Source organism: Mustelus asterias, unplaced genomic scaffold, assembly GCF_964213995.1.
Source record: "Mustelus asterias unplaced genomic scaffold, sMusAst1.hap1.1 HAP1_SCAFFOLD_753, whole genome shotgun sequence".
Classification (NCBI taxonomy): domain Eukaryota; kingdom Metazoa; phylum Chordata; class Chondrichthyes; order Carcharhiniformes; family Triakidae; genus Mustelus; species Mustelus asterias.
In genome coordinates this window covers 28,771-154,800 of record NW_027590701.1, presented here as the reverse complement: position 1 = coordinate 154,800, position 126,030 = coordinate 28,771, and the positions used below count along the sequence as shown (strand labels likewise).

At 45.9% G+C, this 126,030-nt stretch overlaps 6 protein-coding genes across 6 annotated transcripts; 2 read left to right on the top strand and 4 right to left on the bottom strand.

The window, feature by feature from the left end:
* Window positions 1–5,194: 5,194 nt before the first annotated feature.
* Window positions 5,195–84,028, bottom strand: LOC144487357 (uncharacterized). Its single transcript, XM_078205442.1, has 5 exons — window positions 83,954–84,028; window positions 59,129–59,316; window positions 55,065–55,200; window positions 44,336–44,895; window positions 5,195–5,849 (listed from the first exon to the last, which is right to left on the bottom strand). Exons 1-5 carry the CDS (start codon window positions 84,026–84,028, stop codon window positions 5,195–5,197), a joined length of 1,614 nt encoding a protein of 537 aa, XP_078061568.1.
* Window positions 10,601–40,492, top strand: LOC144487361 (uncharacterized). The gene is made up of 11 exons (XM_078205446.1): window positions 10,601–10,611; window positions 10,882–11,115; window positions 11,233–11,518; window positions 15,712–15,790; window positions 22,794–23,285; window positions 24,513–24,532; window positions 25,338–26,083; window positions 27,447–27,620; window positions 32,737–32,932; window positions 35,826–35,961; window positions 40,488–40,492. The coding sequence occupies exons 1-11, from the start codon at window positions 10,601–10,603 to the stop codon at window positions 40,490–40,492; spliced, it is 2,379 nt and encodes a 792-aa protein (XP_078061572.1).
* On the top strand, window positions 49,533–121,734 carry LOC144487356 (uncharacterized). Its single transcript, XM_078205441.1, has 6 exons — window positions 49,533–50,045; window positions 62,641–63,018; window positions 75,682–76,324; window positions 104,289–104,317; window positions 115,253–116,412; window positions 120,908–121,734. The coding sequence occupies exons 1-6, from the start codon at window positions 49,665–49,667 to the stop codon at window positions 121,620–121,622; spliced, it is 3,306 nt and encodes a 1,101-aa protein (XP_078061567.1). The 5' UTR covers window positions 49,533–49,664; the 3' UTR covers window positions 121,623–121,734.
* On the bottom strand, window positions 83,186–83,911 carry LOC144487360 (uncharacterized). Its single transcript, XM_078205445.1, has 2 exons — window positions 83,430–83,911; window positions 83,186–83,339 (listed from the first exon to the last, which is right to left on the bottom strand). Exons 1-2 carry the CDS (start codon window positions 83,909–83,911, stop codon window positions 83,186–83,188), a joined length of 636 nt encoding a protein of 211 aa, XP_078061571.1.
* LOC144487358 (uncharacterized) lies at window positions 88,005–89,237 on the bottom strand. The gene has a single exon (XM_078205443.1). It carries the CDS (start codon window positions 89,192–89,194, stop codon window positions 88,574–88,576), a length of 621 nt encoding a protein of 206 aa, XP_078061569.1. The 5' UTR covers window positions 89,195–89,237; the 3' UTR covers window positions 88,005–88,573.
* LOC144487359 (uncharacterized) lies at window positions 103,064–104,158 on the bottom strand. Its single transcript, XM_078205444.1, has one exon. The coding sequence runs from the start codon at window positions 104,156–104,158 to the stop codon at window positions 103,064–103,066; it is 1,095 nt and encodes a 364-aa protein (XP_078061570.1).
* Window positions 121,735–126,030: the final 4,296 nt, after the last annotated feature.

Genomic DNA, 126,030 nt, shown 5'->3' with positions numbered 1-126,030 from the left:
CGTGTTTGATGAATTTGCTGGATCTTTATGAAGATGTGACTAGTGCGGTTGACAGAGGGGAACCGGTGGATGTGGTGTTTTTAGATTTCCAGAAGGCATTCGATAAGGTGCCTAACAAAAGGTTGCTGCAGAAGATTGGGGTACATGGAGTTGGGTGTAAGGTGTTGGCGTGGATTGGGGATTGGCTATCTAACAGGAAGCAGAGAGTTGGAATAAATGGGTGCTTTTCTGGTTGGCAGTTGGTGACCAGTGGCGTGCCGCAGGTATCGGTGCTGGGGCCTCAACTGTTTATCATTTACATAGATGATCTGGAGGAGGGGACTGAGTGTAGGGTATCAAAGTTTGCTGATGACACAAAGATGAGTGGGAAAGCGAATTGCGTGGAGGACGCGGAAAGTCTGCAGAGAGATTTGGATAGGCTGAGCGAGTGGGCGAGGATCTGGCAGATGGAATATAACGTTGGCAAATGTGAGGTTATCCACTTTGGAAGAAATAATAGTAAATTGGAATATTATTTAAATGGAGAAAAATTACATCATGCTACTGTGCAGAGGGACCTGGGGGTCCTTGTGCACGAATCGCAAAAACTCAGTCTGCAGGTGCAGCAGGTGATCAAGAAGGCGAATGAAATGTTGGCCTTTATCGCGAGGGGGATAGAATATAAAAGCAGGGAGGTCTTGCTGCAACTGTACAAGGCACTGGTGAGGCCGCAACTGGAGTACTGTGTGCAATTTTGGTCCCCTTATTTGCGAAAGGATATATTGGCCTTGGAGGGAGTGCAGACAAGGTTCACCAAGTTGATACCGGTAATGAGGGGTGTAACTTATGAGGAGAGATTGAACAGATTGGGTTTGTACTCGTTGGAGTTTCGAAGGCTGAGGGGTGATCTTATAGAGACATATAAGATAATGAAGGGACTGGATAGGGTAGAGGTAGAGAGGTTCTTTCCACTCAGAAGGGAAACCAGAACTAGAGGGCACAGCCTCAAAATAAGTGGGGGCCGGTTCAGAACAGAGTTGAGGGGGAACTTCCTCTCTCAGAGGGTAGTGAATCTCTGGAATTCTCTGCCCATTGAAGTGGTGGAGGCTACCTCGTTAAATATGTTTAAATCATGGGTAGATAGATTTCTGATCAATAAGGGAATTAAGGGATATGGGGAGCAGGCGGGTAAGTGGAACTGATTCGCTTCAGATCAGCCATGATCTTGATGAATGGCGGGGCAGGCTCGAGGGGTTAGATGGCCTACTCCTGCTCCTATTTCTTATGTTCTTATGTTCTTTTTCTCTCCACATCCACCCTGTCAAGACCCTCAGGTTTTGATCAAATCACCTCATACTCTACTAAACTCCAGTGGATACAAGCTGACCCTGTCCAACCTTTCCTCATGTGGAGATGCCGGCGTTGGACTGGGGTAAGCACAGTAAGAAGTCTCACAACACCAGGTTGGACTTTAACCTGGTGTTGTGAGACTTCTTACGAACCTTTCCTCATCAGACAACCCGTCTATTCCTGGTATTAGTCTAGAAAACCTTCTCAAAACTGCTTCTAATAAATTTACATCTTTCCTTAAGTAGGGAGACCAATACTGTACACAACATTCCAGATGTGGCCTCACCAATTGCCTGTACAACTGGAGCATAACCTTTTGTAATCATTTCCCCTCACAATGAACAATAACATTCTATTAGCTTTCCCAATTACTTGCTGTTCCTGTACACTGGCCATTTGGGATCCGAGGTGATCAAAAGGTTGCTGACACCTTCATCCAAGTAAAGCAAGTGTATTCTGTTAGCGTGGCTGCATACCTGAGAGATTGTTTGGAACCTTGAATGCACATGGAGATCTGGGCCAAATGAATACAGACACTGTGGAGTGGCATGGTGGCACAGTGGTTAGCATCACAGCACCAGGGAACCGGGTTCGATTCCGGCCTCGGGTCACTGTCTGTGTGGAGTTTGCACATTCTCCCCGTGTCTGTGTGTGTTTCCTCCGGGTGCTCTGGTTTCCTCCCACAGTCCAAAGATGAGCGGGTTACGTTGATTGGCTGTGCTAAAATTAACCCAAGTGTCAGGCGGGTTAGCAGGGCAAATGTGTGGGGTTACGGGAGTAAGGCCTGGGTGGGATTGTGGTCGGTACAGATTCTATGGGCCGAATGGTCTCCTTCTGTACTGTAGGGATTCTATGATTCATTAAGAAAGAAGTTGAAATCCTGGTGGTGAATCCTTGGTGAAGGCATCCAAGAGAATGAATTGTTTGGGAGAAGGTTCCAAAGTGTGATCTTCGAGAGTGTGAGATTGGAAATGCTCATGTGGAAGACAGAATTTCAGTGAGATCAGTTGGCTCACAGTTTGACAACCATCTGGGGAAATGATGAGAAATCCGGAGAAGTTGTATTCGGTGACATCTGTCACTTAGTTTCAGAGTGTGGGGTGTCTGACCACATTTCACCTATTGGTTTGCATGGACTGTGAACTTACTGAGAATATTTGAGTGTAAGATAAAGTTTGTAACTTGTGTAATGGTAGAAATCTGTTTGTATGTTTGTACGTTCTCTTCGTGTCTGCGTGGGTTTCCTCCGGGTGCTCCGGTTTCCTCCCACAGTCCAAAGATGTGCGGGTTAGGTTGATTGGCCATGATAAAAAAATTGCCTTTAGTGTCCTGGGATGCGTAGGTTAGAGGGATTAGCGGGTAAATATGTAGGGATATGGGGGTAGGAGTTGGGTGGTATTGTGGTTGGTGCAGACTCGATGGGCCAAATGGCCTCTTTCTGCACTGCAGGGTTTCTATGAATTCTGCCATTTCTACTGGTTCCGTACACCGAGCTGTGTGTGTTTGGTGCCTCAAAAAAATACAATCTCATCTCCCTCCTCGCCCTCTTTACCAATTACCTTCGAAGGTGAGAATGAGCTTGCCAACCTCTCTCACCCACTTTCTCTAAAATACATAAACTTAGTCATGAAAAGCCCAGCTAAATAAAATGTTATTCCTGAGAGTTTATTCATGAAGCAGAACATGGTTAAAAACACAAAATTATTTCAGATCAAAGCCAAGGGTAAAAAGGTGTGAACAATGTTTCTCTTCAGCTCCTCTGTAATCTGTTCCCATGGTCCCTTGCTTTGGACACAGGGACACTGAACCCTGGGGGTCATATCACCATGTCCCAGTCACCCCTCCCATGCCCCAATTAGTTAAAGGCCTTTTCCAGTCAGTTCCCCAGCACCTTTTGCCTCACTCTTAGTGTGACACCCAGGTTCCCAACTGGGACTCAGGCCCTGTTATTCTCAGCTAAATTCAGCCCTCAGCTCTGTCGCCCGGCTGTCATTGACACAAGAAGCAAGACGGGCAGAAAGGTTCCCGAAGCTCAAATGGAAACTTGAAACTTGTGGCTCCAAACAAACACTTCAACATTTGTCAGTCAGATACATGTTATTTAGACTGGGGTTTTATTATTAAACTTTGTCACTGCAGATAAAGGGAGGGGGCTTTAAATGGGTAAACGCTGAGAAAATTGCAGAGCTATGGGATTAATCGGATAGCTGGCATAAGCACAATGGATCAAATGACCTCCTGCTTTTGGCACAGTGGTTAGCACTGCTGCCTCACACTGCCAGTTCAATTCTGGCCTTCGGTGACTGTGTGGAGTTTGTATGTTATGCTCCTGTCTGCATTGGTTTCCTCTGGGACCAGTTAGACCCCAACTCGTGAGTCCATTTCTGATCACCACACTTTAGGAAGTGAGGGCCCTTGAGAAGGTGCAGAGGAGATTTACCAGAATAATACCAGGGATGAGGGGTTTTAACAACAATGTTAGGCTGGAGAAACTGGGATTGTTCTCCTTGGAACAAAGTAGATTGAGGGGAGATTTGATGAAGGTGTACACATTTATAACAGATTTTAGAAGATAGATAAAGAAAAGCTGTTCTCATCAGCTTCGGACACAGTTTTAAGATTTTGAGCAAGATCTACAGAGGAGGTTGGAGGAAAAAACATTTACACAGTGAGTGGTAATGACCTGGAACTCAATATCCAGGTCCTGTTGAACAGTGACTCAGTCAGATTTTGATGTGAGATCTAGTTTGAGTTACTGCCTGCAACTTCTTTTCCAATACACGACAAAATAAATTTACAAAATCCATCACAGTCATGTCCAGGTGTGAAATTTGGAAGAGACAAACATTTCTCTTGGTTTGATAGATTCGATAGAGGTGTAGAAATTTATGACAGGTTTAGATCAGACAGAGAAAGAAAAGCTGTTGCCATTGGCTGGTTGTTCAAGGATGAGGTGGCACAGATTTAAGGTTTGGCGAAGAGATGCAGAGGGGATGTAAGGAAGAACATTTTATCACAGACCCTGATAATGAACTGAAACTCGCTGAATATGAGGGGGTGGAAGCAGAGACTGAACGATACCAAAAGGAAATTGGATGGACGCTTGAGGGGAATAAATCTGCAGATTATTGCACTAGAACGGGGCAATGGGACAGAATGTTTTTTCTACAGAGTTGGCCTGGACTCAATAGGCCAAATGGCCTGTCCCAATTACTGTGTGATCTAAAGAGAATAATTTCAGCTACTCCAGCCTCTCCAACTAACTGAAGTCCCTCATTCCTGGTTTCCTTCCCGTAAATCCCCTCTGCACCCTGAGAACTTCACATCTTTCCTAAAGTGTGGGGCCCATACATAGGATTCCATTCCAGAGGGATAGAATTTAAAAGCGGGAAGATTATGTTCAACTTGTTTAAAACCAGGGTTACACAACACTGGGAACTCTGCCAAATTAGTGATCTCCATTTAGGACATGGAGGCACTGGAGAGACACTCAATGGAACTGAGACAAAAGTATTATTTTGGATCGAGCTGTAGTGGTAGGAAAAACACTATTTACTATCCAGGATTAAATGAATTTGTCAGCTTTTGTGAATCATTTCAGTGGAAATGTGCTCTCCCAGGCTCAAAGAGCATCAGCCCATTGGAAGCAAAGTCGTGCGACCGGCCAGTCCAGCAGAAAGAAACCCTCCGACCCTCCCACTTCACCCACTGTCAGAATGAACATGGTTCAGTCCTGGATGTGATTAACAGCAGCAATAACAGCAGAATCCAACTTATGAACTCGCTGGTGCGTTAGCAGGGTGGATGACTGTGTGAATCGCTTCCCACACACAGAGCAGGTGAATGGTCTCTCCCCAGTGTGAACTCACTGGTGTGTCGTTAGATGGGATAACTGAATGAATCCCTTCCCACACTTAGTGCATGTGAACGGTCTCTCTCCAGAGTGAACTCGTTGGTGTGTCAGCAAGTTGGATGACTGAGTGAATCCCTTCCCACACACAGAGCAGGGGAATGGCCTCTCTCCAGTGTGAACTCGCTGGTGTATCAGCAAGTTGTAGGAATTAATGAATCCCTTCCCACAAGCAGGGCAGGTTAATGGCCTCTCGCCAGTATGAATCCGCTGGTGTCTCAGCAGGTTATAGGAATTAGTGAATCCTTTCCCACAGTCAGAACAGGTGAACGGCCTCTCCCCCGTGTGAATTCGCTGGTGCGTAAGCAGGTTGGATGAATCACTGAATCCTTTCCCACAGTCAGAGCAGGTGAACGGTCTCTCCCCAGAGTGAATTCGCTGGTGTGTTTGCAGGTTGGACAACCGAGTGAATCCCTTCCCACACTGAGAGCAGGTGAATGGCCTCTCCCCAGTGTGAACTCGCTGGTGTGCCTGAAGGTTGGCTGATTGACTGAATCCCTTCCCACACTGAGAGCAGGTGAATGGCTTCTCCCCAGTGTGAACATGCTGGTGTGTCTGCAGGTTGGCTGATTGACTGAATCCCTTCCCACACTCAGAGCAGGTGAATGGCCTCTCCCCAGTGTGAACATGCTGGTGTGCCAATAAGGCCGATGAATCACAAAATCGCTTTCCACACACAAAGCAGATGAACGGCCTTTCCCCAGTGTGAACTCGCTGATGTGTCAGGAGGGCCGATGAGTGAGTGAATCCCTTCCCACATTTGGAGCAGGTGAATGGGCGCTCCCCAGTGTGGCTGCGTCAATGTTTCTCGAGTGCAGACGGGGATTGGAATCTCTTCCCACAGTCCCCACATTTCCATGGTTTTTCCATGGCGCTGGTGTCCTTGTGTCTCTCCAGGTTGGATGGTCAGTTGAAGCCTCGTCCACACAGAACACCTGTACAGTCTCTGCACGCTGTGAATGGTCTAATGTGCTTGTGGAGCTGTATCGCTAATTAAAGCTTTCTCCAGTCAGTGCACTGGAACACTCTCACTTGGGTGTGTGTACATCTCGGTGCTTTTCCAATCACACTGAAATTTGAGGCAGACAGAACAGACCAATATTTCTGCTTTTAGATTCAATGTCCGATGATATTCAGGTCAAGTGAATTGCAGATTCTGTCAGATCTTGAGTTGAGGCAAATCCTCGCCTTCTAATATTCTGGAGAAGGAGTTTACAAAGATCATTAGTATCAGTAAAGGATAGACATTCAGAACAGACAATTCGAGTTTCCATGGAACATTCTTTCCTCTCTCATTCCCCAAAATCTGTAAATCTCCATTCCACACACACTCCCTCCATTCTCACTTTGCTCTACCTAATATACACGCTCCGAGATTCATGCTCATTGTTTGCTGTCCTGGAGTCAGAGATCATAAGAAATGGGAGTAAAAAGGAGGCCATTTACCCCATCAAGCTTGCTCTGCAATTCAGTGAGACCATGGTTGACCTGATCTGGCTTTAACTGCACTTTCCTGCCAGTTACCCATTCCTCTTGACTCTCCTGTTGGTCAAAAATCTGTCCAACTCAGCCTTGAATACATTCAATGACCCAGCCTTCGCTGCTCTCTGTGGAACAGAATTCCAAAGACTAACAACCCTCTGAGAGAAGAAACTCCTCCTCATCTCCATCTATTTAAACTGTTGTAGATTTCCTCATGAGAGAAAACATCCACCTCGCAGCTCCTACCAAACCCCCTCAAAATCCTATTTGTTTCAATAATGTCGCTACTTTTTCTTTTAAACTCCACTGAGTTAAGGTTCAACATGCTCTGCATTTCCTCATAAGACAACCCTTCATCCCAGGAATCAGCCTCGTGAACTTTCTATGAACTGCTTCCAATGCTTGTATATCATTCTGAAGGAAGAAGCCCAAAACTGTACAGAATACTCCAGGTGTGGTCTTAACAATCCCTTGTACAGCTGTAGCAAGACTTCCTGGAAAGTTGCTTTTGCCTGGAGTGAACCAGACCCCGAGTCGGGATATATGGATCTTCTAGTCAGCATAAGTGAGCCACATTGTGAGTCTAATTAATAATCTTAAATTGGGCCTGGTCCACAACACCTCTTGACTGATCAGTGATGACACTGTTTGATCTCATTCAATAAGATCATGGCTGATCTAATATAATCCCCAACTCCACTTTTCCACATTGCCCCATTAACCTTGATTCCCTCACTGAGAAACAATACACAAGCTCTTTGTGTCGACAAGGCTTGAACAGATTGTTTAACCGAGAGAGACACAAGGACACCAGCACCATGGAAAAGACTCATTTATGTCAGCTCTTGTTTCCTATCTGCTCACCAGCTTTCTATCCATCTCAAGACATTATCAGCAATCCCATGTGCTTTAACTTTACAAAATAGTCTGTTATGTGAGACCTTGTCGAAAGCCTTCTGAAAGTCTAAATAAACCACATCCACTGGTTCTCCTCAGTCAACTCTACTACTTACATCCTTACAAAATTCCAATAGATTCGTCAAACATGATTTCCCTTTTGTAAATCCATGCTGTCTTTATCTGATTATACCACTGCCTTCCAAATGCCGAGTTGTGAAATCCTTGATAATAGACACCTGCAACTTCCCCAGTACCGATGTTAAGCTCACTGGTCTATAGTTCCCTGTTTTCTCTCTCCCTCCCTTTTTGAATAGTGGGCTTACATTAGCTACCCTCCAATCTGCAGGAACTATTCCAGTGTCCAAAGAATTTTGGAAAATAACCACCAATGGATTTACTATTTCCAGGGTCACTTCCTTAAGTACTCTGGGATGAAGGTTATCTGGACCTGGAGATTTATCCACCTTCAATCCCATCAATTTCCCCAAAACCATTTCTCGACTGATGCTGATTTCCTTCAGCCCCTGACTAAAACATGTTTCTTTCAGCAATCTGGTATATTATTCAGGTCTTCCTTTGTGAAGACTGAAGCAAAGTACAAATTTAATTCGTCGGCCATTTCTTTATTCCCCGTTATGAATTCTCCCATTTCTAACATTCGTTTTTGTCAATCTTTTTCTCTTTATCGACAGAAACTTTTACAGTCAGTTTTTATGTTCCTTGCTAGCTTACTTCATACTCCATTTTTCCCTTTTTAATCAATCCCTTGGTCCTCCTTTGCTGAATTTTAAACTGCTCCCAATCCTCGGGCCTATTGCTTTTTCTTGCCGATTTGAATGCTTCTTCCTTGAATCTGATACTATCTCTAATTTCCCTTGTAAGCCATGGTTGGCCACAATTACCTTACCACTCTTGCGCCAAACAGGAATAAACAATTTCTGGAGTATGTACATGGCCCATGGACTCCTCTCGGCTGCAAACATTGGCTGCAGCCTGGGAGTGGGTGAAGCTGTTTAAAACCTGTTGCTCAGTTTGCTGTTAAATCCGGTCACGAGGACCCAGTCGGGAGCAGAAAACGCTGAAGCCCCACCCACTCACTGTTGCGTCACCAAGACACCGACGCATGCGCTCCGCTCCCTGCTGAATCAAGATGGCGGCTGTTAACCTGAGCCTCGTCCCGGGAAAAAGACCTGAAGCTGCAAACACGGGACCTGCGGATTACTATTAGAGGTTTGAGACCTTCAGCAGATATTTAGAAACCCTCTCCGTCCATCTGCCGGTTCCAATCCTTCCTCCATGTATCCGCATCCTTACCGGTTGCTGATGAGACAGAGGAATGTCGCTCCCCATTGCCGTCATCCACGCTACGCATGCGCCACACACTGCCTGACTGCGCATACACAACGCTCCCGTGCTGTGGATAGGGGACATTCTCCACCGCGAGGAATGGTGGGTAAAGCGCACGCCATCGAAACTCCTCATTTGTGAACAGTGAGCTTTTTTTGCTGCGATGTGAAAATTAGGGATAGAGGTGCAGTCAATAAAATTAGGAATCAAATTATACTGTAATCTAAGTACTCAAGGCATTCATTATCCACCAGAAAGTAGGGGAATGGAAATTCTCAACCGAAGTATCTGAAATTGATACATAATGAGGGGGAAATCGATCCTTATCTTTAATGAACATCAACACACAAAAATGGAACTTAATGACTTTTAAACAGCTCGCCCTCTTGACATAGAAGTGTCATAATGGGAAATGTGTGTGATGGATAGAGCTGTTTCTGGGGCACAGGGGATTGTGGGATCCACGGCCCCATTAAACAGCAGCTATTGGTATGTGTTTTATTAGAGAAGCGTCGGTGACTGCAAACATTAACTCTGTTTCTGTCTCCATAGATGCTGTCTAACCTGATGAGTATTTCCAACATTTTCTCTTTTCATTTCAGATTTCCAGCAGCTGCAGAGTTTGGTTTTGTTTATTTGAAGGCATTGCTCATGGAACTGAATCTAGAACCAAATGGACCATTTAAAGCTGTGTTTCAAGTAAGGAAAAAGTAGTTCTGTTGGGGATTTTCATTAAATTTACATTTAGAAAATTTTCAAATTAATAATTGGAACATGGACATTACTAGAATTACCAGCAATTGGCTAAACCTCCTTTGACAGCAGCTTCCAAAACTACAAACCTCTTCTCCAACATGGATAAGGGCATTTTGTCCGTGGAAACCCCACTACCTGCATTTACTCTTCAAAATCACACACTATTCTGACTTGGTAGTATACTGCTTTCACAATCACTCGGCCAAAATCCTAAAACTTATTTCTGAGCAACAATAGTACAGTGGCACAGGGTGGCACAGTGGTCAACACTGCTGTTTCACAGCACCAGGGACCCGGGTTCAATTCCAGCTTTGGGTGACTGTGTGGAGTTTGCAAGTTCTCCTTGTGACTGCATGAGTTTCCTTGAGGTGCTCCGGTTTCCTCCCACACCCCAAAGGTGTGCAGGTTAGGCGGATTGGCCAGGCTAAATTGCCCCTTAAATGCAGGAGGTTACAGGTTACCTCAGGATTACAAGTTGTTTTGAGATTGAAAGCGACATTTGGAGGTGATAGTTTTCCTGCATCCTTTGAGTTGGTGAAGGTTGTGGTTTGGCAGGTTCTGTCAAAGTTCTTGTCCAGTTGTAGATGTATAAAGTCCTTACCGTTCATTCCCTCCCTGTTTCATCTCTAACTTTCTCCTCCCATTAAGGTTGAATTCTTGTGTAGATCTGGACTGGGTGGCAGGTTTCCTGAATTGAAGGACATTTGCAAACCATTTGAGTTTTTAATCACAATCCAGCAGCTTTCGTGGTCACTTTTTCCTTGTGCCGGCTCCACAAATTACCGGATTCATTCAGCTCAATTTCACAACCTACCTTTGTGTTTATCACTGTTTTTTTCTCCTTTTTGAATTAATTTTACAGCATATTAGAAGAGGATGATTTGTAGGTGGGAAACACAGATCAAACATCACATCAGGATCTGACAGACACCCAATTCATCAGGGCCTGAACATCATCGGCTTCTGAACATGGAATCAAAAAGCACCATTCACAATGGGGAGAAGGTGTTTACATGTTCTGTGTGTGGACGAGGTTTCAGTCGCTCATCAAACCTGTCAAAACACAAGTGCTGTCCCACTGGGGAGAAACCGTGGAAATGTGGAGACTGTGGGAAGGGATTTGATTACCCATCTGAGTTACATATTCATCACCGCAGTCACACTGGGGAGAGGCCATTCACTTGCTCTGTGTGTCAGAAAGGATTCACTAAATCATCCCACCTTCTAAGACACCGGCGTGTTCACACTGGGGAGAGACCATTCACCTGCTCCGTCTGTGGGAAAGACTTCACAAACCCATCCCACCTCCTGTCACACCATCGAATCCACAGTGAGGAGAGACCTTTCCAATGCTCTGACTGTGAGAAAAACTATAAAAGGAAAAATGATCTGTTGAACCATAAACGCACTCACACTGGGGAGAGACTGTTCCCCTGCTCCGTGTGTGGGAAGGGATTTACCCGTTCATTTGACCTACTGACACACCAACTTGTTCATACTGATAAGAGACTGTTTAAATGTCCTGACTGTGAGAAGTACTTTAAAAGCCAGACGGATCTGCTGGTGCACCAAGTCACTCACACCAGGGAGAGGCCCTTCACCTGCTTTTTCTGTGGGAAAGGCTTCACTTGGATGTCCAACCTACTTAATCACCAGCGGAGTCACACTGGGGAGAGGCCGTTCATCTGCTCAGTGTGTGGGAAGGGATTCACTCAGTCATCCACCCTGCTGACACACCAGCGAGTTCACACCGGGGAGAGGCCATTTCCTTGCTCAGTGTGTGGAAAGAGATTCAGTCGTTCATCCACACTGCTGAGGCACCAGCGAGTTCACAAGTAACTGAAGGGATTGGATTTAGAATCTGCTGTTATTGCTGCTGTTAATCACATCCAGGACTGATCCATGTTCATTCTCACAGTTGGAGTTTGTTGCTGCTGATATTAATAAGCATGAAAGCTGGGGTATGCAGTGGTGTTCTGTATAAATCCTGACTAAATCAGCTTTGATTCAGACACAGTGTTTTGAATGTTTGATTTCTTCAATAAGAGGAGAATGATTGATCTCCTGTTACTGACTGGAACATTATTTGGGCCTTTTCGTACTCAAGATTATTTATGTTCTTGTCTGGTTCACCTCCCAGATTAAACTCTGATCTTTCATCAATCCTATAAATCTATTGAAGACATTGGGTGCTTGGTGAAATGCTCCTGATGTTGGTGTCAGTTGTTTTTTGGAAGATTTCCCAGTGCTCTGAAATACCATTGTTGATCAGCCATGATCAAAATGAATGATGGAGCAGGCTCGAAGGGCTGAATGGCCTACTCCTGCTTCTAGTTTCTACCCAGTCCCACTTCCCTGCCTTATCCCCCTAACATTGCACGTCCTTTCTTTTCGGATAGCAATCTAATTTTCTTTTAAATACCTCGATCGAGCCTGTCTCCACCACCACCTCAGTGAGTTTGTTCCAGATTCCAACCACCCTCTGAGTGAAACATTTTTATTCACATCACTCTTACTCCTTTGCTAAATACTTTGAATCTGTGCCCTAGTTCTTGGTGCTCTCTTGAGTGGGAACAGTTTCTGACTATTTACTCTGTCCATACTCATTGCTCAATCCTAATTGCCCTTGAAATGAATGGCTTGCTGGACCATTTAAAGACCCACATCGCTGTGGATCTGGAGTCACATGTGGAATATACCGGGTAAGGGTGGCAGATTTCCTTCCCTAAAGGACATGAGTTTTTTATAACAATCGGCAATGGTTTCATTAAAAGTTCATTTCCAGATTTTTTTGTTATTGAATTCAAATTCCACCAGCTGCCTTGGTGGGATTTGAACCCAGGTCCCCAGAACATGACTTTGGGTTTCTGGATTACTTGTTCAATGACAATACCATTTCACCATCGGCTGCCCCGAGCTCGTAAGAAATCTTACACCAGAAGCTTTGACCTGGATATCTAACTCAAAGATTAATATTTAACACGGTTTTTGCTTCTACTCTCAGATAGCTGAAGAAAAGAAACCACAAGCTTCTTCTGTTTGAGTGTTCTACGTGTGGGTGTGACAAATTGAACTGTAATGTTTCACTTTACACACATCTGCAGTTCTTGTGAACCACCCATTGTAGAACAATATTGCAGAAGAAATCTGTTATTTTCTGGATCAATTAACTCTCTTGGAATCTTGTTTATTAAAACTCCACCACACGTACTGCATGTGAGAGCCTTTGAAATGTTCTGATCATCGTTGATTTTGATGGCTTCCCTGGCATGCAAAAGCTCCACACCCCTCCCCCACCGACACAAATCTCCCAATTGCTAAAGAAATTGAGTTTGGGAAGATTGCAGTCAAACTCATCAGACTCTTTTGACAAATATAATTTTTGTTGGCGAAGATTGCACCCTTTATGTTTTCAAGAAAGTGACGCCAGTGTGCCTTTAAGAAATGTATTTTTTAAAAACATGTTCTCCGCAGTTTGAAAGCAGCTTTATTTTATTGTGGCATTGGCTGCTTGCTTAGATGTCTTTTTATTATTACTTAAATTTGGTGTCTCAGTGTAAATGATCCTGTGGATTTGGTATCTCGGTGTAAGTGGTCCCTGGGTTTGGTGTCACAATGTAAGTGGTCCCTGGATTTGATGTCTCAGTGTAAATGGTCCCTGGGTTTGGTGTTACGATATAGGTGGTCCCTGGATTTGGTGTCTGGGTGTAAGTGGTCCCTGGATTTGGTGTCTGGGTTTAAGTGGTTGAATTTACTACTATTTACTGTGTATTCATGTCTCAGTGGAAACATTCTGTCCATATCTACCTGTCCATCCCATTTGAAGACCTGTATCCGAACAATCATAGAATCCCCTACAGTGTAGAAGGAGGCCATTCAGCCCATCGAGTCTGCACTGACTCTGCAAAAGGGCATCTTACCCAGGCCCACCGCCAGCAACTGCACATGTTTACCCCACTAATCCTCTAACCTGCACATCTTTGACTGGGAGGGAAGCAGAGCACCTGGAGAAAACCCCTAAAGTCACAGGTGGAATGTGCAAACTCCACACAGACAGTGAGGCAGCAGTGCTAACCACTCTGCCACCCTGTAGAGATGAACCTTTATTTTGAGATTGCTGTGTGTAAATCCTCCTCTTCTAACCCCCTGTAAAAGGAGTTTCCGAAATCCATCCAGGATAGAAATTCACAACATTCTCTCCTCCTGCTCCAGCTTTGTCACCAGGATAATTCCGCTCGTGTCCACTCAGTAGCTTCTCATTTGGGATTTGCAGTTTACACAACATGTTTCCGGAGAATCTCGTCCACCCACAGATCCATTGCTCCCGCCATCCCCCCTTTACCCATCGTGGATCCGAGAGAAAACTGTCTGTTCATATCATGGCTGACACTGCGGGTGTTCCAAACACAGGGCAGAACCAGGCCTGCCCACTGCTCTCCTGTGCTGTGGATAGGGGTATCAACCAGGGGAATGATGGGTAAAAACACCTCCATTGTCGGTCCCAATTAAATGGTGAGAAAACCCAGAGAAAGATGCAGGTTCAGGGCTCAGTCAATGAGGAACTTTAGAGGCAGGTTTTTTTCTGGTGGGCTGTTGGAAATAGTGGAGGTAGTTCATTGCGAGTTCACAATCTTGAAGTTATATGAGCTGCTTACACTTGTTATTGGGTGTGAGGATGCAGGAAAGAGGGAATGGGCAGAGCACCTCAAAGCCTCCTAACATGTTGTAGATATCAAAAAGATTGACACTCAGCTTAACATAAAGCTGATTTATTTAACTTTTAACCAGAAGATTAAAAACATAACTGGCCTGGAGTTTATCATCAGTAGTAGAAACAGACCCCAAAGAATATGGTTCAGTAGTGGCTGTGATTAAAAGTAAAATACAATGTGTATTTCTGATTTATTTCTGAAATCACTGGGTCTCAGTGGATGAGACGAATGAGTGACTCCTTTCCCACATTCAGAGGAAGTGAACATTCTCTCCTCAGTGTCAATCCACTGGTGTACAGTGAGATGAGATTACCTGAACTCAGACCAAAATGACAACACTTGAATAGTCTCTAGTCAGTGTGGATTTGTTGATGGGACAGCAGTTCCCCAGAACTTTTGTTGCACTTCCCGCAGTTCAGTCTCGTCAGTGTGAACTTGCTGGTGCGTCAGCAGGTGGGATGAATTAGTGAATCCCTTCCCACACTCAGTGCAAGTGAACGGCCTCTCCCCAGTGTGAACGTGTTGGTGCCTCAGCAGGTTGGATCAATTAATGAATCCCTTCCCACACACAGGGCAGGTGAATGGTCTCTTCCCAGTGTGAATCCACTGGTGTGTCAGCAGAGAGGACAACTGAGCAAATCCCTTCCCACACTCTTTGCAGGTGAGTGGCCTCTCCCCAGTGTGAATCCACTGGTGTACAGTGAGGTCGGATGATTGTGTGAACCTAGTCCCACAGTGAGAGCACCTGAACGGTCTCATGTCAGTGTGAAACATGTTGATGGTGCTTCAGTTCCCCAGAACTTTTGTAGCCTTTCCCACAGTCTGTGTATTTGAAAGGTCTCTCCGCAGTGTGAACTGGTTGGTGTCTCAACAGATACAATGAATGAGTGAATCCCTTCCCACATTCAGTGCAGGTGAACGGTCTCTCCCCAGTGTGAACTGGTTGGTGTCTCAACAGATATGATGAATGAGTGAATCCCTTCCCACACTCGGTGCAGGTAAATGGCCTCTCCCCAGTGTGAACGAGCTGATGAGTTTCCAGTATAACTGAGGAACTGAATCCCTTCCCACAGTCCTCACATTTCCACAGTTTCTCCATGCTGTGGGTGTCCTGTGTCTCTCCAGGTTCCACAGTCAGATGAAGCCTCATCCACACACACAACACACGGACGGTTTCTCCCCACAGTGAATGGTACTTTCTCCTTCCATGTTTACAACACAGTGATTTCAGGTTTGGATAAATTGGGTGACTCTATTAGATTCTGATGTGATTAGTTTGAGTTTTCAAAAGAGAGAAAAAGGAATGAGAAAGAAGCCACAAAAGCAGGCTGTGAAATTGAACTGAACAAATTTGGTAATTTGTGGGGCAGGCGCTAGGGAAATGTGACCATGAAAACTGACATTGTTGTGAAAAACTCAACTGGTTCACTGATAATGGGAACCTACCACCTTGTCTGGACTTACACCAGGCTCTTCTCTATGGGAGGGGAGGGAGAGGGTGAGAAGTGGAGCGACATGGGGTGATGGGAGGGAATTTTATTTCCTTACAAATCAATCAACCACCAACCTCCACCACCGAGGAGGACCAGGGTAATAGGTGTATGTGAACATCATCCCTCCAAAATTCCCTTCAAGTCACACATCATCCTGACTTATCTGGCATCTTGTATTGGATGCACAGAAATTCCCTCCATTTAGTCATAGAGTTCTACAGTGCAGAAAGAGGCCCTTTGGCCCATCATGTCTGTGCCGGCCAGCAAGCACCTATCTATCCTAATCCCATTTCCAGTCGTTGGTTCATAACCTTGAATGCTATGGTGTTTCACCTGCTCATCTAAATGCTTCTTATATAATGTGAGGATTTTTGCCTCTACCACCCTTTCAGGCAGTGAGTTCCAGATTCCCACCACCCTTTGAGTGAAAGGTTTTTCCTCCACTCCACTCTAAACCTCCTGCCCCTTAACTTAAATCTATCTCCCTGGTTATTGACCCTTCTACGAAGGGGAAAAGTTCCTTCCAATTTACCTGATCTATGTTCCTCATAATCTTTGTTCGACTGGAGCAGGACTGAGGGAGAGATTCTTAGCAGGAGTGCTGAGGGTAAGCAAAGTACTGATTTATTTATTTATTTAATTGTATTCCTTGTTTGTTTCGCGGGCTTTTTCAAGGTTTTAAATTAAAGGAAGTGAGGTCAGCTGAAGGGGATTCTGGTAGGTTGAGTTCTTAGTATAAAAGTCAGTTACCTGGTGGCTTCGACCTCTTTGTTCGACTGGAGCATAAAAAGCCGGCCGCACTATACAGCGGGCAGCGTCGGGAGTGGGCAGCAGAGTGTGAGCTTTAAGGGCTTTGGCTCACAGGGCTTAGGCTGAAAGGGCGAGGCAAGGTAAGTTATTTTTATCCAAACCTGTATCGGATAAGGGTAACTATGAGTGATAGGCCAGTTCGGTGCTTCCAGTGTGGGATGTGGGAGTTCCTGGAAACACCTAGCCTCCCAGAGGTTCACATTTGTGCCAGGTGCGTGGAACTGCAGCTCCTGAGGGACCGTGTCATGGAACTGGAGCTGCAGATTGCTGACCTTGGTCTAGTCAGGGAGAATGAGAGAATAATTGACATGAGTTATAGGCAACTAGATACACCGGGGCATCGGGAGGAAGACACGTGGGTCACAGTTAGGAGGAGTAAAGGTCAGAAGGGTAACGTACCAGAGAGTATTCCAGTGGCTGTCTCTCATAATAGGAAGGGCTCGGCGACAGGTGTGAGAGGGGAGGGGAGTGAGCAATTAGAGGAGGGGTCACCTGTGGTTGTCCCACTCCAAAACAAGTATATTGTTTTGGATAGTGTGGAGGAGGATGACTCTCCAGGGGTAAGCCACAGTGACCAGGTCACTGGCACAGAGTCAGGCTCTGTGGCCCGGAAAGGAAAGAGAGGGGTTAGGAGAGCAATAGTGGTGGGGGATGCGTCGGTTAGAGGCACGGACAGGCGATTCTGTGGGTGCGAACGGGACTCCAGGATGGTAGTCTGCCTACCTGGTGCTGGGGTCATGGATGTCTCCGAGCGGATAGGAGGCATATTAAAAGGGGAAGATAAAGAAATGGATGTCATTGTACACATTGGTGCAAATGACGTAGATAGGAAGAGCAGGGAGATCCTACGAGAGCAATTCAGGGAGTTGGGAAATAGGCTAAAAAGTAGGGCCTCCAGGGTGGCCATCTCTGGGCTGCTCCCAATGCCTCGTGCCAGTGAGGCTGAGAATAAGGAGTTAGTAAAATTGAATGCTTGGCTAAAGGACTGGTCCAGGAGGGAGGGCTTCATTTTCCTAGATCAATGGGAAGTTTTCAGGAGAGGATGGCACCTGTACAAGAAGGACGGGTCACAACTAAGTTGGAAGGGCACGAATATCCTGGCTGGGAGTTTTGCTAGTGCAGTTCGGGGGGGTTTAAACTAGTATGGCAGGGGGGAGGGGATCAAAATATTAGGTCTACAAGTGTAGAGGCTGGGGATGAGCTTGGGACTGGGACAAGGCTGGCAAAGAAGAAGAGCACTCTGGGGGAGGATGACCTCACTGGGCCTGGAGGTCTGGAGTGCTTATACTTCAATGCAAGGAGCGTAGCAGGTAAGACAGATGAACTTAGGGCCTTAATGCTCACGAGGAATTTGGATGTGGTTGCGGTGATAGAGACTTGGTTGAAAGAGGGACAGGACTGGCAGCTGAATATTCCGGGGTACAAGTGTTTTAGGCGAGACAGAGGAGGGGCCAAAAGAGGTGGGGGAGTAGCAGTATTAGTTGGAGAGCATATTACAGCGGTGCAGAGGGAGGACAATTCAGAGGGGTCGTGTAACGAGTCACTCTGGGTGGAGCTTAGAAACAGGAAGGGCGCAGTCACTATGTTGGGGGTGTACTACAGGCCCCCCAACAGCCCAAGGGAAGTGGAAGAACGGATATGTCAGGAGATACTGGATAGGTGCAGGAAAAATAGGGTTGTTGTAGTGGGAGACTTCAATTTCCCTGGTATAGACTGGAAATCGCTGAGAGCAGGGACTCTGAATGGGGAGGAATTTGTAAAATGCGTACAGGAGGGTTCTTTGGAACAATATGTAGATAGCCCAACTAGAGAGGGTGCTATACTGGACCTGGTACTGGGGAATGAGCCCGGTCAGGTCTTCAAAGTTTCGGTAGGGGAACATGTGGCAAATAGTGACCACAATTCTGTTAGCTTTAGGATAGTGATGGAAAAGGATGAGTGGTGTCCCAAGGGTAAGGTGTTGGATTGGGGGCAGGCTAACTTTAGTGGGATTAGGCAGAAATTGGCAGCTCTTGATTGGGAGAGGCTGTTTGAGGGTAAATCCACATCTGGCATGTGGGAGTCTTTTAAGGAACAGTTGTTAGGGCTACAGGACAGGCATGTGCCTGTTAAAAAGAAGGATAGGAAGGGTAGGATTCGAGAATTGTGGATAACCAGGGAAATTGAGGGACTGGGCAAAAAGAAAAGAGAGGCGTATGGTAGGTCCAGGCAGCTAAAAACGGAGGGAGCTCTGGAGGAGTACAAAGAAAGTAGGAAAGAACTCAAACGGGGAATTAGAAGAGCAAAAAGGGGTCACGAAATGTTCTTGGCAGACAGGATTAAGGAGAATCCCAAGGCATTTTATTCATACGTTAGGAACAAAAGGGTTGTCAGGGAAAAAATCGGACCTCTCAGGGACAAAAGTGGGGAATTATGCTTGGAGCCCAAAGAAGTAGGGGAGATCCTAAATGAATACTTTGCGTCGGTATTCACAAAGGAGAGGGATGTGTTGACTGGGAGTGTCTCGGAGGGGAGTGTTGAACCGATGGAGAAAATCTCCATTGCAAAGGAGGAAGTGTTAGGTATGTTAGAGAATTTAAAGACTGACAAATCCCCAGGGCCTGATGGAATCTATCCGAGGCTGCTGAGGGAGACGAGAGATGAAATCGCTGGGCCTCTGACGCAAATCTTTGTCTCGTCACTGGACGCAGGTGAGGTCCCAGAGGATTGGAGGATAGCTAATGTGGTCCCGTTATTTAAGAACGGTAGGAAGGATAACCCGGGTAATTATAGGCCGGTGAGCTTGACGTCTGTGGTGGGGAAGTTGTTGGAGAAGATTCTTAGAGATAGGATGTATGCGCATTTAGAAAGGAATAAACTCATTAATGATAGTCAGCATGGTTTTGTGAGAGGGAGGTCATGCCTCACTAACCTGGTGGAGTTTTTTGAAGAAGTGACCAAAATGGTTGACGAGGGAAGGGCCGTGGATGTCGTCTATATGGACTTTAGTAAAGCGTTTGACAAAGTCCCCCATGGTAGGCTGGTGAAAAAGGTTGGATCTCATGGGATAAAGAGGGAGGTGGCTAGATGGGTGGAGAACTGGCTTGGTCACAGAAGACAGAGAGTGGTAGTGGAAGGGTCTTTTTCCGGCTGGAGGCCTGTGACTAGTGGTGTTCCGCAGGGCTCTGTATTGGGACCTCTGCTGTTTGTGATTTATATAAACGATCTGGAAGAAGGTGTAACTGGGGTGATCAGTAAGTTTGCGGACGACACAAAATTGGCAGGACTTGCAGATAGTGAGGAGCATTGTCAGAAGCTACAGAAGGATATAGATAGGCTGGAAATTTGGGCAAAGAAATGGCAGATGGAGTTCAATCCTGATAAATGCGAAGTGATGCATTTTGGTAGAAATAATGTAGGGAGGAGCTATATGATAAATGGCAGAACCATAAAGGGTGTAGATACGCAGAGGGACCTGGGTGTGCAAGTCCACAGATCCTTGAACGTGACGTCACAGGTGGAGAAGGTGGTGAAGAAGGCATATGGCATGCTTGCCTTTATAGGACGGGGCATAGAGTATAAAGGTTGGGGTCTGATGTTGCAGATGTATAGAACGTTGGTTCGGCCGCATCTGGAATACTGCATCCAGTTCTGGTCGCCACACTACCAGAAGGACGTGGAGGCTTTGGAGAGAGTACAGAGGAGGTTTACCAGGATGTTACCTGGTATGGAGGGGCTTAGTTATGAGGAGAGATTGGGTAAACTGGGGTTGTTCTCCCTGGAAAGACGGAGGATGAGGGGAGACTTAATAGAGGTGTATAAAATTATGAAAGGCATAGATAGGGTGAACGGTGGGAAGCTTTTCCCCAGGTCGGTGGTGACGTTCGCGAGGGGTCATAGGTTCAAGGTGAAGGGGGGGAGGTTTAACACAGATATCAGACGGACATATTTTACACAGAGGGTGGTGGGGGCCTGGAATGCGCTGCCAGGCAAGGTGGTGGAGGCGGACACACTGGGAACGTTTAAGACTTATCTGGACAGCCATATGAACGGAGTGGGAATGGAGGGATACAAAAGAATGGTCTAGTTTGGACCAGGGAGCGGCGCGGGCTTGGAGGGCCGAAGGGCCTGTTCCTGTGCTGTATTGTTCTTTGTTCTTTGTCTTTGTTCTTGTACACCGCAGTTAGGTCACCCCTCAGCCTTCTCTGCTCTAAGGAAAACAACCTCAGCCTAACCAGTCTCTCTTCATAGTTGAAATGTTCCAGCCCAGGCAACATCCTGGTGAATCTCCACTGCAGCCTCTCTGGTGCAATCACATCCTTCCTAGAGTGTTCCAAACAGAACTGCACCCAGTACCTGCATTGTCCTTCCACACAGTGAACAGAGATGCAAAAAACTCATTTGATACCTCACATACATCTTCTGGCTCCACACCCAGGTTGCCCAATTGGCAATTGATTCCTAACTTACCAACCTACTTGCTCTTTCCCCGATTACCCTCTTGCCCTTAAAATATTTATAAAGCATTTTGTGATTTCTTTCCTTCTCTGCCACCGCTCTGCCTCATCAATAAGACATTGGGACTCAGAGGGTTGATGCAGTTTGATGGACAAGTTGTCTCCATTCTGAACAATGGGGAACAAGCTCCTCCCACTCATTGACAATATTGCCCCCTACAAAGATGGCGATCACCCATGCGCACTGCCGCATATTGCCCCCAATAAAGATGGAGGCCGTTTATGCGTGGGCCGATCACAGGGATCTTTGACCCGCTCGAAGCAAATAGGGTAATTGGAGAATTTTGGGGGGAGTTTACGTATCCGCACAACCTGTTTATGAAGCCTTCCCGTCCACTTGCCGGTTCCATCGTACCCACCGGTCGGCGATTTTCCGCTGACAAATTACGGATCCGAGGTAATAAGTATTCGCCGTCGCCATTACCCGTAATGCGCATGCTTCAGTCGGAGCCCCTCTTTCACCCTGATTGGTTGGCGGACCTGCCCCCCCTCGGTCCTCTAGGCCCGCCCCCCTCCTCCTATTGGTCCGGAGCTGCTGTCAATCACCCTGCCCCGGGACATTGCGATCTGGCACATGCGCAGTCCGGTCCGGCTGGTGAGGCCGGACACTCGGTCCGAATGTGGAGCATGCGCAATTCCTTTGTTCGCCTCGGGAGCGAGAGTCCTTTGTCCCGGAGAAGCGGAGTCAGCGTTAGGCGGTGGCTGGGAGGATTTGGAAACACTTTGTGGATCCGCAAACCCTTCAGAATCATTGTCAGCTCCCTGGTTTGCAGCTGCGGGGCTTCTCCCTCCCTCCCTCCCGGGAACAGGCCCAGGTTAACGGCCCCATCCTGGCTCAGCCACTGGAGGATGGTTCACATCAGAGGATGGGGGAGGGGGACAATAAATAAGAGGTTACACTTTGGCCTCAAATCAATGAGGACTCTGATCTCTGGGAAGGAAGGAAGGAAACCCTGGGAGGTGGGCGGGGAGGATTCACAAACACCCGCTGGAGGCCCCAACACCCCCAGTAAAAAGCTGCAGCTCCCTGCAGTGACCAGGAGAGAAAATAATTGATTGGTTTTATTTTCACTCTGTACAAAAGAACTGAACCCAACCAGAATAGAGGGTGGGAGAAAAGATTTGTGAAGATATTTCACACTGGGTTTGCCAGGCTGACCAACTCTCAGAGAAAATGAAAGGACATCCTTCATGAGTCTGTCGGAGCAGGTGAGCAGTATTGTGTGCGGTGCTGCTGGAACTGTGTGGGTGGACAGGGGCTGGTTGGCAGCCAGAACAGTTGGAAGAGGGTGCTGCACACATCCATCTTGTGGGTGAAACAGCGCCCATACGCCATGCAGCCTGGCACAGTGGACTCAAATACAGGACAATCAGATAAAATATGAGTTGCTTGGTCTCCCTAGAGTTTGGATTCCAGCACAAGGCCGAGGGTGTGGGATGAGAATTTATTGCTTCATAAGAACAAGTGAGGAAAACATGTTCCGTAGCAACTAGAAATGTCTGTTCTGAATTTCTATCCTGTATTGACAGTGATGATGTTTGTAAACTCCTTTTACAGGATATTTGAAATATACAGACATTAAATCATCCAACCTGGAGAGACACGAGGACATCTACACCATAGAGAACCCATGGGAATGTGGGGACTGTGGGAAGGAATTCAGTTCTCCATCCCAGCTGGAAGCACATCAGCGCAGCCACACTGGGAAGAGTCTGTTCATCTGCACCATGTGTGGGAAGAGTTTTAGTCGAATGTTCAACCTTCGCACTCATCAGCGACTTCACACTGGGGAGCGGCCATTCACCTGCTCTGTGTGTATGAAGGGATTCAGCAGTTCATCTCACCTGCTGAAACACAAGCGTGCTCACACTGGGGAAAGGCCTTTCACCTGCTCCGTGTGTGGGAAGGGATTCACTAACTCATCTGATCTCCTGATACACCAGCGAGTTCACACCGGGGAGAGGCCGTTCACCTGCTCCATATGTGGGAACAGATTCACTCAGTCACAAAACCTAATGAGACACCAGCGAGTTCACAAGTCTTCTGGAGGTAGATTCCCCAGTTACTGAACAGTTAATCACATCCAAGACTGACCTCTGATCGTTCTGATAGCTGTGGTGTGTTTTTGCTGCTGTTAGTAGCCCTATAACCAGCTGGAGTTAATTATTCAGGTATTTGTTCTTCAAGTTCGGAGAGATTAGAAAAATAGAAACTAGAAGCAGAAGTAGGCTATTCAGCCCTTCAAGCCTGCTTCATCATTCATTTCGATCATGGGTGATCAAATTCAATATCTTGATCCACCTTTGCCTCCATATTCCTTTATTCCTTTAGCCCCAAGAACTATATCTAATTTCTTCTTGAAATCACACAACTTTTTGGTCTTAACTACTTTCTGTGATAGTGAATTCCACACATTCACCACCCTCTGGGTGAAGAAATTTCCACTCACCTCAGTTCTAAAAGGTTACCACTTATCCTCAAACAATGACTCTTAGTTGTGGACTTCCCCACCATTGGGAACATTCTTTCTGAATCTACCCTGTCTAACCCTGTTTAAAATTTTATAAATTTCTGAGGTCCCCTCTCACTCTTCTAAACTCCAGTGAATATAATCCTAACCAACTTGTTCGACCTGCCATCCCAGGAATTAGCCTGGTAAACCTTCGCTGTACTCCCTCTATAGCAAGGACATCCTTCCCCAGATAAGGATACCAAAACTGCACACAATATTCCAGTTGTGGCCTCACCAATGCCCTATACAATTGCAGCAAAACATTCCTATCCCTATACTCAAATCCTCTCGCTATAAAGACCAACATACCATTTGCCTCTTCACTGCCTGCTGTACCTGCGCACTTACTTTCAGTGACTGATGGACAAGGACATCAAGGTCTCGCTCAGTATCCACCCCTCTCAATTTACACCCATTCAATAATAATGTCTTCCTATTATTGCTACCAAAGTGGATAACCTCACAATTATCCACATTATACTGCATCTGCCATGCATATGCCCACACACTCAGACTGTCCAAATCACACTGAAGCATCTCTGCATCCTCCTCACAGCTCACCCTCCCACCCAACATTGTATCATCTGCAAATTTGGAGATAATTCAGTTCCCTTGTCCAAGTCATTAATATATAATGTGAGCAGTGGGGTCTTAGCACTGATCCCTGTGGAACCCCATTAGTCACTGGCTGCCAATCAGAAAATAACGCATTTGTGCCAGCTCTTTGCTTCCCATATGCTAACCAGCTTTCTATCCATCTCAAGACATTACCTGCACTGGGGAGGTAATGGCCAAGTGGCATTATGCTAGACTATCAATACATAAACTCAGCTAATGTTGTGGGGATGCAGGTTCGAATCTCGCCACGGCAGTTGGTGGAATTTGAATTCAATAAAAAATATCGGGAATTAAGAACCTGATGATGACCATGAAACCACTGTTGATTGCTGGGAAAACCCATCTGGTTCACTAATGTCCTTTAAGGAAGGAAATCTGCTGTCCTTATCTGGTCTGGCCTACATGTGACTCCAGAGCCAAAGCAATGTGGCTGACTCTCAACTGCCCTCCAAGGGCAACTAGGGATGGGCAATAAATGCTGGCCCGGCCAGCAATGCCCATGTGCTGCAAATGAATTTTTAAAAATCCCATGTGACCAATTGATGTCATGGCTGATCTGAAATCTGGTTCCTTCACCTCCTGCGTGTCCACCGTTATGTCTCTCCTGCTCCCACAGTGCCCAGAGTCTTGAGAGACCCAGACTGGGTGACAGGTTCCCTTCCCTGAAGGACATTAGTAAATCAATTGTTTTTTTGACAATCCAGCGATTTTTATGGTCACTTTTTCCGAGCGCCTGCCCCACAAATTACCAGATTCATTCAGCTCAATTTCACAACGTGTTTTTGTGGGTTCGAGCTCACTCCCTTTTTTCTGTTTTAAATTAATTTCACAGGGTTTTAGAAGAGGAGGATATGCAGTCAGGAAACTTGTACCAAACATCACATCAGGATCTGATGGAGTCACCCAATTTATCAGAACTGGAAAATATTTTGAACATGGAAGGAAAAAGCACCGTTCACAGTGAGGAGAAACCATACATGTGTTGTGTGTGTGGACAAGATTTCAGACGATTAGCTGTCCTGTCCAGACACAAGCGCAGTCACACTGGAGAAAAACCATGGAAATGTGGGGAGTGTGGGAAAGGATTCAATTATCCATATGAGCTGGAAATTCACCAACGCAGTCACACTGGGCAGAGGCCGTTTACCTGCTCTGTGTGTGGGAAGGGATTCACTCAGTCATACACCCTACTGATACACCAGCGACTTCACACTGAGAAAAAGCTGTTCACCTGTTCCCAGTGTGGGAAGGGATTCATTCAATCATCCCATCTCATGACACATCAGCGAGTTCACACTGGGGAGAGACCCTTTAAATGCCCAGACTGTGGGAAAAGCTATAAATGTTCTGGTGAGCTGATGCTCCATCAACGTGTTCACACTGACGAGAGACCATTCAAATGCCCTCAGTGTGGAGCAGGGTTCAGGCGATCATCTCAACTCATTTCACACCGGCAAGTTCACATGGAGGAGAGACCTTTCAAATGTTCAGACTGCGGGAACTGCTATAAACGTCCCAGGGACCTGATGCTTCATCAACGTATTCACACTGATGAGAGACCATTCCGGTGCTCTAACTGTGGGACTGGATTCAGGCGATCATCTCATCTCACTGTCCACCAGCGAATTCACACTGGGGAGAGACCGTTCACCTGCTCCGTGTGTGGGAAGAGCTTCACTCAGAAATCCAACCTGCTGACACATCGACGGATTCACAAGTGAATTGAATTTGGCTGTTAGTCACACCCAGAATGTAAACATGTTCATTGCGGTCTTTTCTATTGTTGTTGATAATAAATTCCATCGCAGTTACAGGTGCTGGTTAGTATTCTGGGTAAAACTCAGATAAACTTAAGCACACACTGGCAAATCTTTTAATATCTCAAACGCAAGTTAGTTCCTTTTGAAGGTCTCTCTCTCTCTTCCCTGTCTCCTCCATCCTCACCTCATAACAACAAGTGTGAGGAGCTTCTTTGTCACTAAGATTGAGATAAATGTCCCAGACAAATGTGAGGTAATGCATTTTGGAAGGTCTAATACAGATGGGAAATATACAGTAAATGGCAGAACCCTTAAGAGTATTGATAGGCCTGTACCTGTGACCTGTGTACAGGTACACAGGTCACTGAAAGTGGCAATGCAGGTGGAGAAGTTAGGCAAGAAGGCATACAGCATGCTTGCCTTCATCGGCTGGGGCATTGAGTTTAAAAATTGGCAAGTCATGTTGCAGCTTTATAGAACGTTAGTTAGGCCGCACTTGGAATTCTGGTGTTCAATTCTGGTCACCACACTACCAGAAGGATGTGGAGGCTTTGGAGAGGGTACAGAAAAGATTTACCATGATGTTGCCTGGTATGGAGGGCATTAGCTATGAGGAGAGGTTGGAGAAACTTGGTTTGTTCTCACTTGAGCGATGGAGGTTGAGGGGAGACCTGATAGAAGTCTACAAGATTATGAGAGGCATGGACAGAGTGGATAGTCAGAAGCTTTTTCTCAGGGTGGAAAAGTCAATTACTTGGGGGTATAGGTTTAAGGTGCGAGGTGGAAGGTTTAAAGGAGATGTACGAGGCAGATTTTTTACACAGAGAATAGTGGGTGCCTGGAACTCGCTGCCGGGGGAGGTCGTGGAAGCGGATACGGTAGCGACTTTTAAGGGGCGTCTTGACAAGTGCATGAATAGGATGGGAATAGAGGGATATGGTTCCCGGAAGGGTAGGGGGTTTTAGTTAAGTTGGGCAGCATGGTCGGTGCAGGCTTGGGGGGCCGAAGGGCCTGTTCCTGTGCTGTAATTTTCTTTCTTTCTTTGTTCGTTGTTCTTATAACCTGAACAGCTGTTTCTCCTGCTTTCCTCCCTGCTGCTGGACCATTGGACCAGACTATCTCTCACATTCCCTCTTGTCTGAGCCCTGAACTCATATCTTTCTCCAGTTTCTGTCCCATCTTCAACCTCCTCAGAGCACATCTTCTTCATGAGACCCACCTTCTGCTCCCTTGATCCTCTTCTCGCCAAATTGCTGATCGTCCAATTTCTCCACCTTAGCTGAGATTTTTGAGTTTTCTCTCTTGCTTGGTTCTATTCAGCTCATCATTAAATCCACTGACATCAACCATCCTAAAAATAACCTTTGACCCCAAAGTGATTGCAAACCACTTCCCCATCTCCAACCTCCCTTTTCCTCTCCAAGTCCTTGAACTGGGTGTGCCCCAAGAATCTGTCCTTGGCCCCTCCTATTTCCCGTCTCCAAGCTGCCACTGGTAACATCATCCAAAAGCACCGTGTTAGTTTTCACATGTACACTGACAACACCCAGCTCGACCTCAGCCCCATCCCTCTCCATTCCTCCACTTTTACTAAATCATCAAACTGCTTATCCCACATCCAGTACTGGATGAGCAGAAATTCCCTCCAGTTAAAAATTCAGAAGACCAAAACCATTGTCTTCAGTCACCATGACAAATTCTATTCAGAAACTACTGAGTCCACCCCTCTCCCTGGGAACTGCCTGAAGCTGAGCCACACTCTTCACAATCTCCGTGTCAGATTTGATCCCAAGATGAGTTTCTGACCACATATCCACACCATCACTAATACCAGATATTTCAATCTCCATAATGTCACCTATCCCCACTTCACCCCTCATCCCTGCCTGTGACACTTTAAACTGGATGATTCCAAACCATTCCTGACCAACCTCTCACATTCACCCCACCCCAACAGTCACATGTAATTATTCAAAACTCCACTGCCTGTCTGCTATTCGCCCACCACATCCTGTGCTCACTGAACTACATTGGGTCCAGGTCAGGTAATGCATTGATTTTAACATTCGCATCCTTGTTTTCAAATCCCTCCATGGCCTTGTCTCTCCCAATCTCTAATCTCCAATAACACAACCTCTGAGATATCATTCTGGCCTCTTGATTTTAATTACTCCATCAGTAATGGCTGTGTCTTGGTGTGAAGTTCTTAAATTCCCTCCCGAAACCTCTCCAGCCTCTCCCTCCTGATTAAAGATTCTCGTTAAAATCTTCCATTCCTATCAAGCTTTTGACCATCTGTTCACATATCATTTAAAGTGTCATCATTCATTGTGCATTAGACCACATCTATAAACCTCTTTCTCACACTTCCAATGAAGAGGAACAAATGTGGATGGATGGATCACTTTGAGAAGCCTGATGTGATTTACCCTCTCAAATGCCTATTTATAAACCAAATTTCTGTGGGTTTTTTGTCACTCATTCAATTGTCCATTATTCAGGGACAGATAATCAAGATAATCCCTCCTATTCTGATCGGATGGCACGGTAGCACAGTGCCGCCCTATTCCGATCGATAGGGCGGCACATTAGCACAGTCGTTAGCACTGCTGCTTCACAGCTCCAGGGACCTGGGTTCGATTCCCGGCTTGGGTCACTGTCTGTGTGGAGTTTGCGCATTCTCCTCGTGTCTGCGTGGGTTTCCTCTGAGTGCTCCGGTTTCCTCCCACAGTCCAAAGATGTGCGGGTTAGTTTGATTGGCAATGCTAAAAAAAAAATTGCCCCTTAGTGTCCTGAGATGTGTAGGTTGGAGGGATTAGTGGGTAAATATGTAGGGATATGGGGGTAGGGCCTGGGTGGGATTGTGGTCGGTGCAGACTCAATGGGCCAAATGGCCTCTTTCTGTACTGTAGGATTTCTATGATTTTTATGTCCTTGAAGTCATTTTGTGGCTCATCACTTGCTCGGACACCCTGTTTAATCTTTACTCAGACAATTGGTTTACATGTGGGTTTTGAGAATCACCCCCCACCCTATCAACTTTGTCTTGTTTCAGGTTCTGTGCTAGAGATGTGTCCTTGGCAGAGACAACAGGTCCACACTGTCCTGTGTTTATCAACCCAGGAAGCTTACCCAATAAGAAAATGAGAAAGAGAAATTTCTATAAGAGTCAATACATTTTTCAAGATTTATATAAGATTATTAAAAGATGATTTCTTACAGATCTTTCCACCCAGAGAGGGAATATCTTTATTGGCTTCTCAACTGATTTCGGACGAACTTCACAAAACGTTTTCTAAACTTGTTTTCCTCATTTCTTCATGACGATTCTAGATAACATATTAAAGATACTCAGATAATCAGAATCAGCAACACAAATGTTTCCACTTGTTGGTGTTTCCAATACTGGGAACCATGAACAGACAACAGAGACAAATAAATCAACAGGAGGAGATATTTATTTCTTCAGACAGTTGTTAGAATATGGAACTCACTGCGACTGGAAGTGGTTGAGACAAATACTTTAGATGCTTTAAAAAGGAAACCAGACGAGAACATGAGAGAAAAAGGATTAAAAAGCTGAGCTGAAAAGCTGAGTTGAGGTGAGCAGAATGAGAGGAGATTTGTGTGGATTAGAAATTCCAGTACAGATCAGGGCAGGGGTGGGGAGGTGGTGGCGGAGGCAGTGGCACAGTGCAACTATCAGTGGACTAGCAACCCAGAGACCGAGGATAATGTTCCGGGGACCTAGGTTCGAATCCCTCCACAGCAGATGGTGAAATTTAAGTTCAATTAAAAGTCTGATGATGACCATGAAACCATTGTTGATTGTTGTAAAAACCCATCTGGTTCACTGATGTCCTTTAAGGATGGAAATCTGCCGTCCTTAACTGGTCTGGCCTACATGTGACCACAGTAAGAAGTTTGACAACACCAGGTTAAAGTCCATCTGGTTTATTTGGTAGCAAAAGCCACAAGCTTTTGGGGCCTTAAGCCCCTTCTTCAGGTGAGTGGGAATTCTGTTCACAAACAGGGCATAGAAAGACACAGACTCAATTTACAGAATAATGGTTGGAATGGGTCTTCTGTGTTTTTTCCCCTGTTTCTAAATTAGAACATAGAACAGTACAGCACAGAACAGGCCCTTCGGCCCACGATGTTGTGCTGAGCTTTATCTGAAATCAAGATCAAGCTATCCCACTCCCTATCATCCTGGTGTGCCCCATGTGCCTATCCAATGACCGCTTAAATGTTCCTAAAGTGTCTGACTCCACTATCACTGCAGGCAGTCCATTCCACACCCCAACCACTCTCTGCGTAAAGAACCTACCTCTGATATCCTTCCTATATCTCCCACCACGAACCCTATAGTTATGCCCCCTTGTAATAGCTCCATCCACCCGAGGAAATAGTCTTTGAACGTTCACTCTATCTATCCCCTTCATCATTTTATAAACCTCTATTAAGTCTCCCCTCAGCCTCCTCTGCTCCAGAGAGAACAGCCCTAGCTCCCTCAACGTTTCCTCATAAGACCTACCCTCCAAACCAGGCAGCATCCTGGTAAATCTCCTCTGCACTCTTTCCAGCGCTTCCACATCCTTCTTATAGTGAGGTGACCAGAACTGCACACAATATTCCAAATGTGGTCTCACCAAGGTCCTGTACAGTTGCAGCATAACCCCACGGCTCTTAAACTCCAACCCCCTGTTAATAAAAGCTAACACAATATAGGCCTTCTTCACAGCTCTATCCACTTGAGTGGCAACCTTTAGAGATCTGTGGATATGAACCCCAAGATCTCTCTGTTCCTCCACAGTCTTCAGAACCCTACCTTTGACCCTGTAATCCACATTTAAATTAGTCCTACCAAAATGAATCACCTCACATTTATCAGGGTTAAACTCCATTTGCCATTTTTTCAGCCCAGCTTTGCATCCTATCTATGTCTCTTTGCAGCCTACAACAGCCCTCCACCTCATCCACTACTCCACCAATCTTGGTGTCATCAGCAAATTTACTGATCCACCCTTCAGCCCCCTCCTCTAAGTCATAAATAAAAATCACAAAGAGGAGAGGACCAAGCACTGATCCCTGCGGCACTCCGCTAGCAACCTGCCTCCAAACCTGAAAATTTTCCATCGACCACCACCCTCTGTCTTCGATCAGACAGCCAGTTACCTATCCAATCGGCCAACTTTCCCTCTATCCCACACCTCCTCACTTTCATCATAAGCAGACCATGGGGGACCTTATCAAAATCCTTACTAAAATCCATGTATATGACATCAACTGCCCTACCTTCATCAACACACTTAGTTACCTCCTCAAAAAATTCTATCAAATTTGTGAGGCACGACTTTCCCTTCACGAATCCGTGCTGACTATCCCGGATTAATCCGCATCTTTCTAAATGGTCGTAAATCCCATCCCTAAGGACCTGTTCCATCAATTTACCAACCACCAAAGTAAGACTAACCGGTTTATAATTACCAGGGTAATTTCTATTCCCTTTCTTAAACAGAGGAACAACATTCGCCATTCTCCAGTCTTCTGGCACCATCCCCGTGGACAGTGAGGACCCAAAGATCAAAGCCAAAGGCTCTGCAATCTCATCCCTTGCCTCCCAAAGAATCCTAGGATACATTTCATCAGGCCCAGGAGACTTATCGACCTTCAGTTTATTCAAAACTGCCAGGACATCCTCCCTCCGAACATCTATTTCCTCCAGCCTATTAGCCTGTAACACCTTCTCTTCCTCAAAAACATGGCCCCTCTCCTTGGTGAACACTGAAGAAAAGTATTCATTCATCACCTCGCCTATCTCTACTGACTCCATACACAAGTTCCCACTACTGTCTTTGACCGGCCCTAACCTCACCCTGGTCATTCTTTTATTCCTCACATAAGAGTAAAAAGCCTTGGGGTTTTCCTTGATCCGACCCGCCAAGGACTTCTCGTGTCCCCTCCTCGCTCTCCTAAGCCCCTTTTTCAGCTCATTCCTTGCTAACTTGTAACCCTCAATCGAGCCATCTGAACCTTGTTTCCTCATCCCTACATAAGCTTCCCTCTTCCTTTTCACAAGACATTCCACCTCTTTCGTGAACCATGGTTCCCTCACTCGGCCATTTCCTCCCTGCCTGACAGGGACATACCTATCAAGGACATCCAGTATTTGTTCCTTGAAAAAGTTCCACTTTTCATTAGTTCCTTTCTCTGACAGTTTCTGTTCCCAACTTATGCCTCCTAATTCTTGCCTAATCGCATCATAATTACCTCTCCCCCAATTGTAAACCTTGCCCTGCCGTACGCTTCTTAATATTCTAATTTAAAACCATGGATAAGCTCAAACCACTTTTGGATAACCTGTGACTCCCTGATCAAGAATCTTACCGACCACTGCATGCCATTCTGTTCAACGTATTATAAAAAAGATATCTCGGCACTGGAGAAAGGTACAGAGATGCTTTTTAATGATGATACCAGAAATGTAGAAAGCAGCTCACCATCACCTTCTCAAGGTCAATCAGGGGTTAGCAATAAATGCTGGCCAAGCTCGCGATGTCTACATCCCATAAATGATTTTTAAACTGTGTGTTTGGTTATCTATCAGGAAAGGATTGACACGCTCACGCTTTCTTGAAAAATTAAGGCTGAGGGGGAACCTAGTAGAGGGCTTCAAAATTATGAAAGATTTTGAAATAATGTCTCCTCTTTTGGAGAAAGGCAAAACTGGAGACCATCAATACAAGACAGTCGCCAAGAAACCCAATAGGAAATCCAAGATAAATTTCTCCACCCAAAGAGTGGTGAGAATATGGAAATCATGACCACAGGGAGTGAAATGAACAGTATAGATGTCTTTCAGGGGAAGATCAACAAGTATTTGTGTGTGATTTTATAACTCATTCAGGATTTATTTCCAAAATCTAAGAACAATAAAGTAACAGGAGATATTTTGAGGCATCTGAGAGTCTCTCTGTGTGTGAGGGTGTCTGTGAGTGTGTGTGTGAGGGTGTCTGTGAGTGTGTGTGTAAGGGTGTCTGTGAGTGTGTGTGTTACTTCTCATTGGTTTCACATCAACCTTCCTCTTTCTGAGCAGACATTCTGGCCCCTGATAAACCCATTGAGTGATTGAATGGTACAATTCAGAGATTCTTCATCCAGGGTGAAACCACAGGCTGACTGTGTGCTGTGTAAAACCTGACATCTACACAACCTAATCCCACTTCTCCTGGAACAACGTGAAGTGACTACAATTTTCCAGGTTGATTTCTTTGCTCTCAATATTATTTCAGATAGTTCATAAGTTTCATGATTTTGTTTTCCTTTAACACACCTATGGCGTCCAGTTTAAATACTTCCCTCAGTCTGACCAACATATAGCAATGGGATTGCTGCTATTACAGGAATCCATTCTGTAAATCTGATTCCTGGCTCTCTGGAGTAATGCATTGATCCAGACCTTCCCACTTAACACCAATCCATATCCCCATCTGAGTTCCAGATTTTAATATGATTTCTTAAAACACAGGTAGCACAGTGGCACAGTGATCAGCAGCGCCAGGGACCTGAGTTCAATTCTGGCCTTAGGTGTTACACGTAAGCTTACATTAACACTGCAATGAAGTTACTGTGAAAATCCCCTAGTCGTCACGCTTGGCACCTGTTTAGGTGCGCTGAAAGAGAATTTAGCATGGCCAATGCACCGAACCAGCATGTCTTTCGGACTGTGGGAGGAAACCTGAGCACCCGGAGGAAACCCATGCAGGTACGGAGAGAACAAGCAAACTCCACACAGTCACCCAAGACTGGAATTGAACCGGATCCCTGGCACTCTGAGGTAGCAGTGCTAACCACTGTGCCACAGCTCTCTGTGTGGAGTTTGCATGTTCTCCCTGTGTCTGCATGGGTTTGCTCAGAGTGCTCCAATTTCATCCCGCATTCCAAAGATGTGCAGGTTAGGTGGATTGGCCATGGCAAATTGCCTCTTAGTGTATGGGTTGGGGGAATTAATGAGGTAAATACATGTCACAGAAAATCCTTCTTCATCTCAAACTATAAATCTCTGTCCCCACAGACTCCCTCCTTCCTAAAGTAAAGTTTATTTATTAGTCACAAGTAAGGCTTACATTAACACTGCAATGAAGTTCCTGTGAAATTCCCCTAATCGCCACATTCCGGCGCCTGTTCGGGTCAATGCACCTAATCAGCATGTCTTTCAGACTGTGGGAGGAAACTGGAGCACGTGGAGGAAACTCATGCAGGCCTATTGATATGATTGATTGTAACACTAATTTATCCTACTATCCTCCTCCTTCTTTTTCCCCAGTTCTCCTCCCCTGAAGGTGCTGACTCTTGGGATCAATTTCACACTCACCTGCTGCCTTCCCCAATATCACCCAGATGTCTAAATCTTTCCACCTGAAGTTAACAAACTGTTTTGTAAAGGGGACATCCCAATCATATCCAGTGACTCCCCACATGTAGTTTGTGTCAGGGTGGGGTCACTGCGCCCCCCACTCCCATTTTCCATCACAGTCCCGGGAGTTTAGCGACTGGGATCCGGATGAGTAATGGCGGCCGCAGCTCCCACAATCGCCCACGATGGAGAAACCGCTCTATCCACCACGCGGGCGGGCCACATTGGACTGCGCATGTCCAGAGGAGAGGGGAAGCTGCGCATGTGCAATGAGAGCTCACCCCGCCCCCTAACCTTCATGCTGAAGCGTTGACCAATGGAAAGAGTTGGAGGACCGGAAGGACTCTGGTCCTCCAGTCAATCAGAGCGCGGGCGTTTTGTGAATGAACATGGAGATGCAGTCAGACAAAATTTTCCTGCTCTCTCTAATATCTGTGAGTAAAACACTTTTTTTTCTCCCCCTTTCCATTTATTTTCTCATTCTGGGGAAAATTGGGGACTTGCAGCAACTGAAGGGAAAGGAAGTGAATCCAGTCTGTATATTCCACACATTTTTACTCCAGTAATGTAGACATTTATCTATCTGGCCGCCTGCATGGAGATTTTCAGCTCTCTGTGTCCAAGACAGGAAGCAGTGAGCATGGATCTATCAATCAGCCTCAATCAGCACCTTCAGGAGAATTGGGAGGGTGAATATTAGGTACAGCAGAGTGAGAATGGAGGGAGAGTGTGTGGGACGGAGATTTACAGCTTTTGGAGAATGAGAGAGGAAAGAATGTTCCATAGAAACTAGAATTGTCTGTTCTGAATTTCTAACCTGTACTGACAGTGATGACTTTAATAAATTCCTTTTACAGAATATCAGAAGGTGAGGATTTACAGACAGAAATCTCAAAGCAAATGTCACATCAATATCTGACAGATTTATTCAATTCATCATGTCCTGAACATCATCAGCCTTTGTACCTAGAAGGAGAAATATTTCTCTGTTCTTTTTGCTTCTGGAGACTTTAAACATCAGCGTGACTGAGAATTTACCAAGTCTCACGCACACACCCGAGTGAGAGTGTTCCAGTGCACTGACTGTGGAAAGAGCTTTACCCAGTGACACAGTCTGAAAATACATCGCAGCATTCACAGCGGGAGAGACTGTACCCGTGTTCTGTGTGAGATTTGACTGATTGTTTAACCTGGAGCGTCACAAGGACACCCGAACCATAGAGAAACCGTGGAAATGTGGGGACTGTGGGAAGGGATTCAGGTTCCCATCTGAGCTGGAAATTCATCGACGCAGTCACACTGGGGAGAGACCATTCACCTGCTCTGTGTGTGGGAAGGGATTCTATGATTCATCCAACCTGCAAACACACCAACGAATTCACACGGGGAAGAGACCATTCACCTGTTCTGATTGTGGTACTGGATTTACTCAGTTATGTCATCTGCAGACACACCAGCAAATTCACACTGCGGAGAGACCATTTACCTGTCCTGTGTGTGGGAAGGGATTCACTGACTTATCCAGCCTGCGGATACACCAGCGAGTACATTCCGGGGAGAGGCCGTTCAACTGTCCTGTGTGTGGGGAAGGATTCACTTGGTTATCCAGCATGCGCAGACACAGAGTCACTCACAGCAATGAGAGACCCTATAAATGCTCTGAATGTGGGAGCGACTTCAAAAGCTCTCAGGTTCTGATGTCCCACCAGCGCATTCACACTGAGGAGAGACCGTTCAGTTGCTCTCACTGCTCAAAGAGATTTAGAATGTCATCCTATCTGCGGGTACACCAGCGAGTTCACACTGGGGAGAAACAATTCACTTGCTCTGCCTGTGGAAAGGGATTCACTCAGTTAACCAATCTGCAGAGACACCAGCGAGTTCATACTGGGGAGAGGCCATTCACCTGCACCGTGTGTGGGAACGGGTTCACTCAGTCATCCCACCTGCAGACACACCAACGAGTTCACAAGTGATCACAGGGGTTGAATTCTGCTGTTATTGCTGCTGTTAATCACATCCGGGACTGTGCTCATTGGCAGGCTCTTTAACAGAAAGTGAGTCCCTCTAAGGTAATTGGCAAAAAAGCCAGAGGGGGAGATGAGATTTTATTTTTGACACAGCGATGTTAGAAAATGGGGTTCAGGGAGTCAATTAACCCTTTCTCCCCTTTTCCCAAACTCTGAAATGATTGCCAGTGATAACCCTTATTGGTGACAGTGGTTAGATTTTATTCAGTATCAATAAGAGCTGACACAGGCTAATGTCTGAGCAGTCGTATCAAAGTGCAGCAGCATTACCATTACACTCTGGGTAGAAGCAGCATCTCCACGGAAATGCTCCCTGCTCTGCCCCAGATGCCATGGCACCAGTCAATGCAATATGTAAAACCTCGACTAATCTCTGTGCTCGGGGAATCCCTTCTTATACTTTTTTACATCACAAAGTCTATGGAGACTGATTTAACCCAATCATTGCCGAGCCAACATTTGAACGGACCAATTACAAAACCAAATGGGGCAAAGGGACAAGAGGGACATGAGTCCCTGGAAGGTGTTGAAGATAATTTTCTGCAGCAGTGTGTTTCTGCTCCAATGAGAGGGCAGGCACTGCTGGACCTGGTTCTGGGGAATGAGTTGGCCCAAGTGGATCAAATATCAGTGGGAGAGCATTGAGGGGAGAGTGACCATTGTATTATAAGGTTCAGGTTGGCCATGGAAAAGGACAAGGAACGATCCAGAACGGGGATCATTAATGGAGGGAAAGCCTCAACTTCGATAGGATGAGAATGGATCTGAGTCGAGTGAGTTGGAATCAAATGTTGGCAGAAAAGCCGCTGGCTGAACAATGGGCCACCTTTAAGGAAAATCTATTGCGGGCAATGTCAGGGTTTATTCCCTTAAAGGGGAAGGTTGGAGAACTAAATCCAGGGAACCAAATCGTCAAACCTGGAGAGTTACAAGGCCGTCCATACCTTGAAGATATGGTGGAAATGTGGGGATTGTAGGAAAGGATTCCATGCCCCCTGTGAACTGGAAACCCATCGACCCAGGCACAGGAGAAAGAAGCTGTTCATCTGCTCTGTGTGTGGGAAGGGATTCATTGATTCATCCACCCTGCAGCAACACCAGCGAGTTCACACTGGGGAGAGGCCATTCACCTGCTCTGTGTGGGGGAAGAGATTCAGTAATGCCTCCATTCTGCTGATGTACCAGCAAGTTCACACTGGGGAGAGGCCGTTCACTTGTTCTGAGTGTGGGAAGGGACACAATGACTCATCAACCCTGCTGATACACCAGCGCATTCACACGGGAGAGAGGCCATTCCCCTACTCTGAGTGTAGGAAGGGATTCACTCAGTTATCCAATCTGCTGAGACACCAGCGCACTCCCACCAATGGGAAAACCTTTAAATGCTCTGATTGTGGGAGTTGGTTCAGAAACTCTGCCGACCTGAAGATCCACCAGTGCATTCACACTGGGGAGAGACCGTTCTGCTGCTCTCACTGCGCAAGGAGGTTTCGAACATCATCCAAGCAACTGAGCCATTGGCGAGTTCACACTGGGGAGAGGCCTTTCACCCACCCTGTGTGTGGGAAGGGATTCACTTGGTCATCGGAGCTGCTGGGACACCAGAGCAGTCACACTGATTGGAGCCTTTCTTGATGCTCTGACTGTGGGTGTTAATTGTATCGATTAAGGTGAACTACATGTGGAGGTTATTGATTGGATCTATAAAGGGACAGTTAGTGACGGTGCCTGGAGTTAGGAGGTATACACCTGTAATGTTTCACTCCGTGAATAAATCTGCACCAAATAAAGATTGACTCCACCCTAAGGCTGTCAGGATTATCACATTCATTGCAGCGCAGGTTTCTTTCCTCAACTCCAGTCGATGTTCCAACAGTTTCAGGATCCACTTCTTGTTGGGAAGCAGCACCTCAGTAAGTTTCCCTTTGGATCATCGGTTATCCTCACCCGCTCTGTCGCGGGGTAATTTGAGATGGCCAATTATGTTTTAACTTAACAATGTAAAACTCACAAGGCAGGTATCTCTGTATAAAGATGTAACATTTATTTTAAAAAGACAAACAAACAAACAAGCAGCTGCCCGGAGACCATCAAAGGGTTAAGTAGCTCCAGAGCGGCAAAAACCACTCCGATGGTTCTGACGTACAATCAAAAACAGATCAATTATAGATTTTCTTATCAATAATTCCTGCCTTATATTAGCTTAAAATCAATTACATTTAGTATACACACATCAATATAAATCTCTATCAAGTACCCCAGCCAACCACATTCTGCCAGTCAGCATAATGATATCTCATTTATCCATTCAATGCCAGGTCCTAACCCCCATCTTGGCTGAACCCATCCCTATTGCTAAGTAACTATAACCGCTCATCATAGAGGTCAAAGTGAATGTGCCCACCGGCTCATTGCCAAACTGAATAGACACGTGTTCCTGCGTCCAGGTACATATCTATTCTATGTCCAGACAATGAATATCTCTTTCATAAAGTTTCAATGTGTGTTCCCTCATAAGAAACTTTCTGATATAAATTCTGCGAACTAAAGGGATCCCAGGCCTTTGGCTCTGAACTTTTAGCTGATACCATCATACTTTGCAGCATCTTTGCTTTTGGGTGATGTGAGCAATACTTAGAACATTTTCAAAATACATTTAAAAATATCAGCATATGTTTTCAAATTGTAATTGTTTAATCTTCTTACTGCATACACGTAGGTGTAGTCTATTCCCCTGTTAGCTATCAACTAGTTTCAAGAATCATTCTGAGGGGCTTGGATAGAGTGGACGTGGAGAGGATGTTTCCAAGAGTGGGAGAGACTAGAACTCGAGGGCACAATCTCAGAGTGAAGGGACACTCCTTTCAAACTAAGATGAGAAGGAATTTCTTCAGTCAGAGAGTGGTGAATCTGTGGAATTCATTGCCACATAGGGCTGTGGAGGCCGGGTCATTGAGTGTCTTTAAGACAGAGATAGATAGGTTCTTGATCAATAAGGGGATCAAGGGTTACAGGGAGAAGGTAGGAGAATGGGGATGAGAATCATATCAGCCATGATTGAATGGTGGAGCAGACTCGATGGGGCAAACGGCCTATTTCTGCTCCTATATCTTATGGTCTTATTTAACTCTTTATTACTATTCTGTCTGAAAATCTTATTAGCTGGTTAGGAATCCCCCTCTACCCGCTCCCTGTGAGGAGGCCGGATGTGGATTATTACCAAAAGTCTGATTGTCGGTGGGGGGTCTGGTGGGTGGAAGCAGAACCTGGAGTTGGGCAGTGGGTGTTACCGTACTGGTATTGAGGCTCCTGGGTGGTCACACTGTGTTCCCCTTCTCCATGGGATGCCACCTGTGTGGGTTCATGGGGGCACTGGAAATTTCCAGCGTACAGTTTAGTGTGGTGTTACATCCCCCTCCCTACAGGGTGTGGGCGGACAACATTCCTCCCTTTCTCCCTACACCCCACAAACAAGATTCCCGGAGAGAGGGATCCACTCTGAGTTATAGTCAGTACATTTAATCAATGCAGTAGATTGTGTGGACATAAAAGATTCTCCAGCTCTCCATTCATCTGGATCCACCTTGTGGATAAATGTTATGAAGTATTATTTCTCCCGAGCCTTCAATTGTCCCAGTCCAAAATTCCTTTAAGCTTCAGTCCATCTTCATTGTCTTAAAGTCCATTTGTCTATGGAGTTTGTGTCAGTGCCTTGATCATTTCAAAATGTTTTCTTACTCTTCAGGCCATGTTAACCATTGCACGCCGTGTATTCTGAGGGAGTCTGCATCAGTGTCCTGTACACCCTGTCTGACTGGTAACTACTGTGAGGAGGCTGAGGGACCACTCCCACCTCTTTCCTGTGCTATTTCTCATCTCAACCCAGTCTGATTCTTTGTGTTGCTCTTTCAGGCTAAGGACATCTCTCACTACTGTACTAATGTCATCCTTCATTAACAGAGCTACCCCACCTCCTTTTCCAAGCTTCCTATCTTTTCAAAGTGTCAAATATTCTGCAATATTTAGTTCCCAGCCTTGGTCACTCTGTAACCATTGTTCGGATACCAGGCCGGAACTCCAAGTTATATTAGGAAGCCAGACGAGACCCCAACATTTTTTCTTTTTGAGAAAAATGTGAGGAGAGGAGACTTTGCTCCAGGAGTGATGAGAAAATAGGGATTTTTTAATATCAAAATAAACTTTATTCACAACTGTTTAAATACAACACTAACAACGTAAACAATTAACAGCTGAAGAATACTTAAAATGAAAGGAAACAATTTAATTTCTAACTTAGCAACATCCGTTCAGAGGTTCAAATCCCACTTTAAATACAGTTAACAAGCACAGATCAGAGAGTCATCGAGGTTTACAGCATGGAAACAGTGTCTTCGGCTCAACCTGTCCATGGCGCCCTTATTTTTTTAACCACTAAGCTAGTCCTAATTGCCCATGTTTGGCCCATATCCCTCTATACCCACCTTACACATGTAACTGTCTAAAGGTTTTGTAAAAGACAAAATTATGCCTGCCTCCACTACTACCTCTGGCAGCTTGTTCCAGACACTCATCACCTTATTCAGGTGCTCTGTAACAGAATATGTTTAAATCACGGGTAGATAGTTTTCTGATCGATAAGGGAATTAGGGGATATGGGGAGCAGGCGGGTAAGTGGAACTGATTCGCTTCAGATCAGCCATGATCTTGTTGAATGGCGGGGCAGGCTCGAAGGGCCAGATGGCTTACTCCTGCTCCTATTTCTTATGTTCTTATGTTCTGTGTGAAAAAATTGCCTCTCTGGACCCTTTTGTATCTCTTCCCTCCCACCTTAAACCTATGCCCTCTAGATTTAGACTCCCTTACCTTTGGAAAAAGATATCGATTATCTAGCTGATCTATGCCCCTCATTATTTTATAGACTTCTATAAGTTCACCCCTAAGCCTCCTACGTTCCAGAGAAAAAAGACCCAGTCTATCCAACCTCTCCTTATAACTCAAATCATCAAGTCCCGGTAGCATCCTAGTAAATCTTTTCTGCATTCTTTCTAGTTTAATAATATCCTTTCTATAATAGGGTGACCAGAACTGTACACAGTATTCAAAGTGTGACCTTACCAATGTCTTGTACAACTTCAACAAGACGTCCCAGCTCCTGTATTCAATGTTCTGACCAATGAAACCAAGCATGCCAAATACCTTCTTCACCACCCTGTCCACCTGTGACTCCACTTTCAAGGAGCTATGAACCTGTACTTCTAGATCTCTTTGTTCTATAACTCTCCTCATTGCCCTACCGTTAACTGAGTAAACCCTGCCCTGGTTTGATCACCTCACATTTATCTAAATTAAACTCCATCTGCCATTCATCAGCCCACTGGCCCATTTGATCAAGATCCCATTGCAATCCTAGATAACCTTCTTCACTATCCACTCTGCTACCAATATACTGGCTATAATACATGCCGAAAATCTAGGAGCTTTCAGAGAGAAAGGGAGTTTCAGAACAGCTTCCAGAAGCTCGGGTCTTCAACCAGAACTCCAGCTAAACTCCAAACCTCGCCTCACTCCTCCCATTAACCCCATCATCACAAGACCCAGCATTCCTAAACCCACATTCCAATCCTTTTAGCAAAACCCCAGGGCACCTCCTTTCAACAGACAAACGTCCATTTAGATGAACAACTGCATGGCTGAAATGGGTAATTATCCTGCTGGTGGTCCCCTGAGAAGCATTCTTCCGCGAAATAGCACTGCTTGTAGAATAAACCAGAAGTTTTTAAACATTCTCCCAGAATAGATTAAAAGAAAATATATGTCAGTATATATTGAACACATTCATTACCCGCCCCTGAAAAACAATGAACCAACAATATGGATACTCACAGAATACTGCAAGACCTGGACAGAGCGGACATGGGGAAGATGTTTCCATTAGTAAGAAAGACTGGGATCTGAGGGCACAGCCTCAGAATAAAGAGACAACCCTTTAGGACCAAAATGAGGAGGAATTTCTTCAGCCAGAGGGTGGTGAATCGATGGAATTCATTGCCATTGATGGCTGTGGAGGCCAGGTCATCGAGTGGATTTAAGACAGAGATAGATAGGTTCTTGATTGGTAAGGGGATCAAAGGTTACAGGGAAAAGATGGGAGAATGGGGTTCAGATACTTATCAGCCATGATTGAATGGTGGAGCAGACCTGATGGGCCAAATGGCCTAATTCTGCTCATATATCTTATGGTATAAAACTTGGCCGCGTTAGTGAAGAATGATTGAAGACAAATTGCTCGACACCCAGGTCTGTTCCAATCATCAAATGGTCTTTATTTTACAGCGGCGGGGAGGAAGTCGCTGATCTCACCTTGCAACCTCTACCCTGAACATAGAAAATCACACATTCTTATCCATTTACTGCAGCCCATTCCGGCTGGTTCCAAACTAATCACAATATGAATCGATTCCAGACATATCCAATCAAGCTAACAATTAGGCATCATGTGGCTGTGTGATCAGCTCATGGACAGCTCTGAACCGTCTCATCATGTGGACCAGACACCTTATAACAACTGACCTTGTGACATCACAATGACTCACTATACTCAGGACTTTCTGATCTCCACCACATCCCAGCCTATTCCGTTAGCAGTCGGTTACTCAGTGCAGCTGCCTGTGTGCTGATAAGAGGGGCCCTGCTGAGCAGCTTTAATGGTCCGTGATTGCAGAAACTGAGCAGTCACAGGAATGTGGTCAAGATAGTCCAGTCCCATAATGCTTCACATTCAATCTGCAGTCCTTCAATTATAACAGAATATGTGGCTGTATGTAGCTGCCTCGTCCATGGTCAACCCCAACACTGCCTTCCTGAACTGCTGCAATGCCTGAGGTGTAAGTACACCCACAGTGCTGTTAGGGAGGGATTTCCAGCTACACATTCCAGACTTTCACTCAACTGGAGGTGGATACCAGATTGATATATTCCATTCAACCACACCCAAGGTGAGTTATTCCAATTCCTTTATTGTCCAGGACAATATATTCACAATATCTTTAAAACAGAAATTAAACATTCCCATTTGATTTCAGGCAGTAACATATTCTGTTAGTTTGTTCTTTATTGTCAATGTCAGACTGGGGTTGTTCCCCTTGGAGCAAAGGAGGTTGAGGGGAGATTTTGATAGAGGTGGACAAGATTCTGACAGGTTTAGATAAGGTGGACAAAGAAAAGCTGTTCCTATTAGCTGACGGGACAAGGACGAGGGAGACACAGATTTAAGGTTTTGGGTCAGAGATGCAGGAGGAGATGTGAGGAAGAATATTTTGATGCAGCGAATGGTAATGACCTGGAACTCGCTGCCTACGAGGATGGAGGAAGTGGAGACAATAAACAATTACAAAGGAAATTGGATGGGTATTTGGGGGGGTTTCAAACAGAAATGCTGACTAAATATCTCTGAACTTCCTCACACCCTGTCACTCTGTGATCCTTGTGAAAGTTGAAACCAGCTATTCGCAACAAGACTCAAAGAGCATCAGCCCACTGGAGGCAAAGTCATGAGACCGGCCAGTCCAGCAGAAAGAAACCCTCCGACCCTCCCCATTGACTAACTGTGAGAATGAACAAAATGCTGTCCTGGATGTAATTGAGAGCAGAAACAATAACAGCAGAATCTAATCCCCTGGAATCACTCGTGAACTTGCTGGTGTCTCAGCAGCAAGAATGAAACTCTGAATCCCTTCCCACACTGAGAGCAGGTAAACGGCCTCTCCCCAGTGTGAACTCGCTGGTGTCTCCACCAGCTGGATGACCGAGCAAATCTCTTCCCACACTGAGAGCAGGTGAACGGCCTCTCCCCAGTGTGAATTCGCTGATGTGTCAGCAGATCGGATAACTGAGTGAATCCCTTCCCACACACAGAGCAGGTGAATGGCCTCTCCCCAGTGTGAACTCGCTGGTGCCTCTGCAAGTTGGAAGACTCAGTAAATCCCTCCCCACACACAGAGCAGATGAATGGCTTCTCCCCAGTGTGACCTCGTTGGTGTCTCTGCAGGTTGGATGACTGAGTGAATCCCTCCCCACACTGAGAGCAGATGAATGGCCTCTCCCCAGTATGAATGCGCTGGTGTGTCTGCAGAGTAGATAACCGAGTGAATCCCTTCCCACACTGAGAGCAGGTGAACGGCCTCTCCCCAGTGTGAACTCGCCGGTGTCTCTGCAGGCTGGATGACAGAGTGAATCCCTTCCCACACTGAGAGCAGATGAATGGCCTCTCCCCAGTGTGGCTGCGCCGATGAGCATCCAGCAGAGATGGGGATCTGTAACTCTTCCCACAGTCCACACATTTCCATGGTTTCTCCATGGTGCAGGTGTCCTTGCCTCTGTCTTGTTTGGACAATCAGTTAAAGCCTCGTTCACACACAACACGAGTATAGTCTCTCCCCACTGTGAATGGTGTGATATTTATTCAGGCGGTGTAACTGGTTAAAGCCCTTTAGTCAGTGCACTGGAACACTCTCACTCGAGTGTGGCAGTGTGTTGCTGCTTTTCCAGTCACACATACATTTGAAATCTATTCAAATCGACAGATCAGACAATTATTTCTCCTTCGAGATTCAAAGGCCAATGAGGCCTCTTTCAATATCCTGCAAAATGAGTTTGCAAAAGTCATCAGTGTCAGTACAGGATAGAAATTCAGAACAGACAATTCTAGTTTCTATGGAATATTCTTTCCTCTCTCATTCTCCAAAAGCTGTAAATCTCCCTCCCACACACTCTCCCTCCATTCTCACTCTGCTGTATCTAATATTCACCCTCCCAATTCTCCTGAAGGTGCTGATTGAGGCTGATTGACAGATCCATGCTCACTGCTTCCTGTCCTGGACACAGAGACCATAACAAATAGGAGCTGCAGTCGGCCATTTGGCCCATTGAGCCTTTTAAACCATTCAATGAGATCATTGGCTCATCTACCTCAGCATCATTCTCCCCACACTAAACCCATATCCCTTGATATTCTCAATATCGAGAAACCAATCAATCTCTCCCCTGAAAATACTTGATGACTGAGGCTCCACTGTCCTCAACAGTTGAGAATTCCAAAGCTTCACCACATCCTTGAGTGAAGAAATCCCCCCACATCTCAGCTTTTGCTCCATCTTCTTGTCTGTTCGCCATAACCATTAACACCCTTGTCAGTCAAAAATCAGTCCAACTCATCCTGGAATATGTTCAATGACCCTCAGCCTCCACTGGTCCCTGTGGAAGAGAAATCCAAAAGACTAACAACCCTCTGAGGGAAGAGATGTCTGGAAATATATAACGTAACTACAGTTCCATATTACAAGTCTATGGATTCTATTTAAAAATGAAACTGGATGGGCACTTGAAGGAAACAAACTTTCAGGAGAACGGGGATATAGAGTGGGAATGGGAATGGAAAGTTATACAGAATGTCGGCATGGACTTGAGTTTCCGAACGGACTCCTTCTGTGCTGTAATGACTTTATGACTGGAAATGTATAAGATCGCTACAGCATTATATTACAAGACAAGAAATAATAATAAATGCATTTTTTTACAGAAACATAAATAATATATCTAATCTGTACCATATAACAACACTAGACATATCTCTGTCCTATATTAATTTACTGCCCCTTAAATGTCAGCCATCTCCTGGGGAAAGCTGCCCTTTAATTGTGAACATTAGGAAAGAGACCATCTTTTAGCCAGACAAATAAATGTGTCAAACTGAGGGATCAAAGGATGTTCACCAGGCTGATTCAGGGGATCGTGGGACTGATGTATGAGGAGAGATTGACGAGGTTAAGATTGTTTTCATTGGAGTTCAGATGAATGAGGGGGGATCTCACAGAGACTTATAAAATTCTAACAGGTCGAGACAGGATAGCTGCAGGGAGGATGTTCCCGATGGTGGGGGAGTCCAGAGCCAAGGGTCACAGTCTGAGGATTCAGGGTAGACCATTTAGGACGGAGGTGAGGAGACATTTCTTCACCCAAAGAGTGGTGAGCCTCTGGAATTCATGACCGCAGGAAGTAATTGATGCCAAAACATTGAATGTATTCAAAAGCAGCTCGATATAGCACTTGGGGTGAATGGGATCAAAGGTTATGGGGAGAAAGCAGGATTAGACTATTGAGTTGCTTGATCATCCATGATCTTAATGAATGGCAGAGCAGGCTCGAAGGGCCAAATGGCTTCCTCCTGCTCCTATCTTCTATGTTTCTCTTAAATTTCTTTCAGAGAGAGAGTCCTGGGCCAACCTTTCCTGAGTCTGCACTCTCCCTGGATTCACTTCCTTTCCCTTCAGTTGTTGCAAGTCTCCAATTTCCCCCAGAATGAGAAAAGGTGTTTTACTCACAGATGTTGGCCTCTTTTAGGTTGAAACAGGAGGAAGTTGGAGTCTGTCTGAAGCTCAATCTTCATTCACACAAAGCCCGCGCTCTGATTGGCTGGAGGACCAGGATCCTTCCGGTCCTCCAAGTCTTCCCATTGGCCGGAGCTGGTGAGCGGCAGTGAATCAGAGGTGCGCATGTGCGGGTTTTGGGGGAATGCGCATGTGCGGGTGTGGGGCGGGGCCCGGGCCAAAGCCGGCCCACTGACCTTTGTCTGTCCGGGTCTTCCAGCCTTTCCCATTGGACAACAGCTCAGCGCGGCTGGAGGACAAAGTCCAGCCCACCCCCACGTGAGGCTCCGCCCTTCATTGTCTGTCTGCGGGGGATTGACCAATGGGAACTCTGGAGGACCGGAAGTACTCGGGTCCTCCATCCAATCAGAGCTTCCCCATTGTCTGAATGCGGAAGTGGACAATGAGCTTGTTCAGCTGCTCATTCCTGCCCAGCAAAGCTGCTGATCTCTCTCTGAATGAAGATTGAGCTTCAGACAGGCTCAAACTTCTCCAATCATCAACATCTGTGAGTAAAACACTTTCTTTTCTCACCCTTTCCATTTATTTTCTCATTCTGGGAGAAATTGTTGACTTGCAGCAACTGATCACGAGAAATAGAAGCAGGAGTGGCCACCAGGCCCTTGAAGCCTGTCCCGCCATTCAATCTGATCATGGCTGACTGATGCTGGTTTCAACTCCTTTACTGTGCCATTTCCCCATGGCCCTGTATTCCCCGATCTATCAAATATTTATCCACCTCCACTTTAAATACTTCTAACGATCCAGTCTCCACCACCCTTTGGGGCGGGGAATTCCAGAGCTTCATCATCCTCTGTGAGAAGAAATTTCTGCACACCTCAGTTTTAAATGACTGACCCTTTATTTTGTTTGAAACTCTCCCACTCATGAAAATATCTCACCATCTACCCTGTCAAGCCCCCTCAGGATCTTATATTTTTCAATAACTCCTTTGTCTTCAAAACCTCAAGGAACACAGACCTTGACAATTTACTCCCTCTTGATAGGACAACCCTCCTATCCCAGGAATTAGCCTGGTGAATTTCCTTTGGACTATGTCCAATATTACTATATCCTTGTTTAGGTCAGGGGATCAAAACTGTATGCATTATCCCAGGTGAGGCATCACCAACACACTGTACAGTTGCAACAAAACCTCCCTGTTTTTAAACTCCAACCCCTTTGCAATAAAAGCCAAAATGCCATTTTCCTCCTCACCTTGTGTGGGACCTGTCTGCTAGCTTTTTGTGATTCATGCACAAGAACACCAAGATCCCGCTGTACTTCACTCACCGGCAGCCTCTCCCCATTTAGATAATCTTCCTGTTGATTCCTTCTACTGAAATACATGACCTCACACTTCCCCACTTTAAACTCCATTTGTCAGGTTTTGAAGACAGAGGGGTGACTTTATTGCATCTTCCCCCAACGCTCGACTCATCTTTCCCAGGCCCTATCCCTGTAGCCCTACATTTTTACCCCACTAATCCACATCTATTGGGACACGAAGGGTCAATTTAGCATGGTCATTCAATCTAACCTGCACATCTTTGGACTGTGGGAAGAACCTGGAGAACTCAGAAATCAACACCAACATGGAGAGAATGCGCATACTCCACACAGACTGTCACCCAAGGCCGGGATTGAACGCAGGTCCCTGGCACTGTGAGGCAGCAGTGCTAACCACTGTGCTGCCATGGCGCCATATCTAAAGAAACTACAGATTTATCTCGATCTATCTTCCTTCTTATATCCTCAAACAATTCAAACAAATTTGTCAAACATAATTTATCTTTCATAGAACCATGTTGACAAGGTTTGATTATATTCAGCTTTCCTAAATGATTAGCTATTTGCTCTTTGATTATTGACTCCAGCGTCTTGCCAATAATAGATGTTAAATTAACTGGCCTATAGTTCCCTGCCTTCTGCCTTCTCCCTTTTTGACCAAGGGAGTCACATTGGCTGATTGCCAATCTTCTGATACTCTCCAGGAATCTAGCAAGTTACGAAAAATTTCAACAAAATTCTCCACTATCTCTTTAGCAACCTCCATTAAAAAGCTAGCGTGCAGTTCATTGGGTCCTGGTGACTTGTCAGCCCTTAGCCACTGAAGGGAAAGGAAGTGAGTCCAGTCTATATAATCCATACATTTTTGGTCCCGTCATATAGACATGTACCTGTCTGGCAGCCTGCATGGAGATTTCCAGCTCTCTGTGTCCAGGACAGGAAGCAGTGAGCATGGATCTGTCAATCAGCCTCAATCAGCACCTTCAGGAGAATTGGGAGGGTGAATATTAGATACAGCAGAGTGAGAATGGAGGGAGAGTGTGTGGGATGGAGATTTACAGCTTTTGGGGAATGAGAGAGAAAAGAATGTTCCATCGAAACTAGAATTGTCTGTTCTGAATTCCTATCCTGTACTGACACTGATGACTTTTGTAAATTCCTTTTACAGAATATCAGAAGGTGAGAATTTACAGACAGAAATCTCAAACCAAATGTCACATCAACATCTGACAGAATTACTCAATTCATCAGGACCCGAATATCACTGACCTTTGAATCTAGAAGGGGAAATGTTTCTCTGTTCTGTCAGCTTCTGAAGTGGTCTGTGTGAGATTTAACTGATTATTTAAACTGGAGAGTCACAAGGACCCGAACCATGGAGAAAGCATGGAAATGTGTGGACTGTGGGAAGGGATACATGTGCCCATCTCGGCTGGAAATTCATCGACGCAGTCACACTGGGGAGAGGCCGTTCAGCTGCTGTGTGTGTGGAAAGGGATTCACTCAGTCATCTGAACTGCGGACACACCAACTAATTCACACTGGGGAGAGGCCATTCACCTGCTCTGTGTGTGGGAAGGGATTCACTCAGTTATCCAGCCTGCAGACACACCAGCGAGTTCACACCGGAGAGAGGCCGTTCACCTGCCCGAAGTGTGAGAAGGGATTCACTAACTCATCCAGCCTGCAGACACACCAGCGAGTTCACACTGGGGAGAGGCCGTACACCTGCTCTCAGTGTGGGAAGGGATTCAGAGTTTCATCCCAGCTGCTGAGACACCAACAAGTTCACGAGTGATTCCAGGGGTTGGATTCTGCTGTTATTGTTTCTGCTCTCAATTACATCCAGGACTGCATTTTGCTCATTCTCACAGTTGGTCAATGGGGAGGGTCGGAGGGTTTCTTTCTGCTGGACTGGCCGGTCTCATGATTTTGCCTCCAGTGGCTGGTGCTCGGAGGTTAAGAGATATTTAGTCAGCATTTCTGTTTGAAACCCCCCAAATGCTCATCCAATTTCCTTTGTAATTGTTTATTGTCTCCACTTCCTCCACCCTCGTAGGCAGCGAGTTCCAGGTCATTACCATTCACTGCATCAAAATATTCTTCCTCACATCGCCCCCCCCACTCCCCCCATCCCACATCTCTGAACCAAAATCTGCACCCCCCTCGTCCTTGTCCCATCAGCGAATGGGAACAGCTTTTCTTTGTCCACCTTATCTAAACCTGTCAGAATCTTGTCCACCTCCATCAAATCTCCCCTCAACCTCCTTTGCTCCAAGAGGAACAACCCCAGCCTGACATTGACAATAAAGAACAAACTAACAGAATATGTTAATACCTGAAATTAAATGGGAATGTTTAATTTCTGTTTTAAAGATATTGTGAATATATTGTCCTGGACAATAAAGGAATTGGAATAACTCACCTTGGGTGTGGTTGAATGGAATATATCAATCTGGTATCCACCAACAGTTAGTGAAAGTCTGGAATGTGTCGCTGGAAATCACTCCCTAACAGCACTGTGGGTGTACTTACACCTCAGGCATTGTAGCAGTTCAAGAAGGCAGTGTTGGGGTTGACCATGGCCGAGGCAGCTACATACAGCCACATATTCTGTTATAATTGAAGGACTGCAGATTGAATGTGAGGCATTATGGGACTGGACTATCTTGACCACATTCCTGTGACTGCTCAGTTTCTGCAATCACGGACCATTAAAGCTGCTCAGCAGGGCCCCAACAGAGGACCTGGTGAGAATATTTACTCAGAATGAGTTAGAATTAAACTTATTCCAGGACCGGCTGGTGTTCAGCGGCTGAGATACTTGAATCTGTAAAAAGGGGGTCTGACCAATCAACAAACTATGATAGGTAGTTAGTTCAATGCGTTCTCAGGCATTATTTAAATTATTTTATCATATATTTGTGACCTGATAGTCGGTGAAGTGACGGTATACTCCAAGTAGCACTGGACGAAAAAGCAGACATCTGAGAGTAGATTCTAATGGTTATAATCCTACCCAAGCATGGCCAGTGAAAAATCAGAGCTCGAGTGGGGACCGGACAGGTCTCTTACCTGCCATTTGGAAACTAAAAGTGAGAATCTTATCAATACAATGATAAGAGAATAGAGCCAATGTTTTGAGTCTGGATTCCACTTCAGAAGAGCTCTGATGAAAGGACATCCAGACTGGAAACATTGGCTCTATTCTCTCTCCACAGATACTGTCAGACCTGCTGAGACTTTCCAGCATTTTCTGTTTTTGTTTCAGATTCCAGCGTCCGCAGAATTTTACTTTTATGATAAAATGATTAGTTCTGATTGGAATCCCCACGACCCTCCCACAAAACAGAGGGAGTGGTGGTAAAAGGAGAAAAAGGATAAGGATGATAAAGTCTGGGTTCTGATTCTCATGTAGAACTAACAAAACAAGTGAATCAGTTTATAAAGAACAGAAGTTACCCGTCCCTAACAAAAACTGATCAAATTAAAATTATTCGGTTGAGGAAGAAAACAAAAAGAATAATAGATGAAGTTTAAAATTAAGATTGTTTTGTTGTTAGAGAAGATTTTTTAAATTATGTAAAGTGACGTAATTGTGTGCCAAGTGTTTTCTGCTCACTCCCCACCCCTTTAGGTTCTGTAGAAAAGTTCACCCTTTCAGCAGACAATTCATTTGTTTTTAAATCGCCCGGAAACTTATGTCTATTTTGCTTTATAATTGAGGATTTATGGGAACCAGTTAAATGTGGAAATTTTAAGCATAGCCACCAAGACCATATTCACTTGTGGTGTGAACCCGAGTCAGGAACAGTTTCAGAGTCAACAACCATTACTGAGAACATGGCAGAGGGTCATGCTGCTGTGGATGTTCACCAGGAAATGGTTCCAGCTTTGCCAGTGATTCTGCTGTGGGAGTGGAAGAGGAATGTTCATTTACAGATTCTCAAACTACCTCTTCATCACCCATTCCAGAAACACAATTACAAGATTTACCAGTGGTATTGTACAGGTCGCAATGCAACCACAAAGCTCCTGACAGACTTCCGTATTGTTAAAGACATTACTTTGTTGTATTTGTGTCCTGATGGGGGATTGAAATTTAAGGGGAGGAGAAGTGTTACAGAGTGTTCTTCTCAGCCTCTCTCCCTTCTGAGCACGTGCGGGCTTTGGGTGGGGTTTCAGTCTGCAAGTCCAGGCTGGTTCCAATGCTCCTGTTTCCTTTAGTTTGCCAATGATTTTTAAACGTTGTTATTTATTTATATAAAGAACATCCTGCTTTTAACAATGCATTTGACGACCTTATCTGTGGACTGAAGTTCCCACAATTGTAAAGCAGGAGATTAGTTAAATAGACAGCCTGAATTGAGAGACAATTAAAGAATAAATGATTCATCAATACAGATGTTAGGATGGAAACGTAAATTTGAACACAAAAGTTTATAACGTTTAGAATTATAAAGAATGTTTAAAATGCTGTGGGAATTATAAAAAATGTTCCCTTCTGAGGCCAACAGAATAGAAAAAAACAGATAAGACTTGTTAGCGTGGCACGGTGCCACAGTGGTTAGCACTGCTGCCTCACAGCGCCAGGAACCTGGGTTCGATTCCCGGCTTGGGTGACACTGTGGAGTCTGCACATTCTCCCCGTGTCTGCGTGGGTTTCCTCCGGGTGCTCCTGTTTGTTCCCACAGTCCAAAAGACGTGCGAGTTAGGTGGATTGACTATGCTAAATTCTCTGTGAACCTGAACAGATGCCGGAGTGTTGCGACTAGGGGGATTTTCCCAGTAACTTCATTGCAGTGTTAATGTCAGCCTACTTGTGACATTAATAAATAAACTTTAAAACATTGTTAACATTGACTGGAGGGAATGAATCGGCTCCTGATCAAGATGTCTCAACATTGAATGGCTGATGTTAACCAATTATTGGTCAACACTCAGGCTACCCCAAGCAAAGAGATATCAGTTGAGAGAAAGAATAGTCTTAAATTTCAGACAATGTGTGCAACTAGCTAAAAACCAAACCAGTTTCATTATTGACAAGTTATAGACCAATTGGCTAATTCCCAACAATTGGCTGAGCTGGGCTTTCTACATTTTGAAAGTATAAAAAAGGGGATTCAAGAAACCAATTTGGCAAAAGGTTTTAAAAGTTCAAGGTTTTTTAAAGTTTATTTATTAGTGTCACACATTCACACTGCAATGAAGTTACTCTGAAAATCCCCCAGTTGCCACTCTGGCACCTGTTCGGGTAAACTGAGGGAGAATTTAGCATGCTCAATGTACCTAACCAGCAAGTCCTTCGGTCTGTGGGAGAAAACCCACAGAGGGGGAATGTGCAGACTCTGTACAGACAGTGACCCAAGGTGGAACTCAAACCCGGGTCTCTGGCGCTGTGAGGCAGCAGTGGGAACCACTGTGTCCTACAGAAATGTGTTGGGAGCTGTTGATTTTACAAGTTATCCGTGTTTTCAGAGCCACCACTTCATGTCCTGGTCAGAGAGGGATGGAGGGAAGTTAAAGTTAAGCTTTCTCCTTTACTGTTAATCGATACTTTGATTTTTTATCTTTCTGACTTGTTACATTTTTAATGGTGAATAAACTTTCTGAATTCACCATTTAAAGTGTTCTTTCCTGCCATATGGTTAAGTCACTGGAACCTGGGTGAGTTATGATTAGGGAGGTTGTTGTAAACAAGTGAACCCCATAAATCTGAGTTCAAACAATTCAAAATTCTTACATATGGAATGCAATCCTTTATTCTGAGAGAAATTGAACATTGAAGTAAAGATGTTCTGCTTCAGTTATACAGGGTGTTGCTGAAACTGCATCTTGACGAGTGGCTGCAGTTTTTGTCTCCTATTAAACAAAGAATTGTAGAATCCCTACAGTACAGACAGAGGCCGTTCTGTCCATCGAGTCTGTACCAAACACCATCCCATCCAGGCCCTATTCCCATAACCACATGCATTTACTCCAGCCAGTCCGCCTGACACTAAAGGTCAATTTATCATGGCCAATCAACCTAACCCACACATCTTTGGACTGTGGGAGGAAACCGGAGCACCCGGAGGAAACCCACGCAGAGAATGTGCAAACTCCACACAGACAGTGACCCGGGCTGGAATTGAACCTGGGTCCCTGGTGTTATGATGCAGCAGTGCTAATCACTGTGCTGCCATGCTGTCCCATTTTATAAATACCATGGAAGCAGTTCAGAGGAGGTTTACCAGATTGATTCCCAATCCAGTAGTGTGAAATATTAACACTGTTTCTCTCTCCATAAATGTTGCCAGACCTAATGCATTTTTGCAGTTCTTTCTGTATTTATTTCAGATCTACCTGTAGCGGTAGGAAAAATATTTATTATCCAGGATAAATAAATGTCCTTCATCAGCTTTTGTGGATCATTTCAGTGGAAATGTGCTCTCCCAGGCTCAGAGAAGCAAAGTTGTGAGACCGGCCAGTCCAGCAGAAAGAAACCCTTCGACCCTCCCACTTCAACTGTCAGAATGAACATGGTTCAGTCCTGGATGTGATTAATAGCAGCAATAACAGCAGAATCCAACCCCTGTCATCATTCGTGAACTCGTTGGTGTCTCCGCAGGCTGGATGACTGAGTGAATCCCTTCCCACACAAACAGCAGGTGAACGGTCTCTCCCCAGTGTGAACTCGCTGGTGCTCCCGCAGGCTGGATGATGTTCTAAATCTCTTTGTGCAGTGAGAGCAGCTGAACGGTCTCTCCTCAGTGTGAGTGCGCTGGTGGATAACCAGATCCCGAGAACTTTTGAAACCACTGCCACAGTCAGAGCATTTAAAGGGTCTCTCCTGGGTGTGAGTGAGATTGTGACTCAGCAGGCTGGATGAATGAGTGAATCCCTTCCCACACACAGAGCAGGTGAACGGTCTCTCCCTGGTGTGAATTCGCTGGTGCTCCCGCAGGTGGGATGATGTTCTAAATGTCTTTGTGCAGTGAGAGCAGCTGAACGGTCTCTCCCCAGTGTGAATGCGCTGGTGGATCGTCAGTTCCCGAGAGCTTTTGAAACCATTTCCACAGTCAGAGCATTTAAAGGGTTTCTCATTGCTGTGAGTGACTTTGTGTTTTGACAGATTGGATAACTGCATAAATCCTTTCCCACACACCAAGCAGGTGAATGGTCTCTCTCCAGTGTGAACGCGCTGGTGTCTCTGCAGATCGGGTAAATGAGCGAATCCGTTCCCACACTCAAAGCACATGAATGCTCTTTCTCCAGTGTGAACCAACCGATGTCGCTGCAGATGATATAACCGAGTGAACCTCTTCCCACACACAGAACAGGTGTATGGCTTCTCTCCGGTGTGAATACGTCGATGAATTTGCAGCTCAGAGGGGGTTTTGCAACCCTTCCCACAGTCCCCACATTTCCACGGTTTCTCCATGTTGCAGGTGTCCTTGTGTTGCTCCAGGTTTGACCAGCAGTTGACGTCTCACACAGAACAAGATTATAGTGCCCTGCTGTGATGGTGCAATATTTTTCCAGGCTCTGTAACTGGGAGACTCTTTCCACAGTCACTGCACGGGAAAATCTCAGTTGATTTTGTGTGTGTGTGTGTGTGTGTGTCTGTGTCTGTGTCTGTGTCTGTGTGTGTGTGTGTGTGTGTGTGTGTCAGTCCTGTTCCAGTCACAATGATGTTTAAAGACTGCTGAAGCCGATAGAACAGAGAAACATTTCTCCTTCTGGATTCAAAGACCGAAGATATTCAGGTCCCGATGAATTGAGTGACTCTGTCAGATGTTGATGTGATGTTTGGTTTGAGATTTCTGTCTGTAAAATCCTCAACTTCTGATATCCTGTAAAAGGAGTTTACAAAGGTTATCACTGTCAGTACAGGATAGAAATTCAGAACAGACAATTCTAGTTTCTATGGAACATTCTTTCCTCTCTCATTCCCCAAGAGCTGTAAATCTCCATCCCACACACTCTCCCTCCATTCTCACTCTGCTGTATCTAATATTCACCCTCTGATTGAGGCTGATTGGTAGATCCATGCTCACTGCTTCCTGTCCTGGACAGAGAGAGCTGGAAATCTCCATGCAGGCTGCCAGACAGATATATGTCTATCTGACTGGACTAACAATGTATGGAATATACAGACTGGATTCACTTCCTTTCCCTTCAGTTGCTGCAAGTCCCCAATTTCCCCCGGAATGAGAAAAGAAATGGAAAGGGGGAGAAAAGAAAAAAAGTGTTTCACTCACAGATGTTGGCCTTTTTTAAGGTCAAACCAAATAAACAAACTCAAGTTAAATCAGGACAAAGTAAAAGGGGCAGCTCCCCAAAAGGAGGGGGAGCAGCCCGAACAAAAATCAAAGTAGAAAGGAAACTTAAAAACATCAAATCACAATGTGATTATTAGGGTCGATAACACACCCCAACCCCTGCGGTGCCCAATGGGGGCGGAAGGCGTCAAGCGCACCCATGAACATCGCATGTTCCCTCTCCAGGGACACCTGGCCGCGAACGTAGCCACGGTAGAGGGGCAGACAGTCAGGGTGGATGGCCCCCTCGATCGCCTGCTGCCTGGACCGATAAATGGCGCGCTTTGCCAGGCCCAGGAGCAAGTTCACAAGGAGGTCACCATCCCGACACGCCCCTCTCTGCGAGGGTTTCCTCTGGGTGCTCCAGTTTCCTCCCACAGTCCAAAGATGTGCGGGTTAGGTTGATTGGCTATGCTAAAGAAATTGCCCCTTAGTGTCCTGGGATGCGTAGATTAGAGGGATTAGCGGGTAAAATATGTAGGGATATGGGGGTAGGGCCTGGGTGGGATTGTGGTCGGTGCAGACTCGATGGGCCGAATGGCCTCTTTCTGTGCTGTAGGGTTTCTATGATTCTATTGTCCCTCTGAAGACAGAGGTTCTGAACCAGCCCCTGAAACCACGCCCATTGTGACCCGCCACCGACAGCAGCGCATGCGCTCTCCTTCCCCGCTGAAACAAGATGGCGGCCGATAACCGGGGCCTGTTCCCGGGATAAAAGCCTGGGAGCTGTAAACCCGGGACCTGCAGGGTCTTATTCGGGCCGTGCGGCCGACAGCGGGTGTTTGTGAAGCCATAGCTCCCTCCCTACCCCGACTCCCGGCTCCATTTCTCCCGCAGCCCCACCGACTCACCCGTTGAAAAAAGCATCTCCCGCACTCATAGGGCTCCGGGCTAAGTGACACTGCGCACGCTCCAGATATAGCACCGCGCCTGCGCAATAGGCTCCTTTGGAATGAATAGGACACTTTCACACCCGCAGGGGCACCTGGGAATTAATGGCGTCATTGTCAATCAAAGACAATAATAGAAAATTATCTTGTGCAATTAAGATCAATTAATATTTAAAAATGCATTCCTCGGAATTTGTGCGCTGCCATTCTCTATTTCTAAAATTAATTTAAGCCAGTGCTCTCCTGTGGGAATACCCCGAATTTTTAAAACTTTTCCCACTGGTTTCCTCTCTCTCTGCTCTCCTGAAGGTGCTCATACTGGTTGGGTAAATCCCACAGAGACTGATTTCTTTTACTTTCTTTCTCCTGATGCTGACTATTCTGTTTTATGGAATGATACATCACAGATGGAAACCACTTGGCACATCCTGCCCAGTCGGGCTGTCTTTAAGATCTGTCCAATTAATCCCACAGCCCTGCTGGCAGAGTGAGAACAACATCTATTTATACTGCAGCAATGCAGGAGGTGAATGGAAAATGTTTTCCAGTTGCATACCTCTCAGACACACTCACCCCTAGAAAGATAAATTGGCCTGTGTACTAAGAACAAAGAAAATTGCAGCACAGATACAGGCCCTTCGGCCCTCCAAGCCTGCACCGACCATACTGCCCAACTTAACTAAAACCCACTACCCTTCCAGGGACCATATCCCTCTATTCCCATCTCATTCATGTACTTGTCAAGACGCCGCTTAAATGTCAAGACCGTATCTGCTTCCACTACCTCCCCCGGCAATGAATACCAGGCACCCACCACTCTCTCTGTAAAACATCTGCCTCGTACATCTCTTTTAAATTTTACCCCTCGCACCTTAAACCTATTCCCCACAGTAATTGACTCTTCCACCCTGGGAAAAAGCTTCTGACTATCCACTCTTTCCATGCCTCTCATAATCTTGTAGACTTCTATCAGGTCTCCCCTCAACCTCCATCGCTCAAGTGAGAACAAACCAAGTTTCTCCAACCTCTCCTCATAGCTAATGCCCTCCATACCAGGCAACATCCTGGTAAGTCTTTTCTGGACCCTCTCCAAAGCCTTCCTTCTGGTAGTGTGGCGACCAGAATTGAACACTATATTCCAAGTGCGGCCTAACTAAGGTTCTATAAAGCTGCAACATGACTTGCCAATTTTTAAACTCAATGCCCCAGCCGATGAAGGTAAGCATGCCGTATACCTTCTTGATGACCTTCTCCATCTGCATTGCCACTTTCAGTAATCTGTGTACCTGTACACCCAGGTCCCTTTGCCTATTAATATTGTTAAAGGTTCTGCCATTTACTGTATATTTCCTATCTGTATTAGACCTTCCAAACTGCATTACCTCACATTTGTCCGGATTAAACTCCATCTGCCATCTCTCCACCCAAGTCTCCAACTGGTCTATATCCTGCTGTATCCTCTGATGGTCCTCATCGCTATCCGCAAATCCACCAACCTTTGTGTCGTCCGCAAACTTACCTATCAATCCAGTTACATTTTCCTCCAAATCATTTATATATATTAGATATATCCTGTGTGAATTCGCTGTTGTGTCCAAAGACTGGATGGCCCAGCAAAATCCTTCCCACACAAGGAGCAGGTGAACAATCTCTCCCCAGTGTGAACTCGCTGATGTGCACTGAGGTTGGATGAACATGAGAACCCCTTTCCACAGGTGGAGCAGCTGAACGGCCTCTCCTCAGTGTGAATTTGCTGGTGTAACAGCAGGTGGGATGAGATAGTGAATCCTTTCCCAAACACAGAACAGATGAATGGCCTCTCTCCAGTGTGACTGTATCTATGGTTTTCCAGCAAGTACAGATAATTGAATCCTTTATCACAATCATCACATTTCCATGGTTTCTCCATTTTCCCAGCCCCAATGTGACCGTGTCGATGGGTTTCCAACCGGGATGGATAATTGAATCCTTTACCACAATCCTCACATTTCCACGTTTTGTCCATGGTGCTGGTGTCCTTCTGTCTCTCCAGGTTGGTTGATTAGTTGAAGCCTCATCCACCTACAGACCATGGTGTGATGTTTTTCAGGCTATGTAACTGGTTAAAGCTCTATCCACAGTCAGTTCACTGGAGCACTCTCACTTGGGTGTATGTGTGTGTCTCAGTTCTTTTTCTGTCACATTGAATTTTGAAATTTTCTTCCACTGACAAAACAGGGAACGATTTATCCCTCCACTGTCAAAAGCAATCATATTTAGGTCATGCTGAATCGAATGGCTCTGTCAGACTTTGATGTGAAGTTTAGTTTGAGTTTCCTGTCTGTGAATCTTCCTCTTCTAGTTCCCTGCACAGAGTTTTTAAAAACTGCTTCAGAACAGACAATTTCAGTTTCCACGAAACATTTCTCTGTCTCATTTATCTTGAGCTGTAATCCCCATCCCACACACTCTCTCTTGTCCCTGAGCTGAAATCAAACTCATTGCCCCAACTCCACTCTGAGCCCAGCTCCCTCTCCCTCCAGCTGGATTCAGTCCTGCAGGCCATGTGCAGATTGAGAGTACAATCAAGGAGTCAATTATTTTCCTTCCAAGTCAGGGGACGTGCAGCCCCACTGACTCTGTTGTTACCACAATGGGCACACGTGCTCTGCTCACCAATGAAACACCACGATGACCATTTACATGGGCCTGTTCCGAGGAAAAGCTCCATTTCATTGTGCCACAACAGCAGGGGAATGACCTCCTGCACAGGCACAAAGGTATCATCAGTCACAGAAAATAATTGCAGCTGGTGTCTCAAACCTCATTTTACCATTTGCTCTCAGACATTCTCAATTCAATTTTGAAATGCAAACTGAAATCTGGCAAAGTGGGTAAATTAAACACATTTTAATGGTCATTTTCAGAATGACTATTCCCGAGAATTAATTCCTAAGTCAGTAAATTAAAATTCTCATCAGCAATGTAGGCAGCACAGTGGTTAGCACTGCTGCCTCACAGCTCCAGGGACCTGGGTTCGATTCCCAACTTGGGTCACTGTCCATGTGGAGTCTGCCCGTTCTCCCCATGTCTGCGTGGGTTTTCTCCAGATGCTCCGGTTTCCTCCCATCGTCCAAAGATATGCCAGTTAGGTGCATTGGCTATGCTAAATTGCCCCTTAGTGTCCTGGGATGAGTAGGAAGATGGGGCGGGGCTGGAGGACCGAGCGGGAGCGGCTGGTCCTCCAACCAATCGGAGTGAATGAGGGGCGGGACCTGAAGCATGCGCAGTGCGGGTAATGGCGACAGACGGTTTAGAAAATTGAACATCATCAACTATCTCCCTCTGTTAAGACCCGGGAATGAAGCCCAGCAGGACCCGAGAATGAAGCCCAGCAGGACCCGAGAATGAAGCCCAGCAGGACCCGAGAATGAAGCCCAGCAGGACCCGAGGACTCATCAGCCCACAGCTCCAACAGTTTGCTGAGGACCACTTCCCTGGTCATTGTGCTTTTTCAGAGTTCATCCCACACTTCTGTTTTCTGATTTCCAGCTGTTTCTGAGTTTTAACTGTATCCTCTATTGTGAACACCGAGGCAAAATACTTGTTCAATTCATCTCCCAGCTCCTTATTTTTCATTATCAATTCCTGGACTCACTTTCTATTAGACAGTTAAGAAATGAGGTGGAGCAAGTGACTGAAGTGTCAGTCAGGGAGCACTATTGGGAGCACCAATAGTTTCAAAATCGTTCTGGAAAAAGATAGGACAGGTCCACAGGTCAAGGCCCTAAACTGGAGCAGGGTCACTTTTGTGGGCATTAGGCAGGATCGAGCAGATGTCGATTAGGTGAGTTTGTTTGAAGGGAAAGGAATGACTGGCAAATGGGAGGTTTTAAAAGTGTGACATCAATAGTCCAGGGGCAGTATATTCCTGTTACGATGCAGGGAAAGAATGGTAAATTTAGGGATCTCTGGCAGACAAGGGACATTGAGGCTCTGGTCAGGTAAAAGAAGGAAGCATACATTGGGTTTAGACAATCGGGGACAAATGAATCACTCTGACTATAAAAAGTGTAAGAAAATACTGAAGAGGGAGATCAGGAGGACAAAAAGAGGGTCTGATATGGATCTGGCAGGTAAGATTAAAGAAAATTCCAAGAGGTTTGAGAGCTATATTAAGAGTAAAAGGGTGGCTAGAGAGAGAATAGATCCCCTTAAAAATCAGTATGGCCATCTGTGTGTGGAGCCACAGGAGATGGGTGAGATTTTTAATGAATACTTCTCTGTGTTTACTGTGGAGAGCACCATGGGTGCTAAAGAAATAAGGGAAACAAGTGGTGATGTCTTGGGCACACGCATGTTACTTGGGAGGAGGTATCTGCAGCCTTATAAAAGCAAATTACTGCGGATGCTGGAATCTGAAACCAGGAGGGAAAATGCTGGAAAATCTCAGCAGGTCTGGCAGCATCTGTAAGGAGAGAAAAGAGCTGATGTTTCTTGTCTAGATGACCCTTTGTCAAAGCTCTGAAACATCAGTTCTTTTCTCTCCATACAGATGCTGCCAGACCTGTTGAGAATGGGGAGAGAGTGTGTGGGATGGAGATTTACAGCTTTTGGGGAATGAGAGAGGAAAGAATGTTCCATAGAAATTGTCTGTTCTGAATTTCTATCCTGCACTGACACTGATGACTTTTGGAAACTCATTTTACAGGATCTTGAAAGAGGAATCACAGGCTGAAATCTCAAACATCACGTCTAGACGTGACAGAGTCATATCCCTTGGGACCTCAATATCATCGAACTTTGAATCCAGGAGGAGAAATGATTGTCCAGTCTGTCGATTTGAAAAGATTTGACATGTCAGTGTGAGTGAAAAAGCATCAACACTCTGCCACACTTGAGTGAGAGTGTTCCAATGCACTGACTAAAGAGCTTTAACCAGTTACACAGTCTGAATAAATATCACACCATTCACAGCGGGTCGAGACTGTAATCTTGTTCTGTGTGTGGACGAAGTTTCAACTAATTGTCCACCCAAGAGAGAGGCAAGGACACCTGCATCATGGAGAAACCATGGAAATGTGTGGACTGTGGGAAGGGATACAGAGCCCCATCAGAGCTGGAAGTTCATCGGCGCAGCCACACTGGGGAGAGGCCATTCACCTGCTCTCAGTGTGAGAAGGGATTTAATCAGTTATCCAGCTTACGGACACACCAGCGAGTTCACACTGGGGAGAGGCCATTCACCTGCTCTCAGTGTGGGAAGGGATTTACTCGGTTATCCCACCTGCGGACACACCAGCGAGTTCACACTGGGGAGAGGCCATTCACCTGCTCTCAGTGTGGGAAGGGATTCACTCAGTTATCCAGTCTGCAGAGACACCAGCGAGTTCACACTGGGGAGAGGCCGTTCATCTGCTCTCAGTGTGGGAAGGGATTCACTCAGTTATCCAGCCTGCAGACACACCAGCGAGTTCACACTGGGGAGAGGCCATTCACCTGCTCTCAGTGTGGGGAGGGATTCACTTGGTCATCCAACCTGCAGTCACACCAGCGAGTTCACACTGGGGAGAGACCATTTACCTGCTCTCAATGTGGGGAGGGATTCACTCGATCATCCCACCTGCAGAGACACCAGCGAGTTCACACTGGGGAGAGACCGTTCACCTGCTCTCAGTGTGGGAAGGGATTCATTCGGTCATCCCACCTGAGGATACACCAGCGAGTTCACACTGGGGAGAGGCCGTTCACCTGCTCTCAGTGTGGGAAGGGATTCAGAGTTTCATCCCAGCTGCTGAGACATCAACAAGTTCACGAGTGATTCCCGGGGTAGGATTCTGCTGTTATTGTTTCTGCTCTCAGTTGCATCCAGGACTGTATTTTGTTCATTCTCACAGTTGGTCAATGGGAAGGGTCAGAGGGTTTCTTTGTGCTGGACTGGCTGGTCTCAGCCTCCAGTGGGCTGATGCTCTTTGAGTCTTTTTGTGAATACCTGGTTTCAAATGTCACAAGGATCACAGAGTGACAGGGTGTGAGGAAGTTTCGAGATATTTAGTCAGAAGAAAACAGAGGTTGGCAGTGCAAAGGTACATTTCTGAATGGAGGGCTGTGACAAGTGACATTCCTCAGCGATCAGTGCTGGGACTTTTGATGTTTGTAATATATATAAATGATTTGGAGGAAAATGTAACTGGTTTGATTGGTAAGTTTGTGGACGGCACAAAGGTTGGTGGAATTGCGGATAGCGATGGGGACCGGCAGAGGATACAGCAGGATATAGATCAGTTGGAGACTTGGGCGAAGAGATGGCAGATGAAGTTTAATCTGGATAAATGTGAGGTAATGCATTTTGGAAGGTCTAATACAGATGGGAAATATACAGTAAATGGCAGAACCCTTCAGAGTATTGATAGGCAGAGGGATCTGGGTGTACAGGTACACAGGTCATTGAAAGTGGCAATGCAGGTGGGGAAGATAGTCAAGAAGGCATACGGCATGCTTGCCTTCATCGGCCGGGGCATTGAGTTTAAAAATTGGCAAGTCATGTTGCAGCTTTATAGAACCTGAGTTAAACCGCACTTGGAATCTAGTGTTCAATTCTGGTCACCACACTACCAGAAGGATGTGGAGGCTTTGGAGAGGGTACGGAAAATATTTACCAGGATGTTGCCTGGTGTGGAGGGCATTAGCTATGAGGAGAAGTTGGAGAAACGTGGTTTGTTCTCACTGGAACAACGGAGGTTGAGGAGGGCAACCTGATAGAAGTCTACAAGATTATGAGGGGCATGGACAGAGTGGATAATCTGAAGCTTTTTCCCAGGGTGGAAGAGTCAATTACCAGGGGCATAGGTTTAAGGTGTGAGGGGCAAGGTTTAAAGGAGATGTACGAGGCAGGTTTTTTACACTGAGGGTGGTGGGTGCCTGGAACTCGTTGCCGGGGAAGGTAGTGGAAGCAGATACGATAGTGACTTTAAGATGCGTCTTGACATTGCTCCACCAATGACCCTCCCCCCATCATAAAGTCGAAAGCGGAGCTGTTCATTGATAACTGCAGTACTCATGGCTGAGAATGATACCAGGGATGAGGATTTTGTTTTATTCTTTCAGGGGATGTGAATGTGACTGGCAAGGCCAACATTCATTGCGCATCACTGATTGCTCTTGTAAAGAAAATGAGCCACTTTCTTGAATTGCTGCAATCCATCTGGTGTAGGTATACCCACAACGCTGTTAGGGAGTTCCAGGAATTTGATGCAGTGACAGAGAAGGAATGGTGATTGATTTTCAAGTCAGAATGGTGTGTGATGTGGAGTACAATTTACAGATGGTGGCATTCCCATACGCTGGCTGCACTTGTTTTTCAAGTGGTAGAAGTTAGGGTTTGGAACATTGAAGAAGGGAAAGGGTTAATGTTTTTTGTACTCAATGTATTTTGTGCCTAAAAGGTTGAACTTTGTACCTGGAATGTATCACAAACATAGCCCTTCCTTGTGGCGAGCCTCCTTTTTGTTTATATTGCTCCTGGTAGTAATATAAGCCATTTGTTCATGTCTTTCAGCTTTTACTTTTAGTATAAGCTATTTGTTCATGGTTCCCTTGCTTGTTTATATCATTCTGATAAAACAGACAGTTAAATATAGATGTTAGGGGATAAGTCTTTCTTTCTCGTAGGCTTGTGTATGATTTAAACAAAGGAAGCAAATGGTAGAGTGTGAGAATGGCCATTTGAAGGAGGACTCCCACTGGGACAGTTGCACTCAGTCACTCAGTCACTTCAAAGGAAACGCTGCGGGAAGAGCAGGGGACCAGAGGTGACACCTTGGCTTCGACTACCAGGAGAATTGTGCTTTATGACCCAAGGATACCAGATGGTCTCTAACCATGATCCAGAGACTATCAGAAGCTGTTAAAGGAACTATAATTTATGATCAAGGACTGTTAACTGGACTTTGCTTCATGACTTGTATTGGGAACCCTGATGTATAAATATCCATGCTTCTTGTGTTCAGAGAGAACTTTGGCTTCCGCTTTCAAGGGGTCAAGTTCTCCCATAAGCTTATGAGAATAAAGCATGACTGTATTTTGACTCATACCAGCCTATAGAGGTATATTTTCCGACTTCAAACATGCTGTGAAAACAGCCTTGGTGATTTCTTGCAGTGCATCTAATATGTGGGATGCACTGCCACCATTGTGGGCTAATGGTGGAGAGTGAATGTTTAAGGTGGTATTTGAGATGCTGATCAGGCGGGCTACTTTGTCCTGGATAGGATCTACAAAATTGTTGCAGATACACTCATCCAGGTAGGGAATATTCCACCTTACTCCTGATTTATACCTTGTGAATCATGGCAAGCCTTTGGGGAGTCATTAAGTGAGTAACCTGCCACAAAACTCCCAACCTCTGATCTGCTCTTGTAACCACAGTATTTAAATGACTGGTCAATGGTAACCCCAAAGTTATTGCTGGTGGGACATTCACTGATGGTAATGCCATTGAATATCAAGGGAAGATGGTTAGATTTTCTTGCTGGAAATAGATATTTCCTGATAATTATGTGGTGTCAGTATGAATTGACAATCAGCTCTAACCTGAATGTTGTCCTGGTCCTGCGCTGCATGCGGGCAGCTTCAGTATTCAGAGTTGTGAATGGTAATATACACTGCAATCATCAGTGAACATCCCCGTTTCCGACCCTACGGTGGGGAGACGGTAATTAATGAAGCAGCTGAAAATGATGAGGCCCAGGAGACATGAGGAACAACAAAATATATTTATATCGCGCCTTGAAATAATAAAACATCCAAGGAGCTTGTAAAATAAAGTATGATATTGAGCCACAAAGAAGATATTAGGTTAGATGACCAAAAGTTTGGTCAAAGTGGTAGATTTTAAGGGGTGTGTTAAATGAGTTAAGCGAGGTGGAGAGTTGGAGACGTGTAGGGATGGTATTCCAGAGGTTGGAGCCTAAGCAACTGAAGGTAGAGCTTGCACTGGTGAAGCAAGGTCAGGGACAAACTAAAGACCAGAATTAGAGCAGTGTAATATATTGAGGGTTGTGGGGCTTATAGGAGATTATAGATATTGGGACAGGCAAGGTCATGGAGTGATTTGAAACCAAGGATGAGAATTTTAATATTAAGTTGTTGCTTTACTGGGTGGATCATCGTGCACAAGGGTGATAGTGGAACAACACTTAATGTGAGTTTAAACATGGCCAGCAGAGTTTTAGATGAACCCTGCAGTGACCCTTGCAGTGATGACTGACCTCCAACAACCACAGCCATCCTCGTCTGTACCTGGTATATCCCCAACCGGTGGAGAGTTCCCCCCCGAATCCCACCGACTCCAACCCTTAAAAGGTGAAGGGGGAAAAGTTTGTGCGGAACCGTTAGAAATGGCGGAGCTGCTTAATGAATACTTTACCTCGGTATTCACGGTGGAAAGGGATCTGGGTGGTTGTACTGCTGGTTTGCGGTGGACAGAAAGGATCGAGCATGTGGACATAAAGAAAGAGGATGTGTTGGAACTATTGAATGGCATCAAGGTTGGTAAGTCGCCGGGACCGGATGGGATGTACCCCAGGTTACTGTGGGAGGCGAGGGAGGAGATTGCGGAGCCTTTGGCGATGATCTTTGCATCGTCGATGGAGACAGGAGAGGTTCTGGAGGATTGGAGGATTGCAGATGTGGTCCCTATATTCAAGAAAGGGAACAGGGACAGCCCGGGAAATTACCGACCGGTGAGTCTAACCTCAGTGGTTGGTAAGTTGATGGAGAGGATCCTGAGAGACAGGATTTATGATCATCTAGAGAAGTTTAGTATGATCAAAAGTAGTCAGCACGGCTTTGTCAAGGGCAGGTCGTGCCTTACGAGCCTGGTTGAGTTCTTTGAAAATGTGACCAAACACATTGACGAAGGAAGAGCGGTGGATGTGGTCTATATGGACTTCAGCAAGGCGTTCGATAAGGTCCCCCATGCAAGACTTCTTGAGAAAGTGAGAGGGCATGGGATCCAAGGGGCTGTTGCCTTGTGGATCCAGAACTGGCTTGCCTGCAGAAGGCAGAGAGTGGCTGTGGAGGGGTCTTTCTCTGCATGGAGGTCATTTGCTACCAAATAAACCTGTTGGACTTTAACCTGGTGTTGTTAAACTTCTTACTGTGGAGGTCAGTGACCAGTGGAGTGCCCCAGGGATCTGTTCTGGGACCCTTGCTGTTTGTCATTTTCATAAATGACCTGGATGAGGAAGTGGAGGGATGGGTTGGTAAGTTTGCTGACGACACCAAGGTAGGTGGTGTTGTGGATAGTTTGGAGGGATGTCAGAAGTTGCAGCGAGACATAGATAGAATGCAAGACTGGGCGGAGAAGTGGCAGATGGACTTCAACCCGGATAAGTGTGTGGTGATCCATTTTGGCAGAACCAATGGGATGAAGCAGCAGTATAAAATGAAGGGTACCATTCTTAGCAGTGTAGAGGATCAGAAGGACCTTGGGGTCCGGGTCCATAGGACTCTTAAATCGGCCTCACAGGTGGAGGATGCGGTCAAGAAGGCGTACGGCGTACTGGCCTTCATTAATCGAGGGATTGAGTTTAGGAGTCGGGAGATAATGCTGCAGCTTTATAGGACCCTGGTTAGACCCCACTTGGAGTACTGCGCGCAGTTCTGGTCACCTCATTACAGGAAAGATGTTGAAGCCATTGAAAGGGTGCAGAGGAGATTTACAAGGATGTTGCCTGGATTGGGGGGCATGCCTTATGAGGATAGGTTGAGGGAGCTTGGTCTCTTCTCCCTGGAGAGACGAAGGATGAGAGGTGACCTGATAGAGGTTTACAAGATGTTGAGAGGTCTGGATAGGGTAGACTCTCAGAGGCTATTTCCAAGGGCTGAAATGGTTGCTACGAGAGGACACAGGTTTAAGGTGCTGGGGGGTAGGTACAGAGGAGATGTCAGGGGTAAGTTTTTCACTCAGAGGGTGGTGGGTGAGTGGAATCGGCTGACGTCGGTGGTGGTGGAGGCAAACTCGTTGGGGTCTTTTAAGAGACTTCTGGATGAGTACATGGGATTTAATGGGATTGAGGGCTATAGATAGGCCTAGAGGTGGGGATGTGATCGGCGCAACTTGTGGGCCGAAGGGCCTGTTTGTGCTGTGGCTTTCTATGTTCTATGTTCTATGTAACCCTGCGTCGGTCCCTTTCTGCCAAACTCAGTCAAATGATGTCTTGATGGATTTTCTTTGTTCTTTTTTTTGTTTTTTTTTTGTTTTCTTTGAGAAAACAAAATTTTCTTTGTTCTTCGTTCTGTTTGGAACATCCCAAATGCCCATCCAATTTCCTTTGTAATTGTTTATTGTCTCCACTTCCTCCACCCTCGTAGGCAGCGAGTTTCAGGTCATTACCATTCGCTGCATCAGAATATTCTTCCTCACATCTCCCCTCCCCGCTTGCATCTCTGACCCGAAACAAGAAATCTGTGTCCCCCTCGTCCTTGTCCCTTCAGCTAATGGGAACAGCTTTTCTTTGTCCACCTTATCTAAACCTGTCAGAATCTTGTCCACCTCTATCAAATCTCCCCTCAACCTCCTTTGCTCCAAGGAGAACAACACCAGCCTGACATTGACAATAAAGAACAAATGAACAGAATATGTTCCTGTCTAAAATCAAATGGGAATGTTTAATTTCTGTTTTAAAGATATTGTGAATATATTGTCCTGGACAATAAAGGAATCAGCTATAACTGAGCAAGAAGAAAACAGTTTCAATGTGGAATTGAGTGGAATATTCTCTCTGGATTTAAACAATGGAGGAACTACAAACATGGAAGAAAATAAATTTCAAAATGTGAACTCTGTACAGACTGTTTTCAAAATAGAACTTGAAAATTCACAAATGAACAGCAATGAAGACTCTCCTTTTGCAGGAGGAACTTTGGACTATAATTATTGTAAGAAGAAAACCGTCAGAAAAGACTGCAAGCAGTAATTTCCATCTTCAGTGGACTGAGATTCCTGGACATGGAACCCAGCAGTGTGCTGTTACCAAGCTGGACTTGTGAATGTGAAGTAGACAATGGAGGGATTATTGTGTCTATTGCAGGTTATAAGATAGATCAACACAGGAAAACAGTGGATTTAGGAACAGGAGGAGGCCATGTGGCCCTTCGAGCCTGCTCCACCATTCAATAAGATCATGGCTGTTGTTAAGATATACAGCATGTTGTATATTGTAATATTCTAAATGGGATATTATGAAGGTGATACATTTTCATTTCTTCCTGTTTTTGTTACAAAAATCTAATTTCATAATTCCTATGTTTTAGAAATAAGAATTAGTTGCAAGAATTGCTTTTAAAAAATGGAAAACCTGGGTTGAGAATCTGATGAAAACACCCTCAGGGAATTCGCAGTCACAAAGCATGGCCCATGTTGGTTTAAGAAGTCAAAACTCGAGAAGTAAGAACTGTAAAAAGTCAGCTGGATCTTTTAGCTGGAGACATTGGGTCTGACAATTATTGTACTGTTTTTGTTAGGTTAATTCTTCATGCAAACCTCAGGAAAAAAGGTTTAGTTTTGAAGCTAAATATCTGTCAGATATTCCACCTGGTCTCTGTTACCATGGAGATATGTGATTCAGGGTGGAGCCTTGGTTAGAATTAGACCATAAGATATAGGAGCAGAATTAGGCTATTTGGCTCATCGAATCTGCTGTGTCATTCGATCATGACTGATAAATCTCAATCCCATTCTCCTGCCTTTTCCCCGGAACCTTTGAGTCCTTTCCAATCAATGACCTGGTTCCAGCGGACAGTCTGCAGTCAGCTTGGAAGCCACCAGTTCTGGGACCAGGAGCTGTGAACCAGCTGTGGGACTAGAAGCCTAGAGGACCGTTGGAAACCAGGGGTGTTTCCAACATTTAAATGCCTCAGCAAGAATGCAGTGAAGCCCATGTTTAGACTGAGGAGTCCACAGTTTGAGAGCTTAAAGGAAAATTGGAGGCTTGTTTAGTGAAAAGATAATGGATGGACTCCCATAAACTCTTGGCCTCTTTTTAGGTCAAACCGAATAAACAAACTCAAATTAAGTCAGGACAAAGTAAAAGGGGCAGCTCCCCAAAAGGAGGGGGAACAGCCCGAACAAAAATCAAAGTACAAAGGAAACTTAAAAACATCAAATTAAAATGTGATTATCAGGGTCGATAACGCACCCCAACCCCTGCGGTGCCCAGCGGGCACGGAAGGCATCAACCGCGCCCGTGGACACCGCATGCTCCCTCTCCAGGGACACCTGGCTGTGAATGTACCCGCAGTAGAGGGGCAGACAGTCAGGATGGACGGCCTCCTCGATCGCCCGCTGCCTGGGGAGAATATCTGGTGTACTGGGGAGAATTAAAGTGAATTGTGGAGAGCTTTGACATACCTTTGGGATGGTCCTAGGACCAGAAGTGAATGAAACTTCAAGCTATCATTAAGTATAAAGAAACTCTTGGGGTGAAGTAAAAAAATAGAACTCGGTTTATATCATAAATCTTTATTGAGTGTAGTATTCAATTTGTAGTGTTGTCTTTTTAAATTTTATTTAAACATACAGTAAAGTTTGTTTTTGTTTAAAAATGTGGAATCTTGTGATGTAATTCTTTCAGTTAATCACTGGGTGTTCGAATTTCTCTGCAAACGTTAACAGTCCTGACCGGGATCGCAAAAATTCACACAAACAGTGTTTCAAAACAAATTGAAGAAAAAGATGGTTTTTCTTCTTCAACCCAAATGTTACACATGAAGAAACCCTCTTCTGGTATCTCCAATAATTTGTTGCTTTGAGCAATTCTTTTCATGGAACAATCAGATAATTGATGACTGAAAATGGAACTAATTGTATCCCTTTAAAGCAGGAGGGCGATCGCCCGGCACAGAGGGGAATTGGGGATTTCTCCCATAGACCAATTGACAGGGATTCTACCCTCCAACCACCTGAAGTGAATTCTTTACATGAATCATCCGTGCCAGTGCAGTTATCAACTTGCAGTTTGGCTGATCAGAAAATGCTTTGTTGCTGATTTTCCTTGTGTTAGGAAGTGACAGTGCCAAGGCCAGATCTTGTTTCCTCCTTGATCGGGATGTAACCCGTGTCCACATCGCCACTTCATTCTTCCACTGGTTGTATGGTTCAGACTCCGAGAGCATCAGCAGGTAATCAGACCCTGACAATTCCCACTGCCTTTCAGTCATTTCTCACAAAAGCTGCTGGGATTGGAAGCTTCCGTCTGAAATATACTTTCTTTTAGTTTCCAACCTTCACCATTAGACAAGCATTTTCTGTTACCTTGTTATAATCCTGACAGCCTTGGGGTGGAGTCAATCTTTATTTGGGACAGATTTGTTCACAGAATCAAACATTACAGGTTCAACTCTGACTCCAAGCTATATTAGTGAGTCCCACTTTTTACCTGCTCATTATAACTATCTAATCAGTGCCCTCCATCTGAATAAACTTAACCTTAACTTATTGATATAATTAACAGCCACAGTCAGAGCATCCAAAAGATCACTAATCGGTGTGACTGCCACGGTGTGTCAGCAGTTTGGGTGAACAAGTGAATCCTTTCCCACACACTGAGCAGGTGAATGGTCTCAGTTTGGAAACGAAGGGAAAATAAAATTTCAGGCAGAAGCTTCCAATCTGGTAGGTTTTATGATAAATCGCTGAAAGTGAGTGGGAATGATCAGGGTCTCTCCCCAGTGTGAATTCCCTGATGTTTCAGTAGGTCAGATGATGTTTTGAACCTCTTTGCAGTGAGAGTGCCTGAACGGGGTCTCCTCAGTGTGAATGCGCTGGTCGACCCTGAGGCAGGCTCAGGTTTTAAAGCAGCTCCCACAGTCAGAGCATTTAACAGGTTTCTTATTGGGGGAGGTGCCTCAGTATTCCAGCAGACTGGATGATTCACTGAGTCACTTCCCACACACACATCAGATGAATGGCCTTTCCCCAGTGTGTAATCCTTTGTGTCTCAGCAGACTAGATAATTGAGTGAATCCCTTCCCACACTCGGAGCAGATAAATGGCCTCGGCCCAGTGTGAATGCGTTGGTTTGACAGCGGGAGGGATGAGTGAGTGAATCCCTTCCCACGCTCTGAGCAGGGGAACAGTCCCTCACCCGTGTGAAATCGCTGGTGGTTCTGCAGGGCAGATGACTGAGTGAATCCCTTTCCACACACACAACAGGTGAATGGTCTCTCCCCATTGTGAACCCGCTGGTGTGTCAGCAGGGCAGACGAATCGCTGAATTTCTTCCCACACTCAGAGCAGGTGAATGGCCTCTCCCTGATGTGAAGTCGCTGGTGATTCCTCCGGGTGGATGAATCACGAAATCCCCTTCCAAACTCAGAGCAGGTGAACGGTGTCTCCACAGTGTGGCTGCATCGAAGGGTTTCCAGCTTCGAGGGGCAATTGAATCCCTTCCCACAGTGCCTACATTTCTATGGTCTGAGTGTCTTTGTACATCTCCAGGTTCAGATGAAGGTTTGACCCCACAGTTAACACATACATGGTCTCTCCTCACTGTGAATCCTTCGATCTTTTCCAGGCTGTGTAACTGGTTGAAGCTCTTTCCACAGTCAGTTCACTGGAATACTCTCACTCGAGTGAATGTGTCTCAGTGATTTTCCAGTCACACTGATGTTTAAACAGTTTGAAGGGACAGACAAACATTTCCCATTCTAGTTTCAAATGCCGATGGTATTCAGATCCTGAATAATTGGGTGACTCTGTTAGATCCTAACGTCATGTTTGTTGAGATTTGTGTCTGTAAATTCTCCCCTTCTAATAGCCTGTGAAAGAAATTCACAAAAATCAATGCTGTCAGTACAGGATAAAAACTCAGAACAGACAATTCTAGTTTCTGTGGATCATTCTTTCCTCTCATTCTTGAAAATGTGTAAATCTCCATCCCAAACACTCTCCCTCCATTCTCACTTTGCTGGACCTGAAATAGACATTGTCCTGAGGGTGCTGATTCATCCTAATCGACAGATCCGTGCTGACTGTTTCATGTACAGGACACATATTCCTGAAATCTTCACACGGGCTTGTGTCTAAGCATATAAAAAAATTGCATATTTAGTGAACTAAAAATGTATGCAATATTCAGAACTCTATTACATGATTAGAGATACAGATGGGTGCGGAAGAACTTGACTTGGGGAGCAAGCAATCATGTTCTGGAACTCACTGATGATGAGAGTGGTGGAAGTGGAGACGACCAGTGATTTCAAAATAAAATTGGTCGGGCACTTGAAGGAATTAAACGTACTGGGGAACAGGGATATCGAGGAAAAATGACACTGAGTGGATTCCCCGACAGAGACTTGGCACGGACTCAAGCTGCTGAATTGATTTATCTTGTGCTCTGCTGACTCTTTGACTGGAAAATATACAGTGTAGTTACAATACTATTCTGGAATTAAACAACAACTGTAATACAAATCCATAAATAATATACCTAATATGCACCATATAGTAAGAAGTATCACAACACCAGGTTAAAGTCCAACAGGTTTATTAGGAATCACAAGCTTTCAGAGAACTGCCCCTTCATCAGGTGAGAAGGAGCAGCACGCTGAAAGCTCGTGATTCCAAATAAACCTGTTGGACTTTAACCAGGTGTTGTGAGACTTCTTACTGTGTTTACCCCAGTCCAACACCGGCATCTCTACATCATATGCACCAACACCAGACATATCAATGTTGTTACGATCCTCATGATCACCTTATAATAAACACATTCCCACAAATCCCAATGGAATAAACTGAAAGACAATGTTTCATTTTTTTTAAAATTTACTTTAAAAATTAATCTAAAATTAACATCACTGATCATGCATTAAGAAACACTATTTGAATAGACAGGATAAATTACACTTTAAAAAGCTCAGACAATAAAAACAGGTTCCACAAAATCACAAACATTTCCCCCTCAGTATATTTGGCTCTAATTCCAGTTCCAGAGAATTTCTCTGTCTCTGTATTTCCCAGGGGGAGAAAGAAAGTGTTTTCCTCACAGATGTTGTCCAGAGGATGAAGTTGGAGTCTGTGTGTGAAGTTTGAGTCTGTGGTGAAGTTTGAGTCTGTGTGTGAAGTTTGAGTCTGTGGTGAAGTTTGAGTCTGTGGTGAAGTTTGAGTCTGTGGTGAAGTTTGAGTCTGTGTGTGAAGTTTGAGTCTGTGGTGAAGTTTGAGTCTGTGTGTGAAGTTTGAGTCTGTGGTGAAGTTTGAGTCTGTGTGTGAAGTTTGAGTCTGTGGTGAGGCTCCAAACAGAAGCTGTTCTGTTTCAAATCAAACTGCGGGACTTGGAAGAAAATGATGGGAAGTGATTTTGCAAAGTCCGCTCCCCCACTCCCTCAGCTGGCAGCCCAGCGCGCAGGCGCAGAGAGCGCTGAGCCCAGCTGTCCGGAGCAGGTGCAGAGAGCGCTGCTGAGCCCAGCTGTCCGGAGCAGGCGCAGAGAGCGCTGCTGAGCTGAGCTGTCCGGAGCAGGCGCAGTGCGGCTGCCGCCAGCGGTCGCTCTCGATCTCTTTTTGGAGCCGCAGGAGAGAGAGGGGGGAGGGGGAGCTCACCGAGCGGCTTCTCGCTCTGGCCGGAGCCGCCAGCCGGTTGCCTGGAAACCGTGGCTGGAGGAGGTGCAGGGGGAGGGGAACAATGGGCGGGGGCGGGGCTCCCGGGTCCGCGAGCCGGGCCTGCGCCATGGAACCCCGACACGTCACTGCGGAGCCGAGTAATTCCTATTGGCTGATTCAGGCAGCGCTCTATTGTGACGTCTCAATGCGGAAGTTGGCCACTGAGCTTCAGATTAAACCTTCCACTTCGATTTGAAAATACTTCGGCCATCAGTGAATGGAAAAGCAGCAACACACTGCCACACCCGAGTGAGAGTGTTCCAGAGCACTGACTAAAGAGCTTTAACCAGTTACACAGCCTGAATAAATATCACCATTCACAGCAGGGAGAGACTGTACCCGTGTTCTGTGTGAGGCTTCAACTGATTGTCCACCCAAGGGAGAGGCAAGGACACCTGCACCATGGAGAAACCATGGAAATGTGCAGACTGTGGAAAGAGATACAGAGCCCCCTCTCTGCTGGATGCTCATCGGCGCAGCCACACTGGGGAGAGGCCATTCATCTGCTCTCAGTGTGGGGAGGGATTCGCTCTGTTGCCCAGCCTGCAGTCACACAAGCGAGTTCACACCGGAGAGAGACCGTTCACCTGCTCTCAGTGTGGAAAGGGATTCACTGTGTTATCCACTTTGCAGAGACACCAGCGAATTCACACTGGGGAGAGGCTGTTTATCTGCTCTCGGTGTAGGAAGGGATTCAACCAGTTATCCAATCTATGGACACACATGCGAATTCACACTGGGGAGAGGCCATTCATCTGCTCTCGTTGTGGGAAGAGATTCACTCGGTCATCCGACCTGCGGACACATCAGCACGTTCACACCGGGGAGAGGCCATTCACCTGCTCTCAGTGTGGGAAGGGATTCACTCGGTCATCCGACCTGCGGACACACCAGCGAGTTCACACTGGGGAGAGGCCATTCACCTGCTCTCAGTGTGGGAAGAGATTCACTCGGTCATCCGAGCTGCGGACACACCAGCGAGTTCACACTGGGGAGAGGCCATTTACCTGCTCTCAGTGTGGGAAGGGTTTCAGTCAGTTATCCACCCAGCAGAAACACCAGCGAGTTCACACTGGAGAGAGGCCGTTCACCTGCTCTCAGTGTGGGAAGAGATTCACTCAGTCATCCCACCTGCGGAGACACCAGCGAGTTCATACTGGGGAGAGGCCATTTACTTGCTCTCAGTGTGGGAAGGGTTTCAGTCAGTTGTCCAACCTGCAGAGACACCAGCAAATTCACATGGGGAGAGACCATTCACCTGCTCTCAGTGTGGGAAGGAATTCACTCAGTTATCCCACCTGTTGAGACATCAGTGAAGTTACACTGGGGAGAAACTGTCCACCTGCTCAGTGTATAAAAAGTGTTCAGAATTTCATCACAGCTGCTGAGGCACCAACAAGTTCACAGGGGTTGGATTCTGCTGTTATTGTTTCTGCTCTCAATTACATCCAGGACTGCATTTTGTTCATTCTCACAGTTAGTCAATGGGGAGGGTCGGAGGGTTTCTTTCTGCTGGACTGGCCGGTCTCACAACTTTGCCTCCAGTGAGCTGATGTTCTTTGAGTCTTGTTGCGAATACCTTGTTTTAAATTTCACAAGGATCACAGAGTGACACGGTGTTAGGAAATTCAGAGATATTTAGTCAGCATTTCTGTTTGAAACTCCCCCAGATGCCCATCCAATTTCCTTTGTAATTGTTTATTGTCTCCATTTCCTCCACCCTTGTAGGCAGCGAGTTCCAGGTCATTACCATTCGCTGCATCAAAATATTCTTCCTCACATCCCTCCCTACATCTCTGACCTGAAACTTTAAATCTGTGTCCCCCTCGTCCATGTCCCATCAGCTAATGGGAACAGCTTTTCTTTGTCCACCTTATCTGCACCTGCCAGAATCTTGTCCACCTCTATCAAATCTCCCCTCAACCTCCTTTGCTCCAAGAGGAACAACCCCAGCCTGACATTAACAATAAAGAACAAACTAACAGAATATGTTAAGACCTGAAACCAAATGGGAATGTTTAATTCCTGTTTTAAAGATATTGTGAATATCTGGTCCTGGACAATAAAGGAATTGGAATAACTCACCTTGGGAGTGGTTGAATGGAATATGTCAACCTGGTATCCACCTACAGTCCAGTGAAAGTCTGGAATGTGTAGCTGGAAATCCCTCCCTAACAGCACTGTGGGTGTACGTACACCTCAGGCATTGTAGCAGTTCAAGAAGGCAGTGTTGGGGTTGACCATGGCCGAGGCAGCTACATACAGCCACATATTCTGTTATAATTGAAGGACTGCAGATTGAATGTGAGGCATTATGGGACTGGACTATCTTGACCACATTCCTGTGACTGCTCAGTTTCTGCAATCACGGACCATTAAAGCTGCTTAGCAGGGCCCCAACAGAGGACCTGGTGAGAATATTTACTCAGAATGAGTTAGAATGAATCTTATTCCAGGACCGGCTGGTGTTCAGTGGCTGAGATACCCGAATCTGTGAAGAGGAGGTCTGACGAATCAACAAACAGTGGCAGATAGTTGGTTAAGAAGTTAAAAATCGTTCTCAGGCATTGTTTAAATTATTTTATCCCAAATTTGTGATAAGAACTGTGAGGGACATGTGACCCGTTAGTCGGTGAAGTAACGGTATACTCCAAATAGCACTGGACTGAAAAGCAGACCTCTGAGTAGATTCTAATGGTTATAAACTGACCCAAGCATGGCCAGTGAAAAAATCAGAACTTGAGTGGGGACCGGACAGGTCTCTTACCTGCTATTTGGAAACTAAGAACAAGAAACTTATCGATAAAATTATTAGAGAATAGAGCCAACATTTCGAGTCTGGAAGACATTTCATAACAGCTCTTATGAAGGGTCATCCATACCTGAAACATTGGCTCTATTCTGTCCCCACAGAAGCTGTCAGACCTGCTGACATTTTCCAGCATTTTCTGTTTTTGTTTCAGATTCCAGCATCCGCAGTATTTTACTTTTATGATAAAATGATTAGTTCTGATTGGAATCCCCACGACCCTCCCGCAAAACAGAGGGAGTGGTGGCAAAGGGAGAAAAAGGATAAGGATGATAAAGTCTGGGTTCTGATTCTCTGAGCCCATGTAGAATAAACAAAATGAGTGAACCAGTTTATAAAGAACAGAAGTTACCCATCCCTAACAAAACTGATCAAATAAAAATAATTAGGTTGTGGAATATAACAAAAAAATTAAGAGCTGAAGTTTACAATGGAGTTTGTTTTGATTTTTATACTTGTATAAAGTGGTATTATTGTGGGCCAATTTCTTTCTGCTCACTCCCCATCCCTTTAGGTTCTGTAGAAAAGTTAACACAAAGATAAGTGGAAAAGTGAATCGTGTGGAGGACGGAGAAGATCTGCAGAGAGATTTGGACAGGCTGAGTGAGTGGGCGAGGATATGGCAAATGGAGTATAACGTTGAGAAATGCGAGGTTATACACTTTGGAGGAAATAATAACAAATGGGATTACTATCTCAATGGAAACAAATTAAAACATGCTACCGTGCAAAGGGACCTGGGGGTCCTTGTGCATGAGACGCAAAAGCCCAGTCTGCAGGTACAACAGGTGATCAAGAAGGCAAATGGGATGTTGGCCTATATTGCGAGGGGGATAGAATATAAAAGCAGGGATGTCTTGATGCACCTGTACAGGGCATTGGTGAGGCCGCAGCTGGAATACTGTGTGCAGTATTGGTCCCCTTATATGAGGAAGGATATATTGGCATTGGAGGGAGTGCAGAGAAGGTTCACCAGGTTGATACCGGAGATGAGGGGTTTGGATTATGAGGAGAGGCTGAGGAGATTGGGTTTGTACTCGTTGGAGTTTAGAAGGATGAGGGGGGATCTTATGGAGACTTATAAGATAATGCGGGGGCTGGATAGGGTGGAGGCGGAGAGATTCTTTCCACTTAGTAAGGAAGTTAAAACTAGAGGACACAGCTTCAAAATAAAGGGGGGTCGGTTTAAGACAGAGTTGAGGAGGAACTTCTTCTCCCAGAGGGTGGTGAATCTCTGGAATTCTCTGCCCACTGAGGTGGTGGAGGCTACCTCGCTGAATATGTTTAAAGCGCGGATGGATGGATTCCTGATCGGTAAGGGAATTAAGGGTTATGGGGATCAGGCGGGTAAGTGGTACTGATCCACGTCAGATCAGCCATGATCTTGTTGAGTGGCGGGGCAGGCTCGAGGGGCTAGATGGCCTACTCCTGCTCCTATTTCTTATGTTCTTTTCAGCAGACAGTTCATTTCTTTTCAAATCATCTGAAAACTCGTGTCTATTTTAGTTTATAATTGAAGATTTATGGGAATTGGCTAAGATGGACTTTCGGCATTTTTAAAGTATAAAAAAGTGATCTTGAGAAGGCAATTTGGTAGAGAGAGGTGGAGGGAGAGATGTTTACAGAGAGGTGTGGAGAGCTGTTGGTTTCACAAGTTATCCACGTTTTTGGAGCCGTCACTTCATGTCCTGGTCTGAGAGGGATGGAGAGAAGTCTGTTCAATTGTTAAAGTTAAACTTTCTCGATTAACTGTTAATCGATACTTTGCCTTTTATCGTTCTGACTTGTTACATTTTTAATGATTAATAAACTTTCTGAATTCACCATTCTTTCTTGCCATATGGTTGAGACACTGGAACCTGGTGTGATTTACGATTAGGGAGGTTATTGTAAACAAGAGAACCCCCATAAATCTTAGTTCAAATAAATCAAAGTTCTGACAAATGGAATGTTATCCTTTATTACGAGAGAAATTGAACATCGGAGTAAAGATGTTCTGCTTCAGTTATACAGGGCGTTTCTGAGACTGCATCTTGAACACTCGGTGCAGCTTTGTCTCCTATTTATGAAATGATACAAATGCATTGAGGGTGGTTCAGAGGAGGTTTAATAGATTGCTTCCCAATTCTTGACCCTCACAGGATAAAGTTTGTCCGATTTTCCTTGTCTTCACCTCTGACAAAGAGTCATCCTGACTCAAAATGCTGTCTCTATTCTCTCTTTACAGATGATGTCAGACTTGTTGAGATTGTCCAGCATTTTCTGTTTTTGTTTCACATTCCAACAACAGCAGAATTTTGCCTTTATACCAACTGTTGTTGGATAAGGGAATCTAAAATATCGGGTGTGGAACAAGAATGTGGAACGCAACTGTTATGGTGAAATTAAAATGATGGACACAAAATGGTTACCTGGCACACAAAATGGACTCTGGGAAGGGACATTAAAAGGCACTGGCTTTGGGCACAGACAGTTACACAAAGAGTTAAAACCTGCAGTATCTGAATTGCTGCAGGAAGCTGGTCAGACCTGGAGCACTTTAAGACTTGAGATAAGAGCAGACCCAGAACAATGAGTTTGATAATAAGATCCGCCACTGATGGGGACATAAATGCATAAATATAACGAGATCAGCCACCGATGGAGACATAAATACATAAATGTATATGTCGAAACCAGTCATTGATAGAGGACATAACTGCATAAATGTATCCATTCTATGTATAATGATGTGTTAACTGTCCATGTCCGTACCTGTCTGCTTGTAACGATGTGTTAACTGTTGATGTCCGTATCTGCCTACTCAACTTGTAACGATGTATTAACGGCTAATGTCCGTACTATCTATTGTCTAAAAGATATAAAGATGGTCAACTACCATTGTGTAGTTGAGAAGGTCGCTGCCAAGTACTGCGGAGTACCAGTGCTTTCTCCCAAAGCTTTGTCCGAAATAAAACTGTTTTGTTGAACCTCCAAGTCTGACTCCGAAGTGGTAAATTTCCCACAACACAACACAAACAGATCAGCCATGATCTAAATAAATGGTGGAGCAGACTCAAAGGGCCAAATGGCCAACTTCTGCTCCAATGTCGAATGTTGGTCACAAATTTCTGAGAATTGTGAAACAAGGCTGGAAGATTCACCTTGCTTGTGTTAGTGGGAAAATGTCCAGGAGAACCATCACTGTGAAGGACAGCTCTGGGATTAAAGGTTGCCAGATTGGAAAAGGAAAACAATGGAAATAAACTCTTGGGGAGTGAAAAATCACCTTGGACTCATTCTTGGAGAATTGAGTGTCAACATTCCAAGATGGAATAAAATATCCCCATTGAGTGGGACATTTGATGGTGTTAAGAGTAAAAGGGCAAAGTTCAATTTTACAGTTTAAGGGTTATGTTCCCGACAAAAAAGTGTTTAGTCATTGTTGCTTCCAGTTTGTTGGAGGAGAAGTCATAAAACTTGAAGTTTTGTCATGTGATTCTTTGATTTACTCATTGAGTTTAGAATTCATTTCTTTAAATTATTGATCATTACAGAGATCCTAATAATTCATTCAAAGCCCTGTGTTTTGACTTCCCATTTGAGCCTGGGGCACCTTTCTGTCTCTCTATTGCTTGTGTCAATGACAGCCAGGCGACGGAGCTGAGGGCTGAATTTAGCTGAGAATAATGAGGCCTGCGCCCCAGTTGGAAAACTGCAATGTATGTTGCAGTAATCGAGAGACAGGAAGGTGCTGGAGGACTGAGTGAGAAATGGGCCTCCAACCAATTGTTATATCGGTCACTCAGAGCTAAAGAGAAACTCGTCTCTTTAAATACATATACAGGGAAGAGGCTGCAATGAAATCTGCCCCTTTTAACACGCACAAAAGCTGGAGGATGAGATTGACAGGCTACAGGAGGACTCCATTCAGCCCATCGTCCTCCTGTTATCTCTTTGAAAGAACTCTCTGATTCATCCAACTGCACTGTTTTTTCCCCAAATTCTTCCCACTCAAGTCTTTACCCTTTGGAGGTAAACTATTGAATCTGCTTTCAGGCAGATCAGAACAACTCACTGTGTCAAAAAATAAAATCTCATCTCCCCCTCTGGCTCCTTTGCCAATTACCTTAGAGGGACTCACTTTCTGTTAAAGAACCTGCCCACACCTCTCACCCACTTTCCCTAAAGTGCATCAATCTCATCAGGAAAAGTCCAGAAAAATCAAATATTTTTACTGATAAAAGTCTATTAATGAAACAGAACATGGTTAAAACAAACAGAAAATGACTTGAGGATCAAAGACAACCAGAGTAAAAGGATCTTCACAATGTTCTGGACACAAATGGTTTCTCTTGAATTCATCTGTAGCCTGTTCCCTGCCCTCTTTGTGGAACACCTCCGCTCAGTCCACAAGCATGACCCTGACCTTCCGCTTGCTTGCCATTAGAATTCACCACCTTGCTCTCACGCTCACATTTCTGTCCTCGGCCTGCTGCAATGTTCCGGAGAAGCCCAACACAAGCTGGACAAACAGCCCCTCATCTTCCGATGAGGCACTTTACAGCCTTCTGGACTCAACATTGAGTTCAACAACTTCACACCCTGAACTCTCTCCTCCATTTTGATTTGTTGTTTTTTGCCGAGTGCCAGTCTACACCTTGTTTTCATGTTTTTTGCTTCCAGACAGAGCTGTCCTTTATTCTGCCAATAACACTTACTCTGGGCCAATGCTTTGTTTCTTTACCACAACCATTACCTCTCCCTTTGCCTTGGGTTCCGGGATATTTTTGTCATTTAATCTCACCCACCCTCTAACCAATCCCTGACTTTCCCTTTTGTTCTACCTGACCCTCCCCCCTTTCTCACCAGCATCAAACCCATCACATTTCTCCCTCTCTTTAGTTCTGAAGTAGAGTTTCATTGGACGTGAAACATTAACTCTGTTTCTCTCTCCACAGATGCTGCCAGACCTGCTGCGTTTTTCCAGTTCTTTCTGTATTTATTTTTGATCTACCTGTAGTGGTCGGAAAAACACTATTTACTATCCCAGAAAAATAAATGTCCTTCATCAGCTTTTGTGGATCATTTCAGTGGAAATGTGCTCTCCCAGGCTCAAAGAGCATCAGCCCATTGGAAGCAAAGTTGTGCGACCGGCCAGTCCAGCAGAAAGAAACCCTCCGACCCTCCCGCTTCATCAACTGTCAGAATGAACATGGTTCAGTCCTGGATGTGATTAACAGCAGCAATAACAGCAGAATCCAACCCCTGTCATCACTTGTGAACTCGCTGGTGTCTCTGCAGGGATGTTGACTGAGTGAATCCCTTTCCACACACAGAGCAGGTGAATGGTCTCTCCCCAGTGTGAACTCGAACGTGTACCTGCAGTCTGGATAACTGAGTGAATCCCTTCCCACAGTGAGAGCAGGTAAACAGCCCCTCCCCGGTGTGAACCCGCTGGTGTGTCAGCAGGCTGGATGCCCGGGTGAATCCCTTTCCACACACACAGCAGATAAATGGCCTCTCCCCAATGAGAGTTCGCTGGTGTTCCCGCAGGTTGAATGAATCGATGAATCCCTTCCCACACACACAGCAGGTGAATGGTTTCTCCCCAGTGTGAATTCGCTGGTGTCTCTGCAGGTGGGATGATGTTCGAAACCTCTTTGTGCAGTGAGAGCAGCTGAATGGTCTCTCCTCGGTGTGAATGTGCTGGTGGTCCCTCAGATCCTGAGACCTTTTGAATTCACTCCCACAGTCGGAGCATTTAAAGGGTCTCTCACTGGTGTGAACTCGCTGGTGTTCCTGCAGGTTGGATGTTGATCTAAATCTCTTTGAGCATTGAGAGCAGCTGAACGGTTTCTCCTCAGTGTGAATTCGCTCGTGTCTCAGCAGTTCCTGCGCCCTTTTGAAGCTGCTCCCACAGTCGGAGCATTTAAAGGGTCTCTCATTAGTGTGAGTGACTTTGTGGTTCAACAGCTTGGAGAAATAAGTGAATCCCATGCCACACTCAGAGCAGGTGAATGGCCACTCCTCAGTGTGAATACGTCGATGAATTTCCAGCCGAGATGGGAATCTGAATCCCTTCCCACAGTCCCCACATTTCCATGGTTTCTCCATGGTTCAGGTGTCCTTGTGACTCTCCAGGTTAAACAATCAGTTAAATCTCACACAGAACACGGGTACAGTCTCTGCCCACTGTGAAAGCTGTGATGTATTTTCAGGCTATATAACTGGTTAAAGCTCTTTCCACAGTCAGTGCACTGGAACACTCTCACTCGGGTGTGTGTGTGCGTTGGTGCTTTTCCAGTCACACTGACATTTAACGCCTTCTGAAGCAGACAGAATAGAGAAACATTTCTCCTTCTAGATGCAAAGGCCGATGGTATTCAGGTCCAGATGAATTGAGCGACTGTCAAATCTTGACGTGGCGCATGGTTTGGGATTCTGTCAATGGATCCTAACCTTCTGATATCCTATAAAAGGAATTTGCAGCAGACATCACAGTCACTACAGGATCAAAATTCAGAACAGATAATTCTAGTTTCTATAGAACATTCTTTCCCCACTCATTCCCCTAAATCTGTAAGTTGGTTAAGATATGGGGGTTGTGATTAGTCATGCTCCTGAACTTGCTGCCTGTGAGGGTAGTCAAGCAGAGATGGTCAGTAATTTCTAAATGTGATTGGATGGGTGCTGCAGGAGTACAGAATGGGACCCTCTCCAGACTGACAGAATTGCTCGACAGAGAGTCAGCAGGGCCTTGAATTGTCCAATGGACTCCCCCTGTGCTATAATGGCTCTGACTGGAAATATATAACATAGCTACAGTACTATATTACAAGACAAGAAATAATAATAAATGTACTTTATTATAGAACCATCCAATATTTAACACATAACCACACTGTCATAATTCTGTCCTCAGAGTTTTAAAACACAGCAAGAGGCCCTTTGACCCATCGTATTTGTGCCAGCTCTCAAGCACCAATCTGTTCTAATCCCACCTTTCACCACTTGGTCAGGAGCAGCCTTATATGTTATGACATTTCAAGTACTTATCTAAATGCTTCTTACTGTTGAGCGTTCCCACCTCCCCCTGCCCCCCCCCCCCCCCCAATCAGGCAGTGAGTTCCCGATTCCCACCACCCTCTGGGTGAAAATTGTTTCCCTCAAATCCCCTCTAACTCTCCTGCCCCTCACTTAAATCTATGTCCCTGGATATTGACCCAGCTACTAAAGGTCAGTGAACTGAGCGTTCATATTTTTGTACATCTCAATCAGGCCCCCCCTCAGCCTTCTCTGCTTTAGGGAGACCAATTCGAGCCTAACCAGCCTCTCTTCATGACTGACACGTTCCAGCCCAGGCAGCATCCTGGTGAATCTCCTCTGCACCTTCTCCAGTGCAATCACATCCTTCCTAAAGTGTGGTGACCCGAACTGCAGACAGTACTCCAGCATTTTATACACTCAATCATAACCTGCCTGCTGTAATATTTGATAGTAAGAAGTTTAACAACACCAGGTTAAAGTCCAACAGGTTTATTTGGTAGCAAAAGCCACACAAGCTTTCGAGGCTCTGAGCCCCTTCTTCAGGTGAGTGGGAATTCTGTTCACAAACAGAACTTATAAAGACACAGACTCAATTTACATGAATAATGGTTGGAATGCGAATACTTACAACTAATCCAGTCTTTAAGAAACAAAACAATGGGAGTGGAGAGAGCATCAAGACAGGCTAAAAAGATGTGTATTGTCTCCAGACAAGACAGCCAGTGAAACTCTGCAGGTCCACGCATATTTGATGCCTTGGCTAAAAAAGACAAGTATCCCATATCCCTTCTTAACAAGTTTATCAATCTGTCCTACTGTGTTCAGGGTCCTATGGACATGCACCCCAAGGTCCCTCTGGTCCTCTGTACTTCCTGGCGTCCTATTGTTCATTATCTGTTCCCTTGCCTTGTTAGTCCTTCCAAAATGCATCACCTCAGACATTTCAGGGTTAAATTACAATTGCCACTATTTTGCCTATCTAAGCAGCTCGTCCACATCATCCTGTAATCTAAGGCTTTCCCCCTCGCTATTTACCACATCACCAATTTTTGGACCATCAGCAAACTTACTGATCGAACCCCCACATTCATGTCCACAGGAAGCTCCGCGCGGCATTGACACAGGGGCCGGACTCTGATTGGCTGGAGGACCAGCGCCCATCCGGTCCTCCACGCGTTGCCATTGGTCAATCTGCCGCATGGAGACAATGAGGGGGCGGAACCCGAGCCCACGTGGGGGTGGGCGGGGCTTTGACCGCCAGCCGCGCTGAGCTGGTGTCCAATCCGCAGTGTGCTGCTTCTGTAACCAGTGATATTGCTGCCAATGGGACACTGTGTGCTGGGAACGCCCCTCTGAGTCATTGTGACGGCACAATGGACCCCTCCTGATTCAGCCAATAGCAATCACTGTGCTCCATGGTGACGTCTCCGGGTTCAGGCGCACAGACCCGGGAGCCCCGCCCCCACCCATTGTTCTCCCAGTCTGTACATTCCACACATTGTTAGTCCAGTCAGATAGACATATATCTGTCTGGCCGCCTGCATGGAGATTTCCAGCTCTCTGTGTCCAGGACAGGATGTGGAGATACTGGAGTTTTTTTTAATACTTTTCCAATTCATCCAAATCGAGTATTGGACTGGGGTAAACACAGTCAGAAGTCTCACAACATTAGGTTGAAGTCCAACAGGTTTATCTGGCAGCAAAAGCCACTAGCTTTCGAAGTGCTGCTCCTTGATCAGGTGAGTGAGATTTCAGTTCACAAACACAATTTACAAAATAATGAGGCAGGACACAGTAAGAAGTCTCACAACAGGGCAGGAAGCAGTGAGCATGGATCTGTCAATCAGCCTCAATCAGCACCTTCAGGAGAATGGGGAGGGTGAATATTAGATACAGCAGAGTGAGAATGGAGGGAGTGTTGAGTAAAGGGCAGCACAGCGGAAAGCACTGCTGCCTCACAGCGCCAGGGACCAGGGTTCAATTCCCAGCTTGGATCACTGAGTATGCGGACTCTGCATGTTTTCCCTGTGCTTGCGTGGGTTTCCTCCGGTTACTCCGGTTTCCTCCCACAGTCCGAAAGACGTGCTGGTTCGGCACATTGGTTACACTGAAGGAGAATTTGGCATGGCCAAACAGGTGCCGGAGTGTGACAACTCGGGGATTTTCACAGTAACTTCATTGCAAAATGTTAATGTAAACCAACTTCTCCCACTAATAAATAAAAAGGATTCAGATTTACAGATTTGGGGAATAAGAGAGGAAATAATGTTCCATAGAAACTAGAATTGTTTGTTCTGAATTTCTATCTTGTACTGACTGTGATGTCTGTTGCAAACACCTTTTACAGGATATTAGGTGAGGATTTACAGACAGAAATCTCCAACTTCACGTACAGATCTGACAGTCACTTGATTCCTTGCGACCAGAACATCATCGGCTTTGAATCTAGGAGGAGAAATGTTTCTCTGTTCTGTCGGTTTAGATCATAAAGCATAGGAGCAGAATTAGGCCACTCGGCCCATCGCGTCTGTCTGCCATTCAATCATGGCTGATATTTTTCTCAACCTTTTTCCCATAACCACTGATCCCCTTATTAATCAAGAACCTATCTATCTCTGTCTGAAAGACACTCAATGACCTGGCCTCAACAGCCTTCTGTGGCAAAGAGTTCCACAGATTCACCACTCTCTGGCTGAAGAAATTCCTCCTCATCTCTGTTTTAAAGGATTGTCCCTTTAGTCTGAGCTTGTGCCCTCTAGTTCTAGTTTTTCCTACTCACGGAAACATCCTCTCCATGTTCACTCTATCCAGGCCTCGCACTATCCTGTAAGTTTCAATAAGATCCCCTCTCATCCTTCGAAACTCCGAGTACAGATGCAGAGTCCTCAACCATTCCTCAAATGACAAGCTCTTCATTCCAGGAATCATTCTTGTGAACCTCCTCTGAACCCTTTCCAAGGCCAGCACATCGTTCCTCAGATATGCTCACAATATTCCAAATGGGGTTTCAAATGATTTTAAACATCAGTGTGACTGGAAAGACACCAACACACACATACAAACACACCTGAGTGAGAGTGTTCCAGTGCACTGACTATGGAAAGAGCTTTAACTGGTTACCCATCCTGAAAAAATATCGCACCATTCACAGCGGGGAGAGACCACACACGTGTGTGTGGATCAGGCTTCAATTGCCTTATCTGGAGAGATATAGGGAGGGCTGTCCTTTATTCAGCCATTAAACTTACTCTGGACCAATGCTTTATTTATTTACAACAACCATTACCTCTCCCTTTCTCTTTTGCTCCAGGATATTTTTTTCCACGAGCTGCATTTTTTCAGTTCTTTCTGCATTTATTTTAGGCCTGCATGTAGTAGGGGGGGAAACACATTATTTACAACCGGATAACATAAACGTCCTTCATCGGCGTATGTGGAGCATTTCAGTGGAAATGTGCTCTCCCAGGCTCAAAGAGCATCAGCCCACTGGAAACAAAGTTGGGAGACTGGCCAGTCCAGCAGAAAGAAACCCTCCGACCCTCCCACTTCACCAACTGTCAGAATGAACATGGTTCAGTCCTGGATGTGATTAACAGCAGAATCCAACCCGTGTCAGCAATTGTGAACCCGCTGGTGTCTCAGCAGGGATGTTGACCGAGTGAATCCCTTCCCACACTGAGAGCAGGTGAATGGTCTCTCCCCGGTGTGAACTCGCTGGTGTGTCTGCAGGGTGGATAACTGAGTGAATCCCTTCCCACAGTCAGAGCAGATGAACGGTTTCTCCCCGGTATGAAACTGATGGTGTCTCACCAGGGTGGAGGAATCTCGGAATCGCTTCCCACAATCAGAGCAGGTGAATGGTCTTTCCCCAGTGTGAACTCTCTGGTGTTTCTGCAAAGTGGATGAATCTCTGAATCCCTTTCCACACTCAGTGCAGATGAATGGCCTCTCTCCAGTGTGAACTCGCTGGTGTCCGACCAGGTTGGATGACTGAGTGAATCCCTTCCCACAGTCAATGCAGATAAAAGGCCTCTCCCCTGTGTGAACTCGCTGGTGTGTCCGCAGGTGGGATAACTGAGTGAATCCCTTCCCACAGTCAGAGCAAGTAAACGGCCTCTCCCCGGTGTGAATGCGTCGATGACTTTCCAGACTTGATGGAGTAATGAAGCCCTTCCCACATTCCGCACATTTCCATGGTTTCTCCATGGTACAGGTGTCCTTGTGTCTCTCCATATTCAAGAATCAACTGAGGTGTCCACACACACACAACACGTGTAGCGTCTTTCCAGGTTCCAAAGGGTAATGTTTTGAAAAACTGTGTAACTAGTTAAAGCTGAAACACTCTCACTCAGATGTGTGTGTGTCTCGGTGCTTTTCCAGTCACACTGATGTTTAAAATCTTCTGTCGCAGACAAAATAAACAAACATTTCTCCTTCGAGATTCAAATGCCGATGATACTCAGCTCCCAATAAATTGAGCGACTCTGTCAGATGTTGATGTGACGTTTGGTTCGAGATTTCTGTCTGTAAATCCTCACCTTCTGATATCCTGGAAAAGATTTTACAAAAGTCATCACTGCCAGAACAGGATAGAAATTCAAAACAGACAATTCGAGTTTCTACAGAGCATTCTTTCCTCTCTCATTCTATAATGTAGCTACAGTGGCATATTACAAGGCTAGAAATAATAAATGTATTTTATTACAGAACCATAAATAATATATCTAATCTGTACCATGTAACAACATTAGATGTATCTCTGTCCTATATTTACTGTCTCCTTCAATGTCAGCCATCTCCCGATGTTCCCGATGGTGGTGAATCCAGAACTAGGGGGTCATAGTTTGAAGATAAGAGATGAAGTGAGAAGAAATGTCTTCACCCAGAGAGTGGTGAATGTGCGGAATTCACTACCACAGAAAGTAGTTGAGGCCAAAACGCTGTGTGATTTCTAGAATAAATTAGATAGAGCTCTTGAGGTTCAAGGCATCAAGGGATATGGGGGGGAAATCACAATATTGAATTTGATGATCATCCATGATCATAATGAATGGTGGAGTAAACGCAAAGGGCCGAATGGCCAACTCCTGCTTCTAGTTTCTATTTCCTGGGGAAACTGAAAGTGGCAATGCAGGTGGAGAGGGTAGTCAAGAAGGCATACGGCATGCTTGCTTCATCGGACAGAGTATTGAGTTTAAAAATTGGCAAGTCATGTTGCAGCTTTATAGAACCTTAGTTAGGCTGCACTTGGAATATAGTGTTCAATTCTGGTCGCCACACTATCAGAAGGATATGGAGGCTTTGGAGAGGGTATCGAAAAGATTTACCAGGATGTTGCCTGGTGTGGAGGGCATTAGCTATGAGAGGAGGTTGGAGAAACTTGGTTTGTTCTCACTGGAACGATGGAGGTTGAGGGGAGACCTGATAGAATTCTACAATATTATGAGAAGCATGGACAGAGTGGATAGTCAGAAGCTTTTTCCCAGGGTGGAAGAGTCAATTATTAGGGGCATAGGTTTAAGGTGCGAGGGGCAAGGTTTAAAGGAGATGTACGAAGCAAGTTTTTTATCACACAGAGAGTGGTGGGTGCCCGGAACTCGTTGCCGGGGGAGGTAGTGAAGCGGATATGGTAGTGAGTTTTAAGAGAGGTCTTGACAAGTACATGACTAGGATGGGAATGGAGGGATATGGTCCCCGGAAGGGTAGGGGGTTTCAGTTCAGTCGGGCAGTCTGGTTGGTGCAGGCTTGGAGGGTCAAAAGGCCTGTTCCTGTGCTGTAAATTTCTTTGTTCTTTGTTCATTTGGTCAACACAGGAAGCTTCAGGTCACAGTTCCCAGACCAGGTCATCGCTCACAGTAACTCTGCAGCCTGCATCTGTTTTTAATTATAAGTTGACCAAAAATCCCAGCATGCCTAATTCTTAGTCACCATTGCTTTTAAAAGCTAATATTGCCATTATGGAATTCAAAAATTAATTTTGTAGTGGTTCTTTGACCATCCACACGACTCTCCCCCTTTCCCACCAACACCAAACTCATTATATTTCTCCCTCTCTTTGGTTCTGAAGTAGAGTTACATTGGATGTGAAACATTAACTCTGTTTACCTCTCCACAGATGCTGCCAGACCTGCTGCGTTTTTCCAGTTCTTTCTGTGTTTATTTCAGATCTACCTGTAGTGGCAGGAAAAGCACTATTTACTATCCAGGATAAAATAAATGTCCTTGATCAGCTTTTGTGGATCATTTCAGTGGAAATGTGCTCTCCCAGGCTCAAAGAGCATCAGCCCACTGGAGGCAAAGTCGTGAGACCGGCCAGTCCAGCAGAAAGAATCTGTCCGACCCTCCCACTTCACCAACAGCAGAATCCAACCCCTGGAATCACTTGTGAACTTGCTGGTGTCTCTGCAGGTTGCATGATCGATTGAATCTCTTCCCACACACAGAGCAGGTGAACGGTCTCTCCCCGGTGTGAACCCGCTGGTGTCTCCGCCGTGTGGATGACCTCCTAAACCTCTTTGAGCAGTGAGAGCAGCTAAACGGTCTCTCGTCAGTGTGAATGGGTTGGTGGACCATCAGTTCCCGAGAGCTTTTGAAGCCACTCCCACAGTCAGAGCATTTAAAGGGTCTCTCCTGGGTGTGAGTGACCTTGTGGCTCAACAAGTTGGGCAACTGAGTGAATCCCGTCCCACACACAGAGCAGGTGTAGGGTCTCTCTCTGGTGTGAACCCGTTGGTGTGTCAACAGATTGTTCAACCGAGTGAACTCTTTCCCACACACAGAGCAGGTGAACGGCCTCTCCCCGGTGTGAATGCGCTGGTGTTCCCGCAGGTTGGATGATGTTCTAAACCACTTTGTGCAGTGAGAGCAGCTGAACGGTCTCTCCTCACTGTGAATGCGCTGGTGGGACACCAGATCTCCAGAGCATTTGAAACCACTCCCACAGTCAGAGCATTTAAAGGGTCTCTCATCAGTGTGAGTGACTTTGTGTTTCAGCAGGTTGGATAACTGACTGAATCCCTTCCCACACACAGAGCAGGTGAATGGTCTGTCCCCACTGTGAACTCCCTGGTGTGTTTGTAAATGGGATAACTGAGTGAATCCCTTCCCACACACACAGCAGGTGAATGTCTCTCTCCAGTGTGACTGCGCCGATGAGTTTCCAGTGCAGATGGGAACCTGAATCCTTTCCCACAGTCCCCACATTTACACAATTTCTCCATGGTGCGGGTGTCCTTGTGACTCTCCAGGCTTGACAATCAGTTCAGTTACAACATAACATGGGTGCAGTCTCTCTGCTGCAATGTATTTTCAGGCTGTTTAACTGGTTAAAGTTCTTTCCACAGTCACTCAGGTGTGTGCATGTTTCAGTGTGTGTGTGTCTCGGTGCTTTTCCAGTCACACTGATGTTTAAAATCTCCTGAAGCAGACAGAGCAGAGAAATATTTCCATTCCAGATTCAAATGTCGATGATATTCAGGTCCCAATGAACTGAGTGACTATGTTAGATTTTGATGTGAAGTTTGGTTTGATATTCGTCTTTAAATCTTCACCTTCTGATATCCTGCAAAAGGAATTTACAAAAGTCATCAGTGTCAGCACAGGATAGAAATTCAGAACAGACAATTCTAGTTTCTATGGAACATTCTTTCCTCTCTCATTCCCCAAAAGCTGTAAATCTCCATCCCACACACTCTCCCTCCATTCTCACTCTGCTGTATCTAATATTCACCCTCCCAATTCTCCTGAAGGTGCTGATTGAAGCTGATTGACAGATCCATGCTCACTGCTTCCTGTCCTACCCTGGACACAGAGAGCTGAAAATGTACCTGCAGGCTGCCAGACAGATATATGTCGATATCAGTGGACAAATAATGTGTGGAAGAAACCGACTGGATTCACTTCCTTTCCCTTCAGTTGCTGCAAGTCCCCAATTTCCCCCAGAATGAGAAAAGAAATGGAAAGGGGGAAACATTGATTTCCTCCCAGATGTTGCCCAGAGGAGGAAGTTTCACTCTGAAGCTCATTGGACAACTTCCGCATTGTGACGTCACAATGGAACCCTGCCTGAATCAGCCAATAGGAATCACTGTGCTCTGCGGTGACGTCTCCGGGTTCCAGTGTGCAGGCCCGGGAGCCCCGCCCACTCACCCCCTCTCCCTGCATCTCCTGGAGCCAAGGTTTCCAGGCAACTGGCTGACGGCACCAGCCAGACTGAGAAGCCGCTCGGTGACCTCCCCCTCCCCCAGGCCAGGGACTGCGCATGTCCAAAGGGAGAGGGGAACCTGTGTATGTGTGGGGCAGTGCCCACCCTCCCTGACCTGCAAGCTTAGGTTTTGACCAATGGGAAGAGTTGGAGGACTGGAAGGACTCTTGTCCTCCAGCCAATCAGAGCACGGGCTTTGAGTGAATGAAGATTGAGCTTCAGAAAACCTAAAACTTCCTCCTGTCGCCGACATCTGTGAGTAAAACACTTTCTTTTCTTCCCCCTTTCCATTCCTTATTATTTCTAGTTGTGTAATATATTACTGCAGCTACATTATATATTTCCAGTCATAAACTCATTGCAGCACAGAAGGAGTCTATTGGGTAACTCAAGTCACAGAGTCCCTACAGTGCAGAAAGAGGCCTTTCGGCCCATCAAATCTGCACCGACTCTCCAACAGAGCGTTCTTCCCAGGCCCTCTCCCAGTAGTACGACGGATTTATCCTGCTAATCCCCCCAACCCACACATCCTGGGACACGAAGTGGCAATTGAGCATGGCTAATCAACCTAACCTGTACATCTTACTGTTTATAAGAAGTCTCACAATACCAGGTTAAAGTCCAACAGGTTTATTTGATCGCACGAGCTTTTGGAGCGCTGCTCCTTCATCAGGTGAATGGCCACTCACCTGATGAACCTGGTGTTGTGTACCCACCCGAGTCCAATGCTGACATCTCCACGTCATCTTATAGACTGCAGATTAATTCTCTGGAGAACAAACCAATCAGTCCTTTTCTATCTCTCTATCAACATTCCTCTGCAAGTTTTATTTCCTTCAAGTGCCCACCCAATTTCATTTTGAAATGATTGAACATCTTCTGTTCCTCCATCCTCATAGGCAGTGAGTTCCAGATCATGTGCTCTCCCTAAATATAAATCTTCCTCAAATCCCTGCTCTACCACTACTCAAGTAATGTCCTGTATATTACACTTTTAACCAGTATTATAGACATCTGTCTGGCAGCCTGCATGGAGATTTTCAGCTCCCTGTGTCCAGGACAGGAAGCAGTGAGCATGGATCTGTCAATCTGCCTCAACCAGCAGCTTCAGGAGAATTGGGAGGGTGAATATTAGATACAGCAGAGTGAGAATGGAGGGAGAGTGTGTGGGATGGAGATTCACAGCTTTTGGGGAATGAGAGAGGAAAGAATGTTCCATAGAAACTAGAATTGTCTGTTCTGAATTTCTATCCTGTACTGACAGTGATGACTTTTGTAAATTCGTTTGACAGGATATCAGAAGGTGAGGATTTACAGACAGAAATCTCAAACCAAACATCGTATCAACATCTGACAGAGTCACTCAATTCATCCAGACCTCAATATCATCGACCTTTGAATCGAGAAGGAGAAATGTTTTTCTGTTCTGTCTCTTCAGGAGATTTTAAACATCAGTGTGACTGGAAAAGCACCGAGACACAGACACACCCGAGTGAGAGTGTTCCAGTGCACTGAGTGTGGAAAGAACTTTAACCAGTTACATAGCCTGAAAATACATTGCAGCATTCACAGCGGGGAGAGACTGTACTTGTGTTCTGTGTGAGATTTAACTGATTGTTTAACCTGGAGAGTCACAAGGACACCCGCACCATGGAGAAACCGTGGAAATGTGGGGACTGTGGGAAAGGATTCAGTTTTCCATCTCAGCTGGAAATCCATCGGCGCAGTCATTCTGGGGAGAAGCCATTCACCTGCTGTGTGTGTGGGAAGGGATACGGTAGCGGTATCGGTGTGGGAAGGGATACGGCACGGTAGCACAGTGGTTAGCACTGCTGCTTCACAGCTCCAGGGACCTGGGTTCGATTCCGGGGCTTGGGTCACTGTCTGTGTGGAGTTTGCACATTCTCCTCGTGTCTGCGTGGGTTTCCTCCGGGTGCTCCGGTTTCCTCCCACAGTCCAAAGATGTGCGGGTTAGGTTGATTGGCCATGCTAAAAATTGCCCCTTAGTGTCCTGGGATGCGTAAATTAGAGGGATTAGCGGGTAAACTATGTAGGGATATGGGGGTAGGGCCTGGGTGGGATTGTGGTCGGTGCAGACGCGATGGGCCTAATGGCCTCTTTCTGTACTGTAGGGTTTCTATGATGATAAGATAATTGATTTGCAGAGCCATCAGCGAGTTCACACTGGGGAGAGGCCGTTCACTTGCTCTGTGTGTGGGAAAGGTTTCAGTCAGTTGCCCTACTTGCTGAGGCACAATGTCATTCACACCCAAGAGAGACCCTTTAAATGCTCTGACTGTGGAAGGGATTTCAAAAGCTCTCAGCTAATGATGTCCCACCAGCGCATTCACACTGAGGAGAGACCTTTCAGCTGCTCTCACTGCACAAAGAGATTCAGATCGATATCTGCCCTGCGGACACACCAGCGAGTTCACACTGGGGAGAGGCCATTCCCCTGCACCGTGTGTGGGAAGGGATTCACTCAGTCATCCCGACTGCAGAAACACCAGCGAGTTCACAAGTCAGAGTCATACCGTACAGAAGAGGCCTTTCAGCCCATCGAGTCTGCACTGACAAAACTATACTAAATTTACACTCATCCATTTTCCAGCACTTGGCTGATGGCGTTTGAACTGTCAAAACATTCAAGTGCTCATCCATGTGCTTTTTAAAGGTTGTGAGGTTTCCCGCCTCCACTACCCTCCCAGACAGTGAATTCCAGACTCCCACCACCCTCTGGGTGAAAACATTTTTCTTCAAATCCCCCAAAACCTCCTGCCCCTCACCTTAAAATGATGCCCCCTCGTTATTGACCCTTCAACTAAGGGGAACAGCTGCTTCCTATCCACCCTGTCCATACCCCTCACAATCTTATACACCTCAATCATGTCCCCCCTCAGCCTTCTCTGCTCTAAAAAAGACAATCCAAGCCTATCAAGTCTCTCCTTGTAGCTCAGCTGCTCCATCCCAGGCAACATCCTGGTGAACCTCCTCTGCACTCCCTCCAGTGCAATCACGTCCTTCCTATGGTGAGGCGATCAGTATGAGTGCAAACTGGGGTCAAGCAGGGCTGCGTCATTGCACGAACGTTCATCCCCACCTTCCCCGCAGCAACACTGCACCCCAGCACCATGAAGCTCCCTGCTGGAGTCGAGCTAACCTACTGGACCAGTGGGAAGCCTTCAATGTCCCACCCCTCCAGGCCAGAACCAAGACCAGCCCAATCTCAGTCATTAGGCTGCAGTACACAGACTCTGGGGGGGGGAAGTGATGGCCTAGTGGTATTATCATAGAAATCATAGAAACCCTACAGTGCAGAAGGAGGCCATTCGGCCCATCGAGTCTGCACCGACCACAATCCCACCCAGGCCCTACCCGCTAATCCTTTTTTTTTTACCCGCTAATCCCTCTAACCTACGCATCCCAGTACTCTAAGGGGCAATTTTTAACCTGGCCAATCAACCTAACCCGCACATCTTTGGACTGTGGGAGGAAACCGGAGCACCCGGAGAAAACCCACGCAGACACGAGGAGAATGTGCAAACTCCACACAGATAGTGACCCGAGCCGGGAATCAAACCCGGGGCCCTATCACAGGACTATTAATCCAGAAACTCAGCTAATGTTTTGGGGACCCCGGGTTTGAATCCTCCCATGGCAGATGGTGGAATTTGAATTTAATTTTAAAAATTAAGAACCGACTGATGACCATGAAACCATTGTCGATTGTTGGAAAAACCCATCTGGTTCACTAATGTCCTTTAGGGAAGGAAATCTGCTGTTCTCACCTGGTCTGGCCTACATGTAACTCCAGAGCCACAGCAATGTGGTTAACTCTCAAATGCCCTCAGGTAATGGGGATGGGCAATAAATGTTGGCCAGCTCGCGACACCATGTCCCACAAATGAATGAAAAAAATACCTGTCTGATCTACAAACTATCATCGACATATTCACTGAGGCAGATGAGAGAATGGGCTTCAGACTAAGCATCTGGGAAACGAAATATACAGCAGTGTGGCTGCTTTTAAGGCAAAAAATAGGGGATCATAAGTAACATCTCTCTCTCCCATCCAAATTTATTTTTCATTCAAATGTTAGCCTTCTTCTGGGGGAAAACTCCCTCTTTATTTGTGAACATTGGGTAAGAGGCTATCCTATTAGCCAGATAAATAAATGTCAAACTGAGGGAACTAAAGGATGTCAGTGTCTTTGAGAGAGAAAGAAAAATATACCTGGGCCTCGTCCTGTTCCTGAATCCGGTCTTCGTCTGTAACCTTTCCAGAGTCTGCAGCCTCCCTGGATTCACTTCCTTTCCCTTCAGTTGCTGCAAGTCCCCAATTTCCCCCAGAATGAGAAAAGAAATGGAAACGGGGAAACATTGATTTCCTCCCAGATGTTGGACAGAGGCGGTAGTTTCAATCTGAACCTCGTTGGCCAACTTCCGCATTGTGACGTCACAATGGAACCGAGCCTGAATTAGCCAATAGGAATAAGTCTGTTCCGATGTGACGTCCTGTGGTTCCAGTGCGCAGGCCCGGGCGCGCGGACACGGGAGCCCCGCCCCCACCCATTGTTCCCCTCCCCCTACACCACATCGAGCCAAGGTTACCAGGCAACCGGCTGGCGGCTCCGGCCAGAGCGAGAAGCTGCTCGGTGATCTCCCCTCCCCCCTCTATCTCCGGCGGCTGCGGCTCCAAAAAGAGATCGAGAGCGACCGCTGGCGGCAGCCGCACTGCGCCTGCTCCGGACAGCTGGGCTCAGCAGCGCTCTCTGCGCCTGCTCCGGACAGCTCGGCTCAGCAGCGCTCTCTGCGCCTGCTCCGGACAGCTCGGCTCAGCAGCGCTCTCTGCGCCTGCGTGCTGGGCTGCCAGCTGAGGGAGTGGGGGAGGAGACTTTGCAAAATCTCTTCCCATCATTTTCTTCCAAGTCCCGCAGTTTGATTTGAAACAGAACAGCTTCTGTTTGTAGCTTCACCACAGACTCAAACTTCACACACAGACTCAAACTTCACCACAGACTCAAACTTCACCACAGACTCAAACTTCACACACAGACTCCAACTTCACCACAGACTCAAACTTCACACACAGACTCAAACTTCACCACAGACTCAAACTTCACACACAGACTCAAACTTCACCACAGACTCCAACTTCACCACAGACTCAAACTTCACCACAGACTCAAACTTCACCACAGACTCAAACTTCACCACAGACTCAAACTTCACACACAGACTCCAACTTCACCACAGACTCAAACTTCACCACAGACTCAAACTTCACACACAGACTCCAACTTCACCACAGACTCAAACTTCACCAGACTCAAACTTCATACACAGACTCAAACTTCACCACAGACTCAAACTTCACCACAGACTCAAACTTCACCACAGACTCAAACTTCACACACAGACTCCAACTTCATCCTCTGGACAACATCTGTGAGGAAAACACTTTCTTTCTGCCCCTGGGAAATACAGAGACAGAGAAATTCTCTGGAACTGGAATTAGAGCTCAATATACTGAGGGGGAAAATGTTTGTGATTTTGTGGAACCTGTTTTTATTGTCTGAGCTTTTTAAAGTGTAATTTATCCTGTCTATTCAAATACTGTTTCTTAATGCATGATTCAGTGACAATTTTAGATTAATTTTTAAAGTAAAAATGTTTAAAAATGAAACATTGTCTTTCAGTTTATTCCATTGGGATTTGTGGGAATGTGTTTATTATAAGGTGACCATGCGGATCGTAACAACATTGATATGTCTGGTGTTGGTGCATATGATGTGGAGATGCCGGTGTTGGACTGGGGTAAACACAGTAAGAAGTCTCACAACACCTGGTTAAAGTCCAACGGGTTTATTTGGAATCACGAGCTTTCAGAGCGCTGCTCCTTCTCACCTGATGAAGGGGCAGTGCTCTGAAAGCTTGTGATTCCAAATAAACCTGTTGGACTTTAACCTCGTGTTGTGAGACTTCTTACTATATGGTGCATAATAAGTATTATTTATGGATCGGTATTACAGTTGATTTTGTTTAATTCCAGAATAGTATTATAACTACACTGTATATTTTCCAGTCAAAGAGTCATCAGAGCACAAGATAAATTAATTCAGCAACTTGAGTCCATGCCAAGTCTCTGTCGGGGAATCCACTCAGTGCCATTTGTCCTCGATATCCCTGTTCCCCAGTACGTTTCATTCCTTCAAGTGCCCGACCAATTTTATTTTGAAATCACTGGTCGTCTCCACTTCCACCACTCTCATCGTCAGTGAGTTCCAGAACATGATTGCTTGCTCCCCAAGTCAAGTTCTTCCACACCCATCTGTATCTCTAATCATGTAATAGAGTTCTGAATATTGCATACATTTTTAGTTCACTAAATATGCAAATTTTTGATATGCTTAGACACAAGCCTGTGTGAAGATTTCAGGAATATGTGTCCTGTACATGAAACAGTCGGCACGGATCTGTCGATTAGGATGAATCAGCACCCTCAGGACAATGCTAGACCTCAAATAGACAAAGGTGAGAATGGAGGGAGAGTGTTTGGGATGGAGATTTACAAATTTTCAAGAATGAGAGGAAAGAATGTTCCACAGAAACTAGAATTGTCTGTTCTGAGTTTTTATCCTGGACTGGCAGCAATGATTTTTGTGAATTTCTTTCACAGGCTATTAGAAGGGGAGAATTTACAGACACAAATCTCAACAAACATGACGTTAGGATCTGACAGAGTCACCCAATTATTCAGGATCTGAATACCATTGGCATTTGAAACTAGAATGGAAAATGTTTGTCTGTTCCTTCAAACTGTTTAAACATCAGTGTGACTGGAAAATCACTGAGACACATTCACTCGAGTGAGAGTATTCCAGTGAACTGACTGTGGAAAGAGCTTTAACCAGTTACACAGCCTGGAAAAGATTGAAGGATTCACAATGAGGAGAGACCATGTATGTGTTATCTGTGGGGTCAAACTTTCATCTGAACCTGGAGATGTACAAAGACACTCAGACCATGGAAATGTAGGGACTGTGGGACGGGATTCAATTGTCCCTCGAAGCTGGAAACCCTTCGATGCAGCCACACTGTGGAGACACCGTTCACCTGCTCTGAGTTTGGAAGGGGATTTCGTGATTCATCCACCCTGAGGAATCACCAGCGACTTCACATCAGGGAGAGGCCATTCACCTGCTCTGAGTGTGGGAAGAAATTCAGCGATTCGTCTGCCCTGCTGACACACCAGCGGGTTCACAATGGGGAGAGACCATTCACCTGTTGTGTGTATGGAAAGGGATTCACTCAGTCATCTACCCTGCAGAACCACCAGCGATTTCACACGGGTGAGGGACTGTTCCCCTGCTCAGAGCGTGGGAAGGGATTCACTCGCTCATCCTTCCCGCTGACACACCAACGCATTCACACTGGGCCGAGGCCATTCATCTGCTCAGAGTGTGGGAAGGGATTCACTCAATTATCTAGTCTGCTGAGACACAAAGGATTACACACTGGGGAAAGACCATTCATCTGATGTGTGTGGGAAGTGACTCAGTCAATCATCCAGTCTGCTGGAATACTGAGGCTCCTCCCCCAATAAGAAACCTGTTCAATGCTCTGACTGTGGGAGCTGCTTTAAAACCTGAGCCTACCTGAGGGTCGACCAGCGCATTCACACTGAGGAGACCCCGTTCAGGCGCTCTCACTGTGCAAAGAGGTTTAGAACATCATCTGACCTACTGAAACATCAGGGAATTCACACTGGGGAGAGACCCTGATAATTCCCACTCACTTTCACTGATTTCTCATAAAACCTACCAGATTGGAAGCTTCTGCCTGAAATTTTATTTTCCCTTAGTTTCCAAACTGAGACCATTCACCTGCTCAGTGTGTGGGAAAGGATTCACTTGTTCCCCCAAGCTCCTGAGACACCATGGCAGTCACACCGATTAGTGATCTTTCGGATGCTCTGACTGTGGCTGTTAATTATATCAATAGAGGTTAAGTTTATTCAAATAGAGGGTATTGATTAGATAGTTATAATGAGCAGGTAAAAAGTGGGACTCACTAATATAGCTTGGAGTCAGAGTTGAACCTGTAATGTTTGATTCTGTGAACAAATCTAGACCAAATAAAGATTGACTCCACCCCAAGGCTGTCAGGATTATAACATGGTAACAGAAAATGCTTGTCTAATGGTGAAGGTTGGATACTAAAAGAAAGTATATTTCAGACAGAAGCTTACAATCCCAGCAGCTTTTGTGAGAAATGACTGAAAGGCAGTGGGAATTGTCAGGGTCTGATTACCTGCTGATGCTCTCGGAGTCTGAACCATACAACCAGTGGAAGAATGAAGTGGCGACGTGGACACGGGTTACATCCCGATCAAGGAGGAAACAAGATCTGGCCTTGGCACTGTCACTTCCTAACACAAGGAAAATCAGCAACAAAGCATTTTCTGATCAGCCAAACTGCAAGTTGATAACTGCACTGGCACGGATGATTCATGTAAAGAATTCACTTCAGGTGGTTGGAGGGTAGAATCCCTGTCAATTGGTCTATGGGAGAAATCCCTAATTCCCCTCTGTGCCGGGCGATCGCCCTCCTGCTTTAAAGGGATACAATTAGTTCCATTTTCAGTCATCAATTATCTGATTGTTCCATGAAAAGAATTGCTTGAAGCAACAAATTATTGGAGATACCAGAAGAGGGTTTCTTCATGTGTAACGTTTGTACTGAAGAAGAAAAAATATCTTTCTCTTTGATTTGTTTTGAAACACTGTTTGTGTGAATTTTTGCGATCCCGGTCAGGACTGTTAACGTTTGCAGAGAAATTCGAACACCCAGTGATTAACTGAAAGAATTACATCACAAGATTCCACATTGTTAAACAAAAACAAACTTTACTGTATGTTTAAATAAAATTTAAAAAGACAGCACTACAAATTGAATAGTACAGTCGATAAAGATTTATGATATAAACCTAGTTCCATTTTTTTACCTCACCCCAAGAGTTTCTTTATACTCAGCACACTGCTGGGTTCCATGTCCAGGAATTCAGTCCACTGAAGGTGGAAATTACTGCTTGCAGTCTTTTCTGAAACTTTTCTTCTTACAATAATTATAATCCAAAGTTCCTCCTGCAAAAGGAGAGTCTTCATTGCTGTTCATTTGTGAATTTTCAAGTTCTATTTTGAAAACAGTCTGTACAGAGTTCACATTTTGAAATTTATTTTCTTCCATGTTTGTAGTTCCTCCATTGTTTAAATCCAGAGAGAATATTCCAGTCAATTCCACATTGAAATGTCTTCTTCTTGCTCTGTTGTAGCTGCAGCTTCATTTTTAATTTCATTTCCCAGACTCAAACATTCTGGATTCTCTTTTGGAGAGAGCAAGTTCAAAATAGCTTCTGTTTGTGTCAACAACTCCTTCCTTCACTGGTCAAAATCTTCTTCTGCCATTTTAAGAATGTTGTTAAAATGCATTTTATTTTCTGGCAAAACTGTTTGATGTTCCTGTTTGGAAAATCTGGGATCTTGGGCTTCAGAAATTGAGGAATTGTAACAAAAGCAGGGAGGTTATTCTGATAGTTTCTAAAGCTCTGGTGAGGCCACAACAGAACACTGAGCCCAGCTCAGGTTACTGCTCTTTAGAAAGGTTGGGAGGCTCCAGCAGAAACAAACCCTCCAACCCTCCCATTTCACCAACTATCAGAATGAACATGGTTGAGTCCTGGTTATGATTAACGTGATGTGGAGATGCCGGCATTGGACTGGGGTAAGCACAGTGAGAAGTCTCACAACACCAGGTTAAAGTCCAAACTTTAACCTGGTGTTGTGAGACTTCTTACTGTGATTAACAGCAGCAATAACAGCACAATCCACCCCCTGCAATCACTTGTGAACTCGCTGATGTGTCTTCAGGATGGATAACCGAGTGAATCCCTTCCCACATTCAGAGCAGGGGAACGGCCTCTCCCCAGTGTGGATTCGCTGGTGTGTCCGCAGGTGGGATAATCGAGTGAACCCCTTTCCACACACAGAGCAGGTGAACGGTCTCTCCCCGGTGTGAATTTGTTGATGTGTTTGCAGATTGGATAACTGCGTGAATGCTTTCCCACACTCGGAGCAGGGGAATGGCCTCTCCTTGGTGTGAACTCGCTGATGTCTCAGCAGGGCGGATGAATGAAAGAATCTCTTCCCACAGTCAGAACACGTGAACGGTTTCTCGCCTGTGTGAATTCGCTGGTGTGTCTGCAGGATGGATAACCGAGAGAATTCCTCTCCACATTGACAGCAGGTGAATAGCTTCTCCCTACTGTGAACTCGCTGGTGAGTTTTCAAGATGGAAAACCGAGTAAATCCCTTCCCACAATCGGAGCAGGGGAATGGCCTCTCCCCGGTGTGAATTCGCTGGTGTGTCTGTAGGTGGGCTGACCGAGTGAATCCCTTCCCACATTCAGAGCAGGTGAACGGCCTCTCCCCAGTGTGAACTCGCTGGTGTGTCCGCAGGGTAGATGAATAAATGAATCCCTTCCCACACTCAGAACAGGTGAACGGCCTCTCACTAGCATGAAATCGCTGGTGCATCTGCAGTTTACAGGACCGAGTGAATCCCTTCCCACACTCAGAGCAGGTGAACGGCCTCTCCCCAGTGTGAACCCGCTGGTGTACCAGGAGGTGGGAGGACCACGAGAATCCCTTTCCACAAACAGAACAGGTGAATGGCTTGTTTCCAGTGTGAATTTTCTGGTGTTCTAACAGGTTGGATGAGCGAGAGAATCCTTTCCCACACACAGAGCAGGTGAAGGGCCTCTCTCCTGTGTGAACTCGCTGGTGTGTGTGCAGATCAGATGAATTAGTAAATCCCTTCCCACACTTAGAGCAGGTGAACGGTCTCTCCCCAGTGTGTCTGCGTCGATGAATTTCCAGCTCGGATGGAGATCTGAATCCTTTCCCACAGTCCCCACATTTCCACGGTTTCTCCATGGTGCGGGCGTCCTTGTGTTTCTCCAGGTTTGTTGATCAGCTGAGGTGTCCACACCCTCAGCACAGATATGGTCTTTCTCTCCTGTAATGTTTCTTTAGATTATCTAACTGGTCAAAGCTCTTTCCTCAGTCAGTGCACTGGAACGCTCTCAGTTGCATGTGTGTTTCGTGCTTTTCAAGTCACACTGATGTTTCAAATTTTCTGAAGCAGACAGAACAGAGAAACATTCTCCTTCTCGATTCAAAGACCAACGATATTCAGGTCCTGACGATCGAGCAATTCTGGCCATTCTTCACCTGACATTTGGTTTGAGAATTCTGTCTGCAAATCCTCACCTTCTGATATTCTGTAAAAGGAATTTACAAAAGTTGTCTCTGTCAGTGCAGGATTAACATTCAGCACAGACATTTCTAGTTTCTGTGGTCATATAACTGGACTAAAAATATGGTATAAATACTGCATTTCTTAATTAGAGAGAGGTGGGAAGGGGGAATGGGAGGAAGAATTTTATCTTGACAGCGAGTGGTCAAAATCTGGAATGTCTCGGAGGATGGTTAAAGAGAAGACAAAGTTTCAAAATGATATTGGGCGGACACTCGAAGGAAAATGACATACACAGTAAGGGGATAAAGAGGACGGAATGGGACTGAGTGGATTGGACTGCAGAGAGTTGACAGGGACTCAAATTTCAAACCAGATTCCTTCTGATCTGTGCTGTCACAGACTGGAAATATGTAACATAGTTACAGTACTAGATTACAAGAATGGAAATAATAAATATATTCTATAACTGAAACATGATTATTATATCTAATGTGTATTATAAAACAACACTGGACATATCTCTATTGTTATCTCCCCATAGAGACCAGTAACCTTATGGGGAGATGGTGGCATTGTGGCATTGTCACTACACGAGTAATCCAAAGACCCAGAGTGATGTCAGACAACTCCAAAATGGACAAGGTTTCACTTCCTTAATGATTTTCCAGCAAGCTGCTTATGTGCTGTTGGGGTATTGACACCTACCTAATAATGTCAAAGATTGCGCCGGTTTGTGCTGTCCACAAAAAGCAGGACAAATCCAGCCTGGCCAAGTGCAGCCACATCAGTTCTTTTTGTTCTGTATTCAATTTCCCTCACAAAACCATAACATTGTTTTACCTTTCCTAATTTTTAAAAGTTCCTCTGTGGGATCTGGGCGTTGCTGATTAAGCCGACATTTATTGCTAATTGCCCTCAAGAAAGGAGTGGTGAGCTGCCTTCTTGAACTGCTGCAGTCCATGTGGTGCAGCTACACAGTGCTGTTAGGAAGAGAGTTACAGGAGTTTGATCATCAGCAAAGTGATGGAAAGGGTTCTAGACAGTGCAATCAAATGGTACTTACAAAATAATAATTTGCTCCCTGAAGCTCAGTTTGGGTTCCACCAGAGCCACTCAGCTCCTAAACTCACTACAGCCTTGATCTAAACATGGATAAAAGAGGTCAACACGAGGAATCCTATCTAAATTGAGGTTAATGGGAATCAGGGCAAAACCTCTGCACTAGTTCAGTCACACCTCACACAAATAGAGATCAGATTACAGTCCAACAGGTTTATTTGGAATCACGAGCTTTCATCAGGTGACGGAGAAGCACTCCGAAAGTTCATGATTCTAAATAAACCTGTTGGACTTTAACCTGGTATTGTGAAACTTCTTACTGGGCCCACCCCAGTCCAATGCTGGCATCTCCAGATCACAAGTATAGATGGTTGTGATTGTTGGAGATCAATCATTTCAGGCCCAAGGCATCACTTCAGGAGTTCCTCAGAGTCCTGTCCTTGGTCCAACCAACTCCAGTGACTTCTTCAATGACTTCCCTCCGCCATAAGCTCAGAAAAGGGGGGTGAGGTGGGGAAGGGATGTTCACTGGTGATTATACAAAGTTCAGCACTGTTCATGACTCCCCAGATATTGAAGCAGTCCATGTCCAAAAGCAGCAAGACCTGGATAATGTTCAGGTTTGGGCTAATAAGTGACAAGTAAACTTCACGACACACAAATGTCAGCCAATGCCATCCCCAACAAGAGGGAATCTAACCATCATCTCCATGATATTAAATGGCATTACCATCAATTAATTCCCCCACTATCAACATCCTGGGGATTACCATTGACCAAAAACTGAACTGGACTAGACATATGAATACTGTACCAACAAGAGCCTGTGTCTACAAGAAACAGTACACATTGCTCATTGTTCCACAGGAGCAGGCTGAGGGTAAGGGAGCTTGTGTGTGCACTAATTTATTTAATTATTTTTTCAGTTAAATTCGTGAAAAAAATCGGAGGTTTTTTTTCTAAACAGGAAATAGGCCCAGCAGCAGCCTGGGAAGGTTTTGGAGGGTTTAAAAGTAGGCCGCACCTTTGAGCGGGCAGCGTCGTTAGCGGGCAGTGGAGTGAGCAGGGGACAGAGTGAGAGCTAAAAGGGCTTTGGCTCACAGGGCTTCGGCGAGGAAGGTTGTTTGTTTGTTTTTCTTCGGTTACACCCCCTTTTTGTTTTATCCCAAAAACTAAAAAGGACATGGCTGGTATGAGTGGGAGGCCAGTATACTGCATTCGGTGTGGGATGTGGGAGTTCCTGGAGACAACTTGCCTCCCGGAAGTCCATATCTGTGCCAGATGTGTGGAACTGCATCTCCTGAAGGATCGTGTAAGGGAGCTGGAGCTGAGGCTCGATGAACTCAGTTTAGGTAGGGAAAATGAGAGAGTAATAGATAAAAGTTATAGTCAGGTAGTGACACCAGGGTCTTGGAAGGAAGACACGTGGGTCACGGTTAGGAGGGGTAATAGTCAGAAGGGTGATGTGCCAGAAAGTACCCCAGTGGCAGTCTCCCATAAAAGAAAGGAATGGGCAACAGATGGGAGAAGGTAAGGGAGTGAGCAGTCTGTGGAGGGATCCCCTGTGGTTGTCCCCCTCCAAAATAGGTATATTGTTTTGGATTCTGTGGAGGGGGATGACCCTCCAGGGGTAAGCCACGAGGACCAGATCGCCTCCACGGAGACAGGCTCAGGGGTCCGGAAGGGAAAGAAGGGGTTTAGGAGACCGATAGTTGTGGGGGACGCAATGGTTAGAGGCACGGACAGGCGCTTCTGTGGGACTGAACGAGAATCCAGGATGGTAGTCTGCCTCCCTGGTGCCGGGGTACTGGATGTCTCCGAGAGGGTAGGAAGCATATTTAAAAAGGAAGGTAGTCAAACGGATGTGATTGTACACATTGGGGGAAATGATGTAGGTAGGAAGAGCAGGGGGGTCATACGAGAGAAATTCAGGGAGTTGGGTGCTAGGCTAAAAAGTAAGACCTCCAGGGTAGCAATATCTGGACTGCTCCCGGTGCCTAGTGCAAGTGAGGCTCGGAACAGGGAGATTCTACAGTTGAACGCGTGGCTAAAGGACTGGTGCAAGAGGGAGGGTTTTAAATTCATAGATAACTGGGAAATCTTCAAGTCAGGATGGCAACTGTACAGAAAGGATGGGTTACACCTTAACTGGAAGGGAGCAAATATCCTGGCTGGGAGTTTTGCTAGAGTGTTTCGGCAGGATTTAAACTAGTGTGGCAGGGGGGTGGGGAACAAAACAGGAGGTCACTAAATACTGAGGCTGGGGTCGAGCTGGGGGCCAGGGCAAGGCTAGCTAAGAAAAGGAGCACTCTGGAGGAGGAGGACCTGACTGGGCCTGGAGGTCTGGAGTGCATCTGCTTCAATGCGAGGAGTGTAACGGGTAAAACAGACAAACTTAGGGCCTTATTGCTTATGCGGAATTTGGATGTGGTTGCGGTGACGGAAACTTGGTTAAAAGGACAGGACTGGCAGCTGAATATTCCGGGGTATAAGTGTTTTAGGCGAGACAGAGGAGGGGCTAAAAAAGGTGGGGGAGTAGCGATATTAGTTAAGGAGCATATTACCACGGTGCAGAGGGTAGACAACTTAGAGGGGTCATGTACTGAGTCGCTGTGGGTGGAACTCAGAAACAGGAAGGGTGCGGTCACTATGCTGGGGCTGTACTACAGACCACCCAACAGCCCACGGGAAGTGGAGGAAAGGATATGTCAGGAGATTCTGGATAGGTGCAGAAAACAAAGGGTTGTTGTAGTGGGGTACTTTAATTTCCCTGGCACAGACTGGAAAGTGCTTAGAGCTGGGGGACCGGACGGGGAGGAATTTGTAAAATGCGTACTGGAAGGTTCTTTGGAACAGTATGTAGATAGCCCGACTAGAGAGGGGGCTATACTGGACCTAGTTCTGGGAAATGAGCCCGGTCAGGTCGTCAAAGTTTCGGTAGGGGAACATGTGGCAAATAGTGACCACAACTCTGTTAACTTTAGGATAGTAATGGACAAGGATGAGTGCTGTCCTACGGGCAGGGTGCTAAATTGGGGGAAGGCTGACTATAGCCGGATAAGGCAGGAATTGGTGGATGTTGATTGGGAGAGGATGTTCGAGGGTAAGTCCGCGTCTGGCATGTGGGAGTCTTTTAAGGAACTATTGATAAGGCTGCAGGATAGGCATGTGCCTGTAAAAAGGAAAGATAGGAAAGGTAGGATTCGAGAGCCGTGGATAACCAGGGAAATTGAGGATCTGATTAAAATGAAAAGGGAGGCGTACGTTAAGTCCAGGCAACTGAAAACAGATGGAGCTCTGGAGGAATACAGAGAGAGTAGGAAAGATCTCAAACGGGGAGTTAGAAGGGCAAAAAGAGGTCACGAGATGTTCTTGGCAGGCAGGATTAAGGAGAATCCTAAGGCATTCTATTCATACGTTAGGAACAAAAGAGTTGTCAGGGAGAAAATCGGACCTCTCAGGGACAAAGGAGGGGAATTATGCTTAGAACCCAAGGGAATAGGGGAGATCCTAAATGAATACTTTGCATCGGTATTCACGAAGGAGAGGGGCGTGTTAACCGGGAGTGTCTCGGAGGGAGGTGTTGACCCGTTAGAGAAAATCTCCATTACAAGAGAGGAATTGTTAGGTTTTTTAGGGAACATTAAAACTGACAAAGCCCCAGGGCCTGATGGCATCTATCCTCGACTGCTCAGGGAGACGAGAGGTGAAATTGCTGGGCCTCTGACGGAAATCTTTGTCGCTTCTTTGGACACGGGTGAGGTCCCTGAGGATTGGAGGATAGCGAATGTGGTCCCGTTGTTTAAGAAGGGTAGCAGGGATAACCCAGGAAATTATAGGCCAGTGAGCTTGACGTCCGTGGTAGGGAAGTTGTTGGAGAGGATTCTTAGAGACAGGATGTATGTGCATTTAGAGCGGAACGATCTCATTAGTGACAGACAACATGGTTTTGTAAGAGGGAGGTCGTGCCTTACAAATTTGGTGGAGTTTTTTGAGGAAGTGACAAAAACGGTTGATGAAGGAAGGGCCGTGGATGTCGTCTATATGGATTTCAGTAAGGCATTTGACAAAGTCCCACATGGCAGGTTGGTTAAGAAGGTTAAGGCTCATGGGATACAAGGAGAAGTGGCTAGATGGGTGGAGAACTGGCTTGGCCATAGGAGACAGAGGGTAGTGGTCGAAGGGTCTTTTTCCGGCTGGAGGTCTGTGACCAGTGGTGTTCCGCAGGGCTCTGTACTGGGACCTCTGCTATTTGTGATATATATAAATGATTTGGAAGAAGGTGTAACTGGTGTAATCAGCAAGTTTGCGGATGACACGAAGATGGCTGGAATTGCGGATAGCGAAGAGCATTGTCGGGCAATACAGCAGGATATAGATAGGCTGGAAAATTGGGCGGAGAGGTGGCAGATGGAATTTAATCCGGATAAATGCGAAGTGATGCATTTTGGAAGAAATAATGTAGGGAGGAGTTATACAATAAATGGCAGAGTCAGCAGGAGTATAGAAACACAGAGGGACCTAGGTGTGCAAGTCCACAAATCCTTGAAGGTGGCAACACAGGTGGAGAAGGTGGTGAAGAAGGCATATGGTATGCTTGCCTTTATAGGACGGGGTATAGAGTATAAAAGCTGGAGTCTGATGATGCAGCTGTATAGAACGCTGGTTAGGCCACATTTGGAGTACTGCGTCCAGTTCTGGTCGCCGCACTACCAGAAGGACGTGGAGGCATTAGAGAGAGTGCAGAGAAGGTTTACCAGGATGTTGCCTGGTATGGAGGGTCTTAGCTATGAGGAGAGATTGGGTAGACTGGGGTTGTTCTCCTTGGAAAGACGGAGAATGAGGGGAGATCTAATAGAGGTATACAAGATTATGAAGGGTATAGATAGGGTGAACAGTGGGAAGCTTTTTCCCAGGTCGGAGGTGACGATCACGAGGGGTCACGGGCTCAAGGTGAGAGGGGCGAAGTATAACTCAGACATCAGAGAGACGTTTTTTACACAGAGGGTGGTGGGGGCCTGGAATGCGCTGCCAAGTAGGGTGGTGGAGGCAGGCACGCTGACATCGTTTAAGACTTACCTGGATAGTCACATGAGCAGCCTGGGAATGGAGGGATACAAATGATTGGTCTAGTTGGACCAAGGAGCGGCACAGGCTTGGAGGGCCGAAGGGCCTGTTTCCTGTGCTGTACTGTTCTTTGTTCTCTTTGTTCTTTGTACACATCTCTTTAACCCTTGCTCCACTCACATTAGTCATAGAGGTTTACAGCATGGAAACAGGCCCTTCGGCCCAACTTGTCCATGCCGCCCTTTTTATTAAACCCCAAAGCTAATCCCACTTGCCCACGTTTGGCCCATATCCCTCTCCCCATCTTACCCATGCAACTATCTAAATGCTTCTTAAAAGATCAAATTGTACCCGCTTCTACTACTACCTCTGGCAGCTTGTTCCAGACAGTCACCACCCTCTGTGTGAAAGAATTGCCCCTCTGGACCCTTTCGTATCTCTCCCCTCTCACCTTAAACCTATGCCCTCTAGTTTTAGACTCCCCTACCTTTGGGAAAAGATATTGAGTATCTAGCTGATCTGTGCCCCTCATTATTTTATAGACCTCTATAAGTTCACCCCTCAGCCTCCTACGCTCCAGAGAAAAAGGTCCCAGTCTATCCAGCCTCTCCTTATTTCTTAAACCGATGGGTAAGGTGGGTATAGAGGGCCAAATGCGGGCAACTGGGACCAGCTACGGGGTCCAAAAAAAAGGGCAGCATGGACAAACCGGGCCGAAGGACCTGCTTCCATGCTGCAAACCTCTATGACTTGTCAAATTACTCCTTTCAAGTGTATCACCTCACACTTTTCAGAGCTAAATTCCATCTGTCACTTATCTGCCCGTTTGACCGTTCTGTCTATATCTTCCTGTAACCCAGGACACTCCGTCTCACTGTTAACCACCCAGCCAATCTGTGTCAAAGAACAAAGAAAATTACAGCACAGGAACAGGCCCTTCGGGCCTCCAAGCCTGCACCGACTATGCTGCCCGACTGAACTAAAACCCCCCCTACCCTTCCATGTGTCATCCACAAACTTACTGATCCTCCCCCTCGGCTCAAACTGGCTGCCCCACCTGCACGCTGGCTGCAGCCATGAGTTCAGGTTAAGCCCAGCGCTGGGCCAGGGATGAAGCCTGGGATTTCCCAGATCCAGCCCCTGACCCCCTCACTCCCCGTGTCGGTGGGCCTGACGCAGGCCTGGGCCAGGGATGAAGCCTGGGCTTTTCCAGATCCAGCCCCTGCCCCCTCCCCCCCACCACTCCCCACATCAGTGGGCCTGATGCAGGCCTGGGCCAGGGATGAAGCCTGGGCTTTTCCAGATCCAGCCCCTCACTCGCCGTGTCGATGGGCCTGACGCAGGCCTGGGCCAGGGATGAAGTCTGGGCTTTTCCAGATCTTGTCTGTACCTTTAAGACTTGATTACCTGAAAAGACTCACATTCCAACCATTATTCTGTAAATTGAGTTTGTGTCTTTGTGCCCTGTTTGTGAACAGAATTCCCACCCACCTGATGAAGGAGCAGCGCTCCGAAAGCTAGTGGCTTTTGCTACCAAATAAACCTGTTGGACTTTAACCTGGTGTTGTAAGACTTCTTAAAACAAGAGCAGGTCAGAGGTCGGGAATCCTCCCCAGAGTCCAGCCACAATGGCCACGCCTGCGCACTGCAGTACATTGCCCATGATCAAGATGGCGCATGCGCATTGCAGAATGTTGCCCCCTATAAAGATGGCGGCGCTAACCCGAGCCTTCAATCACAGAAGAAACAAAACGACGGCTCCCGTGTGGCAAATGGAAGGCCGATGGTTTTTCGTTGACGGTTCTGGGCCTACACCTTGTATTTATTTAGCCTCCCACACTACCCGCCGGCTCCAGTGTTTCCCGCTCACCTCGTTTCTGAATCTGACCCGTTGCCAGTTTCCAACCAAACTGACCCCATCCAGAATCGACACTGCGCTCGCTGGGCCCGGGAACAGATTGACGGCAGCTCCGGACCAATCAGAGTGAATGAGGGGCGGGGCTGGAGGACCGAGCGGGACCGGCTGGTCCTCCAACCAATCAGACTGAATGAGGGGCGGAGTCTCGGGCATGCGCAGTGCGGGTAATGGCGACAGCCGGTTTGAACTCGGATCCCGGGTCAATAGGAGGTGAAGAGCGGCGCGCGGTGAATGTGGCGGTTGGAGAGGCTTCGGAAACACGTTGTTCAAATCCCGGGAAAGAACATCCCGGTTCCCCCGTTTGTACCAAATGGAGCCGCAGCTGGTCGTGTTGGGCCTGGGCCGACTGCCGCCCTTCTGTAGGTGGGAATGTGAATCAGTGCGCATGTGTCAGGCCATTCCACCCATCGAGGCTGCTCTGCCATTCAGTGCTTCATCTGATCATTGCCTTCACTCAATGTTCCTCCAGCCCCAACCTCCCCAACCCACCACTCCCTTGTCGGTAAAAATGGTGCATAACACAGCCCTGAATGTACCCAATGATGTGGAGATGCCGGAGTTGGACTGGGGTAAACACAGTAAGCGTAACCTGGTGTTGTTAAAATATATAAACTTCCATTGCTCACTGAAGGAGAGAATTGCACAGGCTACTGGACCTCTGAACGAAGCGATTTCTCCTCATCTCTGTCTTCAACCCTTCCTTTTAAACTGTCTCTGCAGTTCCACATTTCCCTCTGAGGGGAAACATCCTTGCAGCACCTATCCTGTCAAGCACCCACAGAATCTTATATGCTTCAGTTACAACATTTATCTAAAATCTAATGAGCATATATACATCCTACCCAATGTTTCCTCATTTTAAAAAAACACTTCATGCCTGGAATCAGCTTAGTGAACCTTGTTTGAATTACTTCCAATGTAAGCGTATCCCATTTTACATAATCCTCCCCTAAAAGGGGAGCAATCTCAAACCAAGAAAAATGTTTATCTCTTATTTTCTAACCACAGTTGACACATGACTCTTGTCATCTCCTTTTACAGGGAGTTGGAAGATTTGAAGTCTGTGATTTCTCTGATTCCAATGCTTCTGATATCTTTCCAGCTGCAGCAGGCGGTTTTCAAATAGTTCCAGAAGTGAGTATTATTGAGCATTCATCTACAATCCAGTGCTTTTAGTGCTATGCTCTGTTATTTGTGCTCTGTTCTATCTCTCAGGCTGGTCTGACTCCTTTCCTTTGGATCTGAATCCATATCCATCCATTGCTCTGTTTCACCTCTGCCCTCTCTGATTACCTCTGTCATTGTTTGACTCTCTATTTTTCTAGTAGTAGATTTATTTTAACCGTGTTTGGTACTTTACTGTTATTTTCTTGCAACTGTGTCTAAATGAAGCTTTCACCTTTTCCCATCCCTCAGCTATGTGCTTCTGATGTACCATCTTTATCTTCCAATGGTCAGGAATTCTTTTTCCTGCACTGGAGATCATTTCTCTTTTGCTCATTGGCTGATATTAAACATCAAATCTGCACCATAATTCCCTGGAATTGAAGATTTGAAGTTACTATCAGATTAGCCATGATCTTATTAAATGGTGGAGCAGGCTTGAGGGGCTGAATGGCCTACGCTTGATCCTGATTGTATATCCATATGGATTCTGCACACCCTGATATTTTAACTCTGTTCTCTTGCCACCGTTACCAGCGAACAAGTTAAGTATTTTCAGTATTTGCTCTTTTTATTTCAGATTTTCAGTAACCATAGTATTTTGCTATTATTTTGTTGCAGGCGTTTGTCCCAGAACCGAGCCTTGAAGCAGCGATTGACCAATTAAGAATAACTTGTATCAGGGCGGGTGTTGGTTTTGGATGTTGATCTGTGTTTTCCAGTTACACACACTTTTTCACAGTGTTGGTGTGATTGAAATGTGGAACACTCATGATGCCACAATTAGATCAGTACAGACATCTCACGGGGTTGTGTGATGGAGGAGATTTCAGAGATGGGGTGGTTCAGTCTAGAGGTACAGGGTCAGAAGCTCAGTTTTGGGTAAAGGATGGCAGTAATGCTGTGAAATTAATTTCACTTCAGATAGTTGCTCGGGAGAAGGATTAGGGCGCGGTTAGGGAGTGAAGTTTGTATTGGGGTAATCTCTCTCGTGTGTATGTATATATTATGTGTATCTCTCTATCACTCTCTATCTCTCTTCACCCATTGTGTCCAGAGTCTTGTGAAGGCACAGAACAGGCGGCAGGTTCCCTTCCCTGAAGGATATTACTGAACCTGTCTGGTTTTTGTGACAATCCAGCAGTTTTCATGGTCACTTTTTCCGAGTGCCGGCCCCACAAATGACCAGATTCATTCAGCTCAATTTCACAATCTGCCTTTGTGTTCTTGTGGGTTCTCTCTCATGCCCTTTTTTCTGTTTTAAATCAATGTCACAGGGTTTTAGAAGGGGAGGATTTGCAGTCAGGAAACTGAAATCAAACATCACATCAAAATCTGACGGCGGTCACCTAATTTATCATAACCTGAATTTCATCGGATTTTGAACATGGAAGAAAGAAGCACCATTCACAGTGGAGAGAAACTGTACGTGTGTTCTGTGTGTGGACGAGGCTTCAGCCAGTCATCTGGCCTGTCGAGACACAAGCGCAGTCACAACAGGGAGAAGGTGTGGAAATGTGGGGACTATGGGAAGGAATTCACTCATTCATCTGCCCTGCAGAATCACCAGCGACTTCATAGTGGGGAGAGACCGTTCACCTGCCCCGAGTGTGGGAAGGGATTCACTCGGTCGGCAACCTTGCTGAATCACCAGCGAGTTCACACTGGGGAGAGGCCATTCACCTGCTCTCAGTGTGGGAAGAGATTCACTCAGTCATCCCACCTGCTGACACACCAACGTGATCACACTGGGGAAAAGCCATTCACCTGTTCCGTGTGTAGGAAGGGTTTCACTCGGTCATCCCACCTACAGACGCACCAGCGAGTTCACTCTGGAGAGAGACCATTTACCTGCTCTGAGTGTGGGAAGGGATTCATTCAATTATCCAACCTCTTGGTTCACCGGCAGGTTCACACTGGGGAGAGACCGTTCACCTGCTCCGAGTGTGGGAAGAGATTCACTCAGTCATCCCACCTGCTGACACACCAACGTGATCACACTGGGGAAAAGCCATTCACCTGTTCCGTGTGTAGGAAGGGTTTCACTCGGTCATCCCACCTACAGACGCACCAGCGAGTTCACTCTGGAGAGAGACCATTTACCTGCTCTGAGTGTGGGAAGGGATTCATTCAATTATCCAACCTCTTGGTTCACCGGCAGGTTCACACTGGGGAGAGACCGTTCACCTGCTCCGAGTGTGGGAAGGGATTCACTCAGTCCGGCAGCCTGCATTTACACAAACTGACTCACACTGGGGAGAAGCCATTCACCTGCTCCGAGTGTGGGAAGGGATTCACTCGGCCATCTGACTTGCTGATACACCAGCGAGTTCACACTGACGAGAGACCTTTTAAATGTCCAGACTGTGGGAAGTGCTATAAAAGTTCCAGCCAACTGATGTCCCATCAGCGCGTTCACACGGACGAGAGACCATTCAAGTGCACTGACTGCGGGACTGGGTTCAGGAGATCAACAAACCTGACTGTTCACCAACGAATTCACACCGGGGAGAGACCATTCACCTGCTCCCAGTGCGGGAAGGAATTCACTGATTTATCCACCCTGCTGAAACACCAGCGCACACACACTGGAGAAAGGCCATTCACCTGCCCTAAATGTGGGAAGGGATTCACTCAGTCAGCCAACCTGCAGAGGCACCAGCGAATTCACACTGGGGAGAGGCCATTCACCTGTTCCCAGTGCAGGAAAGGATTCATCGAGTTATCCAATCTGCTGAGACACCAGTCAGTTCACGAGTAACTACCACAATTTGGTTTTGCTGTTAACCACATCCATGTTCACTGGGATCTGGGTGTTTTTCTTCCTCCTCTTCCGATTTTACTTGGAATCACCACAAAGCTGCTTCACCATCTCCTCCTGTCAGTCACCATCCCTCTCCCAATCCCACTGTATTTCTGATTCTGTCCACCACATCTTTCCATCTGGTCTTAGACATTCCTCCTCTCCTTCTTCCTGACAGTCCCATGTCCATCACTCCCCTCACCACATTTCCTCCCTCACTCTCCATAACAGATGTCCAGACCATTTCAATCTCTTCTCCACTACATAGAAACATAAAAACTAGAAGCAGGAGTAGGCCATTCGGCCCTTCGATCCTGCTGCGCCATTCATTATGATCATGGCTGATCATCGAATTCAATATCCTGATCCCTTTAGTCCCAAGAGCTATATCTAATTTCTTCTTGAAATCACACAATGTTTTGGCCTCAACTACTTTGTGATTGTAGATTCTTTCTTTTCAAGTTCAGTGATGATTTTCTATCACCGAATATTCCACTGCACATCTTCCAATTACTGCAGCCAGAGCTAATCTGTTTCTTCATTTCCAAATTTCCATCTCCTCCCATCACTGACCCCAGGAACTTGAAGCTACTCATATTCTTCAAGTCTTCACCCATAATCTTTACCTTCACTCTCATCCCCTTCCCTAATCTCAACTTGACAGTCCAGAAATTGGATCTTTGGTTCATTAGTGTCCTTGAGGGAGGGAAATCTGCCATTCTTACCTGATCTGTACAGACTTGAAACGTTAACTCTGTTTCTCTTTCCACAGATGCTGCCAAACCTGCTGAGTTTTTCCCAAATTTTCTGTTTTATTTCAGATTTCAAGCATCCACAGTAATTTGCTTTTACTTAATCCAATCTTCTTATTGCATTGACCTTCCTGATATTTTTCTATCATTTGTCTTTAAAAATACCTTTGTGCTCTGTTTCTGCTGATGTTGATAAACTCGATCCCGATCATATTCTGGATAAAAGTCAAATAAATCAGCTTTGTGTTGGAACAGCCAGTGTGGTTAATAATTTTAATATCTCTAACACAAGTTAGCTCTTTTTAAAACATCCTCGGTATCCCAGTCTCCTCCATTCTTGCCAAAGCAACGAGTGTGAGGAGCTCATGGAATCATAGAATCCCTGCAATGTGGAAGGAGGCCATTCGGCCCATTCAGTCTACACCAACTCTCCAACAGAGCATATTACCTCGGCCCTATCCCCATGCATCCATCATGGCCAATACACCCAACCCACATATCTTTAGACACTAAGGGGCAATTTAGCATGGCCAAGCCACCTAACCTGCACATCTTTGGACTGTGGTAGGAAAGCAGAGCACCCGGAGGAAACCCCCACAGACTTGAGGAGAACGTGCAAACTGCCCACCTGGTCTGGAATTGAACCTGGGTCTCTGGCGCTGTGAGGCAGCAATGCTACCACTCTGCCTCTGTGCTGCCCCATTGTCACTAAGATTGAGACAATCTGATCAGCTGCCTCTGCTGCTTTCCTCCCGTCCACTACCCCGGAAGTTCAAAATTGTTCTGAAGATCTGCCCAGCCCAGGCCTTAAACTGACTTCTTTCTTTAGTTTCTCTCCATCTCCCCTTATCCCTTCAAGAGCTAATCTTGTCCATGAAACCCATCTTCCGTTCTATTCACTCTTTCCCACTAAACTGCCAACCATCCAGAGAGTTCTGGAGGAGGGTAAGTTTATGGAGAATGGAAGATGGGGGATCGGTCAGAAGAGCGTTGGAATAGTCAAATCTGAAAGTAACAAAGGCAAGATGAGAAGTTCAGCAGCAAATGAACTGAGGCAGGATGGATCTAATTGTCTTAGAGGTGGAAACAGTAATATTAGAGACGGTGAGGATATGTAGCCAATAGTTCAACTCAAGGTCAAATAGGAAAGGAAGATTGCACTTGGTCTGGTTCAGCCTGTGGTCAGAGAGGAGGATAGTATCACTGATGAGGGTGACACAGTTTGTGGGGTGCACGGTGGTGGAGTTCATGGACCCGAGTATTAACCCTGCACCTGGAAACCAACTTGTGATTCCCCTGCCAAGGCACCCAGATTGCTCTGTACCTCAGAGTTCTGTTTGTGATATATATAAATGATTTGGAAGAAGATGTAGCTGGTCTGATTAGTAAGTTTGCGGACGACACAAAGATTGCTGGGGTTGCGGGTAGTGATGAACATTGTCAGAGAATACAGCCGGATATAGATAGGCTGGAAAATTGGGCAGAGAAATGGCAGATGGAATTTAATCCAGATAAATGCGAAGTGATGCATTTTGGTAGATCTAATGCAGGGGCGAGTTATACAATAAATGGCAGAACTATCAGGAGTATAGACACGCAGAGGGACCTGGGTGTGCAAGTCCACAGATCCTTAGAGGTGGCAGCACAGGTGGAAAAGGTGGTGAAGAAGGCATGTGGCATGCTTGCCTTTATTGGACAGGGCATAGAGTATAAAAGTTAGCATATGATGTTGCAGTTATATAGAACGTTGGTTAGGCCACATTTGGAATACTGCGTCCAGATCTGGTCGCCACACTACCAGAAGGACGTGGAGGCTTTGGAGAGAGTGCAGAAAAGGTTTACCAGGATGTTGCCTGGTATGGAGGGTATTCGCTATGAGGAGAGATTGAGTAAACTAGGGTTGTTCTCCCTGGAAAGACGGAGGTTGAGGGGCGACCTAATAGAAGTTTATAAAATTATGAAGGGCATAGATAGGGTGAACAGTTGGAAGCTTTTTCCCAGGTCAGAAAGAACAAACACAAGGGGTCACAAGTTCAAGGTAAGGGGGGCAAGGTTCAATACAGATAAGTATGGGAAAGTTTTTTACACAGAGGGTGGTGGGGGCCTGGAATGCACTACCAAGCAAGGTGGTTGAGGCGGACACGCTAGGATCATTTAAGACTTATCTAGATAACCACAGGAACAGACTGGGAATAGAGGGATACAAACGGATGGTCTAGTTAGGAACACATGATCGGTGCAGGCTTGGAGGGCCGAAGAGCCTGTTCCTGTGCTGTATTGTTCTTTATTCTGCAATTCATTTAAATAAGCTGCTGCTTTTTCTGTTCTTTCTGTCTGAGTGGACAAGTTTACATTTTCCCATGTTATACTGGATCACCAGTCTAATACCTGGGAAGGTGTTGTGTTATTGGGAACGGTTGAGCCTGTACTCATTGGAGTTTAGAAGAATGAGGGGTAATCTTTTTAAGTTTAAATTTTATTTATTAGTGCCACAAGTAGGCTTACGTTAACACTGCAAAGAAGTTACTGTGAAAATCCTCTAGTTGCCACACTCCAGCGCCTGTTCGGGTACACTGAGGGAGAATTTAGTTTGGCCAGTGCACCTAACCAGCACGTCTTTCAGACTGTGGGAGGAAACCGGAGCATCTGGAAGAAACTCACACAGACACGGGGGGAATGTGCAGACTCTGCACAGACAGTGACCTAAGCCGGGAATTGAACCCGGGTCCCTGGCGCTGTGAGGCAGCAGTGTTAACCACTGTGCCACCGTGCTGCCCAAGGTAGCTTGACAGATGAAGAGAGGTTATTTCCCCACATGGGCAGAATGCCAAATATGAAGGGTTTCTCATTTCGAATGGAGAGGAGGAGAAATTTCTTCCCTCAGGGGGTCTTTGGAATTATTTTCCCCAGGGAGCAGTGGAGGCTGCATCAGGCTGAGTTCGGCAGATTGTTATCTACAAGAGTTATGGCCGACAGGCGGGAACGTGGAGTTAAGGGCACAATCGGATCAACCATCATCTTATTGAATGGAACAGCAGGCTCAATGGGCTGAATGGTCTATTCCTCCTACTTTCCATGATGTTATGGTCTCTGTGTTGAGGACAGGAAGCATTATGTATTGATCTGTCAATCAACATGAATTAGCATCTTCAGGAGTGTTGGAGGGACAGCAGACTGAGAATGGAGGAAAAATAGACAGATTTACAGCTTTGGGGGAATGAGAGGACAGATTGTTCCAGAGAAACTAAAACTGTCTGTTCTGAATTTTTATCCGACACTAATAGTGGTGACTTTTGTGAACTCCTTTTACAGGATATTAGAAGGGGAGAATTTTGAGAGAGAAATCTCGAAACAAACATCACGTCAAGATCTGATTCACTCAATTCACTGGGATGTGAAACCATCGGCCATTCTAACATCATTGTGACTGGAAAAGCACCGAGACACACACACACCTGAGTGAGAGTGTTCCAGTGAACTGAGTGTGGAAAGAGCTTTAACCAGTTACACAGCCTGAAAATACATCGCAGCATTCACAGCGGGGAGAAACTGCACACGTGTTCTGTGTGAGATTTAACTGATTGTTTAACCTGGAGAGTCACAAGGACACCCGCACCATGGAAAAACCGTGGAAATGTGGGGACTGTGAGAAGGGATTCAGGTCCCCGTCTGAGCTGGAAACTCATCGACGCAGTCACACTGGGGAGAGACCATTCATCTGCTCCAAGTGTGGGAAGGGATTTGCTCAGTCGTCCACACTGCTGACACACCAACAGGTTCACAGTCGAGAGAGGCCATTCACCTGCTCTCAATGTGGGAAGGGATTCACTAATCCATCCCTTCTGCTGAGACACCAGCGAGTTCACACTGGGGAGAGGCCGTTCATTTGCTCTGACTGTGGGAAGGGATTTAAAGACTCCTCCACCCTGCTGACACACTGGCGAGTTCACACTGGGGAGCGGCCGTTCACCTGCTCAGAGTGTGAGAAGGGATTCAGTGATTTATCCACCCTGCTGACACACCAGCGAGTTCACAGCGGAGAGAGACCATTCAGATGCTCCCAGTGTGGGAAGGGATTCGCTCAGTCTTCAAATCTGCAGAAACACCAGCGGGTTCACTCTGGGCTGAAGCCGTTCACTTGCTTTGAGTGCGGGAAGGGATTCCGTGATTCATCTCACCTACTGAGACACCAGAGAGTTCACACGGGAGAGAGGCCGTTCACCTGCTCAGAGTGTGAGAAGAGATTTACTCACTCATCCACCCTGCTGACACACCAGCGAGTTCACTCTGGGCAGAAACCATTCACCTGCTCCGTGTGTGGGAAGGGATTCAGTGATTCATCTCACCTGCTGAGACACCAACGGATTCACAAGTGATCACAGGGTTGGATTCTGCTGTTATTGCTGCTGTTAATCACATCCAGGACTGAACCATGTTCATTCTGACAGTTGGTGAAGTGAGAGGGTCGGAGGGTTTTGCTCAGCAGGACTGGCCAGTCTCATGTCTTCCAGTGGGCTGATGATGTTCTTTGAGCCTGGGAGCACATTTCCACTGAAATGATCCACAGAAGCAGATGTGGTGTATTAATTTTATCCTGGATAGTAAATAGTCTTTTTCCTCCCACTACAGGCGTCTTGTCGTTCATCCGTCCTCGTTCTGAGGATTGGCCGCATTCTGAACAATTTTTCTCCACTGATTTCTCAGCTGCTCTCACTGCCTGTCCCATCGAGAGACCGGTCCACATTCTGATATTATCCACCCGTGCCATCTTGGGCCTTCCTTGCACACATTTTCCAGGTGTTTTGCCTTGCAGTCCCTCTTTTTCCAAATACTCATAGAGAATCATAGAATCCCTACAGTACAGAAGGAGGCCATTCAGCCCATTGAGTCTGTACCGACCACAATCCCACCCAGGTCCTATTGCCGTAACCCCACATACTTACCTGCTAATTCCCCTGACACTCGGGTCAATTTAGCATGGCCAATCAACCTCACCCACACATCTTTGGACTGTGGGAGGAAACCGGAGCACCCGGAGGAAACTCATACAGACACAGGGAGAAAGTGCAAACTCCACACAGACAGTGACCCGAGGCCGGAATTGAACCCAGATCCCTGGCGCTGTGAGGCAGCAGTGCTAACCACTGTGCCATCCCTCCCTATTTACAACACATGTCCAAAATAGGTGAGCTTCCTGGATGTCAGAGCCTCAGACAGATTCCTGTGAACACCAAAAACAAAACCCCCAAAGGAAAATTACAAATTTCAAAACAGGATGTGGTTCTGGGGAGAAATGAAGCACTCCAGCCCCCACATTGCCCACTGGTCATGGAGGATCTTAGTCATGCTGATGGACACCATGTGTTCCATTCCAGGGACACCCGACTGCGAACATCACCGTGAAAGAGACTCGACAGCCCACTGCCTTAATCCATTCATGGCAAATACTCACTGGGTAAAGAGGTTTCTCATCAAATCTCTGGTTGATTATTGAACCCCTTGAACATCTTGAACATTTCCATTGTGTCAGGGTGGCAATAATTGTGTTTTGGGTGAATCCCATGGAATCTCCTCTGGAGAAGCTTTCCTGGTGAGTCAGTCTGCCTGGTTATCATCATCACTCTCTTCACTAACTCCTGCTGCTGATCTACCTTCACTTTACAAATAGCAATTTGTCCCAAACACATCACACTTCCCACCCCGAGAGTCTCAGTGTGAACAGGGAGGAATATGTTTGAAACATAGAAAATAGGAGCAGGAGGAGGCCATTCGGCCCATCGAACATGCTCCACCATTCATTTGATGATGGCTGATCATCCAGTTCAATAGCCTGATCCCGCCTTCTCCCCATATCCTTTGATCCCCTTCACCTCATGCGCTATATCGAACTGTTTCTTGAAAACATACAATGTTTTGGCCTCGACTATTCCCTATGGTGGCGAATTCCATAGGCTGACCACTCTCTGGGTGAAGACATTTCTGCTTATCTCCCCAAAACAGTCTACCCTGCATCGTCAGACTGTGACCCCCTGGTTCTGGGCAGCCCCACCATTAGGAACATCTTTCCTGCATCTATCCTGTCTAGTCCCAGATCTCCACCCTGGGATTCCCGGTGTGAACAGGGTGGGATGTGTTTGGAGACAGGATGTCCCAGTTCTCCATCTTTAAAAGGTCAAAGAGAGGATGAGCTTGATTAAATGATGTTGCTTTATGACAATTTCATTGCCTGGTAACTAACCCCCCGGAACCCAGCTCATTATGGGCTGGGAATGTTTGGTGGGGCAGTGCAGATGGCGTTTTTCTACTCACTGGCACTGTTTGGTGTGGCTGCCCTGCATGATCTGCCCTTAGCAGATATAATAGGCCTACACTGTCCTGTGTTTGTCAACCCAGATCTCCGCACCTGGAGAAGGGAATAAAAGCAAAATACTGCAGATGCTGGAATCTGAAACAAAAACAGAAAATGCTGGAAAATTCCAACACTTCTGACAGCATCTGTGGAGAGAGAATAGAGCCAATGTTTCGAGTCTGACTGACTCCCTGCCTCAAAACATGGCTGGCAAATGTAACTAATGGGGTGCTGCAGGGATCAGTCCTCGGACCTCAACTCTTTACAATCTATATAAATGATCTGCAAGCAGGGACTGGGTGTAACATAGCAAAATGATACTAAAATAGGTGGGAGCTATATCCTCGCTCCACAGATGCTGTCAGACTTATTGAGATTTTCCCATTTTCTATTTTTGAAAAGGAATATCTTACTGAATTCTCACTAATTTCTCACTAATCTCACTATTTCTAAACTATGAGCTTGTTTTCCTCATTTTTTGATGACATCCCATGGATAACATCGTAAACCTCCTTGAATGATCAGAATCAGCAACACAAACCCTTCAGCTGCCATTAAGAATAACTATAAAACCTTTTCCAGTAAATGTGATAACGATCAACTTTGATTCATCCTCCCCACCGTGCAGGTCATCTCACACAACTTTAAATTATTGACATGTTGTCAATACATCTGGTTCAAACAAAACTTCATGCACGGACTTTAAATATTCTCCAGCTCTCTGTTCATCTGCATCCACCTTGTGGATATTTTCTAACTGATACTGGACCCTCTTCAACTTAATTTCTCCTTTCTGAACTGGTTTAGAAATCCTATTATATAGGATTTACTCGTAATCCCCATCACCACCTTCTCCAATCCCCAGGATATCTCTCAGCCCTGTCCTGCCTGTTTTCTCTGTCAGATTATCTATCAGTCATTCCCTGTAATGAGGCAGTGCCATTGTATAGTCCTGGCTTCACTTAGGAACTTCCCCATTCATGTTTAACGAAGACTGATCCCACTCCGAACTTGTGGGATTTAGCTCCGCAAATCACAGAGTACCCAAAGAGGGTGTTGAGCTCAGAAGTGATTTGAAGTATTTCATTGAGAAGCAACAGTTTGAATATGATGCAGAAGCTAAATAAACAGGAGAAACCCACAAACTGGCAGGTGAAAATGATTTACCAATCCCAGAGGACAAACAGACAGATGACACAGAGTGAGTGCTGGTCTCTGTAGCTGGTGGCTGCAGTCTCCTCTGAGTGGTTTACTGGTGTGAGCCAGAGTGCGGGTGTTGGGCTGAAGTCAGTACGGATCACTTCAAAATCTCTTTGCTCTCAAGAGCCTGCTTTAAACTTCACACAGGCAGTTGGTTTATGTACTGGTCATGAGATCCGATCGTATCAGGATTATAAATCTCTTGTTTCAGGGTCTGTACTAGTGACATTGTCCTTGGCAGAGATAGCAAGCCTGTCCTGTGTTTCAAAAACAGAAAATGCTGGAAAATCTCAGCTGGTCTGACAGCATCTGGAGGGAGAGAATAGAGCTGACATTTCGAGTCTGGATGACCCTTCGTCAGAGCTGCGATGGAAGCTTTCTTCACAAGACAGAGAGTGAGCTGCTTCTATAATCCAGAATATTCTGAAAATGTTATAAAGTTATTAGACAGCAATTTCTTACAGTCTGTTACTTGGATTGAACTTGTCTCCACTCCCGGGTTGAGGGGGAGGGGGGGCGGGGGGGAGAGAATTCTGTACCAGAGTGGAGGGGTAAGATTTGGGATCTCTCGATTCTCCTCCAATTTTCATTTCTCTTTCTGGTGGATAATGGAGGTGTCACTGTGTATAATGTGCACGTCAGCAAGGATTAATCAGCATTTTAATTGGAGATGTTAATCAGTGGAACCTCTCAGACACTGAATTGTAAAGTTTGTACCAAAGATCAATTTGGGATTGAAGTAAGAAGTTCAGAATCCTGTTGTAAATTAATTTCTGATGCGAGTTGCTGAATTATGGGGAAAGGTCGCAGACAGAGGTTCTTAAAGGGACACTGCAGCCCAGAGAACGCAATCAGCTCCAGATCCAGAATATTAAACTCCAGCCCAGTTACTGAGTATAAACAAACTCCAGCTGTCAGAATGAAAGGGCCTGGTTATCATTAACAGCAGCAATAACAGCAGAATCCAATCCCTGCCCTCACTTGTGAACTCGCTGGTGTTTCAGCAGCTGAGATGAATCAATGAATCCCTTCCCACACTCGGAGCAGGTGAACGGCCTCTCCCCGGAGTGAACTCGTTCATGTCTCAGCAGTTGGCATGAATCAGTGAGTCCCTTCCCACACTCGGAGCAGGTGAACGGCCTTTCCCCGGTGTGAACTCGTTCATGTCTCAGCAGTTGGCATCAATCAGTGAATCCCTTCCCACACATGGAGCAGGTGAACGGCCTCTCCCCAGT

Excerpts from the sequence above, each read along its gene's own strand:
- LOC144487357 (XM_078205442.1), bottom strand. The coding sequence starts at position 84,028 with ATGGAGAAACCATGGAAATGTGGGGACTGTGGGAAGGGATTCAGATTC. Across the intron at positions 55,201-59,128 it reads GTTCACACTGGGGAGAGATT|ACCGTTCACCTGCTCTGTGT; the intron begins GTTCACCTGCTC and ends CACCAGGGAGAG. Across the intron at positions 44,896-55,064 it reads TCAAAAGTTCTCGGGATCTG|AGTTACAGATCCCCATCTCT; the intron begins GTTATCCACCAG and ends GACTGTGGGAAG.
- LOC144487360 (XM_078205445.1), bottom strand. The coding sequence starts at position 83,911 with ATGGGATTCACTTATTTCTCCAAGCTGTTGAACCACAAAGTCACTCAC. Across the intron at positions 83,340-83,429 it reads ACTCTCATTGGGGAGAGGCC|CTGCTCTCACTGTGGGAAGG; the intron begins ATTTATCTGCTG and ends GGGGCTGTTTAC.
- LOC144487361 (XM_078205446.1), top strand. Across the intron at positions 24,533-25,337 it reads ACATTACCTGCACTGGGGAG|CCATACATGTGTTGTGTGTG; the intron begins GTAATGGCCAAG and ends AGTGAGGAGAAA. Across the intron at positions 32,933-35,825 it reads ATTTCTCCACCCAAAGAGTG|ATTCATCGACGCAGTCACAC; the intron begins GTGAGAATATGG and ends TCTGAGCTGGAA.
- LOC144487356 (XM_078205441.1), top strand. The coding sequence starts at position 49,665 with ATGGAGAAAGCATGGAAATGTGTGGACTGTGGGAAGGGATACATGTGC. Across the intron at positions 63,019-75,681 it reads ACCTGCAGTCACACCAGCGA|CGAGTTCACACCGGAGAGAG; the intron begins GTTCACACTGGG and ends CAGTCACACAAG. Across the intron at positions 116,413-120,907 it reads TGCAGGAAAGGATTCATCGA|GTCCCCGTCTGAGCTGGAAA; the intron begins GTTATCCAATCT and ends GAAGGGATTCAG.
- LOC144487358 (XM_078205443.1), bottom strand. The coding sequence starts at position 89,194 with ATGGAGAGACACAAGGACACCTGTACCATGGAGAAACCATGGAAATGT.
- LOC144487359 (XM_078205444.1), bottom strand. The coding sequence starts at position 104,158 with ATGGAGAAACCGTGGAAATGTGGGGACTGTGGGAAAGGATTCAGATCT.